At 42.6% G+C, this 144179-nt stretch overlaps 4 protein-coding genes across 11 annotated transcripts in view; 3 read left to right on the top strand and 1 right to left on the bottom strand.

Moving 5' to 3' along the window:
* Positions 1-39890, top strand: part of LOC138948688 (golgin subfamily A member 2-like) — a 54611-nt gene extending 14721 nt beyond the window's left edge. For both annotated transcript variants that reach the window (XM_070320279.1, XM_070320280.1), the window contains 21 exons: positions 404-484; positions 1477-1578; positions 2106-2199; positions 3542-3648; positions 8602-8660; positions 9868-9928; positions 10710-10790; positions 12426-12518; positions 13617-13724; positions 14752-14839; positions 16336-16495; positions 25600-25792; positions 26207-26320; positions 27595-27753; positions 28102-28230; positions 30764-30902; positions 31167-31243; positions 32397-32499; positions 33607-33713; positions 34323-34533; positions 35708-39890. In XM_070320279.1, the coding sequence (XP_070176380.1) occupies positions 404-484; positions 1477-1578; positions 2106-2199; positions 3542-3648; positions 8602-8660; positions 9868-9928; positions 10710-10790; positions 12426-12518; positions 13617-13724; positions 14752-14839; positions 16336-16495; positions 25600-25792; positions 26207-26320; positions 27595-27753; positions 28102-28230; positions 30764-30902; positions 31167-31243; positions 32397-32499; positions 33607-33713; positions 34323-34533; positions 35708-36114 (2673 nt within the window). In that variant the 3' untranslated portion in view covers positions 36115-39890. The remainder of the gene's footprint in view (positions 1-403; positions 485-1476; positions 1579-2105; positions 2200-3541; positions 3649-8601; positions 8661-9867; positions 9929-10709; positions 10791-12425; positions 12519-13616; positions 13725-14751; positions 14840-16335; positions 16496-25599; positions 25793-26206; positions 26321-27594; positions 27754-28101; positions 28231-30763; positions 30903-31166; positions 31244-32396; positions 32500-33606; positions 33714-34322; positions 34534-35707) is intronic.
* A 10421-nt stretch (positions 39891-50311) lies between these two features.
* Positions 50312-105964, top strand: LOC138948700 (DENN domain-containing protein 1B-like). Of its 4 annotated transcripts, none has more exons than XM_070320298.1 (23): positions 50312-50676; positions 54382-54446; positions 54724-54767; positions 60358-60407; positions 61283-61390; positions 61731-61890; positions 63060-63113; positions 63357-63418; positions 65276-65374; positions 67330-67380; positions 68654-68699; positions 69214-69321; positions 81798-81906; positions 83042-83178; positions 84268-84390; positions 87861-87920; positions 89977-90009; positions 95330-95371; positions 98838-98963; positions 100138-100217; positions 101353-101530; positions 102823-102840; positions 104300-105964. In XM_070320298.1, the coding sequence occupies exons 1-23, from the start codon at positions 50660-50662 to the stop codon at positions 105638-105640; spliced, it is 3111 nt and encodes a 1036-aa protein (XP_070176399.1). In that variant the 5' UTR covers positions 50312-50659; the 3' UTR covers positions 105641-105964. The 4 variants fall into 4 exon arrangements, with proteins under 4 accessions (XP_070176399.1, XP_070176400.1, XP_070176401.1 ...); XM_070320299.1 differs by having other exon boundaries at positions 98838-98957; XM_070320300.1 differs by lacking the exon at positions 102823-102840.
* A 5451-nt stretch (positions 105965-111415) lies between these two features.
* On the bottom strand, positions 111416-119839 carry LOC138948702 (dentin sialophosphoprotein-like). The gene has a single exon (XM_070320303.1). It carries the CDS (start codon positions 117561-117563, stop codon positions 115320-115322), a length of 2244 nt encoding a protein of 747 aa, XP_070176404.1. The 5' UTR covers positions 117564-119839; the 3' UTR covers positions 111416-115319.
* A 6024-nt stretch (positions 119840-125863) lies between these two features.
* Positions 125864-144179, top strand: part of LOC138948703 (uncharacterized) — a 19455-nt gene continuing 1139 nt past the window's right edge. Inside the window, exons 1-3 of one of the 4 annotated variants that reach the window (XM_070320308.1) lie at positions 125864-125958; positions 140418-140616; positions 144138-144179. The exon at positions 144138-144179 is cut by the window's right edge and continues 57 nt beyond it. In XM_070320308.1, coding sequence (XP_070176409.1) covers positions 140423-140616; positions 144138-144179 — 236 coding nt within the window. In that variant the 5' untranslated portion in view covers positions 125864-125958; positions 140418-140422. The other 3 variants (XM_070320304.1, XM_070320305.1, XM_070320307.1) reach the window with 3 other exon arrangements.

The following is a 144179-nucleotide window of genomic DNA, read 5'->3' on the forward strand; positions in this document are numbered from 1 at the left end:
GCAATAACACTAAAACAAGAAAAATATCAAAAAGATTACAACACAATAATGTCTAAGATGATTACAGTAACGGCAGCAGAATGGCACTAAAACATCTTTCTTGCTGTTGCTATTGCAATTCCTTTTGTATCGCCAGTTAGCAGTATTACATTTAATCCACACACAACATGAAATAGGTGAAGAGGCAGGTGGCATTAAAATGGCAGGGGGGGGGTCTAAAACCGCGTATATGTTTTTCATGTATATGTGTGTTTTCACCAAATATCCTTTGCTCTGGCTCCAGAATATGTACCCTTCAGAGCAAGATATCCTGAAGAGCCCACTTTTTTTCCTCTTTTTTGTCTACAAGCTGAAGATGCTACCTTTACAGAGTGATTTTTGATTTTTGATTTCTGTCATCCAGATTCGAAACAGGGAGCTTGCTTCTTTGTTAGAAAAACACTCACAGGCCAACGAACAACTAAACACACAGAACTTCCAGTTGGTAAGTACGACATTTTGGTTTAAAAGGAAGGCGGAAAGTTGAGAAATGAAAGTGAAAACTTGTTAGCTTTGCAGTAAACTTTTCAAACTTTTGAAAGTGTGCGTGTGTGTGTTTTAAGGGGGGGGGGTGCAGATTAGTTTGTTTTGATTTTTTTTGTAAAGGTCACATGAAATATGTTTTGGTCTGCTGTGAAGATGCACAGGTCAGGCTGGACCTGCAGTGTTTTAGTTAAAATATTCAGAATCAAAATTTTCAGTCTGAATTTTGGAGGGTTAGCAGTCTATCTGTTTTTATATATATATTTATATGAGTGTTTTACTATCAATCAATATGAGGCTTATATCGCGCGTATTCCGTGGGTACAGTTCTAAGCGCAGGGATTTCTTTTTTTAATTTAAAAAAAAAAAAATAATTATGCGATTTATTTATGCCGTGTGAGATGGAATTTTTTTACACAATACATCACGCATTCACATCGGCCAGCAGATCGCAGACATTTCGGCGCATATCCTACTTTTCACGGCCTATTATTCCAAGTCACACGGGTATTTTGGTGGACATTTTTATCTATGCCTGTAGAATTTTGCCAGGAAAGACCCTTTTGTCTATCGTGGGATCTTTAACGTGCACACCCCAATGTAGTGTACACGAAGCGACCTCGGTTTTTCGTCTCATTCGAAAGACTAAGCACTTGAACCCACCACCTAGGTTAGGAAAGGGGGGAGAACATTGCTAACGCCCTGACCCAGGGTCGAACTCGCAACCTCTTGCTTCCGAGCGTTACCACTCGGCCACCCAGTTACTAGGCTTCTTGCTGAGAAGAGCTAACATCATTAACTTCAATCTAGGGCTCTGGGATTTTTGTTGCAAATAAACAGTTATTCTTCAAGGCGCACAGGAATGAGGGATGTGTCATTCAAAACAAATGGATCTCACAGTTGTTGCCCATTTTGACTTGAAATTATCTCACCTAAATTGTCTGTTTTCAACAGAGGGACCATGCAAAAAATCTTCAAGAGCAGCTTGATGCGGAGCGGAACAACTTTACTGACAAGTACAAGAAAGACATCGGTTCTTTGAAAGAACAGTTGCAGGTATGAGTTGTGTTTGAGTTGTGTGTGAGTGCTTTCTTTTACTGCAAACATGTGTGCAAATTGTTGGGAGTTGAGATGTGGTGTTCAGTGAGGTTGTACGGAGGAGCGAGGTGCTTCTGTGTTTGTGTGCTTCTCTGTATGTGCCGTGTGCATGTGTGTGTGTGTGTGAAAGAGAAATGAAATGAAATAACGATTTTTGACGACAAAATGACGATTTAATGAACAAAGCCCGTTGGCCCATTGTGTGTAAGAGAGAGAGAGAGAGAGTGTGTGTGTGAGAGGGAGAGAAGGAGACAGACACTGAGACAGTGTATCAGTATCAGTACAATGTGTCACTGTATGCATGTGTGTGCTTGCATGTACTTGCGGGCATTTCTGCCCATGAAGTGTTTTATTTTGTATCTGTGTGTGGATGTACCTCTGCGTGTGACCCCAGTGTGCACACATGTATGTTTGAGAAGTCTATGCTAGAAAGTAGTCCTGCAAAATGCTCTCTCTTTATTAAAGTCCTCTGCTTTGTTTTCCAGGTTCATATACAAACAATAGGTATCCTGGTGGCAGAGAAAACAGAGCTGCAATCCCAAGTTGGACAATCACAGAGGATAGCTGACCAAAGAATACGTAAGTAAACATAATAAAAACACAAGTGGGATTGTTTCAGTCTCAAATCCCAGCATTTGCATCAAACTGGAATGTATTTCTCCAAGACTGCTGTGTTTGTGTGGACTCCTTTTGGGTGTAATCATAACTGGATGTGCATAGCATTTAGCAGTATTGCTGTGCACTCTAACAATTCCATATTCTTGCAAGGTAGACAGTGTGTAGCTTTGGTAGCTTCTGCGAAGAGTGTAAGTAGACAGGGCAAGTAGAACCCTCCAAAGATTATGTTGAATGTGTGGCAGAGAAGGAAGTAGAAAGAAAATATAGGGGAATAGCATGTTTGTTTTGAAACTGAATTCAAGGAAAAAGGAAGTGATTTTGTTGAAAAATAATGTTCATGGAATCCTGGTTTTCAAAATACAGTGGAACCCCTATTTTAAGACCCCCTCCCTTTTAAGACCTTGTTTTCTCAGATTTTCTGTTCATAACCTCTGTAAATGTACCCCCATTTTAACTCACTCCCTACTGTGCGATTTTTCCTATGCTTTCCACTGTATACTGGCCATTTGTATTAGTTGGTAAAAAAATCATTACTGAAGAAGTACTCAACACAGATATTTGAAACTTTCAGGGTTTACTGTTGATATGTTGATGCCCTTCAGTGCAAAGTTTCAAGTGTTTTACTTAGAAAATAGCTGATTTAGGTGGGGGGTATAAATAACCCTTTTTCTGGCATCAAAATTACGCTGAACGCAGGGCCATCACTTCAAATTCGCGTGGTTTACTCACTCACTACGAACCACTGCTATCGCAGTGGTCCCATGCACACCACTTCCCCACGAACCACTGCGATAGCAGTGTTTCAGCACGTGTCGTACTGGTAGACACCATTGTTGTTTTGCAAATTTGCAGAAAGCCAGCGAGTACGAAATCAAACCTCGCGTCATCGTTCTACAGCAGACAGAAGTGAAACTAGCTTGGTAATTTGCAGACGATTGGTTAAACTTGAGAGCCAGCCTCTCTATTTTCGTACAAAAATTGACGTCATTGAGCTAAAAAAAATCCAAAGGTCAAACACTGCTATCGCAGTGGTTCGTGGGGAAGTGGTGTGCATGGGACCACTGCAATAGCAGTGGTTCGTAGTGAGTGAGTTAAGACTCCCTCCTATATAAGGCATGATTTTCTCAGAATTTTCGAGGTCTTAAAATGGGTTCCACTGTATGCAGAAAACGAAAGCTTGGAGGTCTAACCAAAAATATTTTTTAAAAGCAATTTACTCTGTCAGTGTTTTCACAATAGTAAAGACATTAGAGACAAGCAGTTTTTATAACCGTTATGAGCGATTCCGCTGGATGCATTGCAGAGGAGATTGAGGAGCTGAGTGGTCGATTGAAAGCGTCTAGACAACGAGTGGCTGACCTAGAACGCAGCCTTTCTACCTCATCCCAATCGGGGCACCATTTGGAAAAGGTCAGTCAAGTTATAACGGACTTTGCGCATTCTTCCACCTGTTTAACATATATTTTTTGAAGACAATTATTTTGTGTGCATTGCAATCACAACTTGAGGATGAAAATCATTTGTTCGTTTCTGTGCTTCTTATTCCTTCATGAGACTGGTTGCATAATTATTATAACTCTTAACTGACCAATGTTATCTGAATTTAGAGTGCCGTCTTTCCTTTGTTTCCAAGATTCCTCTGACATCCTCCCCCCCCCCCCCCCCGAATCATATTTTATGTACAAGTTAAGCATAATGTAATCCATTTTTCATTGTTTTTATACTTTGCATGTGAGATGATATTTGTGAAGCTTGTGCCAACGTGGATATTTACAGAAACTTTGTCCCTCGTTACGACTCATTTGTTGTTCATTGACATGCTTTGCAATGTGATGTGATATCTTCAGTTTGAATCAAAAGTGATTTTACAAAACTAAAATGTTTTCATCAAGGTAGCATTTGTTTTGCGTTGTGTTATTTTGTTTCTTGTGTGTTTGTTTCTTTGGTTGTTTCCTATACATCAAATGTAATTTCTTGCGGGGTGGAATATCTGATTCTGAACCACAATGCTTCATACACACCACTGAGCACTGTGTTTTACTACACTCTGTTTTTCTGTTGAGATTTTTGCCTGCAATTATTATTGATCCGTTCACAGATCTTAGTATAGTTTGCATTGATCAATACAGTCGTACACAAGAGACACTGTGTCAGAAGACTAAGTACTTTGTTATACATGTAGCATTGGTGGCCAGGTACTAAAATTGAGCCCCAGATATGCCTATTATAAAAAGCAACTTATGTCCCTTTTTTTTCCTTTACACATTGATGGCTCAGGAAGATACAGAATATTCACAGTTTTAGAAACATAACAAGAACTATTAATGGTACAGTCGAACCTGTCTGTAAAGGTAACCCAAGGGACCGACTGAAAATGTGCGTTATAGACAGGTGCAGGTCGCTATGGGAAGATGAATTGTATGGACAGCAAAACAGTGCACATGGGATCATTCCGAGTGGTCGCTGTGCGCAGGTGGTCTCTATGAGACAGGGTTGCAAAGGCAGGTTCGACCGTACTGCAGACCTGGGAACCCATACGATTTCGCCGTATTTTGTACGCATGATTGTCGAGAATACGATCAGTACGGTCAGTGGGAAAAAAAATACGACGAGAATTAAAGATTCCTAGACTACTTTTCTTCACCAGCCCATATCCATCCCGAAGCCGATCCAGTATTTTGACACATGATTACAGTTTTTGTCAGTAAACATTGAAAAAAGCATTTGTTTTAAATGTATATTGGTAAACTTAATTAACGGTGTGACGGACGCGTGTGAAGCATGTTTTAATCATGGATGTTCAAACGCTGTGTGGAGTACGCTCACTTTTCTGAAAATACACCAAGTTTGTTTGAGAATACTCTAAGGGCAAAACAGGGGTTCCCAGGTCTACTACTGGTTTACCATAGCACCACTTTTTAACCCCATCATTGTGTGTTGTTTGATCACCATACTTACTTAGCTGGAGGAGGTAAGGTTGACTTTGTTCCGTGCTTCTTTAGATGGATGGAATGTGTATACTACTCATTAGGCTGCTAGACTTAACCGTTGTATTTACAACGGGGGTGGTTGGTACTGGATGATATTTAATTTATAGTGGCGCTGCCTTGCAACAGAACAGGGAGGAGCAGGGAGCACTCAGATGTAGCTAACTGGATGTCTGATTCCATTCGGGGGTTGGACTGCTATTGTTTAGTGTGCATTTCTGTTTTTAGTCAGCTCTCTTTACCACAACCTGCACTGCCACACACTCCCCCCCCCCTCCCCCACCTCACATTCTACCTCCATTTCTGCCCTTACTTTATACTGGAGGGGGGGAGGGGGGCAGGGGAGGGACATGACAAATATTTGAGATTTTCCAGGTTTGTTATTTTGCATTCGAAAGTTACAGTTTTGATTCACAGTCAAGATTATGATCTCAAATGGTATTGTTCCTTTGAAATGACTGAATGGTCATTAATTTGTTTCTGTAAAATTGCTTTATTTTATTTTTGCCAGAAAGATGAGTAGAGTTGCCATTAATGTGTTAGCAATACTGACATGGTTGTTTGTAAAGGTTTATGTGTATAATGCTATCATTACCATGCTATTTGGTTCTTTGTTTTTGTTTAGCTTTTATCAAGTCTGGTTCACATCATCTTTACTCTTCTCACTAACGGTTCTGTACCTTGGACGTTCTGCATCTGTCCTTCTAACCTTGCTGTCTCTAGGTGTTTAGATTTGAGAGTTGAAAGATGTGGAAATAGAAAATATATAAGCATAGTTTGCAGGATTAGACATCTCTATAGTGAATACTCAGGTTGGTGACGGTCATGTCTGATGTTACAGACTTAATGCTTAGAAATGGTAGTTGGTACACTAACCTGAAACTGAACAAATTGTGGTGGCTTCTTCTTCATAATTTTACAGGTGAACAAGTAGAGATTGTAATATGATGTGGTAGACGTGATCATCTGTTAGAATAGGTAACTTGTTACATTGTACCATAATCTATACCTGCCAGAACTGGCAGGCATGTGTTTGAAACAATAACACTGTCCTTACTAACACACGGAACAAGTGAAATACACTTACCGCTGCAAATAATATGCCAGAGTGAAATTGCAGTGTAAGCCTGCAGCAAGAAAATCAGCTAGGCTATGAAGAAATGAAATACGTTTTTGTCTGTCTTTCACTTCATTGTTATGATTGTATCAATTATTAACTTTCCCAGCTGTGTTGTTGTTGTTGTTGTTGTTACATTTAGTCAAGTTTTGACTAAATGTTTTAACGTAGAGGGGGGAATCGAGACGAGGGTCGTGGTGTATGTGTGTCTGTCTGTCTGTCTGTCTGTGTGTGTGTGTAGAGCGATTCAGAGTAAACTACTGGACCGATCTTTATGAAATTTGACATGAGAGTTCCTGGGTATGATATCCCCGGACGTTTTTTTCATTTTTTCGATAAATGTCTTTGATGACGTCATATCCGGCTTTTCGTGAAAGTTGAGGCGGCACTGTCACGCTCTCATTTTTCAACCAAATTGGTTGAAATTTTGGTCAAGTAATCTCCGACAAAGCCCGGACTTCGGTATTGCATTTCAGCTTGGTGGCTTAAAAATTAATTAATGACTTTGGTCATTAAAAATCTGAAAATTGTAAAAAAAAAAAAATTTTTTATAAAACGATCCACATTTACGTTCATCTTATTCTCCATCATTTTCTGATTCCAAAAACATATAAATATGTTATATTTGGATTAAAAACAAGCTCTGAAAATTAAAAATATAAAAATTATGATCAAAATTAAATGTTCGAAATCAATTTAAAAACACTTTCATCTTATTCCTTGTCGGTTCCTGATTCCAAAAACATATAGATATGATATGTTTGGATTAAAAACACGCTCAGAAAGTTAAAACGAAGAGAGGTACAGAAAAGCGTGCTATCCTTCTCAGCGCAACTACTACCCCGCTCTTCTTGTCAATTTCACTGCCTTTGCCATGAGCGGTGGACTGACGATGCTACGAGTATACGGTCTTGCTGCGTTGCATTGCGTTCAGTTTCATTCTGTGAGTTCGACAGCTACTTGACTAAATGTTGTATTTTCGCCTTACGCGACTTGTTGGTGTTGGTGTTGGTGTTGGTGTTGGTGTTGGTGTTGGTGTTGTTGTTGTTGTTGTTTTACTTTAAGACTAGCTCAACACAGTAAGGATCACACTTGAAACTATTTACCTGTGTGGGTTTTTTGTTGTTGTGCATTTTAACTTTACCTGTACCGGCACGGTTGGCCTTGTGGTAAGGCGTCCGCCCCGTGATCGGGAGGTCGTGGGTTCGAACCACGGCCGGGTCATACCTAAGACTTTAAAATTGGCAATCTAGTGGCTGCTCCGCCTGGCGTCTGGCATTATGGGGTTAGTGCTAGGACTGGTTGGTCCGGTGTCAGAATAATGTGACTGGGTGAGACACGAAGCCTGTGCTGCGACTTCTGTCTTGTGTGTGGCGCACGTTATATGTCAAAGCAGCACCGCCCTGATATGGCCCTTCGTGGTCGGCTGGGCGTTAAGCAAACAAAAAAACAAACAAACTTTACCTGTAGTCTCTTTGGTGTTGTGTTTGAAGGCGCACTCCTTCTCGTGAAAACTGTGAGTGGTGGCTTTTACAAAAGTAATTCATAAACAAAATTTTAACTGTGTGCAGAGAGCATTCATGTTGTTATTTTTTTGGTATGTGACCAAGTGGAGAAATATGGTCTTATCCCATGTAACAGCATGGCCAGATCTGAGATGGCGAGCCTTAGCTGCGTTCACATAAAGGAGTTTGTTTTCAGTTGTTTGTTTGTTTGTTCGTTCTTGGGCTGAAACTCCCACGGCTTTTACGTGTATGACCGTTTTTACCCCGCCATTTAGGCAGCCATACGCCGCTTTCGGAGGAAGCATGCTGGGTATTTTCGTGTTTCTATAACCCACCGAACTCTGACATGGATTACAGGATCTTTTTCGTGCGCACTTGGTCTTGTGCTTGCGTGTACACACGGGGTGTTCGGACACCGAGGAGAGTCTGCACACAAAGTTGAGAAATAAATCTCTCGCCGAACGTGGTGACGAACTCACGCTGACAGCAGCCAACTGGATACAAATCCAGCGCGCTACCGACTGAGCTACATCCCTGCCCATGTTTGTTTTCAGTGTATTCGACAAAAATGTTTGTGAAATACATATGTGTCTCAGGAGTGACAAACATGTGCTTTCTCATCCATTCATTTCACTCTTTTATTCTTGTTCTGTTGTTGTTAATGTGTCTGTTAACCGTTTTTGACATTTTTTCTTGTATGTAGTTGTTTTTAAAGATTATTTTCAATGTTGTGTTTTGATTTTGTTTTTTGCAGTCAAACAAGGAAAATTCTAAAGAAATTGACAGGTTAAAATTGGACCTGTACAAAGCAACGTGAGTTTTTTGTAACTGCTCCCAAACTTTGTGTTTATATGTGAACGTAAACGTCATTGATAAAATTTAGTTTGCTGATTTTTAAGGTGCATAGTGTACTTTCAGAGTGCTGCATCTGTCTGTCTCAGTGTTTTATTGTTAATACATACCAATCTACACAACTCCCAACAGATATCTTTCGTTTTGTTGGGATTAATTTTTTTCTGTGTGTTCAGAACATCATTTTTACATTTAGTCAAGTTTTGACTAAATGTTTTAACATAGAGGGGGAATCGAGACGATGGTCGTGGTGTATGTGTGTGTCTGTCTGTCTGTTTGTCTGTCTGTCTGTGCATGTGTGTGTGTGGAGCGATTCAGACTAAACTACTGGACCGATCTTTATGAAATTTGACATGAGAGTTCCTACGAATGATATCCCCGGACGTTTTTTTCTTTTTTTCGATGAATACCTTTAATGACGTCATATCCGGCTTTTTGTAAAAGTTGAGGCGGCACTGTCACACCCTCATTTTTCAATCAAATTGATTGAAATTTTGGCAAAGCAATCTTCGACGAAGGCCGGACTTTGGTATTGCATTTCAGCTTGGTGGCTTAAAAACTAATGAATGAGTTTGGTCATTAAAAATCGGAAACTTGTAATTAATTTTTTTATTTTTTATTAACGATCCAAAAATAATTTCCTCTTATTCTTCGTCATTTTCTGATTCCAAATACATATACATATGTTATATTTGGATTACAAATAAGCTCTGAAAATTTAAAAATATGAAAATTATGATTAGAATTAATTTTCCAAAATCGATTTAAAAACAATTTCATCTTATTCCTTGTCGGTCCCTGATTCCAAAAACATATAGATATGATATGTTTGGATTAAAAACAAACTCAGTAAGCTAAAAAGAATAGACATACAGAAAAGCGTGTTATCCTGCTCAGCGCGACCACTACCGCACTATTCTGCATGGCTTGTCGATTTCACTGCCTTTGCCACGAGCGGTGGACTGACAAAATTACGAGTATGTGGTCTTGGTGAAAAAAGTTCAGTTTCATTCTGTGAGTTCGACAGCTTGACTAAATGTTGTTATTTCGCCTTACGCGACTTGTTTAGTCTATCATGTATACATTTTATGCCAATATCAAGCATGAAAATGATATAAGTACAAGAAAATGTGATATTAACTTGCAATATTTACCGGTATTTGTGCAGAAAATCTAGTGAGGAAAGCAAGCAGCAGATTTCTGAGCTGACACAAAAATTGCATTCAAAGGTAAGTCTTATTTGGAATGAGCGTCTGTCTGTCTGTGTCTGTGTCTTTTCTTGTCTGTCTGTGTTGATCCTTCTTCTTCTTCTTCTTCGTTCATGGGCTTAGACTCCCACGTTCACTCATGTTTTTAGCACGAGTGGATTTTTACGTGTAAGACTGTTTTTACCCTGCCATTCTCATTCTGGTAGCATACGCCGATTTCGGGGGAGGCATGCTGGGTATTTTTGTGTTTCTATAACCCACCGAACTCTGACATGGATTACAGGATCTTTTCCGTGCGTACTTGGTCTTGTGCTTGCATGTACACACGAAGGGGGTTAAGTCACTAGAAGGTCTGCACATAAGTTGACCTGGGAGATCAGAAAAATCTCCACTCTTAACCCACCAGGCGGCAGCAACCGGGATTCGAACTCACGACCTCCCGATTATAATAATAATAATAAATGAGCATTTATATAGCGCAACATCATAACTTTACAATTATGCTCTTTGCGCTTGACACATTTAAAATTAAAACACAGTTATACAAGCATTTACATCTACATTAGGAGGCCGATGTCTTATCACCACGCCACTGCGCCTGTCGTTGATCCATTTGTGCATCAGTTTATGTCTCAGAGAAGTTTCTTAGTTCAGTGTTTTCAGGCATGCCTGGCAGAAGATGATAGCGATGTTTGGAACAGGAGATTGGTGGTTTGTGTTTGTTTGTTTATTTTACTCCTTTGTTTAGAGGGTATTGACCAAATTTGTTGGGGTTTATTTCAAAAAGGGTTTTATGTTGCAGGCATCTGAAGCAGCAGCCTTGGAACAGAACACAGAAGATCTGAAGAAGAGACTGGAAATGGCAGAGATCTATGCACAACAGGTGTGTGTGTATGTGTGTGTGTGTGTGTGTGTGTGTGTGTGTGTGTGTGTGTGTGTGTGGTGCGTGTGTGTGTAACAATACGTGCGTGTGTGCATCATACGTGCGTGTTTATGTGTGTGTGTGTGTGCTTGTGTGTGTGTGCTCGCGCATGTATATGTGAGTGTATACATATCTTGCACATGTTTGTATGTGTCTGTTCTCATTTCTTGTGTATGATTCTGCATGCTTGTATGTTTGTGTGTGTACATTCAGGCATACAGATAAATTTGTATGCTGTCTGGTAGCATTGAACAGTCAGTGCATTTTGTACACTTTCTGAAAGCTGTGCTCCGTAATACATTCTCAGCAACTTAATATACAGTGGTGCCTGTGGTGGAGGGACACCTTGAGACCAGCCTGTCATGACAGGTATATCTTTGGTCGAGATGATAGACAATAGACGATTTTCGGAAATAACTCCCGTCGTTTTTGAGTCACTTGAGAAAAAGTGACTCTATGTAATCGGTCAGTGTTAGTCTGTCCGGCCGGCCGGCCGGCCGTTCGTAGACACCACCTTAACGTTGGACTTTTCTCGGAAACTATCAAAGCGATCGGGCTCATATTTTGTTTAGTCGTGACCTCCAATGACCTCTACACTTTAACGATGGTTTCGTTGACCTTTGACCTTTTTCAAGGTCACAGGTCAGCGTCAAAGGAAAAATTAGACATTTTATATCTTTTCTCGGAAACTATCAAAGCGATCGGGCTCATATTTTGTTTAGTCGTGACCTCCAATGACCTCTACACTTTAACGATGGTTTCGTTGACCTTTGACCTTTTTCAAGGTCACAGGTCAGCGTCAAAGGAAAAATTAGACATTTTATATCTTTGACAAAGTTCATCGGATGTGATTGAAACTTTGTAGGATTATTCTTTACATCAAAGTATTTACATCTGTAGCCTTTTACGAACGTTATCAGAAAAACAAGGGAGATAACTAGCCTTTTCTGTTCGGCAACACACAACTTAACGTTGGGCTTTTCTCGGAAACTATAAAAGTGACCGGGCTCAAATTTTATGTGAACGTGACTCATTGTGTTGTGAATAGCAATTTCTTCCTGTCCATCTGATGCCTCATATAATATTCAGAACTGCGAAAGTGACTCGATCGAGCGTTTGCTCTTCTTGTTGTATGGGTTGTGGGAGAGTGAACTTTTCTTGCAAAATTGCAGACAAACATTGGAGGGGCCAATCACTAGCGAGGAGAGTGCCGGAAACACGTGGAGACACGTGTGATTCCGGCACACTCCTCGCTAGTGATTGGTCCCTCCATTGTTTGTCTGCATTTTGCAGGAAAAGTTCACTCTTCCACAACCCATACAAAACCGTCGGGAGTTATTTCCGAAAATCGTCTATAGGATGGTGTGTTTTATTGGGAGGTGTCCTCTTATTAGAGGAGTCTCACATCGCAGGTACCACTGTACTCTTATCAGGTTTAGAATTTTGGATTTTATCGTGTGACTGTGAGTGTAGGTGTGCTTGTGCATGCATTTTTTTGCTATTGTACATAGCAGTGAGCTCTGGCGCCAAAGGGCGAAGGTGTTTATTATTAGTAGTACATGTAGTATTAGAACTTGTCTTTATCACTGATTGCAGCTTTCAAGTGAGAGTGAAAACTCGACCGGCAACATGACAATGTTGACTGATCTACAGACAGAGAGAGACACCTTACTGCTCAAGGTTAAACAAGTAAGTACAGCATGTCATTACTTTTGTTGTAAACTTTTCTCCCGAAAGCGGCGTATGGCTGCTTAAATGGCGGGGTAAAAGCGGTAAAATTTAAAAGCCGTGGGAGCTTCAGCCCATGAACGAAGAAAAAGAAGAAGAAGTTGTAAACATGATTTCAATGAGGATAGCAAGGGTAGAAGAAGAAGAGGTTACCATAATTGAAATTGATGGACTAATTTTTTGGAAGGGGTTCAAACTTACAATTATGTCTGAACAGGCATGTTGTTTTGTTTCTGCAGTCATTAAAACGTCAACAGTTATTTCAAACGTCTGAAAAGTGTGTTGTCCTTTCAGGTTATTTGCTGAACGTTTTTCATGGCAGGGGAAAAGGTTACGTCTGCTTAGGGGGCCGGCGTCTGAGCCATTAGGCCAGTGCGCTTGTCTTTGTTGTCTGGTTATTTTATTAGTCATTGTAAGAAGCTGCTGACTTCTGTACGGATGAGACTTTTCCAACCTTAGATGAAAAGACAAGTCTTTATTTTGGTCTTTTTTTTTCCTTTTCTGTTGTTTCTCAGTAATTTTTAGCTGGGTATGTGCTAAAGTCACATGTAATGCATGATTGCTGATTTGTTGACCAGTTACACACCCTTTTTTCTTTCTTTCTTTTTTTTACATCGCCAATTGAGCTCCTGTGAGACTGGGCGTTTTTGAGTATGTTATTAGTAGTATGAGTAGTACTGTGGTACCTGCGATGAAAGGACACCCTTGGGACCCGCCAAAAATGTCCCAACATTGCAGGCGGCCTGTCACGACAGGTATGTTTTGGTAGAGATAATAGTCAAATGGACAACAGAAAGCATCCTTTTAAGGGAGGTGTCCTCTCAACGGAGGGGCTACACATTGCAGGTACAGTGGAACCCCCTTTTAAGACCTCCTAAAATCTGAGAAATTCAGGTCTTAAAATGGGGGCAAATTTACAAAGGTTATGAACAGACAATTTCAAAAAGCATGGTCTTAAGTATAAGAGGTCTTAAATTGGGGGGGGGGGGGGGTCTTAAAAGGGGGGTTCCACTGTACCACTGTATTAGTACAACTGTTATGGTTGATTTTGTGCTACAGTTTGAGGAGACGGTGCAGTCACTGAGACAGGAGCGGGACCAGGTCAGCGACCACTACCAGCGTCAGAGTCAACAGCTGACACACCAGATCCAGCAACTCACGCAGCAGGTAACAAGAAACCAACATTTTGTGTGTGTGTTTGGAGTAGTAAGCGTCAGAGTGAACAGCTGACACACCAGATCCACCAACTCACGCAGCAGGTAACTAGAAAGCAACATTTTGTGTGTGTGTTTGGAACTGTGAGCGTTAGGCGGGGTGGATGTAAAGGCAGTTTAGACCTGCAGGCAAGCATACCACGCTTTTTAATATTGCAGTAATACCTGGTATGAAAGGACACCCTTGGGACCAGTTAAAGGTGTCCCTACATTGCAGGTGGCCTGTCATGACAGGTTTCTTTTGGTCACTGAAAACAAACATGGGCGGGGATGTAGCTCAGTCGGTAGCGCGCTGGATTTGTATCCAGTTGGCCGCTGTCAGCGTGAGTTCGTCCCCACGTTCGGCGAGAGATTTATTTCTCAGAGTCAACTTTGTGTGCAGACTCTCCTCGGTGTCCGAACACCCCCCGTGTGTACACGCAAGCACAAGACCAAGTGCGCACGAAAAAGATCCTGTAATCCATGTCAGAGTTCGGTGGGTTATAGAAACATGAACATACCCAGCATGCTTCCTCCGAAAGCGGCGTATGGCTGCCTAAATGGCGGGGTAAAAACAGTCATACACGTAAAATTCCACTCGTGCAAACCACGAGTGCACGTGGGAGTTTCAGCCCACGAACGCAGAAGAAGAAGAAGGTCACGATAATAGACAAATGGACTCCAGAAGGTGTTCTTTCGTCGAAGGTGTCCACTCATCAGAGGAGCTTTACATCACAGGTACCACTGTACAGTATACCTCTGCTGTAAGACCTCAATTCTGAGAAAATGTAGGGCTTAAAACGTGAGATTGTTAAATTGGAGGTAAATTTTGTGACGCTATGGAGAAAATGCCTGGGAAAATATGGTCTCTCAGTAGAGGGAGCCTTATAATGGAGAGTCTAAACACAGAGGTCTCACTGTACTGGAAGTATTGTACACTCTAATGGCTGACAGTTTGCTGATGCCAATATTTCAATATTTGGTTTTCGTTTTTGCTCCAGATTTCAGCGTTGTCTGAAGAGAGGGAACAACTTCTATCAAGACAACATGAGTTAGAAGGAGCAGTGTTCGAGTTACAACGAAAGCTTGGTGAGTGGTTTGGTACGTTTTGCGCGTTTCCATTTCAATGGTGGTGTTAGATCTGTCGCTTCTGTGATCTTAAAAGATTACTACCTGTCTTTACTGAGGTTTGTGGTAAAAAGTCAATGGAATGGATAGTATTAGACTACAGTGGAACCCCCCCTTTAAAGACCTCCAAAAATCTGAGAAATTGGGGTCTTGAAAAGGAGGGAGTCTTAAAATGGGGGTCATTTTACAGTGGTTATGAATATAAAGTCTGAAAAAACACGGTCTTAAAAAGGAAGGAGTCTCTTCTTCTTCTGCGTTCGATTTCATGGCCTTTGTAACTTCAGGTCGGTGGCTGCCATGAAGTCCGCAGTCTTCTGCAGTTCAGCAGCAGGTCCCTAGAGCTTGGTGCCCAGGCTGTTGTCTTCTGGCCAGCACTAGCTGGCGTGTTGTCTCCAGGTGTGGGAAGGAGTCTGGAATTGGGGGGTCTTAAAAGGGGGTTCCACTGTATAATGTGTATTTGTTGGTGGCCCGGTAGCTCAGTTGGTAGAGCACTGGACTTGTGATCGGAAGGTTGCTGGTTCGAATTCGGGCCGGGCCGGACACGGGTCAACTTTATGTGCAGACCCAGAGACGGAAGCCATGTACCTACCCCGTGTCACCACAATCGCGAGTAAAAGATCTTGGTCATTCTGCCATAAGTGCAGATGGCTGATCAGGGCCGGACTAGGCGCAGAGGAGGGGGGGGGTTGCCAGTGGTGGCCCAGGGGGATGTCCCCCCTGGCGGCAGGGGCGGATCAGTTCATTTTATGACTGGTTTTTTTCAAAAGTATATTGTGAAGATATGGGTGTGAAGGCGCGATGCGCCGAGCGGACGGCGCGAAGCGCCTAGCTTGCTAGGGGGGTCCGGGGGCATGCCCCCCGGAAAATTTTGAAAAAAAGGATGCAAAATGGTGCAATCTGGTGCATTCTGAGGATGATCATTACCAGTTTCAGGCAGCAGATTTTGTCACTGATTAATACCCCAAAAATTGAAACTCAATGTAAAATAAAGAAATGCATACCTCATTCAATATTTTTATTTTTTGGCTGGGGGGGGGGGGAGGTCCGGAAACCCTAAACCCCCCCCCCTCCCCCCTCGTTGTGGGGGTCAGGGGGCGAAGCCCCATGAAGCTGATGGGTAGGTCATATTCTGAGATAGGAAAATGGTCGCTTCTTGCATGAAACGGCATAAAATAAGCAATAATTAAAAAAATTAAATAAGTAAGGTACATGTTTAGGCTAGGGGGGGGGTTGCGCAACCCCCATAACCCCCCCGGTAGTCCGGCCCTGCTGATACCACCTAAACACGCATACACTTGTGTATCTCGTCAACAGCCGTGAGGGCGTAAAACTCGAATCATATAACTCATATCTTGTCCTTTAAGAGGCGAAATATTTAGCTTGTAGGACATAAAGCATTCTCTCTTTCCATAATGTGTATTTGTGTGTGTGATAATGGCATCATTTGTGTGGTGCAGAGGACTCCGCTGTGCAGCAGAGCTCGCAGAAAGAGGACCACCAAGTGGACCACGCCGCTCAGAGACAGCTGCTCGACCAACTGGAACAGCTGCGCTCAGACATGCATGAGTTGCAGCAAAGGCACGAAGCGCAGATACGCGACAATGCACAGCTAAGCAGGTAAGTGGAGAAGCTGTGAGAGTGCAGTAGTATTACTTCTCAGGTGTATTCATGATTTTGAGTTTGGAAAAAAAAGTTCAAAAAATGTATTTTTTACAAGTAAAATGACTATTTCTAAGAATACTCACCTCAATTTAACTAATAGGAGTTACCTTACTTACGAGTGCTAGACTGAGAAGCGTCCTATGTTACCAGTACTAGACTGTAAACAAGGTCGCTAACTCTAGATTTCCGTCGGTATACCATTTAGGGGAGTAGTCTCCCTTTGTCGGTAGTACCTCTCTGCGCATGTGCCAATGCCCATAATCCCCAGTTTCAATTCGAAGCTATTAAGTCAATAGCGGGGTTGGTGGGAGGGTCTCTGGTTAAATTGAGGTGAGTATTCTTAGAAATAGTCATTTTACTTGTAAAAAATACATATTTCTTTCGAATACATCACCTCAATTTAACTAATAGGAGAATAGATAACAGGCTGGAGGGTTGACTTTCGATCGGTAATCTAGTGTCACCTCACCCGACTCAGTCCATTTGTCCGGAATCCCCCCTGTAAAAACGGGGGAAGAAAAGGATAGATCATCGGACTGAGAAGCAAGAAATCCTGAGTCGGGCGAGTGGCAAGTTGCATTGTTGCCACTGTGTCAACTTGCTCCAGAAAGGGACAATCGAAAGAAAGTCCCACCTGTCAATGTAGAGCTGGTTTCTACTCGATGGTCGTTACTATTCCTCTGATCACTTGTCTTTATCAATGTTGGGTTATGGTTATGACTTGCCATTATGCGCCTTGAGCGACCCAACTCCCCAGCAACGTAAAGTTCTGCAGGTGGATCAGGTGAACGACCTAAAAGATGAGGAATGGTCAGAGATAACAATTCCTCTAATACCTTGAACTTATCACCAAGGTGCGTCTCTGCGACTGATCCTCCATTTAAGGGAGATTGACAGAGTTTCCAGAGATCCTGTAGAATTCTGGTCTGAGGCACCACTTTCCATGGCAAACAATTGTGCCAGTCGCATGAATGAATATATATATCCTCTCTGAATTTACCTCTCTAATGAGGATGGTAGGCACAGATACCAGTGTAAATTCAGGCTGACTTAGCTGTTCCTCCTGCGTGACAGGAAGTAAGCGCAAGTGCGCTCAGCAGTACGGTCACTGTCTGCACCTTTCCTGTGCCTGTCTCAACGCATGTGGGGGCTATAAGCCTACCCTTAATGGTTAAAGGTACCATTTGTCCTAGAATAGCCAGTGAAAGACAGCCAGCTGTATTGCCTTTACCCAAGGGGAAAACCTGCTTCTTACTTTGAAATTCCACACTTATAGCGTGAGGGGGTCCCCAGTGACCATGGGCATCTCTGAGCCCTTATTGGCTGAATGACCGCTCTTGTCTTACTCAAGAGGATGCCATGCCTGGCATGCAACTCACTGAGAGGTCCCATTTGTGATTTCAGCAGGACCGTTTTCTGGCTTGATCAGCCAGGTCCTTGATCTAGGTTTTCTGTAAACATGGTTGTAGGTGGCATCTGCTGGGTTGTCTGCCCAGCATAGGTTTTGTGAGTTCTGGGACACTCCAGATTTCTGTAGAGCTCACAAGTTCTTAGATGACTATGCAGTGATGTTCTCCGGCCTATGGCCGAAGGTGCACTATCTTGGGCTGATGCAAAGTTCTGCCCCCTGGTAGTTGAACTCACAAAGATGTCTTATGTTGTGATCTCAGTAGTACTTCTGCCTAGATCACCCAAGTCCATATCTGGATTTTCAGTAGGCGTGGCTGCGGGCGGCAAGTGTTGCATTGTCTGACCAGCATAGCTTTGTGAGCTCTGGGGCACTTCAGCTGTTTGTGGAGCTGAGCTCTAGGGTGACTATGCAGAGTTGTTTTCAGGCCCCTGCCTGAGGCAGGAGGTGTACTCTCTTGATCTGATGCCTAGTTCTGACTTGACAAAGGTCTTAGTCAGCACCCGAGTTGCCACGTTTCTCGCCCAAAAAACGACGCGTAGCCGTAGACTGGGAGTGAGTGAGATAGGCTGGTGTGGTATTCCTGGCTCCAGCTAGGATCTCACTGTGTCTCTACCTCAGGCTCTTCGAGCGAGGGAGAAAAGGCTGGTGTGGTATTCCTGGCTCCAGCCAGGATCTCACTGTGTCTCTACCTCAAGCTCTTAGAGTGACACAACTTATACTCACCCAATAACCTTGTGTCACCGTAGACTGGGAGCGAGGGAGATAGCCTTGTGTGGTATTCCTAGCTCCTGCTAGGATCTCACTGTGTCTCTTTCCTCCAGCTCCTTTAGCTTTTGAGTCCAGGCATCTGAGAGTCTACATATGGATGGGATGGACACATTCACCCACTGTCAAAGGTATTGCCGCACTCATTATGCCTTTCGGGGGAGGAATACCTCTAGGTCTTATCTCTGTGGTCCAGGGATCTTAGAGCGCCAGTTGTAAGAGGCAAACGAAGCTTGTCCAATTCAAGGTTCGGTTGGAAGGGGTGGCTGAGCCTTCCCAAATCCAAGTGTGTCTGTGGCCGTACCCAATACCCCTAAAGGTAGAGGAAGCTCTTCTTGTTCCAGGAAAATTTGACTCAATGATGGAGGGACGTATGGTTTACCCAGTCCAAGATGTCTGGCAGCACTAATCAATCCGCATGGGCTGAGAGGTCCTCCTTGATCTATGAAATCTGGCCCATGGATCTCATAGTGCGGATGGCTGGCCAGACCTCAGACTATCTCTCAGTGTCCTTCCTGGAAAGTCCATGGAAAAACGGGCGGAGTCACCTCGGGAGACATTCCCTCTTTAGTCAAGTCTGTCCGTCTCTAAAGCATGACGTAGGTTGAGTGCTGTCCCTGTTGAAGGGTTTTGCCTTGACTTGGTTTGTTTGTTTGCTTAACGCCCAGCCGACCACGAAGCGCCATATCAGGGCGGTTCTTGACTTGGTCCAAGGAAGATAACCATGAGGTTTTGTAGCCTAAGGACTGCCTGACCCTGGGGTAGGTTGTCTTCCAAAAGCTGCTGATCATCTTAGGGGCACCTGCCCAGTGATCTTAAACGGCCCATCCCTTCTCTAGGACGTCTACTGTCGTCTCTCCTGTTGATGCTTCTGCCAGAGTTGTTACCATTATCAGTCGAGATGTGACCTGTTACAGGTGTCGGACATCCTCTGTTGAATGTCGACTGTACAATCTGACATTTCTATCATCATCCCCTGGCTGATGCGGGTGTCAGATGACATTCAGGAAGAAGGGGCAACTCTTACAAGTTGTTACGCTGGGTCCGTCCACAGGTCATGAAAGCAATCTGTACTTGACATTCTCAGAGCACTTCTTCCCCCGTCTCTGCGTTATCTCCAACAGCTCCCCGCCTTGTGATGTAGCCTGAACATGCTCACCTGTGTTGCCCGACGCTTGTATGGCAAGATTCTTGGGCCTGTTACCCTGTTGAACAAGCTCCACTCCAAGTGTGAGTGATCTTCAGAGTCGTTTCCTCAGGCAAATGTCTTGAGACACTTTGATTCCTCTTATCTTGGTACGCAGTGTCTGTCTTGTAGCTGTGTATCCGAAGGAGACATCTAGAGACCTCAAGAGCTTGCAGTATGCATGGAAACTGATGTGACTACCATACCCTGTTCAGTTGTCCACCGCTGTTTGACTGGTGATCTGTATGCAGATTGCAGGTGCCATCTTGTTACTGGTAGGGCGGCTCCCCGGTGTGAAGGTTGTAGCCTCTAACCATTAGCTCTCCATTCCATGTGATGAAGATAACTAGGAGGCTCTAGGCATTCTCCTCACACTCCCAGACTTCTGTGTAGCCGGGCACTGCTGAATATGGTCAGGCGTGAAGTGTTGGTCTAGTTCCAAGAGCGTTAAACATTAGGTCTTCCTCAGTCCGTCAGGAGGTGGTAGACAGGCAATGGAGGGGCGGGAGCTGTCCTTCCGGTGCTGAAGCATCGCTACAGGCAGTTTGCAGCACTGAATACTGGTAGTCAAAATGCATGAAGCCACCATCATGATGGGGAACCCTGGCAAAGATAGTGGTGGGAGGGGCCCAGTCCTGTCAACAGCCGTGTTTCAGGGTCACCTCAAGGGAGAGGTTGCAGACGAGGCTGTAGCTACCTCAGGGAGATTCTACTCATGTTACGCCCAGTGGACGTCTTGCCTGACAGCTGGAGGGTCTGTCATAAGCTGTCGCAACGATCCTGGGAGTTATCAGGGCGAAAAGGAAGCCTGTCTCTTCCTGTGCTTACTGGAGGTATTCCCCCAGAGCGCCCGGCATTGTCTGTTTGGTAATGTCTACGTATATATAAATACATGTCAATATGACTTAATTCCCCCTCGTACTGATAACGGCATGGTTGTGCCAAGAGTTTATCCAGTACCTTTCTCATGAGAGTAGCCGCTCTGTCTAGGAGGCATAGTTAATTGTGTGTTGTAACAACATCCGTTTAGCAAATATGTTATATTTTCCATAATATGAAATGATAAACATTGTATCCCTTGTATGAACCTGACTAGAGCCAGTGTTATTTAAGGGCGGCCTCTTATTGTTAGGTCCTGTTGTCTACTTCTGAGAACCTAGTCGTAGGATTAGGTGACAACAGTAGAGATGTGGCCTTGTTAAAGGTCAGAGGCTTGACAACATTATAGGAAGCTCACCTGTGAGTATTATTCAGAGCCTTGCTCGATCTTGCATGTTGTGAAAACTCAGCTGAGTGTAATACTCATGTGTTAACAACCAAGTTTATTCATGCCCCTAAGGCATGGTTTCAACTGTATATTATTCATAACATGTCATTCAAGTGTAATGTACATCAATTGTGCACTGGAACAGAACATAAGTATATATGTGTGCCTGTTCTAATTGAATTTGAAGAGCTGTCTCCTGGCACTGTGGTATCAACAGATTTTAGCTGAGTGTAAATCTCAAAGTGTAAACACTTGAGTTTAACCATAAGTTAAATCTTTTACCACTCAGATAGCTGATTTAAACACTCCATGAAAATGGAATTTGTAACATCAACTGACTTCTTTGATACCCTTTGCCAAGAAAAAAGGATTATATCCCAATAAAGATGTCCCATCTGTGTTTGCATACACTTTAATTCTTCCTTGTCAATTTAAAAATTTTTTTTTTTTATTTTTTTTTAATATATATTTATATATATATAATGTGTATGTATGCACGCATACAAGTTTACAAGTTAATCAAGTTAAGTTGGCAAGGAAAGTATTCTTTATCCAATTTGAAGAAGTACCACCACGTGGTCTCTGTGAGTCCACCATGATCATCTGATAAAATACCAAAACCATAATCTGCCAACCGCAGAAAACATCGTTTCCCAGAAACATAGGAGAGAGAATTACTTGCCTTTCTCTGAGAGTAAAGGAAGTTCCCTCCGTAATATTCCCGGAGGCGCATATCTCAATCTCAGTGTTTGGTTTTCTTTCCAAGCGGGCGAGGTTTGTTGTTGTTATTCTTCGATACAACCCGCTTCAGTTCTATCAGCGTTCAAGCGTACTGCGGTCCGTATCTACGCTGCCCGCAAAAGTCATCGCAGTTTGTAATGACCGAAGTATTCATACGCCGTATATAACATTCGCGGGCGCTCTGTGCCTTCAGTTCAACCAGCGTTCAAGCGTACTGCGTTCCGTATCTACGCTGCCCGCAAGAGTCATCGCAGTTTGTAATGACAGAAGTATTCATACGCCGTATGTAACCTTCGCGGGCGCTCGGTACTTTGTACGCCTAAAAATTCGGATCAGAAATGCGCTTCCGGTCGGGATAACGCGCATGGTAAACCTCGCTGTAGTCGATAAAAAGCTGTTAAAACGCAAAAAACTTCCGGGTAATTTCGAAGTTGAAGGTCTTGTTCGTATTCCTACATTGATGTGTAGGGTGACCTGCCGTTGCTTTCCATTGAAAGCGGCAAGGTAAGTTATCGTTCGCGGAGTTCTATTGCGCCAATGAAACCGGTCCAACCGCTGTAAATATCTGTTCGACATTCGTAACGACTGAGTAAAGAATAGTTGTCGTTCAATTGCGTGTTCACTAGTTTTAAAAGACAAGTAACGGAGCCTGTTAGGCTCTGTGTGTCAACAAGGTATCATTGATGAATGAAGTACCTTCTACTTATGACCAAGTAACTCTGTTACATTTTTAAGCCGTTTCACTTTCATTTTCACGGTTCGTTACGTTGTTCAACGTGATGAATCATTGAATGTATACGGGCGAAGTAATCGCCATTAAAAAGGAAAGCCCAAACCGTGATTGAAGGTGAAAGTTGTAGTTCCTGTGAAGGAAGTCTTCTTAGACGGGAAAGGTCTAAATACACGTCTAGCTCCCCGTAGCAAGAAATTGAAACTGGGGATTATGGGCATTGGCACATGCGCAGAGAGGTACTACCGACAAAGGGAGACTACTCCCCTAAATGGTATACCGACGGAAATCTAGAGTTAGCGACCTTGTTTACAGTCTAGTACTGGTAACATAGGACGCTTCTCAGTCTAGCACTCGTAAGTAAGGTAACTCCTATTAGTTAAATTGAGGTGATGTATTCGAAAGAAATTTAAATTTCCAAAATCCAAAAACAGATTCTTCTTCTTCTTCTTCTTTGTTCATGGGCTTAGACTTCCACGTTCACTCATGATTCTAGCTCGAGTGGATTTTTACGTGTATGACCGTTTTTACCCCGCCATTCAGGCAGCATACGCCGATTTCGGGGGAGGCATGCTGGGTATTTTTGTGTTTCTATAACCCACCGAACTCTGACATGGATTACAGGATCTTTTTCTTGCGCACTTGGTCTTGTGCTTGCGTGTACACATGAAGGGGGTTAAGTCACTTAAGCAGGTCTGCAGATAAGTTTACCTGGGAGATCTGAAAAATCTCCACTCTTAACCCACCAGGCGGCAGCGACCGGGATTCTAACTCACGACCTCCCGATTAGGAGGCCGACGTCTTACCACCACGCCACTGCGCCCGTCCAAAAACAAAATTGACTACCAACGTTCCAAAATTCAGAATAAAAAAACCTCAAATTGTAGGTAATTGGAACATTTAGTTATGGACAAAACATTTTGTTTTGATTTGTAACGTTTTGTTTTGTCAATGATTAAACATTCCAATAACCTGCAATTCTTGTTTTTTAATTTATTTCCAGTTTTTTTAATTTTCACTTTTTGGGATGTGATATAATGTTATTCTGGCACCTGAGGGAGTGTGGCAAACAATTATGACTTTTCGATATAGAATCTGGGTATCATGCTGATATCTGGTATAAAATCTTCAGGCCTTTTGAACTACCCGCAACTTGGATACAAGAATGATCAGTGTTCTTGACGTTTCTAGTTATGTAGATTTTGAGTGTTAAATATTAATTGGAAGACATACACAGTCGATATACTAAAAGCATAGAAAGCAATGCCGATACAGTTTTGAACCAAATCTGTGAAGGAAATCCATGCTCCTCCATGCAAGTAAAGAGAAGAAGAAGAACCCTAGGATTTCACCTAAAGAGCATAAAAGTCGGACCATTTGTGACCCTCCACCACGGAATGAGTCGCATGTCACCTTTGCATGATTTTCATATTTTTACATTTTCCTAAAGAGTTTCTTATGCTCTATCCAGTGGTGAAACCCGTTTTAGAAAAGAGCGAAAACTGTTTGAGTTATAAGCCTGTGACTAAGGTGACCCTCACACTGTTACCAGACACTCCCCGGACTTATATTAAGCCTAGCGCAGAACCGCGCGAGGTGACATGCGACTCATTTCGTGGTGGAGGGTCACATTTAACGTAAAACCAGTGTACACCAAATATGAAGTAAATCGCTGAAGTGAATAGGAGTTATTAGCATTTTAGCCCCTTCACTGCCCACTGTCCAAGTTCTTGTATGGGGTTCTAAACACAGTTCTTTCCCATTGACCGTTCGGATAAGTTAGTACCACGTGCTGAAAACTTTGTTAGAAGTGTAGAACCATAGATATAATTCACAATGGCGGCCGAAAGTCGGACCTCAACTCGCAGACCTGTTTTCAAGAGATACAGTGTTCTGGAAGCTCTACAAGAAGTGATTTATGGATTATCACACAGAAGAATACTTTTATGGGCTGTAATGTGAGTACCTGATGTTTGACACCAGTTTTAGCAGTGTTTTGTGTGGTTTTACGTGCTGCAATGTGTGTGTGTAAGTCCGGAAACTGTAATTTTTGTCAAAAAAGGTCATTATATAAATTTTTACTATAACAATCACAAACAAAGTCCAATGATCATGTCATCACATAATAGCCAAGGGTATAAGCAAAACACATGCCAAAGATCTAAGAGATATCTCAATAAATGATCGAGCAGTGAACAGATCAGTGAACCTACCGAAGAAAACGAAATTTTGCCCTGGCACACAGCAATACCAAAATGCTGTTATACTGTGGCAGTGAAGGGGTTAATAGGGTTACCCTGTATCTTGACGCAAAGAATAATTTAGATTTTGTGGATGATGTTCAGGTTAGCTCAGTTGGCAGAGCACTGGACTTGTGATCTCAAGGTCGCAGGTTCGACTCCGGGCCAGAACGGACACGGGTCAATTTTATGTGCAGACCCAGAGACAGTAGCGATGTCCCACACCCGTGTCACCACAGTGGCACGTAAAAAATCTCGGTCATTCTGCCATAAGTGCAGATGGCTGATACCATTTAGCACCTAAACACGCATAAACTTGTGTATCTCATCCTGAAAGCCATGAGGTCGTAAAACTCGAATTATCAGGCCAAAAAAAAAATTGGTGTGGTTAAGGTAACATAGCAAAAAAAATAGGGTAGGAAGGTAGGCAATTACTTTTTTTTTTAAACTTTTTTTTCTAATGTGTACAAATAAACCTACTTGACAGGGAAATAAGTGTGCGACTCGAGCGCTTTCATTGCGTTTTCTGCACTCGTTTTCTTTTTTTTTTTTGACAAATGTAATAAAAAGTTATAGGGTCGGCCCCTAAAAATAGGGTAGGTCGGGTTACCGTAACCACACCTATTTTTTTTTTAGGCCTCTTATAACCCATATCTTGTCCTTAAGATGTGAAATATTTAGCCTCTACGACATTAAACATCTCTATTTTTTATGTTCAGGTTCCTGGAGGAGCGAGAGGCCAAAGTGCTGGAGCTGGAGCTGCAGGTGGACCAGATGGGGTCCCAGGTGGAGGATCGAACCTCCCTGCTGGAGAGCGTGCAGAGCGACCGCACGGCTCTGTCCCGTGCCCTCACCCAGAACAAGGAGCTCAAGGCGCAGCTGGCCGAACTGCAGAATGGTTTTGTTAAACTGGTGAGTGATTTTCGGTTGTTTGTTAGATTCTGTGTGTGGGTGTGTGTGTGTGTGGATGTGTGTGTGTGTGTTTGTCTCAATCTGGTGAATTTTGTCAAATTGGGAAATGATTTCTGAAATTAAATTGTAGTGTGTTTTTCTTCTACTAGATTGTGGTTTTGTGAAACTCTTGAATGGTTTAGCAAACTGGTGAGCAGTCTTGTCGAGTTTTTTGTCAGATTCATTTTGTCAGACAGAAAATTACTTTGGTGAATGAATGAGTTTGACAAGTTGTCTACGTACCAGTGATGTGTTTTTGTCTCTCTTTTGCGTCCTCCCACACACACCAAGCTACCCCCCACACACACACACACACACTCATGCCTTCCTATATTCAGACCTAAATAATTGCAATCATATGTGTGACGCTTTCAGAGTAATGACAACATGGAACTGGTGACCAAGCTACAAGGAACAGAATACAACACTAACGACCTTGCCGCCAAGCTGGCCAACCAGGAGGATGAACTGACCGCTCTGCGAGAACAGGTCAGACAGAGAAGAACTCAGAGTTTGTGTTGCACAGTGGAATCCTCCTTTTAAGACCTCCAAAACTCTGAGAAAACAAGGTCTTAAAAAGGAGGGAGTCTTAAAATGGGAGTTCATTTACAGAGGTTTTGAAAAGAAAGTCTGAGAAAACAAGGTCTTAAAAAGGAGGGAGTCTTAAAATGGGGGTAAAATTACAGAGGTTATGAACAGATAGTCTGAGAAAACAAGGTCTCAAAAAGGAGGGAGTCTTAAATTGGGGAGTCTTCAAAGGGGAGTTCAACTGTATGTTGTCATGAACCGTTTGCAATTTTCTGCATTTCTCAGTATTTTTCGTATCTTTCTCATTCTCGCTGTTGTCTTATGTGTCTACTTTGAATGAAATTATCTGGGGTTTTGTATTCGATTGTTGCTCTCTCTGCCGTTTTGTTGTTTGTCTCATGGTCTCCCTTTGCTGCTCAGTTTGCCTCTTCTTCATTTCCCTTTTTTTGGGGGTCCCTTCCAATTGCATAAGCATCTCTCTCTCTCTCTCTCTCTCTCTCTCTCTCTCTCTCTCTCTCTCTCTCTCTCTCTCTCTCTCTCTCTCTCTCTCTCTCTCTCTCTCTCTCTCTCTCTCTCTCTCTCTCTCTCTCTCTCTCTCTCTCTCTCTCTCTCTCTCTCTCTCCTTACGAATATAATTTGTCAAACTAACTCTCTCTGTGAGACTGACAATACATCTTTACATAAATGAATCACTTTACCTCCAATCCTCCATCAAATCTTTCTTAAATTGTTTGAACTGGATTACTTTATTACGGAAGGATAATAGCATTAGGTCCATATGGTCCTTTCTTACAACTAGTCCCTATTACAATACACACATGAAACGACAAAAACAAGAAATTCCTCCGAGGTAGGAAAAACACCCCCGTCCTTACCATTCTCACTGCCACCAACTGAGAAGGTTATTTCCCTTTGACCATTAATATGTCCCTCTATAAGTCCTTGTAGAATCTTAATCCACCAATAACTCCCTAACCGTGTGTTTGACTGGTCCCAATTTTTGTAAGGACCGTCTCAGGAATGTATAGAACCTGTTCACCAAGTTTGGTGACGATCGGTCCGTTCATTCTTGAGATCTATATGCGAACACAAACACACAAACAAACAAACACATCGACCGAATCCTATACACACCCCTATACCGGGGGTGTAAAGAATGAAGAATAAAACACCCAGTTCAGTAGCACAAGAAATGTGTCTCCCACCTGTCCATAACACATACTTTGGTATTGCAGCTGTCCCAGAGAGAGGCGGAGATTCAGTCGCTGAAGGACGCGACCCAGGCAGCACAGAAACAGCAATACCAGCAGGACCAGATACAGGACAGACTGCGGCACTACGAGGCTCAGGCGCAGCTGGTCGACACACTGCAGAATGAACTGACCGCTGCTCAGGTATGTGGTTTCTGAAGAGGAATTTTGTTGGCAGGATGCATAGGTCTATTTGGGAACATGTGAAAAGCTGTGGCAAACAAATAGGCCAATAAACACATTGCTGAAATAACTCTGTCGGGTTTGTATGGATTGTGAAAGAGTGAATGCCCTTGCTTTTTATCTTGCATGTAAGATTCATCAACGAATTTTGAGATAAGTTCATGATTTGTATTATAAGTGTTTGTTTGTCTGTCGACTTAAAAGAGCACTGGGTCACTGTACTGTAAATGTAAGGGTTTGTTTAGTCAATAATGAAACATAACAATTCTTGGGGTTTTATTCTGGGTTTTTTTTTTTAATCTCTCACAGGACATGATGGAGGCGCTAACAACACAGAACAGTGAACTGCGCGCCATGCTGATCAAGGCCACAGAGGTCAGGCCAAGGTCAGACGAAAATGGCAGCGAGAACGGAGACAAGTCCCAGACCAATGACCTGGTGAGTTCTCATACTTGCTCTGCATTTTACAATGTGTGTACGGTGGTACCTGCGATGAACACTGGTTGGTCCAGTGTCAGAATAATGTGACTGGGTGAGACATGAAGCCTGTGCTGCGACTTCTGTCGTGTGTGGCGCACGTTATATGTCAAAGCAGCACCGCCCTGATATGGCTCTGTGTGGTCGGCTGGGCGTTAAGCAAACAAACAAACAAACCTGCGATGAACGGACACCATTGGGACCAGCCCAAAGAGTCTCCACATTGCAGGTGACAGGTACTAGGTAGATTTAGTTCAAGATGGCAGACAAAGGGAAAACAGATGTGTCCTGTCAAGAGAGGTGTCCTCTCATTGGAGGGGCCTCACATTGCAGGTACCACTGTACATCTGTCTGTCAGGCTGTTTGTCTTCAGAGTTGAATTTTTGTAAAGATTTTAGTCAAGCAGTATGTAAGAAATGTTAAGTCCTTTGTACTGGAAACTTGCATTCTCCCAGTAAGGTAATATATTGTACTACGTTGCAAGCCCCTGGAGCAAATTTTTAATTAGTGCTTTTGTGAACAAGAAACAAATGACAAGTGGCTCTATCCTCTCTCCCCCCTTTCCCCATCGCGATATAACCTTCGTGGTTGAAAACGACGTTAAACACCAAATAAAGAAAGAAAGAATTCGCAGAAACCTGGATCCAAGGCCTCTGAGTGTTTGGAAGCTTGAAATTTCTAAAGTAAGAAACAATTAGGTTAATCAGTTTTCTATTTTACAGTGGAACCCCCCCCCCCCCCTTAACAAGACCCTCAATTTAAGACCTTCCTCAATTTAAGACCTTGCTTTTTCAGATTGTCTGTGCATAACCTCTGTAAAATGTACCCCATTTTTAGACTCCATCCTTTTTAAGACCTGATTTTTTCAGATGTTTGGAGGTCTTAAAAGGGGGGTTCCACTGTACTAAGCATCCATTTTGAGAGCCATAGCGGTTAGAGTGTGTGTCTCTCACACTGGCCAACCAGGTTTGACCCCCACATGTGGCGTTTACAGATGCCCGAGCGCTCTCCAGTCCACCCAGCTGGAAATGGGTACCTGACTCTACTCAGAGCCAGGGAAGATACAGGTAGCACCACCCTCATGAAGCTAAACATAGGAAAGTTGAGATCTCGAACATCTCTCTCCCCTACCACTAAAAATGGGTGTTGGATTACCTTTAAAGGTACTGAACTTGTCAAATCCAGGTGCACGGAGCCCCTGGGGCTTTTAGTCATACCTCAGGCAGCTATCCGTTAGAAGAACTACCAAGTTGCATTGACTTGCACCCAAAGAGTCAAGAACTGCGATTTTTTTACGAATTAATTTCGTACTCGGACCCGGCTGGTCTTGACCTATTTTTGGATCTAAATTTAGATCAGGTAGATCACCACATCATGCACAAAAAGACACGTCACTAAGTAAACTATGTCAGACGTCATCATGAGTTTGTGTAAAACAAAATGGAGGCCGGAATCACTCAGTTGAATCGAACTCCGACCAAACACCACGTAATAACTAGGTTAATTTATGCACTCGCGTGAACAAGAAACTGTCGAGCTTCACAGATGTCGTCGTTGGGCAGTTTTGGGTTTGTTTCACTACCATAGGAGGATTTTTGAACTGTAAATGCACTCAGCTGCAACAAAAACGCAAAACGAAGGCTGTGAGCTGCACTGTGCCTTTAACTTTAACTTTTTGGGGACATATTTTTGTGTAGTTCATGACATAAGAAACCTATTTTGTCAGATTCCTATACGATTTTCTCATGCGCTGTCATATATATATAGTGGAAAATGATAACGTTGACTGCTAGCTAGCATGGCTGTTCCCAGTGCTTCATTTCTGCTACTTCAGCTGCAGGCTATTTTTAGCTCCCAGTCTTCTCCACAGCAGAGATAACACAGCAGCTAGTAGCTCTCTCAATGCTATGCACAGACGGGCGCAGTGGTAAGACGTCGGCCTCCTAATCGGGAGGTCGTGAGTTCGAATCCCGGTCGCTGCCGCCTGGTGGGTTAAGAGTGGAGATTTTTCCGATCTCCCAGGTCAACTTATGTGCAGACCTGCTAGTGACTTAACCCCCTTCGTGTGTACACGCAAGCACAAGACCAAGTACGCACGGAAAAGATCCTGTAATCCATGTCAGAGTTCGGTGGGTTATAGAAACACGAAAATACCCAGCATGCTTCCCCCGAAATCGGCGTATGCTGCCTGAATGGCGGGGTAAAAACGGTCATACACGTAAAAATCCACTCGTGCTAAAAAACATGAGTGAACATGGGAGTCTAAGCCCATGAACGAAGAAGAAGAAGAAGTGCTATGCACAGAGAAGGCCAATCTTCCAGTATAGCGCGGAAGCAGTTGGGTATAACAGGCAAGCGAGCTTAACAGTGTGCTGGCTGCAGCTGTTGGTAGCCAAACTATTCCCTCTGCTGGGCTATTTTTAACTCACACTAAAACACAAGCTAGGAACAGTCGTGTACTTGTAAAAAATATGGACTGTTTGTTGAATTGCAGATTGACAGTCTGACGGCCACCATCAAACAGTTGGAGCTGGAGCGAGGACAGCTGTATGAGAGTCTGAAGGAACAGCGCCATCTGTCAGACAACCTCAGTGTCAAGGTCGCTGACCTCAATGAAGAGGTCATCAGAAAATGTAGGTAGAATTTTTTTTATTTTTTTTGCCTTCCATTATTTCTGTCTATCTTTTTACTGGTTAATTTTTTGTCCTGGAAGAATGATTAGAAATGTCTGATATGGCATAGAATTACTTGACGAAGTTATGAGTTGCAGTACTGAGGTTTAGTAGTACTTGCACAAAAGATAGTTGAAAGAGTTGAAAGTTTTGGCCGAAAGTATCAAAATATTTGAGTGGAATTTTCAGTACCAGTATGTGAATATTTGTCTTGTGTGTGTGCAGCATCAGACTTCGTGGACAGTGACAAGATCAGTCGCTCAGACTATGAACAACTTAAAACGTCCATGGAGATGATACAGGTAAGAGGCAACTGTTCTTCCTTTTTGAGTCACTTGAGAAAAAGTGACTCTATGTAATCGGTCAGTGTTAGTCTGTCCGGCCGGCCGTCCGTAGACACCACCTTAACGTTGGACTTTTCTCGGAAACTATCAAAGCGATCGGGCTCATATTTTGTTTAGTCGTGACCTCCAATGACCTCTACACTTTAACGATGGTTTCGTTGACCTTTGACCTTTTTCAAGGTCACAGGTCAGCGTCAAAGGAAAAATTAGACATTTTATATCTTTGACAAAGTTCATCGGATGTGATTGAAACTTTGTAGGATTATTCTTTACATCAAAGTATTTACATCTGTAGCCTTTTACGAACGTTATCAGAAAAACAAGGGAGATAACTAGCCTTTTCTGTTCGGCAACACACAACTTAACGTTGGGCTTTTCTCGGAAACTATAAAAGTGACCGGGCTCAAATTTTATGTGAACGTGACTCCCAGTGACCTCTACACTTTGACGTCTGCTTTGGTGACCTTTGACCTTTTTCAAGGTCACAGGTATGTCTTGAAGGAAAAAAATTGAAATATCATATCTCTGAAACTATTCATCGGATTTGATTCAAACTTTATAGGATTATTCTTTACATCAAATTATTTACATCTGTATTGTGTTGTGAATAGCAATTTCTTCCTGTCCATCTGATGCCTCATATAATATTCAGAACTGCGAAAGTGACTCGATCGAGCGTTTGCTCTTCTTGTTCATCCTGGTGTTTAGTTTCATTTATAATTTTATTTTATTTTTTAGCTATTTTTATTGGAAATAAGGTTACTTGTTCTGGTAAGAAAAAACTCATTTAGCTCTCATGGTTTGCTGAACAGACGTCTGAGCTGGGAAACGTACATACATCTGTTCCCTTATTCTACCAGACACCTGGGATTCGCACCCTGAACCTTGCAGCTTGAAGACTCAAGTCCAGCCGCTAGGATTTTGCGACTGTCACGTACCTAAATCTGTACAATTGTTCTGTGTTCAGGAAATGTATGTGCTACCGCTAGGATTTTGCAGCTGTCGCATACCTAAATCTGTTTCATTTGTCTGTGTTCAGGAAAAGTCGAAGCTACTGCTAGGATTTTGCAGCTGTCACGTACCTAAATGTGTACAATTGTTCTGTGTTCAGGAAAAGTACACGAGGGTGATGCGAGACAAGGCAGATTTAACAGACAAGGCTGACCAGCTGGAACATCTTGTGGTACAGTTACAGGGAGAGACAGACACTATAGGTTTGTGGCTTTGGAAGAGATCTTGCGAGAGATGATAATGCAACTTGGATGGGGTGTGATATATGTGGTTCTAATGAATGTGTGTGTGTGTTTGTGTGTGTGAGAGACAGACACTAAAGGTTTGTCACTTGACATCTTGACAGAGATGATAATGCTTCTTGGATGGGGTGAGATATGTGTGGTGTTAATGAATGTGTGTGTGTGTGTGTGTAAGAGAGACAGACACCAAAGGTTTGTCACTTGACATCTTGACAGAGATGATAATGCTTCTTGGATGGGGTGAGATATGTGTGGTGTTAATGAATGTGTGTGTGTGTGTGTGTAAGAGAGACAGAGACTAAAGGTTTGTCGCTTGACATCTTGACAGAGATGATAATGCTACTTGGATGGGGTGAGATATGTGTGGTGTTAATGAATGTGTGTGTGTGTGTGTGTAAGAGAGACAGAGACTAAAGGTTTGTCGCTTGACATCTTGACAGAGATGATAATGCTACTTGGATGGGGTGAGATATGTGTGGTGTTAATGAATGTGTGTGTGTGTTTGTGTGTGTGAGAGACAGACACTAAAGGTTTGTCACTTGACATCTTGACAGAGATGATAATGCTTCTTGGATGGGGTGAGATATGTGTGGTGTTAATGAATGTGTGTGTGTGTGTGTGTGTGTGTAAGAGAGACAGACACTAAAGGTTTGTCGCTTGACATCTTGACAGAGATAATAAAGCTACTTGGATGGGGTGTGATATGTGTGGTGCTAATGAATGTGTGTGTGTGTGTGCATGCATGCGTGCAAGCAAGCGAGCCTGCGTGAGTGCATGCATTAGCGCATGCGTCCACTCGCTTGCAAGTGTACGTTTATATTCATCGCTGCATGTATGTTTACCAGAACTGTGCAGGTCAGATCTACATCTGTAGATGCCTGTTTTAATGTTTGTTTTTCCTTCAGTGCACTCTCAGGTTTCTGTGTGGTTGTGGTCGCAAGTGTATATGTCTGCAGGAGGATATTCAAACATCTTGTGGTTCAAGGGCAAGGAAGCAACTCTGCTCATCGCAAGTTGTTTTGTGTTCCTAATTTTGGCTGTTCTTAACACTCCACTTTATTGTTGCAGGAGAATACATCTCCCTGTACCACCATCAGAGGGCGTTGCTGCAGCAGCGAGAACTGCAGAAGAACGACTACATCGCTCAGCTTGCTCGTGATAGAGAACAGTTACAGGTAGACAACTTTTAATTGAAATAAGTCCTTGAGAGCTTAAAAGCTTTTGGAGACTGAATGACCTATTTTGGGAGACTGAATGACTTGTTCTATGAATCTGTGTTGCAACAGGGTGATAAAAGTGTTAAAACTTGCGTGCTGCGAGTAGGGATTTTTCTGTGTTTTCAGTGAAATCTGCTGTTTTAGAGACCGCCTGTCACTATTTCATAATCCCTTCTCATGCTCGGTTTCATTTCACACGCACACACATTTTCTGTTAACGTTACTAACAAGTTTTCTTTATCACCACTATACAGCCCAGATAGGCAAGCTTCAATTTGTACTTATTCTCACTTCAATTTTTTTTCTCTCTCTCTCTCACCTCCAAAATGTTTCCCCGGACAAGATTTTTAACTTGTAAAAGGAGATCATGATTTTTAACAAGATCTGAAGAAACAAATGTGAAAGTTGTGAAGTTTTAAAACCTTCTTTTTTGAGTGATAGACCTGATTGTAAATAAGTTTTAAGCATGGAGCTTGCCGTGTGAACTGAGACAGGAAACAAACTTGCATCGGTCTCGAATAGCAATATCAGCTGAAGAAAATTAATAACCAACATCTCTCTCACCAGGATAAACTGGGAGAGCTGCAAGCGCTGGTGATGCAACTTCTGGGAGAACGTAACATGCTGCACAGCTATCACGAAGAGTCTAGCGGCGAACCCATCACCAACGGCCATGGTCACGCCCGAGCGATCAAGCAACTCATGCATGACCCGGCTCTTCAACCGCACCTGAATGCCCAGAGCTTGACCAACGGCCCTGTGGAGGACAACTATGCAGGTCAGTATTGTTGTCAGGTGTCTTCTGGAAATAATATCTGTTCATTGTGTTGTATATCGACCAGAAATCAGCAATTTCTGTAGAAAGAAAAGATTTTTGACTAGGTTTCCTGATTTTCACACAAAAAAACATTCATGAGGTAAAAGTCTTGCAGGGAAAAATAGAAGGTAAAAATAGGATCCTTTAGGTCTCGAACCATGGTTTGCAGATTATGAAGGTTTTCTACAGTTTTACCTTTTACTACCTCAAAAAATCGGAGAAAATCGGGTTGTAAAGAGAAGGGAGTCTTAAAATGGAGGTAGGGGCGGGGATGTAGCTCAGTCGGTAGCGCGCTGGATTTGTATCCAGTTGGCCGCTGTCAGCGTGAGTTCGTCCCCACGTTCGGCGAGAGATTTATTTCTCAGAGTCAACTTTGTGTGCAGACTCTCCTCGGTGTCCGAACACCCCCCGTGTGTACACGCGCAAGCACAAGACCAAGTGCGCACGAAAAAGATCCTGTAATCCATGTCAGAGTTCGGTGGGTTATAGAAACACGAAAATACCCAGCATGCTTCCTCCGAAAACGGCGTATGGCTGCCTAAATGGCGGGGTAAAAAAACGGTCATACATGTAAAATTCCACTCGTGCAAAAAACACGAGTGTACGTGGGAGTTTCAGCCCACGAACGCAGAAGAAGAAGACGAAGAAGAAAAATGGAGGTAAATTTGTAGAGGTTATGAAGAGTTAATCCTAAAAAGCAAGGTCTTAAACAAGGAAGGGCTTAAATTGGGGGGTCTTAATAGGGGGGTTCCACTGTATTTCCATTAGACTGGCACGGTTGGCCTAGTGGTAAGGCGTCCGCCCTGTGATCGGGAGGTCATGGGTTCGAACCCCGGCCGGGTCATACCTAAGACTTTAAAATTGGCAATCTAGTGGCTGCTCCGCCTGGCGTCTGGCATTATGGGGTTAGTGCTAGGACTGGTTGGTCCGGTGTCAGAATAATGTGACTGGGTGAGACATGAAGCCTGTGCTGCGACTTCTGTCTTGTGTGTGGCGCACGTTATATGTCAAAGCAGCACCGCCCTGATATGGCCCTTCGTGGTCGGCTGGGCGTTAAGCAAACAAACAAACAAACTGTATTTCCATTCTGGAAACTGACACCTGTCTTACCAGTCCCTTGCTACGTGTCCCACAGAATGGCCCGACTACACCAGCTCCGAGTCGGACGCAGAGAGCGAAGTGGAACCCATCATCGGAGGGGCAGAGATCCCACCCTCCCCGTCATCGGACATCTCCTCCCCTTCCGGTCTTGACCAGGAGGTCAGAGACTCCGCCCACAAGGCAAGCCACGCTCACAACCACGGACACAGCCACCCCCACCACCATCACCACCACCACGGCCGCCATCGAACACATTCCACGGGGTCACAGTCGATGGGCGGGGCAAGCAGCGTGGCTCACGAGGAAGAGGACCAGACAGCTCACAGGATTCTCAATCTCCTCTCGGAGATCGGACATTCCAACTTGGTGAACAAGCTGTCCTTCCAGGAGCGCAACTTCCTCCCGTGCAAATACTGTAAAGGTGCTGTGCAGGTGATATAGTGGCAGGCCTTGTTGATTTTTGTGAACGTTGATTTTAGCCTTCCCTTCTCAAAGCACCCAAGCTCCTGGGGCCAGTTTCATAAGATAGCAGTGAACCAACTGACAGTCGATCGACTGCCCAGTCGATGGACTGTGGTTGATCGCCGGGTCACCGAAAAGCGCGTTTCATGAGCGAATCACCGTCACCCGCGGACAACCGCAGTCGACCGACTGTACAGTAATCCGAATGGCCAAGTCGAGGGCTAAATTTAGCAACATTACCACTTCCGTTTGCCCATTCGCACGTGGAAATGGCCGATTTCGAAGGAAAAAAAGTCTCGGCTTGCTCAAAATAACAATGACCGAGACTTTCAGTAATTCCTTCGCGTGACGTCTAACCCTCTTACGCCATAATGTGACGTCTTCAAGACATAACCCTGACTTGTCTCCTGGATTACTGCGTCATGATAGATACATTTCGAAGAACAATCACAAGGTTTGGCTCACAATCCAAAAAAGTGTGAGCATTCTGCCATTGACTGTGCGGATAATTACATTTATTTTCGGTTTACCGCAGTAAGCCGAACACAGTGTTGGGGGGAGAGCATCACCGTGTTTGGCCGACTTCCGGTGAAACGACCCGCAGTCTGCCGACTGAAATTTTGTTCGTGAAACCCGATAACGCCGGATTACTGTGGTTCTCTCGGACAACTGCAGTTGGTCGACTGTGTTTCTGGCTTATGAAACTGGCCCCAGGGCTGAGGGGCACGAACCCCAAGTGGGTGCCACCCAAACGGGAGAGAACAAACCGCGGGGTCTAATTCACAACAAATCTCAATTTTAACCAATCCAACACCGCGGCTAGCTCCCGATCGGTTGGTACCTTTCTCCTGCACCCTGGCCCTGGTCCCCATCCCTCCCCTTTCTGAAAGATGTGCTCAGGTTGGAACATGGGGTTAGAATTCTTAAAGTTTGTTCAAAAAGAAAAGATCATATATTCTTATAGTCGGCAACCAAGGAGCAAAATTACAGTCCCTCCCGGAGTTACACAGTTTTAACATAGCAGTGCACTTTTTTTTTATTTTTGAAACCAAAAATCGTATGCATATAAGTTAACAGTCAAGGAGGTTTTGAACTTTGTCTTAAGGTTTCACAAGTTTTGAATTGTGGTTTAGGCCCCCAAGAAATGAAACATTTACTGACTCGGTGAACGTGAAAGAGATGCTGTGCTGAACGTCAACGTCAAATTTTGTTTCTAACGGGAAGAAGAAGACAAAGGTTTGACGATAAAGCTCGGGCCTGTGGTGATTCGGAGAAATGTATCCGCTGGTCATATGGCAACACTTTTTAAATTAAATAATTGTGTTATCTTGTGGGGGAAAATTAATTCTTGATTTGAAAGAAGTTTCTAAATTGGCCCAGCATTTTGATAGGTAAGACAATTGAAATACCCATGATGTGTGAAACTGAGCAGGAAGTGGATTGGAACACTAGTCCGCAGTAGTGGCTCACAGTTGAGCGATACCAGTGATGAGAGGATGCCCCAGGGACCAACAAAAAGGATTCATCATTGCAGGAGTTTACACATGTCAGGCAGCAATGACTGCATTGCAAGAGTCTCTGTGTGGCAGACGTAAGAGCCCAAAGTGGTTATTCTCTGCGAAAATCTCTTATGACGCGAGCACCTGTTAAATGTGCATCTTCATTGGAGAAGTGTGTTCATGGCAGGCCTGCATTGTTCATGTTTGACTTATGGTAAACAGGTGATCATTATTTGTGTGTGTTTTTCACCAGAGGGGTTTGCATTACAGGTCCCAGTGTTTATGTCTGGAACCTTAAGAAAAATCACATCCGGAAATGGAAATAAATGACCACAGGCCGCGAAAGCTGGAGAGAGTCTGAAAGCAAGAAACGTTAATACTGTTTGAAAGAATGTTTTCTTGTTATAGACTCTATGGGTCTTTTGCCTTGTACTACAACTGCTCGCAAATGGTTGAAATGAGCAGAACTTGTGTGAACATTGTGTTGTGAATGGTAAGCCAGTTAGTAAGAGCGTGGGTATCTTTGACTTCAGTTACCTTCCTTGGTTGCAAATTGCTAACAGTAACAAGCTGTAGTTTCGGCTGGTTGTAAGACATAGCTGTATTCATTCTGAATTTGTTGGATATTTGATGGTATATATCCTTTCAAATAGCGGGTATTATCTTTTGTTTTACTTTTGTTTCTTATCACAGCTTTGTTTTGGGCCTCACATGACATTTGTATGCTAGGGTTCGCTACACAGAAGTTTTAAAATTCAACAAACATTCGCAGATTTGATGAATTCAATTGTGTATCTGTGTGGGTGCCTGTGCCACTGCCAGTTACTGAAAACTGAAATAACAAATGGCTGTTTCTTTGTCGAAAACCTGACGCACTTGATATTTATCGCACAGGGTTTTGAGTTCAGATTTTGATACTCATTCATGCTGTCTGTTCCCTTTCATCATCATCATCATCATCATTGTTATCATCATTGTTGTCATCTCTCTCTTTGATCACTCTAGGTAACCTTTACTTGTTTGTAGCTTCCTTTTTTATGTTTTTTTTATGTTTGAAAAAGCTCAAAGTGACTTAAATTTCACTTTCCAAACAAAAAGAGGTATCTGTTTGTGATACAAATTGATTTTGTGATTTCTTAATGTGTGATAATTGGTTCATCTGTTCTCTAATTTAAATGTACAGCTTTTTATATAAGAAATACAAGCTTTTGTCAAAACATTTTCTTTCCTTTTCTTTTGTTCTTTTTTTTACCCCCTTTTTTTTTAGGGAGGGGGCTGCTATTTTTGTTTCTGTCAAAAAATGTTTTGTAGGTATTGATTTGCATACATTGTAAAGATAATCATTTGTCTTGAAGTCACTTTGTCGGTCAGTGTATTACTATTATGCAAACACGTCTGATTTCTTCTTCTGCGTTCCCGTTCTGATTTAACATTGATACCTTTATTTATATAATATGGTTTCTAGTGAATATGTGTGTGTGTGTGTGCGTGCGTGCGTGCGTGCGTGCGTGTACACTTGTACCATTTTGCAAATATGTGAATGCAGTTTCCAGCATATTGTGTGAAACTTGCAGCCTGAAACGAAATAAAAGGGAAAAAATTGTCTATTATTGTAGCTTATAAAGCACATTTGGCTGTCATATTTGAGTTTAACACAGCAATGTGTAACACAAAAATGTGTAATGCGTATGAATGTGTGTGCTCCAAGCACAGGAGCTTGTATCAAAGTGCCGGTCGATGGAAGTATCCTACTCCTTTATTCTTACTTCCGTCAACAATACAAGCTCCAGTGGCTTCAAGGTGGATTTTGTCGTAAAGAACGTTATGCAAAGTCACAGCGGAATTGTAATAAGGCTAAGAAACCATGATGCTTCCCAAATGTGTACATTTGTCTGATCTGTGATGTAGAAGTTCAGATCCCCTTGCCTTACTCCAACTGTACATACAACTGAATTCAGTCTAGCTTGGCTATCCATAATTTCTTGTGAAATATTACCCCACCCTCTCCCTTTTTTGTTGGTTGATATTTCTGTAGCTAGCTGCTGCAGTATTTTACTTCAAAAATTTATCTTTCAAACTCAAAACATAACATTTCCTCAGTAATTTTACGCAACAGTTATAGGAAATCAGGCATGAGGTTTTTGTGGATTGCCTAGATTTTTAGGTAGAGATTATTTTTGAGATCCTCAGATTGCACGATTTTGCATCATTGTTTTTGAAATGGACAAGAACATTTGCAGGGGTGGGGTGGGGGGGGGGGGGGGGGATAGGAGGCATGCTTTTAAGCTTATATACAAGTTTATGATTTCATGTTTGAACAAGGCCAAAAGGGTTCACTTCAGCAGAAGTCACTACATTGTAGCAGGTTACTCGTTCATTCCATTTCATACTACATTTTTGGCCTGTTTGATGCCATTTTGCTGGTGATATTTGTTTAATGATCTCTGAAAACAAAATGAATTATATGAGAGTGGAAACAGCTAATGCTTAAAATAATACATGTCCATCTTTATTTCTTTATTGTAAACTGCAAAAGGTCATCCAAGGAGTAGAAATATCACAAAATACAGCGATGTGAATCTTATCTTTCTCATTTTCTTATAATACCCTTTCTTCTGTTTGCTGTTTGTTAATAGGGTTTTGGGGGATATACATAGTATACACCACTATCAAAATGCAGAAATATGAAGTACAGGTGCATATTAATTATTATGTACCAATATGTTTGTACCAAGACATTTTTTTCATTTTTAAAGTTTTATGCTTGATCTTATTTGTGCATGCTAAACAAATGTAAATTTATTTTGCCTGAGAAGAGAGAGAAAGAGCTCACGGGCATGCGTGTGTCTGTCTGTCTGTCTGTGTGTACCATGAACATGTGTGTGTGAGAGATAGAATGGAACTGCTGAAGGTACAATCTGGCAATATATTTCTTGATGTGAATGTGTAACAAAAGTGCTGCAAAAAAAAAGTATCACTTTTTTTTCCCCATGATTATTTTAACCAATATTTATTCTCAGTTCAAACAAATAGTGTTAAACCAGAAGCCTAAAGGCAGATGTGTCAGCAATACCAATGTAATGGACCAAGAAATGCACTTGTACAGCTTTGTTAGCTGGTGTTGGTAGGTGATATGTGACATTTGTACATTTACCTTGCATTGTAATTATGCCTGTATGTTAACAAACACAGCCATCATAGCAAGTACCAGTAATAGGGTATTTGGGAAAATAATGACAGTGACTGTATAATGATGCATGTGTATTTCAACAATGAAGAGTTGATAAAAAGCTAAACAAATTAAATGTGAAAGCTTTGCAAGTTTTGTCTGTGTTTGGGAGTGAGAAAAGAGGGTGGATCTGTATGTGTGTGTGGGTGGGGGGGGGGGGGAAGAGGTGTGCGTGTGTGACAGAGAGATAGTAGGTGTTCAGGGAGAGAGTGTGGGTGTGTGTGTGTGTCAGAGAGAGAAAGAGACTGATTGCAAAGATGATTTGGAGTTGTGTTCATTACGTTTTAATGGCCTGTTACGTTTATAGCGGAGGTTACAAACAATTTTTTTTTAATACCCACACAAAATGAACACTGTAAAGCTCCTTAGTCTCCACGTGACTGGGATGATCTTCATGAATGAAACGGTAGGTGGGAGTGGAGGGGGAAGAGTCGAGTGCAAATTATGCCCTCCCCCCCCCCCCCCCCCCCCCCCCCCGCGGGTTAGGGGGAAGAATCTACCCGATGCTCTCCAGCATGTCGTAAGAGGCGACTAACGGATTCTGTTTCTCCTTTTACCCTTGTTAAGTGTTTCTTGTATAGAATATAGTCAATGTTTGTAAAGATTTTAGTCAAGCAGTATGACTGTAAGAAATGTTAAGTCCTTTGTACTGGAAACTTGCATTCTCCCAGTAAGGTCATATATTGTACTAAGTTGCAAGCCCCTGGAGCAATTTTTTGATTAGTGCTTTTGTGAACAAGAAACAATTAACAAGTGGCTCTATCCCATCTCCCCCCTTTCCCCGTCGCGATATAACCTTGAACGGTTGAAAACGACGTTAAACACCAAATAAAGAAAGAAAGAAAGAAAGTGCAAATTATTCACCATCATCTATGATTTTTCCCCAAGAGCCATAGTTATATCGCTCAGCCTGTTCGCAAGGAATATAAAATTATATATATTTATTACCAATTCAGTGCCCCATATGTCTTTTTGACCAATCAGGACGGATTCTAGGTGGCCCTCTAAATGTTATAACGTTCAGGCAGGGACCCTTTTTGTTTATCAAGCTAAAAATGAACAAGACAAAGTAAAAGTTTAAATCAGCAATATCAGTGTGATTTATTCTAAAGATTGACACTTCAAATGCTGTCAGATAATACTCTCTTTATCTAAAAAATACAGAAAAGCGAGTTTTGTCGGTGGGTGCTTTACGGAACAGCGAGGCACCGCCCATCCTCTGAGTGTGCAATGCCGACTCGCTCACTTGAAATCTAAATTATCAAAGTTCGGAAAATCAAGTGAAATTGGGTCACTCGCTTTACGTCAAATGTATCTTTACGTCATTTCCCATCCGTCTGGAGTTGGTTCTAAATCTGTCGCTCTCTGTTCAACAAGAAAAAGCGAAGCAACCGAAACGCATGTTCAACATGGTTTGTTGTGTGTCAAACGCATTTGACCTGTGAATATTCATCACGTGATTGGCTGACCCAGGTCACGAGAATTCTTTGACTGACAGGCATAATCAGTAGGAGCGCTGTTCTGTCTAATTCGCGGGGTCGCTTCGAAATTTCTTTTGGTCGAATTAAACGGTAATAAAACCGTTTTTTCTAATATGCTGACTGTTAGCAAATGATAAGAGACATGTCTCACAAACGATATCAGCATTCGCCTAAAAGGCTCATGCTTGATATCTTTTTTCTCGACATGTCTGTTATCATTTGCTAACAGTCAGCATAACTCATAGTACATGTATACAACTCTTGCAAAGCCGAGAAAACAGAGTTATTTGTGAACATCGTCCTGTTCACACTGTTCTGTCATAGGGCTTGGCCATTTGTTATTAGTACAGTGTTGCATTGCTGTTCACGTGTCTCTCTTTCCTACATGAGTACACACACACACGCACACACACATACACACACACACACATGCGCACGCACACACACACACACACTTACACACACACACACACACTCTCACACACCACACACACACACACACACTCACACACACACACACACACTCACACACACACACACTCATACACACACACACTCACACTCACACACACACTCACACACACACCACACACACACACACACACACCACACACACACACACACACACACACACTCACACACACACACACACTCACACACACACACTTACACACACACACACACACACACACACACACGTACACACACACACACACACACACAAACAAACACACACGTACACACACACACACAACACACGTACACACACACACACATACACACACACACGCGCACACACACACACACACACACACGTACACACACACACACGCGCGCGCGCGCACGCACACATACAAGAAGACACACACACAAACACACCATTGAGTTATATATACTAGCGGAAAAAAGTTAGGGACGGGCCACTGATTTCCCCGCTGACTTTCATTTGTTTAAAACACCCTGTTCTTTCGTCATTGTAAGGCTGAATCAACGGTTCCAGACGACAAACAATGTCGAGGAGAGGCCCAGGTCGGGTCGCCCCAAAAAGACTACTCCTAGGGAAGATCGTTTTATCCAACGGCAGGCGCTGCAGCACCGGGCCACCACCTGCAAGGTCATCAGAGGGCAGTTACGGGAGGCCACTAACATCAACGTTAGTGAGAGGACCATCGGCAACCGCCTGCATGACGCCCGGCTGCGGAGTCGTCGTCCTGCTGTGCGTCCCCTGCTGACACAGGCTCATCGCCGGGCTCGTCTGGCCTGGAGTCGCCGCCACTTGAGATGGACGCGCCGGGACTGGGCTCAGGTCCTATTCAGTGACGAGTCCAGGTTCAACCTGTACCATTCTGACGGCCGGCGCAAGGTCTGGAGGCGTGAGGGCGAGCGTTATGAAGACGACACAGTGCATGAGAGGGTGGCCTTCGGCGGGGGCTCTGTCATGGTTTGGGGGGGCTTCAGCCTTCATCAACGCACCCCCCTGTACCATGTGGTCGGGAATCTCACTGGTCAACGCTACAGGGACGAAATTCTCGCCCCTATTGTCTTGCCGACCCTGCAGCAGATTGGCCCAAACGCCGTGTTTCAGGATGACAATGCTACTCCTCACAGGGCCAGGCTTGTCAACGACTACATCCAGCAAACCGGGGTCGTCAGGATGGATTTCCCTGCCTGTTCGCCAGACATGAACCCCATAGAGCATGTATGGGACGAACTGGACAGGCAGGTGAGGGCCAACCACCAGCCTCCCAGAAACCTGCAGCAGCTGCTGCAGATGCTCCAACAGGAGTGGCAGGCCATTCCACAGGCTTTTTTCACGAAGCTTATGAACTCTATGCGGTCAAGGTGTGGTGAACTTGAGCGCAAACGTGGCGGACACACCCATTATTGACCTCATGAAAGACTTGTTATGTTTATTTGTGACCCCTCTGCTGTTTGTGGACATGAATAACCGAATCGGCTCGATGAAATAAACCCAAATTTTGCAGTTGCGTTGCACATTGACTGAAGTAAACGTGTTCCAAATTTCCGTACGATATGTTCATTCGTTCTTTTGCTGTGATTGCGTGTGTGAACCGTCCTTAACTTTTTTCCGCTAGTATATCTCTGTGGCACACACACACAGACCATTGAGTTTTATATCTGTCACGCACACACACACACACACACACACACACACACACACACACACACACACACACACACACACACACACACACACACACACACACACACAAACAGTGCATTATTCTAGTTTAACAACTCTTTCTGTTTTTAGAACCTTACTCTCCTTATCACAAACTCGCACACACGGCATGGACACACTGTAAACAGTCAAACGTCATTCACGAGATAAAAATAGTTTCACTTCCTTTCAGCAGCCGTGACATCAGACAAACCCCAGCAGGGCCGGACCCAGGGGGGGGGGGGGGGGTGTTCCAGGGGTTCCGGAACCCCACCCCTGGAAAAAGCATGTACCTTGCTTTGAGTGTGTTTTTTTTTGTTTTTGTTTTTTTAATAAATTTTGTGTGTGTCTTCAACAAATTTTATTCAATGTGAAATCCGATGAGAAAAAGGTACCCCCCCCCCCCCCACCTTCGCTGATTTGCCCCCCCCCCCCCAAAAAAAAAAAGGAGGAACCCCCCCCCCCCCCCCCTTACAACTCATTTGGTCCGGCCCTGTCCAGTGAAAAGTCTGCCCGTCTTAACTCAAAGCCAAAGGGCAATTCTACGCTGACTGACAACTAACATGGCAATTTAAAGGAAATGGGTAACTTGAATATCCTACAGAATGACAGGGACTGTGAAAGGCATGTTTGGCTGTGCCGGAACACGAAGAGAATTTACAACACGACGTAATGTTGAAATAAGCTCAAAGGCTTGGAAGTTGAGATACCCTGTCAACTTGCAGAAATCCGAAACTATTGATCAGACTGCTGACACAACCGTCGAACGCTGATGTGGTGTACTCTATAGTTAGGCTCTGTAAGTGTAAGGTCAAGCTGCAGACTTTTTAGTTTTTTTGTGCAGTTTAAGTATATTGGCAACGAAGCTGAGTTAATTAAGACCAGTCAGTTTTGATGAATATGTCTTATATATGTATATATTCATGTCGTTATTTGCTTTTCTTACATGTCATTGAGGGGGTTAGTCATTAATGGAAAAAAATTAGTTGATGACTTTCCTTTTACTCAAAATCACCAATGATAAAAGGGCAACTGTATGATCATATACTGCACAGTGGACTAAACAGGAGTAGGAGCCGGCTATTTTAAAAGAACAAGCAAAACATCGGAAATCCGTTGTCGAGACGGGCACTTTTAAGTAGGACAACGCCAACAGACATGATAATGCAGGGCCGGACCAAATGAGTTGTAAGGGGGGGGGGGGGGTTCCTCCTTTTTGGGGGGGGCAAATCAGCAAAGTGGCGAAGCCACAAGCGCGCGCCTGCTGAACTAGGGGGGTCCGGGGGCATGCTCCCCCGGAAAATTTTTGAAAAACGGTTAAAATCTGTGCAATCTGGTGCATTCTGGGCCTTGTTTTGAGGGTTAAGAGCAGCATTGTGGGGGGGGGGGGGGGGGGCGGGGTACCTTTTTCTCATCGGATTTCACATTGAATAAAATTTGTTAGAGACACACAACATTTATTTAAAAAAACAAACAAAACAAAAAAACCACTCAAAGCAAGGTACATGCTTTTTCCAGGGGGGGGGGGGGGGGGTCCGGAACCCCTGGAACCCCCCCCTGGGTCCGGCCCTGTAATGATCTCTTGAATACACTACAGCAAGTCGGCACAGTGTCGCTTTGTGGTCCAAGAGTAGTTTCACAGGGTGTGTAGTGTGGTAGAATCTGCACTGAGATCTCTGGTGCTTTATACAGGCACACGTAGAAGGCGCAGTGTTCGTCTGTTCTCGGATTTTTGTAACAGTCACAGTCGTGCGTGACTATCCGGCTTGGCATTTCTCTCAGTCTGTGGCTGTCTGTCGCTCTCTCTGTCTGTCTGTCTGTCTCTCTCTCAGGCTGACTGACAGTGATATGTGTGTGTGTGTGTGACGGACCGTGTGTGTGTGTGCCGCGTGCGCCGGTGTGTGTATCAGTGTATGCCGGTGTGCACGTGTGTATGTGTCAGTGTGTGTGTGTGTGTGTGAGAGAGAGACAGAGAGAGAGAGAGAGAGAGAGAGAGAGGGGAAAAACTGGAGAGAGAGAGAGAGGCCGAGAGAGAGACTGAGAGAGAGAGAGAGGGGAAAAACTGGAGAGAGAGAGAGAGGCCGAGAGAGAGACTGAGAGAGAGAGAGAGGGGAAAAACTGGAGAGAGAGAGAGAGGCCGAGAGAGAGACTGAGAGAGAGAGAGAGGGGAAAAACTGGAGAGAGAGAGAGGCCGAGAGAGAGACTGAGAGAGAGAGAGAGGGGAAAAACTGGAGAGAGAGAGAGAGAGGCCGAGAGAGAGACTGAGAGAGAGAGAGAGGGGAAAAACTGGAGAGAGAGAGAGAGGCCGAGAGAGAGGCCGAGAGAGAGAGAGGCCGAGAGAGAGACTGAGAGAGCGACTGCCTGTAATCGCACGGCGTCACTCAGTGATAACCTTTTCAAATTACGGTCTTTCAGGATGAGAGGAGACAGGATAAACCCCTCATTCTTAGACTAGAACAACTGGACTCTGTTTTGTCAGTTTCACTAAGGTTGCAGGTCTGAAAGAATCGTCGGCGATTTCTTACTCACAGGCAAATGATCAACGTAGGAACCTTGTTAAGATTAATTTATCCCTTTTTTTTTATTTTTTTTTTTAAATGTGAAAAGAGAACATGAGTTGAGCGGATTAATTGCATGTTGGTTTTTTTGGGGAAAGTTTTACAGACTTTCTAAAGTCATTCCCCTGTTTTCTTATTTATAGAAAGTTTCCCGACCTGTTTTTGTGTGGAGACATCATTTTTGGCGAAAACACACCATACACACACACGTACACACACACACACGTACACACACACACACACGTACACACACACACACGCACGCACGCACACACACACCACACACACAAACGTGACACGCACGCACACACACACACACACACATGCACACACTGTGACACACACACACACAGAGCCAAGAAGATTAGACTGTTACTTCACTGGAGATTAGTCAGTATTTTCCTGTGACTGCACTGGTGCTGAAACACGATTCTAAGAAAACAGGGTATAAAGTTTTTACGGTGCTGTTAAATAATCGAAAAACACTTCAGTTTTGTGATGGAGTGGTCACCTTCAGCCTTTAAACTCAGCATAAATCAACAGGCCCAACTTGACACGTTGTGTTTATTGATTAAGTTTCTAATTCATTGCATATCAAAATATTAAAGCCCTCTCTATAACGATGATTAATTATCATTTCCAGCAGCTGTGTCACAAGTTAAAACTGAGCTGGCACAGTGGTGACCGCACAAGCTATGGAAACTCGCGAGGGTCGTACTGCCATGGACTTATCAATTTTTCCCAACAAGCTCGACTGACTCAGTTCCGGTGTCATTATTTTGAGCATTTTTGTTTCTCAACAGTCCGTCACAGTTCAGTTCTCTCGGGCCACTCTCAGTGTTACTTGGTGATATAAACAGTTTAGTTAGGCTATCCAGTATAAGCAATATTTCTCACTGTACTGAAACAGCCCTACTTAAAGTAATCAGTGATATTCTGTCTGATCTGGATGGTGGTGATGTGTCAGTGCTTACCCTACTTGACCTTTCTGCAGCGTTCCACACGATTGACCATGTCACGCTTCTCCATAGACTTCAGACTCTGTACGGCATCTCCGGTCCACCGCTAGCTAGCATGGCTTGAGTCCTATCTCATTGGCAGGACTCAGGCTGTGCTTGTCGATGGCCAGATGTCTGCTCCAGCCCCACTTTCTTTCGGTGTTCCTCAAGGTTCAGTACTCGGTCCCATCCTTTTCATCATGTACACTAAGCCCCTATCCACACTGATTCAAAACCATTCTGTTTTAAATCAGTCCGTTTTGCTGATGACACCCAGCTGTATAAACCCAGTCCCCCTGCAGAGACACATTCCGCCATCCAGACCATTCAGACATGCATCACTGATGTTAAATCTTGGATGGTCGATAACAAACTTAAGCTGAATGATGATAAGACTGAATACTTACTGTGCAAAAAGAAGAACACTACGTTGCCCTCTCCCCAAATGTTCAAATAGGCAACACCAACATTCTTTTCTCACCATCAGCTAGAAACCTTGGATTCACCCTTTCATCTGACATGACCCTTAACAAACATATAACTTTAGTCTGTAGAGCAGCTTATTTTGAGCTTCGTAAGATCAGCACCATTCGCCACACACTCTCCTCTCAAACAACTAACACTCTTGTCTGTGCCTTTGTTCTTTCTAAACTTGACTACTGCAACTCTCTTCTCTCTGGCCGCTGTCCTCTGTACCTCCTGCATAAACTACAAAAAGTCAAAAACTCGGCAGCACGCCTCATTCTGAAAGCACGAAAACGAGATCACGCAACACCACTTCTTCACACACTGCACTGGTTACCTATTCAAGCCCGCATTGACTACAAACTGTCCACCCTCTGCTTTAACTTCTTTTCTGGCTCGTCTCCTGCTTACTTCTCTGAACTCCTCACCGTCTATTCTCCGGCAAGACAACTCCGTGCCTCTTCTGACTGTCGCATCCTCACCATACCACACACCAAAACCAAAACATACGGACAACGCACTTTTACTTTCTGCGCACCGCCCACACAATGGAATTCTCTCCCCTTTCACATCCGCCACTCTCAGACACCCCAAGCATTCAAACGAGCACTTAAAACGCACCTCTTCAAGAAATACAACCCCTGATTTTGTTTTCTCAGTCCATCAGTAGGCTACATGTAGTGTATTTGTTGTTTTAGTGATAATGTGATAATGTATATAAACATCTAGGGCTGTTTTTCAGTATTGTTGATAACATGTTCTGTTTGATTAAGGGTATTCAGCTGGTATTTCCTTGTTTTCACTACCTATTTTATTCATGTTTTTATTATTTAGTTAGTGGAAGAATCTTTTGTAATGTATGTTTGATGGTGTATGCTTTTAATTAAGCGTTGCTGACATGAATGTAGATGTAAATGCTAGTATAACTGTGTTTTAATCAGTTTAAATGTGTCAAGCGCAAAGAGCATAATTGTAAAGTTATGATGTTGCGCTATATAAATGCTCATTTATTATTATTATTATTAGTCCTGCAACTCATCCTGAACTCAGGTCAAATGAGTTCCTTCCCTTCGGGTCTCACTACGATAGCGTGGACCGATGATTATCAGACTGAATGTCACCTGCAACTGTGAGTGACGGTGTGTTTGTCACGTGTGTGTCAAGTCAGTGTGTGTGTGTCGGTGTGTGTGTGTGTGTGTCGGTGTGTGTGTGTGTGTGTGTGTGTGTCGGTGTGTCGGTGTGTCAGTGTGTGTGTGTGTGTGTGTGCCGCCACTGAGTGACGGTGTGTGTGTGTGTGTGTGTGTGTGTGTGTGTGTGTGCACGGTGTCACGGTGTACCACTGAGGCTGTCATTTGTGTCATAGCGTGTGTGTGTGTGTGTGCGTGTGTGCCCGTATGTTTGTCACAGTCAGTGTGGTCACGATGTCACGGTTCCTGCGGTCCGTCACGGCGTCAGTATATATAACTGCCAGAGTCGCGGCCGCATAGCTTCAGTCACTGTGTTACTACAAACATGAGTAGTACTGACGTACGCCGTAATGATAAGACTGACCTATAGAACAGGTAACTAGACAAGTTTACACACAAGTGCGTGTTTTCTCTTTTCTTTGAGACTGGAGTACCGTCGTTAAATCCATTCAGGATGCGTTAAATCAGGCATAAAACTCGACAAATTTACAAAAGCGCGCATATGCATAGGCCTGCACACGGACACGCTCAAGGGGCATAAATGAAAAGCCGTTGTTCTCTCCCCTTAATCGTCTGCATGGGCTGTTCTGTAAACATCCGCATTGTGGACCTTCATACTTTCACCGGCTGACAGGAACCCTTCCTCGCTGCCATACTTATTTGTACCATCAATGCTTGCCAATCAAAACACAAACGCTTCCTCCTTTCGAAGACCAACCTGCCCGCAACAATGACATTTCAGAAACCGAGAGCTTTCCGGCTGTCAGTCACGTGATTAAAATCATCAAAATGGCAGACGAGGGAGTACTTCCGCTCTTCGCTTAATACCAAAATAATGAGAAAAATCTAAACAGACTGGTCGATTTTGCAGAAAGTTTCTCCCTTCAGTTTGGCGTTGTAGCTCACTGACCAGAGGAGCGAAACCATGGGGTCCAGACTGAGGTAAGTGAGCTAGATTTTGGTTAGCGCGTTCGCAACAGTAGCGTTTGTCTTGTGTGGTGACTGAGTGTGAGTCGTGACTGTGAAGCTGGGATTTGACCGTCCTGTATGTGTCATCGTCACCCTTTGTTGACTTTGCCTTTAGTGGTTTTAAGTAAATGCTGATTCAGTGGGTACAGGTGAAAGTTCAAAGCCTTTCCAATGGCAAGTTCTGCACCATAGCTTCGCTTTCCGGACGTTCATTTCGTTTATTTTGATAGCACAGCGAACGAGACATCTAACAAGTTTGAGTCGAGACTCGATCGAGAGACTGTGGACTGTCCCAAGTTCACAGAGAGACAGACAGAGACAGAGTAAAGTTTTGCATGCATCATAGCACCTAAAACACAAAAATGGGAATGGCTAGAGATCTGGATACTCTTTCATTTCGTGAAAATGAAATTATTTGCACTCCCCAAAACTAGAACGTGTTGTCCATGCACTTTTCTTTTGCATACTAATACCATACAGCTTGCACAATTCACGTATCACATACATACGTGTGTGTACAAAACAATGGTGTTTTTTGCTGGATCTGGGGTGCATGCACTTGACTTCAGTCTCATAAAGTCATTATATTCACTCTTTCACTCCTCTGCTTTTTGAAAAGAGCATCCAACGATTCCAAGTGTGAATTAGAGTATTACTATTTCAGGGGCTCACATTCATGAGAGGTGGCATAGGACAAATGTCCTGGACAATGCAAAAGTGATAGGACATTTGTCCCGAACAAAAATAAATGAATAGGACCTTTTTTTCTCGCAACAAAACGTACACTAACAGCATGGTTTCGTCTGCTTGGAGAGACACATCGCTTCGCAAAACATCCATAAAATAGCAAATCAAAGTACTGTAAATTGGAAAGTACTGACAATGTCCAGATCAAATGAAAGCATAATCGGACAATGACCACTTTGTGACAAAAACAATAGGACATATGTCCTCTTGCATGAAAAATGTTTAGGACATTTGGAAAAAATATCTGTGTATGTCAGATGTCCGACGTGGATGTGAGCCCCTGCTATTTTGAGAGTAGAATGTTAACTGAAACCTTAACTTAAGCTAAAGGAGTGTTACATCCACTATCCTGACAAAGATAACTTTACACCTGTAGGTTTACACCAGTAAGAATTTAGTGGCAGTCGGCATCAGTTTGAGTCCTCTCAGTCTCATAGGTCATCATGCAGCATTAATTTTGAGTCATCTGTGAGTGTTAGGCCAAAAAAAAAAAATGTCTGTTTACGGTAACCCGACCGACCCTAGTTTTTAGGCCCGACCCTAATCTTTTTTTTGGATTGTCTGGGAAAAAAAAATGCATCCAAAATAGAGCTGTTTGCGCTCAAACAGCAGACGACAGAAGGGAGGTAAGCTCAAAGTACTGTTAGGAGTAAAGGGTCGTCACTCGTGTTACTTCCTTTCAAAATGGATGCACGCAGTGGTGTTCGCCACCCGCTAGCTGTAAAGCTTGATAAATGTTGTCATGAAAAGGATGGGGTGAAAATTATCAGTACCTATCCAGCAAGTTTTAGTATCATTAAACGTTTTTCATGAAATTCATGCGGACTTTGAACCGAAACATTATGCGGCTCACGCCAAAGCTTCTACGGAAAAAAAAGGAATTTTTTTTTTAAAGAATTAAAAAAATTAAAAAAAAAAAAAAGCTGACCTACTGTCCCTATTTTTTTACCCTATGTTACCGTAAACAGACCTTTTTTTTTTGGCCTTAGTGTTACTGTTAGACACACAAGAATGGGATCAGTATTTTGAGAACAAAAACTTGCAGTCATAACATTAGGTTCATTGACCAGAATAATATGATTCTTGTGGCATACATACTGTGTAAATACCCAGTGTAACAGAATGCACAGCTCAGCAAAGAAGCGTTAATGATGTACACTATACAGTGCAGCATGCAGTTACAAACCCAGTAACAGCTGCAGTCTTCATAACTGCTCTACATCTGCTGCAGTTTGTTTACAAGTACAACAGCAGAGTTATGCTTTGATGCTTGTCATGATGTAGTGGCTTGATGCACACCTGTATTTTTGATGGATTGTGTGTGATCACAGATCAGACTCAGAGTCAGAGACAGAGTGGCTGTAAGTGAAAGTATGAGATGGTGTTAAAGGGTGTAGCTGCTAATGTCTTGTTTTTACATCGGGTCCTTTTGGCTTTTAAGTTTGAGTGATTAACCTGAAGTATTTTGAGCTGTGCATTTTTGGAATTATTTAGAAGTTAAGGGGCACAGAGAGAGAGAGAAAAATAACTTAAAAAACTTACCCAAGGATGGTAGCAAAACAACAAAAAAAGTACATGTAGTAGCATACACCTAAGAGGGCAGTCACACCGGCGATTCAATCGTGAGATTTACCCTGTCACACGGGCGGCTGAGTCGTGAAAAATAGCTACAAGTCTGCGACTCAATCTCATGCGATTCCCTCGTAGCTTTGAGCTTTAGAACTTGTTCTATTCCTGCGACCCAGTCGTCAGTCAATCGCAGGGGCTGAGCCAATCAGAACGCGTTGTTGCGGCCTTCACGCCGTGACGTAAAATAATGGCGGACAGTGATGGACTGCGTCTCTTTGTCGATTCAAAACTTTTTGGAAGAACAGTTTCTTACTCAGATATAAAGGAGACGTTTTAGGCGTGTACAGCGGTCGGGAAACATTAATTGCAACTGTCCGGGAACTTTATTTCTCGCAAAGGCGTAATGCTGAAAGCTATTTTTCAGAAAGGTAGAGCGATGTTCGAACATTAGCGTCTGCTCTCGCAAAGCGTGTTTGCCGTGTTCACTGTGACACGTCACTTCCGCCCCGCTCGTGTTGAGTTATCGTTCGTCTATCGTTCATCGTGTGACGGGTCAATGGCCTACGATGTGATGTGCGATCGGCTCAAGATTGAATCGCAACGATTGAATCGCGTGTGTGACTTAAGCTTAAGAGGAAGAGAAAGACTCTGTGTGTGCGTGCATGAACATGTTTGTGTGTGAATGATTCTCTCTCTTTCTCACTCTCTCTCATGCAGATTCCCCTCAAGATGCCTTTTTGTTGTGAAAACATGCAGATTCCAGCTCATTATTCACAGAATGATTTCACATGTACAGTGGAACCCTCCTTTTAAGACCTAAAAATCTGAGAAAATCAGGTCTTAAAAAGGAGGGAGTCTTAAAACGGGGGTACATTTGCAGAGGTTATGAACAGAAAATCTAAAAAAAGCAAGGTACCCCCCGCGGGTTAGGGGGAAGAATTTACCCGATGCTCCCCAGCATGTCATAAGAGGCGACTAACGGATTCTGTTTCTCCTTTTACCCTTGTTAAGTGTTTCTTGTATAGAATATAGTCAATTTTTGTAAAGATTTTAGTCAAGCAGTATGTAAAAAATTTTAAGTCCTTTGTACTGGAAACTTGCATTCTCCCAGTAAGGTCATACATTGTACTACGTCGCAAGCCCCTGGAGCAAATATTTGATTAGTGCTTTTGTGAACAAAAAACAATTGACAAGTGGCTCTATCCCATCTCCCCCCTTTTCCCCGTCGCGATATAGCCTTCGTGGTTGAAAACGACGTTAAACACCAAATAAAGAAAGAAAGAAAGAAAAAGCAAGGTCTTAAAAGGGAGGGAGTCTGAAAAAGGGGGTTCCACTCTATTGATATTGGTACGTCTGTTTCAGGGTCAACCCAGACAAGCTGTTTGAGGTGTTTGCAGAGGTAGCCAGGCCACAGCAAGACGGAGAGGGTGATGGTTTATTGTTCATGTATTTGTTCTTGTTTTGTTATCGTTTGTTGTGTCTGTTGTTTAAACTTCAAAATCGAATGAAAGAAGATGACATGTACAATGAAGTTTTGATTATTTAAATATATATGCGATTTGCTTCTTGGATCTCCCCTAAATATTATATGCAGACATTGTGTTTCCAGCTTTCAGCTGCCAGCTTTATGAAGTATTTGAATCGTCGTTTCTTTTCCTTGTTTTCCTTTAACTATAAGTTACAACCATTGTTTTCTTTTTTCAGATCCATTCATTTTACAAAAGTATCCACCAGACTATGATGAACAGGTAAGTCGCAAATTACAGATGTAAAGTTACGAGCAGATTTTTGATAGAAATTGAATCTCTGACCAACCCCGGATGTAAATAAAGTCGAACGTACCTTTTTTGACTACCTCTTGGAGTGACCACCTCTCCATAGCAACCAGGGGTGGGATTTCCGCGGACACAACTTACGAATTCCGCTGGAGTAATATATTTTTCCGCGTCCCATTTCATCACAGTATGTATCTGATGTTGTGACAAAAGGTCGTGGCAAAAAGAGTAGAAAAATCAAAAATCTAAAAATATTTTTTGACACAAGTGCATTTTTATGCTGAATGTTTCATATTTTCATTACATAAAATAAAATAGGAAAAGATAGTTTGGTCAGCGGGTTCTGTGGAATAAGCATATTTTGTTAACAATCTGACAGATGTTGGTCGTGATGCTGGACATACCATTTGATTGATTTACCTCCATAAATGAAACTTCTGCAATCCAAATACCTTTTATAAATCAAAAGAAAGTACAACACCAGTGAATTACACGCAAACAATTCCAAAACCAACTTACATTATTTATTTTTTATACATGATGTTATGTCCAACATCACGACCGACATAAACATCACGTTTCCGTTTGATGTGTTTACAAAATAAATGACAAAAGAACACTTCTGTCAGTTAAAATCAAGGATATGTAATTCCTTTTACATAAAAACACACACAAAAGAGCTCACAAACTTCAAATTACCATGATCATGGCACTTTTTGAGTCGGTTGTGATGATTAGGCGATGGACAAACTTGATGCTTGTCATTTCATTTTCAACAAAAGAGAATACAAAAAACAATTTTGGGGGGCTATTACCTTAACTACTACAGATGTAGTATTTGCAAAAAAACATAAAGGGGACTGGAAGAGCCTTTGTTACGATGACTGTGCTTAATCTTATGGTCGGTTGTGATGACATAGCGATGGACAAACAAAATTAAACATAACACTTAAAGTTAAAACTAAAAGACAGACAACTCTTTTTCTGTCTTATTTTGCATTCTCTCTCTCTCTCCATATATAATACTAATAATATGCAAAACAAAACCCATAAAGAGGACTGGAAGAGCCTTTGGTTTATGGCTTAGCATGTTATTGTAGCGAACGTTCGCAAGCTCTTTCCTCTGTGCAACTCACGACAGGCCTGGAAAAAGTCATAATTAATTTGTAGCTTAAGTTAAATAATGGGAAAATGGGAAAATGATGTAGAGTGGGAAAGCATCTTAAATGCACCTTCATCAGCGATGATCAGGACTCTGCAGTAATCTGGACTACAACATAAATTGTTTAGGCTACGTTAATTCAATATAAGTTATAAGCCCATAACTATAGCTTATGTAACTCTGTAAGCAAGCACACACACACACATACACACACACACACACACACACACACACACACACACACACACAGAGCCTGCACTGACAGTGACACCCAACATTTTTTTTTTTACTTAAAAGTTAAACTGAGTTTTTAGGCCATGACCTACTGGTAGGCCTACTACAACTAGTGTCGTCTGATAATCAATTGACAACTGACCTACTTCTTTACTACTACTTTAAAAGAAGGGAAAACAGCTTACAACAACAAAAATTCAAAAAAATATACCAAAGAAATGTAAGGTCAGTTGGTTATGACAGTGAACATAGCAAGTTTGTCTCCTGGAAAAATCATCACAACCAACATAGCAAAGAGTTTGTCTTCTGGAGAAGTCATCACAACCGACAGTAAACTATGTGTGGATTGGAAATATTCATGAAGAAATTCATTCCGTTGCTTGTCGTCAATAATTAGCTGCTGTACAAAACATCGAACGAACATTTTCAAATTGTTTGCTTTCTCGAAACAGCCGTGAATTACATTTCGTATGTCGGTCATGTTCGGTTGTGACTTTGGACATACAAAATAATTTGTCCTCTCTCAGCTTTTTACCTATCCCACTCATTCGATGAGCGCGAACAACAAACAGAGAGCAGTGTGTCGTATTTTGATGCGCTCTGTTTCGTTTGAATAACATGCAAATTCGAAATGAGTTCAATGAAAAATTATTTCTAACAGATTGTTTGTCGGTTGTGATGTAGATGTCAGTTGTGACGTCAACTTGTAATTCAGAAAATACGGACAAACGAAGCTCTCTTACTTTCCCTTCTTCGACGCGCCATTTCCAAGAAAAACAAGCCTCGGTTTGAAATCAGTTGGGAGCGATGCTATTAAAACGTACGATCGGAAGTCAACGGAGAGTGTCAGTTGTTGAAAAATTCGTGATTGTTTGGTTGTGACGTCCGGACAAATGATTCGATGCTTAGCAAATTATTCGGCATATCTCTGTCATGTTTGTAAATTTCAAATGCCCAGCGATCTCAACTAATACATTAATTCTTTTTGTGTTCTGGAAACTGCAAAAGTTCGGACTGGAGCATAGATGATACATACACACGATGTCAAAACATCGTTGTCACTTCGGACAAATATCGTCACAACCAACAACCTGAAGTTAATTTCTCCGTTTCTAATTAAATATTTTTATATAGAAGCAGGTTTGTTTACACACATATTGATTTATTATTCTTATTTCCAGATTTACAATGCAGTTTGGTTTTGTGCATTAAAAAGAGTGTTCTGGGTTGATAACAAAAGTATGAGTTCTTGCTTATTGGTTTCGGCGGGAAATTTTTGCACAGTTTTTCACTTTCATCGTAGATTTAATTCACAAAGCTGTTGTTAAAACACACAATTTTATCGTAGGTATCTCTTCATCCTATTTTCAATCCAACAAACAAACACAGACACATACATGTTTTTGATAATGTTGTTTAATTGCTTACAAACACACATGGGGTCTGGAGCACGACCTTTTGTCACAACATCATCTATAAGTATAACTTGTTGACTGAATGATATGGAGAGAAGTGAAGATGGAACAGAACACTGGAGGCTTGAGAGTTAAATTGTGCTGACTGAAAACTCCTGATAACTAATACAGTAATAGTCATTTTGAGCTTCAATGCATTGAATCTTACTATTGCCAGTATTGGATTATGGATACATGGTTCATTACGTAAGTATGCACCATTACAATGTTACCATTGTTGTGTGAACGTGTGTTGGTTGTTTGTTTTTGTTTTTTGTTTGGGGGGGGGGGGGAGGGGGGGTGGGAGTGAGGAGAAGAATGTCTTTTTTACCTGATCCAAACGAGTTGAATTTTAGTCTCAGAATGCACCAGATTGCACAGATTTTAATGTACCATTTAAACAAAATTCGGGGGAGCATGCCCCCGAACCCCCCTAGAAAAATAAGGATTTCCTCTTTTTTAATCACAAGAGAGTCCCACCCCTGAACAACCAATCCGAAGGAACTCATACCAGTTTTTCTTCTATATATATAATTCACCTTTCCACAGCGACCACGTACCTGTGTACGACAACCACTTTGGTTCTGTCCTTTTCATGGGAGACTCTGGTTTTGGAAATATTTGGTTGGCAAGCATTTCCATGTGTGCAAGAGGAATGGGGATTTTAAGCAAATCGGTTTATTACATTCATGTACTCATTCTGATCATCATCGCTCCACGGCTATCGCCAGTTATCTCTCTGACCGGACGCTAAAGTCCTACGCGAATCTATCAAAACAAGAATACAGAGTTATCTCCCATATGTTGTTCGCGGGCAGTGTTCGCGAGACGAAAAGGATTACAGATTGGCCGACTTCGACAGTGATCTCCGTTCTGTTCTTCACAGTTATGATAAAGACATCGTTCTAAGGTCAAAACAAGTTAAAATTTTGGGACTGCTGCCGGAAGGAGACCGTAATATATGGTTGCATCACTGTCAGAAAAAATCGTCTGCTCCAGCGAGCGCCGAAACCAAACGGTTGATTATCACGTGACACTTTTGCCCTATTTAGAGTTGTTTGCACAGTAAATACAGCCTCGAAAAATAGCTCGCTTGAAACTGTCTTACATATCAATTCCTTTGTAATTAAAAATTACACAACACCATGAAAAATCATTATCGACGATCGCGAATCTGCTTATATCCATAACACATTACGAAAAGATCTAGATATGTAAAAAATCGATTTCCTCGCCAGACAAGGAAAACCAAGGCATCCTGTCAGGGATAGAATGAGCCGAACTCATTTTGACCTGAGGTTAGATGACATGTACTATGCAGTGGGTATGTCAAAATAGGGTCATTTTTTTTTAGGGCTTCAATATCATGAGAATTAACTCATGCCAGTATCTTTTTCTTCAACAATTTTTTTTTATTCAGGCAAGCACAGATTTATAATGACACATTCAAAAGCATTGTCACTGATAAGTCACAGCAATGACAGAGCTGAACGCACATGTGCTATTCAGTTACTTCTTACATTTTCAGAACACATCCCAAAAATCAGAGGAATACAATTTGACTATATCTTAATAAATATTCTTAAAGAGAGGTGCTTATTTTCCACTTTATTCCTGATTTGTGGACTGGGCACAAGTTAAAAGCATAGAAAGCTGATGAATATACACACTAATTGCTTTACCCAGAGCTGGAGACAGACTAAATTAAGTTCCCTGCAAAATATTGTGGTCTAGGAGCCCTTAAATGTTGAGATATTTGAATTTTTATTTTGATCTAGATGGTCCTATTTATAGATTTGGCAACACATGTAACGTTGATGCAAGGGAGCTAACACCGCGGCTTTGTTGACATCCTCACTTTTTCAGAGGCTAGAACAAGCTGTAATGCATGTATTATGGTCCGCGCATGGTGACATATCGTCATTATATGGTCTTATGGTGCGTTTGACATCGATTGTGGGCAAACTACACTTTGTAAACACGGGAGTGCGTTAGTATGCCTTTAAAAGCATTGCTCTTTGCTCTAAACTTTCAGCAATGAATACACAGGTTTTAAGGGCTCCTTGAATGTTGAGTTTCAGGTTTGACATAATGTAACCCCAGCAGCTCTGCGCATGCCTTTAGCTAAGAGTACCCAATATTGACGGACTGTGATGACATCTTCTGCTATGGTCTGTTGAGACAGTTATATCAAAATCGAGACCGGAGGTTGAGATTTTGATATCACTGTCGAAACAGACCAATAGCAGAAGATATCATCACACAGTCAGTCAATGTTAGATATATTGCTAATTCTCTAGACATTTCGTATTTACTGTAAAGAAATTACAAAAGTATTTGTCTCAGTTTTGTCTGTTCCATATATCCCTTCCTCTTTTCTTTTTGTTCACTCTTTTCTTGTACTTTTCAGTATTTTAAAATGTCTTTCCTATCAAAAAGTCTTTAGTCTCTTGCTCAACTAAATTCTGGGATAATTACATTTTCATATATTTGTTTGTTTTTGAATTTAGATGTTTTTGTTTTTGAAGTGGGGAAGCAATAAAGAGGTCGTCGATATCAAAACTGATATCGACGGAAATGTTGTCGATATCACTTTTGCACTGAGCTCAGTTTTGCCCAATTGACCAATGGAAATACACGTAACATATGAAATAGCGATACTAGATTATGTTGGTTCAACACCTGTTCAATATTGACTCATTCTCTGTTTCAGGGTGTGTTGAACAGCATTCCCAAGTTTGCATTCCCTTGCAAAAATAACACGTGAGTTTGATTTGGATTCAGCCATTGTGGTTTACAGTCGACTCCGGTTAATCGGCCATCCGGATAATCGGCCAATTCCGGATAATCGGCCAATTTTCCCTGGGACCGAATCTTTTCTTCATACGTAGTTATGTGTTGTTTTTTTTTTTTAGTTTTTTTTTTTAGTTATGTGTTAAAATGTTCGGTTAATCGGCCACTTCGGATAATCGGCCATAGTTCAGTCAGTCCCAAAAGTGGCCGATTAACCGGAGTCGACTGTACTTTTAAATATTAGTTTAAAGGTGCACCTTCAGACCTCAGTGATTCTGATGAAAGGACAAATGAAAGAAAACTCCCCTGCTTTTCCTCGTGCGTTTGATGCGGTTGTTTGCCCTTGTACCCAAGTTTGAAGGAACTTCCTTGAAGTTGCTATTTGTTTTTCTTCACAGTGTTGGATGATGTATATATGTGTGCACTGCTGGTGTGCAGGGTCTTAGGATTTATAAAGCAATTCATATTTTTTGTACAGTAGTTAAAGTTTGATATTTACACTACAGGTTTATAATTTCTATTTTTGGTAATTCCTTGTGTGAGTGTGACTTCTACTTTTGATGCCAAGAGAGAGAGAGAATGTGTGTGTGTGTGTGTGACTGAGTGTGACTGTGTGTGTGTGTGTGTGTGTGTGTGTGTTGGACTGATTTAATTTTCAAATTTTAATCCAAGATTCAGACAAGAGATTTGTTGGTAACTAACAAGGCTTTTGTCAGACGGAATTAGCACTAAGAATTAGATTTACACCTTTGCTCGCTATTAGTTATTTAATTATGTAACAATGGAGATCTGAATTCTGTGTCTAAAGATTACTCTGACTGTGATTTTTCCTTCTTGTTTTTCAGTTCTCAGGTGGACCAGTTTGCGTTTGTCTTGACGGATATGGACAGTATGTATCGCTATGGTTACTGTCGTCATGGCACCGGAGCTCAGACCTGTCTCTGTATTATCAGGTGGGTGTTAAGTGTAATTGTTGCTTGAAGTAAGTATCTCTATTATAAATCAAGTGCACACTGCACATTTGCTGATTGAGTTGTTACTAACAAAGCATTGTCTTTATGAAATATGTTTTTGTTGTTGTGAAGTTGAATTATCAAAGAGTAGACCTTCTCATCTGATGTAACCACTGACCTTGAGCATTAAACAAATGAACAAAGTGAAAAGAATGTTTTTACGCTGCTGAGAATGTACAACTTTTTCTCGTAACTCTTGAACTGGTATTGTTAAAGATATATGTTAATCTAGAAAAAGAAACTTGTTAATTATTCCTCGTTCAAATATTTGCACCTGCAGTCACCTGCCGTGGTTTGAGGTGTTCTACAAGATGCTCAACTTCCTTGCGGAGATCATCAACCGCACCGAGAAGAACGATGTGGCGCCCTTCCTCAAGGCAGCCTACGAGCAGACCATCCCCATGCCTGATGAACCCGTCACCATTGTCGCTGGCCAGGATGTGAGTTGTAAACAGTACAGCAGAACCCCCCCCCCCCCCCCCCCCCCCCCCCTTCTTTTAAATAAAAAAAAATGATATATCGTCATCGTCCAGTAATTTTGGCGTAACTCGATTTGGGGCGATTTTGATGTTTTTCAATGAGAAATATTCTCTAAAAATACTGTGTACAATACATGATTTGACATTCTTTTATCTTTCTATCCACACCAGGTACAAATATAAACACTATTTCATCATGAAACAGTTTTGGCCATCTGCTGAAAAGCTGTCTAACATGAGTTGCGCCAAATTTCCAGGACGACATCTATATGACATCGATAATAATTCACAGCCTGGCAGTAACATTACGACTAATTTTCTTCTGCTGATTTGTTGAACTAAGTCACCGAGACAAACTTTGTTTTGGAAATTTGTTTGTGTCCTTTCCTTGCCAGACAGGCAGAACAAGTGATAGAATGTGTATGTGACGCCATTATTCACGGTATGGTGACTTTCGGATGAGACGAAAAACCGAGGTCCCTTCGTGTACACTACATTTGGGGTGTGCACGTTAAAGATCCCATGATTGACAAAAGGGTCTTTCCTGGCAAAATTGTATAGGCATAGATAAAAAATGTCCACCAAAATACCAGTGTGACTTGGAATAATAGGCCGTGAAAAGTAGGATATGCGCCAAAATGGCTGCGATCTGCTGGTCGATGTGAATGCGTGATGTATTGTGTCAAAAATTCCATCTCACACGGCATAAATAGATCCCTGCGCCTTGAGTCCGAGTCTGGAGATACGGGCGCGATATAAGACTTCATATAACATAACAAAAGGGAGATTCCAATGAAAACTAGCTTGGAAGAAAGAGAAGAATGACAGCCTATGACCGTATGTCTGTTGTTCCAATATGATACAAAGGAAAGCGGGTTACCGTTAATTATGACATAATTGTTTTTGTGTGTATGTGTTTTTTGTTTTTGTTTTTTGTTAGCTACGGAATCAATGCGTAACAGATTATTTTTAGTTGTTACTGCGTTAAACTTACTAAATCACCCTGAACTGTATCATTTGAATTTCGAGTGGTCAATCCTAGTTTGGTATTCCCTGAAGCAATGTTATGTTGATAATATTTGCAAGTTGCAAAGAAGACAATTGAAACTGATTTTTTTCTCGTTGCGCAGATGTTCAACTTTACGGCACCTGATCCAACATCTCTACCCAGCATTCCTGCCAGTGTAAGTCAAGGATTGAGTCTCTTTGGTTTAATTAGTTATTTGAAGTTAGAACTGTCTATAACTTTTATTTTATTTTACAGTAGACGTTTTTCGGACAAACCTCTTGAGATTTAATCAGTGCGTTGACAAACCTCACACATGGCTAAATCAGGAGAGTGTCAATATCTGCGCTGTCATCCGGTTTTATTTTGTTGTTGTTGTTGAGTCGGAGTGATAAAAGTGAGTATTGTTTGTGTTTCACAGAGAAACCTGACAGAATACTACAATGCTGTGGATACGAACAACATGATGCGTATTTTTGCCAGGTGAGCTAGTTCATTCACATCTTTGTAATACTGGACACAGAGTTCTTCATTTTTGTTTGTAATTAAGAGATATCTGTGTGCTGGACATGGACGTAAGTGATTGTATTTGATTTCCTATCGCCTCTGTAGGTAAATATTCATTTCTAATTGTCTAAAAGTGAAAGTTGAGCAGGGTTTGCTCAGATTTACAATCAGTTGAAGCAAGGTTCTGGAAACTCTCCTTTGCTTTCTCTGTTCAGAGGCTTTGAGTTTAACTTTTGATTGTATTTTTTTTAATTTAAATTTTTTTTTTTGAGAGGTGAGGGATGTGAAATTTGCCCCTTCACTGCCCCGCACGTACTAGGTACGTGGTCATGTTTGGTTTGTCATACGCCCATACACGTACTAGGTACGTGGCATTTACATCAGCACTTTTCAGGACATTTGTGAAAACTAAATGGGAGGTAACCACTGTCCAACTTCTTGTAGGGGTTTAAACACAGTTCTTTCCCATTGACCGTTCAGATAAGTTAGTACCACGTGGTAAAAACATTTTTAGAAGTTTATTCCGATCTATAAGATTCAAAATGGCGGCCGAAAGTCGGACCTCAACTCGTAGACCTGTTTTCAAATGATACAGTGTTCTGGAAACTCTACAAGAAGTGATTTATGGATTACCACACAGAAGAATACTGTTATGGGCTGTAATGTGAGTACCTGATGTTTGACACCAGTTTTAGCTGTGTTTTCTGCGGTTTTACGTGCTGCAGTGTGTGTGTGTGTGAAAGTTTGAAAACTGTAATTTTGGACAAAAATGGTCATTATATCGAATTTTACTATAACAATCACAAACAAAGTCCAATGATCATGTTATCACATAATAGCCAAGGGTGTAAGCAAACCACATGCCAAAGATCTAAGAGATATCTCAATAAATGATTGAGCAGTGAACAGATTAGTGAACCTAACGAAGAAAGCAACATTTGCCCTGGCGCACAGCAATACCAAAATGCTGTTATACTGTGGCAGTGAAGGGGTTAAAGGGTCAGGATGAGGGAGAGCAGAGATTACATGGGGTTGCTGTGGTTGTTCAATATGTGACCCTCCACCACGGAATGAGTCACATGTCACCTTTGCATGATTTTCATATTTTTACATTTTCCTAAAGAGTTTTGTATGCTCTATCCTGTGGTGAAACCCGTTTTGGAAAAGAGCAAAAACTGTTTGAGTTATAAGCCTGTGACTAAAGTGACCCTCACACTGTTACCAGACACTCCCCGGACTTACATTAAGCCTTACGCAGAACCGCGCGAGGTGACAAGCGACTCATTTCGTGGTGGAGGGTCACATATTTGCTTTATGTGCTGGGGAAGTGTTCATTTTTCAGGACAGATTGCATATTACTGTGTTTCTTCTTCTTCTTCTTCTTCTTCTGCGTTCGTGGGCTGAAACTCCCACGTACACTCGTGTTTTTGCACGAGTGGAATTTTACGTGTATGACCGTTTTTACCCCGCCATTTAGGCAGCCCTACGCCGCTTTAGGAGGAAGTGTGCTGGGTATTTTCGTGTTTCTATAACCCACCGAACTCTGACATGGATTACAGGATCTTTTCCGTGCGCACTTGGTCTTGTGCTTGCGTGTACACACGAAGGGGGATAAGCCACTAGCAGGTCTGCACATAAGTTGACCTGGGAGATCGGAAAAATCTCCACACTTAACCCACCAGGTGGCCGCAGCCGGGATTCGAACCCTCGACCTTCCGATTAAGAGGCCGACGTCTTACCACCCCGCCACAGCGCCCATCTATTACTGTGTTTAAAAATAGTGTTTCTGCTAACCAGAATTTTAAGAAATGTAAATGTTGTTGTGTTTTGCAGCATGCTTCATGAGCGGCGTATAATGATCACCTCCAAGAAACTAAGTCGAGTCACAGCCTGTATACATGCAGCTGAAGCCCTGCTCTACCCCATGAATTGGTAAGTGTGTGTGTGTGTGCGTGCGTGCGTGCATGCATGTGTGCGTGTGTGTGTGTGTGCTGGCACATCTCATGTATAAAATAACATATTTATTTCGTTGCCCATGATTCCCTTAGCTAGACTTTACTTTCAGACGGTTCTGATTGTCACTGTAATAGTTTTGATACTATTAACATTGCTACTTCATTTAATTCCTACCTGTTTCTTGTCAGTATCTGTCATCGTTTCTGTTTGGATTTATTTTTTCCTGACTTTTCATTTTTTTTCTGATTTATTTATTCTATCAACTTGTCAGATATGCTTGCCATGTGTACTTATCTTTATGGTTGCCATCAAACTTTGATTCTGCCAAGCAATTTTCTTGTTATCTTTTCTTCTCTAAAACTTCTTGTCTTGTTGCATGTTTCCTTAAAACACTTGGCTTTAATGTTTTGTCTGTCTGTATAGATCTTGACTATTTGTTTTGTTTTGCCCTTGAAATCCTAAAATGCTGATCATTCTTCCTGCTAACTTTGTATGACTTGCAGCCTCTTTTCTTTTATTCCCGACTTCTTGGAACACTTGACTTCATGTTTGTTTGTCTGTCTTCTTTATATTTGTGGTGGTTTTGCTTTTGAAGCCTTTTAACGCTGATCATTCTTCCTGTCACTCTTGACTTTATGGTTTGTTGTCTTCCTGGTGTATAACTTGACTATTTTGTGATTGTACTTTCAGGCATGGGAATTGTCCGCGAAATCGCGGATTCCGCGAAAAGGAAATTACGTTTCAGCGAAAATAAAAAATTGTCCGCGGCAATCCATTATTTGCTTACACAAGAACTATTACAATATTGGTCTAAAATGCTAAAATTCGTTTTTCTTCCGGGGCTCTGCCCCTGTACACCGCCGGGGCCCAGGCGGCCCCTGGACCTTGGCCTATTTTCAGAGTTTTTTCTATTTTGGAATTCCCATGCCTGACTTTTGAAGTCTCTTGAGAGTAATAGTGACACCAAGTTTAATCGTTATTAGAACGATTTTATTGGCATTTTGCATGTTAAACATTATACAACAGGAGCAGTATTGAACTGTGTTACGATAGTACTTTTGTTGTGAGTGTGAATGGAATGATAATTTGTGCAGTTGATGATTGACATATTTAAAGGCACAGTAAGCCTCCCGTAAACCATCACAGATACTGTCAGGCTTTTACACACAGTACAAACACCCTTCCATTTGAACGCTCACCAAACGGGAACATCCTGGGTGCCCTACGTAAAGAGCGAGCAATTTTTAAAGAATTAATTTTGCGGATTGTCTCAGAGACAATCGGACCGTGGTGCGTTTTGGCGCTAGACCTAACTTTTAAAATCTAAATAATAAATTGACAGCTTGTTACACAAACATTCTTAAATCACAAAAGAATTCTTTTTTCATCAAGACAAGATCAGTACAATTCGAAGTTTTGAAAGTTTGAAAAAAAGAAAAGCCCGGAAGCAGGGTCACGCAAGGTCGTGGTTCTCGTAGCAGACGACGGTTTATGCCTATCGCCAGTTCCTCTGAACAGTCAAAAGCCATCGCTAGAGTTCTTGTGAACCACAGCCGTTTGTTTCGTGCATAGTCAGAGGTATATAATAACGTGCTATTGCAGATAAGCTCACATCGAGTCGCATTCAAATTACCAACTGACGACTACATTGTGAAAAAGGGAAACTGGATCACACGGGTTCACAATGGCTCAGGGGTAAGATAAACCACGCAAAAATAAATTCTTTGAAAATTACTCGCTTTTTACGGAGGGCACCTAGGATGTTCTCAAGTGGTGAGTGTTTAAATGAAAGGGTGTTTGTACTGTGTGTAAAAGCCTGACAGTATCAGTGATGGTTTACAGGAGGCTTACTGTGCCTCTAAGTGAATGGCAGAAATGTTATATTATTATGAAATGAAATGAATGATCTTCTGTTGGACATTGTCCTGCAGGCAACATATTTTCATTCCTGTTCTGCCCGCCAACATCATAGACTACGTGGCGTAAGTACATGGAACTTTTATGTTGGGGGGTGGGGGAGGGGGGGGCGCCCTTTGACCCACTGAAGGGCATTGTGATGGGACATTTTCAGATTTAATGCGCCAATGGTGATTAATTGATTGATTGATTGATTGATTGATTGATTGGTACATACTGTGTTTTATGTTCTCTTGCAGTTTATAGATCTGTCTTGAAACTATTGATTGATTTAAGGATAAATTGATGGATTGATCAATTGATTGATTGATTGAAGGATTGATTGATTTAAGGATAGATTTAAGGATTGATGGATTGATTCATTGATTACTTGATGCATACTGTGTTTTATGTTCTCTTGCAAGTTTCTAGATCTGTCTTGAAACTATTGGACTGTAGTTTAAACTATTGGACTGTACCGTATTTGACGGACTACAAGCCGCGACTTTAAAAAAAAAAATCGCATTGCGGCTTATAAAAAGAGGCGGCTAAAACGTTACCTATAAAACTTGAATAGCATTCACCTAATGGAAGTCGCCGCGGATTTTCATTTTGCTCGATTAGCGATTACCGGTACTTTATTAGCTCTCTACTCAAGACTCGGCGCTTTTCTCTTTCTTTCGCGAATCTTCGTTTGTCAACAAGTCGTCATGACAAGATAGCGTACAGAGAAACACCGGATGTATCAGGATCTCGCGCGCGCGAGATACCGTTTTTTTGTATCTCACGATAGTTGGAAGAGCGAGAGCTACCATGTTGTGTTTTCATCTGCTCGAAATGTGCGCAAAAGTCGTAAATCATCCAAAAAAAGCTTATTTCGGGCGGGACTACATGTGTGTGTTGGTTACAAATTGTGTGTGTGATATTTTTCTTCAAACTTTTTCACTTTTCTTCTTTGTTTCACTTGTTTATTCTCGGAGCCAATTTCGCCAAATACCGTACTTTCGTTTGCCTGGTTGTTTTGATTGATTGGACACGATCTGATTATATTTTTTTCGACGGCGGCTAATATAGTGACACGGCCTATACGTGGCTCGTCCCAATTTTTTTTTTTAAAGTCGGGGGTGCGGCTTATTAAACGGTGCGTCTTGTAATCCGTCAAATACGGTAGTTTAAACTATTGGACTGTAGTTTAGTCTGTGATTAAGATGATTAATATGAATGATAATGATATTGACAACAGTGTGTTCTGTTGTGTCCTTGGCCTTTTCATTTCCAATATTCTATGTGTGTATTGATAAAGTAAACGATTTCATTTCGAAGACATGAAGTATCTTATGTGCAAGTTTGTGTGTGCAGTGCTCCGATGCCATACCTGATAGGTGTTCATACTTCTTTGATGGAGGTCAGTTATCAACCATGACTCATTTTCATCTCCCCATTCCCTACATGTGTGCAACTGTGTCTTTGTTCTTGACGTTTCTGAAGGAAAATTACAAGAGAGAAAACGAGCATCTGTCTGTCTGGCTGGCTGGCTGGCTGGCTGGCTGGCTGCCTCCATGTAATTGCATACACATATGTGTAGACCTCCATCCTTGCATGTGTTCTATTCGCCATGAGTCTTTGCTTAGCTATTCACTGCTTTTGCAACACACAATTTTCTGTTTGTAACCACAAAATCAAACATTAAGTGGCGTGAAGCGATATACAAATATTTAGTCAATCTGTCGGCATCAAACTAAAAACTTGACTAAATGTAAAAACAAGAATTATTGTAGGTTACCGTTTTGTTTTGTCGACAATTAAACGTTCCAATAATCTACAATTCTAGTTTTTTTCTCTAAATTTTGGATCGTTAGCAGTCCATCATTTGTGTTTGTAACCACAGGAATGTTTACTTTTTGTTATTGTCCAATCAGAAAATAGAGAGAAACAGGATGGAGATTGGAGACGCTGTTATCGTGGACGCGGACAAGAACGAAGTCCGGTCGCAGTATGATGACCTTGAGGCCCTACCAGAGGATGTGGTCAGTTTTTTTTTCGAGTTTTATTTTATTTTGGGGAAAAAAAGAGACAATTTTTTATTTTTGGTTCAGGACTGGTGCAGTGGCCTAGTGGATAAGATTCCGGCCTCCCAAGAGGAAGGTTGTGGGTTCGAATCCTGGCCGCTCTTGGTGGTTTAAGGTTGGGGATTTTTCCCATCTGCCAGGTCAACTTATGTGCAGAGGTGCTAGTGCCTCATCCCCCTTTGTGTGTACACGCAAGCACAAGACCAAGTGTGCACTGGAAAGATTCCGTAATCCATGTCAGAGTTAGGTATGTTATAGAAACACGAACAAAATCCAGCATACTTCCCCCAAAAGCGGTGTATGGCTGCCTAAATGTTAGGTGGGTGGCAGGGTATATTGCAGTTGGGCAAGGGAACAAATAAGAGGCGGGGGAAGGGGGATGGGGTGGGTATTGGAGAGTTAGTAAGGGGAGAAAAATGGCGTGTGTGACAGTGTGTGTGTGTGTGACTGTGTGTGTGTGTGTGTGTGTGTGTGACTGTGTGTGTGTGTGTGTGTGTGTGTGACAGTGTGTGTGTGTGTGTGTGTGTGTGTGACAGTGTGTGTGTGTGTGTGTGTGGCCATTTAATTCAGGCTCCCTTTCTTTTGAAGACCTGATTTTTCTCAACTCTTTTTGCAGTCTCAGAAGTAGGGTACAGCGGAACCCCCCTCTGAAGACCCCCCCAATTTAAGATTCGCTCCTTTTAAGACCTTGTTTTCTCAGAATTTGTGTTCATAACCCCTGTAATTTTACCTCAGTTTTAAGACTCCCTCCTTTTTAAGACCTGATTTTCTCAGAAATGTGGAGGTCGTAAAAAGTGGGTTCCACTGTACCACTTGTCACAAACTCTGCCCAAGTCCAGCCATGAATTATTTGTAATTCGTGCATGAGTTGGGTTTCGTGCGGTTTTGGCTCAGATGGGTGCCTATACAGTGACTCGGTGTGTGTCCGTGGCTATGGACAGCCAATCGCGGGAGTGTATTCACGCACGTGGGGTTGCGTGATGCGTGAACGAGTCACAGGCTCGAAGGTCACTGCTGTGTAAAACTGTGAAGAGAACGGATGGTTGATGTGAATGCTCTATCCGGCCGACCGGCGTGTTGATGTTTTATTCGACCCCGGAGACAAGTTGTGTTCCAGCTGTCTTGGTGTGGCTTCAAGGGTTCTACGGGTGGTCAGTCCTCGAACGGCAAGGTGTGTTGAAATTCTGTAGTTTTTCTCTCCTTCCGTGCTCAGGGTCAAAATTTGTTGGTTCGGTAGTGTTTGTGTATGAGAGAGTTTTAGTTTTTTAGTTTCCTGGGTTGGTGTCATTTTATGTGTAGGGTGTCGGGGGTAGAAAGGGGAGAGGGAAAATGGGAAACAAGGGAAAGGGGGTGGACAGTTTTTCATTGTGCAAGAAGTAGGAAGGACGAGAGAGGGAATCTAAATTTGAAGATAAATGGAGTCCCCTTGGCACAAAGGACCTGTGCTGAAATGGCTCAAGCACAAGAAGTGGGGAGAGCGAGTTGGCTGGTGGAAAGAAGAAAAGAGGTGTCAGCAGTTACTGCGAGTGAACTCATGTGTGGGAAGGATTTATTTTTCTGGAGGGTGTATTTAAGGTAGAGAGCGTTAATTCCAGAGAATAGTCGTGTAGTAGTTGTTAGTGCGGAAATTTGGAGACGAGGTACGGGAGGTTTTAAACGGGAGTTCTCTGTCAAGACAGAAGACGGGGGGTTGGTTGTAAATATGTGACGTCATCACGGTTAGAGAAAGAGGAAAGAACGAGGTGCCACTATGTAATATGACTTAAATTCATAAGGGGTAAGAGAAGTGGCGTTGTTTGTGAAGGGGCTGCTTGTAAATGGTTGGGTCAAATAATGAAATAGGAATTGTTGATTATGGGGGCAGCCATGTTGTATTGACTTTGTGAAATGGGAGTTGTAAATACTTTGTACATTTATATTGATGATGGTGTCTTTACAATTGTATAAAAGTAAAGACTATAATTAGGTATTTAAGGGAGTGAAAATTGTAAGAATTATTACATAATTGGTCATGTTGGGACTCTGGTATTTTGATAATGATGTTGTGGTTAAAGTTAAATGGTAACTTTGACGAGATGGCCAGGGTGGTTAATTAAGTAGTTAATTATGGTAATTAATGAGTAATTAAGTAAAGAGGGGACTTTGAAAGTTGATGAGTATTGATAATTATGGGAAGTCTAATGAAGGAGATATTGTTGTTAGGAGAGTTAATTTGTGGACTTTGTGGGTAAGGGGAGATAATTGAAGTATTGTTGGGGAACAAGTAGTTATACTTGGCTTTGTTCCTACAACAGCGTTCAAGCATAGAAGCGTGGCTGTGGGCGAGTCCAAGCCAGGAGAGACGAACGACACAGGAGACAGCATGAGTTTCCGGGAGAAAGATGCTTCCGACTCGTTACCCGGGAGGAAGGCGTGTTGTTGGTGGAGTGTTTGACCACCGGTGTGTCGCAAGTGTGAGCTGTGGAGGTGAGGTGGCCCACCGTCAGTGAGTAAAGTGGTGGAAGGTGCTGGCATTCTATTGCCACGAGCAGTATGGGCACAAGAATATATTATGGCATCTGTGTGCCTCGAGTTATGCAGCTGTGGCTTCACTAAGCATTGTGACCTATAAGTGAATTTAAACATATTAAAGACATAAAGATTGTGCAAGTGGAAGATTCAACGGGACTAATCTGGAGTGTCTTTATTTTTTATGTTTTGTTTTGAGCGACGTTGATTTTTGTGGATCGGCGAGATGTGAACTGGACTTGGTTGTGAAACGTCATGATCATTACGCGCGAAGAGAAAATTATGTAGTGATATTGTAATTTGTTGCTATGAAGTAAGGTTGTTACGTGGTGAATTAATGTGAATGTGTTATTGATGAATTAATGTTCGTACCATTTATTGTGTTGAAATAAGTGGAAGATTCAACGGGACTAATCTGGAGTGTCTTTATTTTTTTATGTTTTGTTTTGAGCGACGTTGATTTTTGTGGATCGGCGAGATGTGAACTGGACTTGGTTGTGAAACGTCATGATCATTACGCGCGAAGAGAAAATTATGTAGTGATATTGTAATTTGTTGCTATGAAGTAAGGTTGTTACATTGTGGATTAATTTGAGTGTGTTAGTGATGACTTAATGTTCGTACCATTTATTGTGTTGAAATAAGTGGAAGATAATTGAGAGTCTTGTTATTTAAAGTTAAGTTAATTAGTATTATTGGTGGCTGGGCCTACTGGTTTCATGTGTAGCTGCGTTTGGCGTTGATCGTATGCATCAAGGTTGAAGGCAGTGTAGCAATAAACGTAGGTAGTCCCTATCACGAGGTATTAGTGTAAATGTAAGTTAGAAATAATAGTTAGTTAATAAATAACAGGGTTAATTGATTACTGTAGGTGAAGATAAGCGGATTTTGAGTTGAGATAGATTTATAAAGAGACTTCTTGACTTTTCGGGATCAGGGAATTAAGGTGGTAGGTGGTAATATTTAGGGATATTTACAGTTCTTTTAGTATCAAGTTATAAATTCTTATAGCCAATTTGTTTTGTTAAACTTTAAGATAATTCTTCCTACTTCATCTATCTTTGATTTTGAGCGATTGTGATTGGGTGTGAATGTGAATGCGGTGATGTCGTGTGTGTAAATAATAAACTTTGGTTTGAATGTTGCCTGGGTGTGGAGTCAGTGATTAGAGTAAGAGTGGTTGATTGTGTCTGAGTGTTTTGTACGATAAAAGGTATTCCTATACCTCTCCCAAAACTTAGGGGAGTTACAATGGTGGCAGCGGTGGGATAGGAGTTTCATTTCGGGGATTAGGAAGGGTTTAGATAGCATCGGGAAGTAAGGGCCGTGACTCGTGTGAATCAGTTGTGAAAGGGTATGAATGAGGACTAGCGTGGGCGGTTGGCGGGCGACTTAAAGGCTTTAAGCCTGGGTGGCTATTTTGACCCGGTAGAGGAAGGAGAGAGAACGAGTGAGTTTGAGCACACCTGGGGTCCGAACTGATCACTCGGATCTCACTCTACCAAGGTTGTCAGCTAGCTGTTTGGGTAAGTTCTATTGTGGTTGTTGCTTTGTATTATTCTGTCCGTGTTTGTTGTGGGCGATCAATTTTGGAATTGGGGTCAAGGTGAGGTTGGTTGTCAAGGAGATGTCGAATTCAGATCGGGATGAGCGTCAGTTGAGGCGGGCGGCTAGGATGGAGGAGAAGGTTCCAGCGACGTCTGCGGCTGCATCCCTAGTGGTAACCCCTCCTCGGTTCACTGTACCAAGTGGTGGTGCGACGTTGTTGGCTACGGGTGGTATGCCGGGTGCGGTTTCTACGCCGAGGGTGGAGAGGTCTTTGGGGACGCCAGGAGTGTTGGGGACGAGGTCTGTTGGGGCGCAGCGTTTGGCGATGGGGTACGGTGAGGGTCAAGCTGTAAGGGGAGTGTCGCCGATCATGGTCCAAGGTTCTAATGGGTTTGACGATGAGTCGGTAGACAGGGAGTTAGCACGGTTCCGTAGTCAGGGTGAAAGCTTGGGTTTGCAAGGGGCGACGTTGGCCCAGTTTGTGATGGCCCAAGTGCGCAGGGAGGCGGCCATCGTCGAGGAGAGAGTGGCGCAGGCGAAGTTGCGGAAGGAAGAGCGGCGACAACGCAAAGAGGAACGAGAACTTCAGGAGAAGAAAGAAGAAGCTCGACGCCAAGCAGAAGCAGCCCAGCGTAGGGAAGAAATAGAGGCCAGACGCCAGGAAGAAGAAGCCCGACGTAAAGAGGAACGTGAACTTCAGGAAAAGAAAGAAGAAGCTCGACGCAAGGAAGAAGAAGCTCGACGCAAGGAAGAAGAAGCCCGACGTAAAGAAGAACGTGAACTTCAGGAAAAGAAAGAAGAAGCTCGACGCAAGGAAGAAGAAGCCCGACGTAAAGAAGAACGTGAACTTCAAGAAAAGAAAGAAGAAGCTCGACGCAAGGAAGAAGAAGCTCGACGCAAGGAAGAAGAAGCCCGACGCAAGGATGAGGCGGCCCAAAGGAGAGAGGAACGGGAGTTCCAAGAAAGGAAAGAAGAAGCCCGACGACAAGAGGAAGAAGTCCGGCGCAGAGATGAGGCAGAGCGACGCCAGGAGGAGCGTCGCATACGGGAAGAGGAACTGCAAGCAAGTGAGGCGAGGTGGAAAGAGGAGTTAGCTCTGCGCACAGGGGGGACTGAGAGAGAACCGAGTTTTGACAAATACCGGGTAAAGATGTCCTTCTGTGATGACTCTGTCAACATTGACGACTACCTCCTCCACTTCGAGCGAACAGCGACAACACACAGGTGGAGCAGGGCGACATGGGCAGGTCGATTAGCAGACCAATTGAAGGGTCGCGCAGAGAGAGCATATCTACGGATGACTCCCGAGGATGCCAGCGACTACGATATGCTCAAGGTTGCGCTGTTAGAAGAGTTCCATCATACTCCAGAACACTATCGCCGGGAATTCAGAAACATCACAAAGCAAGGGGACGAGAACTTTGTACAGTTTAGTCGTCGGCTGCAGACCCTGTTGGATCAATGGATAGCGATGTCACAGTGTGCGGGAGACTATGACCGGCTGTATGACCTGATCCTGAGAGAACAGTTGATGTCAAATTTCCGGGGTGAGCTGTTCCAGTACGTCAGCGATAAAAAGCCAGCTACAGCCAAGGAAGCGGCGGTGTTAGCGTTCACTCACTTGGAATCAAAACGGGACGCCAGATTGTTCAACGCAAAACGTAACATCGGGGGCCAAATGGACGAGGAGGAAAAGAAAAAGGAGAAGACTACAAGCAACGGGGGTACCAAGACCGGAGGGGGATCGGAGGAACAGGCAGAGCAGTCAGAGGGCCAAGTGAGGCCAGTAGAGGGCAGCAGGAACAAAAAGACGAACTGGAATCGGGAATACAACAATCGGGTGATATGTCATAGGTGCAAGAAGACGGGACACATTGCCAGGGAGTGTACCGCGAACGCCTGCATGACGACCGAGCAAGATGACCAGACGAGATCTTCCGAGCCGTCAGAGCCGTTGTGCCAAGACTGCGAGAAAATTCCATTTCGGCCGATGGGAAGGTGCAAGGTTAACGGGAGAGACGCAATCAGTCTACGTGATTCAGGGGCAGACAAGACCATGGTAAAGGCTGCATTTGTTAGGCCTGAAGATTACACCAACGGGACAGTGCACGTAGAGTTTGCCGACTTAGACTGCACAAAGACGTATCCCTTAGCATGGGTTGACGTAGAATCGCCGTACATCTGTGAGAGGATTCTTGCCATCGTGAACGACAACATCAGGCCTGACATTTTTCTGGGAAACCTGGCCCAGCTTACGAGCGGAGACTGGGTGGAAGTATCGATGTATCCCAGACGGGCGTTGTGTGCGGCAGTGACAACCAGAGCACAGGCTGAAGCAGGTACACGGCCGGTGAAACCGGTGGTGGTGGTGCAGATTGAAGGGCTGCAAGTGACTCCGGATCAGCTGAAAGTCTTGCAACAGGAAGATGAAACACTAGTGCGCGCAAAACGACTGGCGAAGGAAGGGAAACAGATACAAGCAGGAAAGGGCATGGTGGAGTTCAAGATGTCTCGTGGGATACTCAAGAGGGTTTATCGGGAGAAGAAATTGGAGTGTTCACAAATATGCGTTCCCAGATCCTTGAGGAAAGGACTACTCAAGTTCGCCCACGACACACCCATGGCAGGACATCTGGGCACCAAGAAGACCCGCGAACGTCTATGGGCAGATTTTTATTGGCCAGGCCTGTGCGAAGACGTGCGACGATACTGTCAGTCCTGCGACCGATGCCAAAAAGTCACGCCGAAGGGACGAGTTGCCAAAGTGCCGCTTGGGCAAATGCCTCTGCCCAATGTTCCATTTGAGAAGGTGGCGGTGGATTTGGTGGGGCCGATCAAGCCGGCAGCTGACAGTGGGGCGAGATTCATCCTGGTGATGGTGGACTATGCGACGCGCTACCCCGAGGCTGTGGCACTTAAGTCCATCGAGGCAGAGAAGGTGGCCGAAGCGCTGTGGACAATGTGGACGAGGTTGGGAATACCCAAGGAGGTCCTGTCGGACCAGGGTGGACAGTTCACCGGGGCCGTCATGCGAGAAGTTCACCGGTTGCTCGCCGTCAAGGGACGAACCACTACGCCGTACCATGCGCAATGCAACGGCTTGGTTGAAAGGTTTAATGGCACATTGAAAGCCATGATCAAGAAATTGTGTGTGGAGGACCCCAAGACATGGGATCGGTTTATCCCAGGTGTCTTGTTCGCATACAGGGAGGTTCCGCAGGAAAGTACTGGGTTCTCCCCATTTGAGTTGCTGTACGGCCGTACGGTGAGGGGACCCATGGCCATCTTGAGGGATCTCTGGACAAAAGAAGGAGAAGATGGGAAGGAAGCGCAGACTGCGTCCGAGTACGTGTTAAACCTCCGGGACCGAATAGAGGAAACATGCAAAATTGCTAGGGAACATCTGTGTGAGGAAGCAGTGCGCCAGAAGAAGCACTACGACCGCGGGACCAAACGCCGGACCTTCGAGGCTGGAGATCGCGCTCTTCTACTCCTGCCTCTCAAGAAAAACAAGTTGGAGATGGCTTGGCGAGGACCCTACGTCGTGGAGGAAAGAGTGGGCGAGTGTGACTACCGCATCAGGATAGGGCCCAAGCAGAAATTGTTCCACGCCAACATGCTGAAGAAGTATGTGGAGCGGCCTGCAGCGATAGCAACGGTGTGTGTGGTGGATGAAGGGGAGGAGTGGGAAACAGTGCAGTCATCTCACGAAGACATTCCGTTGATACCCCTGACGTCAGAGGAAACGATCGAGGATGTGCACTTGGATCCAGAGACGCCAGAACTGCATATAGGGATCAAGGAAATCCTCAAGGACAACAAGGATGTCATCACTGATCTGCCACGGAGGACTTCGCTGGCAGAGTGTAGCATGCGGTTGGCGCATGACGAACCAGTTAGGGTCCGTCAGTTCCCCTTGCCATTCACGACGCGGGACATTATCGCCAAAGAAGTCGACGCGATGTTGAAGATGGGGGTCATTGAACCGTCGGTGTCCCCATACAGCTCTCCAATCGTGATCGTGGAGAAGAAAGACGGAAAAAAGAGGTTCTGCTCCGACTACCGCCGTTTGAACAAGATAGTGGAGTTTGACGCCGAACCTATGCCAAACATGGAGGCCATGTTCGCCAAGCTCAGCAAGGCGAAATATCTATCCAAGATAGATCTGGCAAAGGGATACTGGCAGATCCCTATGGCGGCAGAAGACAAGCCCAAGACCGCATTCACAACACCGCAGGGGTGTTACCAGTGGACGGTGATGCCGTTTGGGTTGAAGACGTCAGGAGCCATCTTTTCAAGGATGATGAGGAGTCTGTTGAGCCCTCTCGACATGATCGAGATCGACAATTTCATTGACGACATATTGGTGGCAACTGAAACCGTGGAGCGTCATTTGGAGTGTCTCAGAGCTTTATTCCAGCGGCTGCAGGAAGCATCGTTGTCAGCTCGACCATCCAAGTGTTACTTGGGGTTTAGACGACTGGAGTACCTGGGACACATGGTGGGAAATGGAATGATTCAACCCGAGGAAGGGAAGATGGACAAGATAGCGAAGATGCCCAGGCCAACAACAAAGCGGCAGATCCGATCCTTCCTAGGACTAGCCGGATTCTACCGTCGATTTGTGCCGGGTTTTGCTGACATTGCACTTCCGCTGACAGACGCAACCAAGAAGTCACAGCCCAACAAGGTCATATGGACGAAGCCTATGCAGGTGGCCCTTGATACGCTGAAAGTGAAGTTATCCACAGAGCCGGTGTGCAAGCTGCCGGATTTCTCCGTGCCTTTCACTCTTCGCACAGATGCATCCGGTGTTGGGTTGGGGGCGATGCTACTCCAAGACCAGGGGAACGGGATGCAGATGGTGGCCTGTGCGAGCAAAAAGTTGCTGCCAGCAGAGCGTAACTACAGTACCATCGAGCGCGAGTGCTTGGCGGTGGTGTGGGGGGTGCGGAAGTTTGGCCCGTACCTCTACGGAAAACCTTTCTGCATCCAGTCCGACCACAAACCCTTGGAGTACCTGGAGGGTTTGAAGGCGACTAACAAGAGGTTGATGCGGTGGGCGTTGGCTCTGCAACCCTACATGTATACCATCCAGGCGATTCCTGGAAGAGACAACGTGGGGGCCGACTTGCTCAGTCGCTCAGAAGAGTAACCAGATGTGGGAAGCATTGAACCATCAAAATGGACTGATTTTGGTGGGCTGGATCATTTTTTGCAAGTCCATGGATGTCAGTAGAGTTGGGTAGTGTTTTAGTTCAGGGGGAGTTGTGGTTGGATTACACGTTTTAGGATTCCTGGCATTGGGCAGAGGTGTGTGATTTTTGGTTCAATACAGGGTGTTTTGTACTTGGGTGGGGGGTTTGTCACAAACTCTGCCCAAGTCCAGCCATGAATTATTTGTAATTCGTGCATGAGTTGGGTTTCGTGCGGTTTTGGCTCAGATGGGTGCCTATACAGTGACTCGGTGTGTGTCCGTGGCTATGGACAGCCAATCGCGGGAGTGTATTCACGCACGTGGGGTTGCGTGATGCGTGAACGAGTCACAGGCTCGAAGGTCACTGCTGTGTAAAACTGTGAAGAGAACGGATGGTTGATGTGAATGCTCTATCCGGCCGACCGGCGTGTTGATGTTTTATTCGACCCCGGAGACAAGTTGTGTTCCAGCTGTCTTGGTGTGGCTTCAAGGGTTCTACGGGTGGTCAGTCCTCGAACGGCAAGGTGTGTTGAAATTCTGTAGTTTTTCTCTCCTTCCGTGCTCAGGGTCAAAATTTGTTGGTTCGGTAGTGTTTGTGTATGAGAGAGTTTTAGTTTTTTAGTTTCCTGGGTTGGTGTCATTTTATGTGTAGGGTGTCGGGGGTAGAAAGGGGAGAGGGAAAATGGGAAACAAGGGAAAGGGGGTGGACAGTTTTTCATTGTGCAAGAAGTAGGAAGGACGAGAGAGGGAATCTAAATTTGAAGATAAATGGAGTCCCCTTGGCACAAAGGACCTGTGCTGAAATGGCTCAAGCACAAGAAGTGGGGAGAGCGAGTTGGCTGGTGGAAAGAAGAAAAGAGGTGTCAGCAGTTACTGCGAGTGAACTCATGTGTGGGAAGGATTTATTTTTCTGGAGGGTGTATTTAAGGTAGAGAGCGTTAATTCCAGAGAATAGTCGTGTAGTAGTTGTTAGTGCGGAAATTTGGAGACGAGGTACGGGAGGTTTTAAACGGGAGTTCTCTGTCAAGACAGAAGACGGGGGGTTGGTTGTAAATATGTGACGTCATCACGGTTAGAGAAAGAGGAAAGAACGAGGTGCCACTATGTAATATGACTTAAATTCATAAGGGGTAAGAGAAGTGGCGTTGTTTGTGAAGGGGCTGCTTGTAAATGGTTGGGTCAAATAATGAAATAGGAATTGTTGATTATGGGGGCAGCCATGTTGTATTGACTTTGTGAAATGGGAGTTGTAAATACTTTGTACATTTATATTGATGATGGTGTCTTTACAATTGTATAAAAGTAAAGACTATAATTAGGTATTTAAGGGAGTGAAAATTGTAAGAATTATTACATAATTGGTCATGTTGGGACTCTGGTATTTTGATAATGATGTTGTGGTTAAAGTTAAATGGTAACTTTGACGAGATGGCCAGGGTGGTTAATTAAGTAGTTAATTATGGTAATTAATGAGTAATTAAGTAAAGAGGGGACTTTGAAAGTTGATGAGTATTGATAATTATGGGAAGTCTAATGAAGGAGATATTGTTGTTAGGAGAGTTAATTTGTGGACTTTGTGGGTAAGGGGAGATAATTGAAGTATTGTTGGGGAACAAGTAGTTATACTTGGCTTTGTTCCTACAACAGCGTTCAAGCATAGAAGCGTGGCTGTGGGCGAGTCCAAGCCAGGAGAGACGAACGACACAGGAGACAGCATGAGTTTCCGGGAGAAAGATGCTTCCGACTCGTTACCCGGGAGGAAGGCGTGTTGTTGGTGGAGTGTTTGACCACCGGTGTGTCGCAAGTGTGAGCTGTGGAGGTGAGGTGGCCCACCGTCAGTGAGTAAAGTGGTGGAAGGTGCTGGCATTCTATTGCCACGAGCAGTATGGGCACAAGAATATATTATGGCATCTGTGTGCCTCGAGTTATGCAGCTGTGGCTTCACTAAGCATTGTGACCTATAAGTGAATTTAAACATATTAAAGACATAAAGATTGTGCAAGTGGAAGATTCAACGGGACTAATCTGGAGTGTCTTTATTTTTTATGTTTTGTTTTGAGCGACGTTGATTTTTGTGGATCGGCGAGATGTGAATTGGACTTGGTTGTGAAACGTCATGATCATTACGCGCGAAGAGAAAATTATGTAGTGATATTGTAATTTGTTGCTATGAAGTAAGGTTGTTACGTGGTGAATTAATGTGAATGTGTTATTGATGAATTAATGTTCGTACCATTTATTGTGTTGAAATAAGTGGAAGATTCAACGGGACTAATCTGGAGTGTCTTTATTTTTTTATGTTTTGTTTTGAGCGACGTTGATTTTTGTGGATCGGCGAGATGTGAACTGGACTTGGTTGTGAAACGTCATGATCATTACGCGCGAAGAGAAAATTATGTAGTGATATTGTAATTTGTTGCTATGAAGTAAGGTTGTTACATTGTGGATTAATTTGAGTGTGTTAGTGATGACTTAATGTTCGTACCATTTATTGTGTTGAAATAAGTGGAAGATAATTGAGAGTCTTGTTATTTAAAGTTAAGTTAATTAGTATTATTGGTGGCTGGGCCTACTGGTTTCATGTGTAGCTGCGTTTGGCGTTGATCGTATGCATCAAGGTTGAAGGCAGTGTAGCAATAAACGTAGGTAGTCCCTATCACGAGGTATTAGTGTAAATGTAAGTTAGAAATAATAGTTAGTTAATAAATAACAGGGTTAATTGATTACTGTAGGTGAAGATAAGCGGATTTTGAGTTGAGATAGATTTATAAAGAGACTTCTTGACTTTTCGGGATCAGGGAATTAAGGTGGTAGGTGGTAATATTTAGGGATATTTACAGTTCTTTTAGTATCAAGTTATAAATTCTTATAGCCAATTTGTTTTGTTAAACTTTAAGATAATTCTTCCTACTTCATCTATCTTTGATTTTGAGCGATTGTGATTGGGTGTGAATGTGAATGCGGTGATGTCGTGTGTGTAAATAATAAACTTTGGTTTGAATGTTGCCTGGGTGTGGAGTCAGTGATTAGAGTAAGAGTGGTTGATTGTGTCTGAGTGTTTTGTACGATAAAAGGTATTCCTATACCTCTCCCAAAACTTAGGGGAGTTACACCACTGACATGAACCAGCCCATGGATTGTGTAATGCTCCCTTCTGACTTGCATGCTCTTAACTTTGCAGTCATCGTACCTGAAGCGCCACCTGAAGACGCAGAAAGTGCAGACGTCCATGATGCAATCTGGTGACGCCATCTCCAGAGCTTTTCTGCAGGCTCTCGTCAGATTGATAGGTGTGTACCTGTGTTTATTGTTGACACTTATCCCAAACGGATAGCTTGCCAACGTTTCAAAATCAAAGTCCAAGTCTTCTTTATAGGTCATGGTCCAAAAGCATGACATTCTCACATAGTCATTGAAAAATAAAGTTCAAAGAAAATCGTTCAAAACGTTATGTGCAATATAATTGGGTGTGATAAAACTATAAGTGGACAAAAAGCTCAAAGAAACTTGTTGGTTTCCCTAATATGGAGCGACAAAGTACGTCCAAAACCATGTTCGGTCAAGGCATTGACAATTTGACAGACACGGAAGTTAAACTGCAAGTCTCGCGCTCAATAACCAACCATTTCTACTGTTGTGAGCATTTCTGGTTCCAGGCTCATGACAGGATGAAATTGTGTTCAAGTAGTTTAAAAAAAATATTTTTCATTATTTAATTCAATGCAAAAATGTCTTGTTTGGTCGAGGCCAAAATGTGTGACACCACGACCTCCTCTGAGATTCTAGTTGCAATTACCGGCAAACAAAACTATATATTTAGTAACAAAAGCTGTGTTTGTGTAGCAGTAATGTGTACAAATAAAGTGTCCCTGCAAGGTAGATCCAACACATTGTTATTGTGTGCCCACGAGTGGTTATCATTGCCGGATAATTCGTGACACGATGCCTCGCCCGAACAGCATTAAAAGGGGGGTTACACTGTAGCAAAAATGCAGCATTTTGTGTGAGGATGAAGTTTGCTGTTGTCAAAAGTTTGTTCCAGGTTCACTGAAATAGAGGTTTGAAAATGGTTTGCTTGTTTGTTTGCTTAACGTCCAGCCGACCACGAAGGGCCATATCAGGGCGGTGCTGCTTTGACATATAACGTGCGCCACACACAAGACAGAAGTCGCAGCACAGGCTCCATGTCTCACCCAGTCACATTATTCTGACACCGGACCAACAAGTCCTAGCACTAACCCCATAATGCCAGACGCCAGGCGGAGCAGCCACTAGATTGCCAGTTTTAAAGTCTTAGGTATGAACCGGCCGGGGTTCGAACCCACGACCTCCCGATCACGGGGCGGACGCCTTACCACTAGCCGGTTTTCAAAATGGTAATGCCATGTTTACCGGTTATGTTGATCTTGCTCTTCTTTTTCTCAGGTGGGTATCGAGATGCCCTCAGATTTCGAAGTGACCATCCAATCACATTTGACAAAGACGCATTTGTAGTGTCCCGGCCGTCCCAGTCCATGCAAACCTTTCTGGAGAGCATGCTACAACTGCAGATCTTTGACGAGGTAAATGAAAAGCTTTGGTGTCTGTAGTATTTTTTCAAATTTATTTTGGTACCAAGTGGAAGTGTTGTCCATGTCTTAATATATCCCCACTGGGAAGAAGGTGTCAGTTGATTGGTGAGAATATAATTTGATTGTTTTCAAACAATTGTCGCCATTCTGATTGGAATTCTCCATTAGCATTTTCACAAATGAGAAAAATTTAGCAAATAGTCAAAATGTACTCGGTTCTGTCTGTTTATTAGTTCAACCTATTAGTCCAAGTATTAGAATTTTGTTTTGAAAGTGATATATGCAGTTTTACTGGGAGTGCATGGAAGAACCTTTGAACATCAGTCTTTGTTCCTTCTTCTGAAGACAGAATACAGGGCCGAGGAGCACGAACCAAAAGTGGGTGCCACCCAAACGGGAAAGAAAAAAAGGCGGTGTCTGATTCGTTGAAATCACAACAAATCTCCATTTCAACCAATCCAACACCGCGACTGGCTCCCACCCGGTTGGTAACTTTCTTGTGCACCTCAGCCCTGGTGCCTATGGCGGGATGATTAAAAAGTGTTATACAGGTGACGGGCGCTGTGGCGGGATGGTAAGACGTCGGCCTCTTAATCGGAAGGTCGAGGGTTCGAATCCCGGCCGCGGCCGCCTGGTGGGTTAAGTGTGGAGATTTTTCCAATCTCCCAGGTCAACTTATGTGCAGACCTGCTAGTGGCTTATTCCCCCTTCGTGTGTACACGCAAGCGCAAGACCAAGTGCGCACGGAAAAGATCCTGTAATCCATGTCAGAGTTCGGTGGGTTATAGAAACACGAAAACACCCAGCATGCTTCCTCCGAAAGCGGCGTATGGCTGCCTAAATCACGGGGTAAAAACAGTCAAACACGTAAAATTCCGCTCGTGCAAAAACACGAGTGTATGTGGGAGTTTCAGCCCACGAGCGCAGAAGAAGAAGAAGAAGCTATACAGGTAATCTTCAGGTTAGGGTTACAAAGTCACTTTCTCTGTTCCAACTCCATGTAGCCCTGTGTAAGTGAGTGTACACTGAAGAGTGGGTAGGCTCAACAACAACACGTGTTTCATCCTCCTCTGCTTGCAGTTTATCAAGGGTCGACTGGAGCTGCTGAATTCTGGGGAAGGGTTCCACGACTTGTTTGAGCAGGAGTCGCTCAAGTACGCCGACAGCCTCAACACACAGTCCAAATATAAGGAATGGCTTTCTGTGAGTAGTTGTGTGTGTGTATGTGGGGGGGGGGGGGATGTGTATGTGTGTGATAAATGTGTGTGAGAGTGTGTGTGTGGGAGGGGATGTGTGTGCATATGTGTGTGTGGGTGTGGGTGTGAGTATTCATGTGTGTGTGTGTGTCTTTCTGTGTGTGTGTGTTTGTGTGTGTATGTGTATGTGTGTGCACGTGTGCGAGCGTGCATGTGTTTCTGTGTCTGTGTAAATGGGTTGTGTGATATTATTGCTCCACACTCTGATATCATAAAACTTACTTATCTTGAGGACATAAGTATGCCAGTGACGGGCGCTGTGGCGGGGTGGTAAGACGTCGGCCTCTTATTCGGAACGTCGAGGCTTCGAATCCCGGCCGCGGCCGCCTGGTGGGTTAAGTGGTGAGATTTTTCCGATCTCCCAGGTCAACTTATGTGCAGACCTGCTAGTGGCTTATCCCCCTTCGTGTGTACACGCAAGCGCAAGACCAAGTTTGCACGGAAAAGATCCTGTAATCCATGTCAGAGTTTGGTGGGTTATAGAAACACGAAAATACCCAGCACGCTTCCTCCAAAAGCGGCGTATGGCTGCCTAAATGGCGGGGTAAAAACGGTCAGACATGTAAATTTCCACTCGTGCAAAAACACGAGTGTACGTGGGAGTTTCAGCCCACGAACGCATAAGAAGAAGTATGCCAGTTTACCAAAGCTTGTTATACAGTAAAACCTGTCAAATAAGGACACCCTTGGGACCAGACAAAAGTGTCCTTATTCTGCAGGTGTCCTTATTAGACAGGTGCAAGTAAACGCGACAAAGTCAAGTTGAGAGAGAGAGAGAGAGAGTACTGCACATGTACATGTACATTTATAAGAAAAACAGAAGCTGTGAATCAGTGGACCATTGATGGCAATGTGATTCGCACGTTTGGTTGAAAACCACTCGAACACGGCGTCATTTAGCTCTTCGTATTCGGTTGTCTTCTTCGAAGCACGTCCGTCTCCCGATTCCCACAACTTCATTATTTTTTCCCGATCGACGCTGATTTTCGAAATCTGCGTTCTCCCACACCCAAGCTCTTGTGCAATCGTTCGGCATGATTTCCCACTTTCCAGTTGTTTGACAACATTTATCCTTTGTTCTAAAGTCAGCGCATTTCTTCCTTTTCTTGAATTTGAATTTCTTGCTGCCATCTTGTTAAACACGAATCACTCTTTCGAAGAGAAGATACATTCACTCATACACTTTCACTTCCGTTCCGCCGAACACGTTCCACGCGTTGGATTGGCTGCCTTGGAACTCTAGCAGCCAATCCAATAATATCAACTGATCGATTTATCGTCTTCTTCGTCGATCGAACTTCCCAGCTTGCTGTGGATGTCCGTATTTAGCAGGTATATGACTTATTATGGACCCAAAATACGTGTCCGCGTCCGTAATGCCGAGGTGGCCGTAACGTACAGGTGTTTTACAGTGTAAAGCAGTCCGTGCCGAGACTGACTGTCCGTATTCTGCGAGTGTCCGCTAAGTCCAGTGACCGTATTTGACAGTTTTCACTGTACGTACATGTACTAAATGTCCTTGGCATACTGAAAGCAGAGCAACTGGTTGAGATTCACTCAGTAGGAGTGTGAACATCAGACAAAGCTAAATCGGGTCATTACCTGAAAGTCCTTAATTCGTACTTGATTACACAACTTAAAGGCACAGTAAGCCTCCCGTGAACCATCACAGATACGGTCAGGCTTTTACACACTGTACAAACACCCTTTCATTTAAACACTCACCGCTTGAGAACATCCTAGATGCCCTTCCGTAAAGAGCGAACAATTTTCAAAGAATTTATTTTTGCGTGGTTTATCTTACCCCTGAGCCATCGTGAACCCGTGTGATGAGCCATCGTGAACCCGTGTGATCCAGTTTCCCTTTCAAGTTCACAATGTAGTCGTCAGTTAGTGATTTGAATGCGACTCGATGTGAGCTTATCTGCAATAGTACGTTATCATGCACGAAACAAACGGCTGTGGTTCACAAGAACTCTAGCGATGGCTTTTGACTGTTGAGAGGAACTGGCGATATGCATAAACCGTCGTCTGCTACGACCCTTACGTGACCCTGCTTCCGGGCTTTTCTTTTTACATTTAGTCAAGTTTTGACTAAATGTTTTAACATAGAGGGAGGAATCGAGACGAGGGTCGTGGTGTATGTGCGAGTGTGTGTGTCTGTGTGTGTGTGTGTGTGTGTGTGTAGAGCGATTGAGAGTAAACTACTGGAACGATCTTTATGAAATTTGACATGTGAGTTCCTGGGTATGATATCCCCGGAGATTGTTTTCATTTTTTCGATAAATGTCTTTGATGACGTTATATCCGGCATTTTGTAAAAGTTGAGGCGGCACTGTCACACCCTCATTTTTCAATAAAATTGATTGAAATTTTAGCCAAGCAATCTTCGACGAAGGCCGGACTTTGGTATTGCATTTCAGCTTGGAGGCTTAAAAATTAATTAATGACTTTGGTCATTAAAAATCTGAAAATTGTAATTAATTTTTTTATATAAAACGATTCAAAATTACGTTTATCGTATTCTTCATCATTTTCTGATTCCAAAAACATATAAATATGTTATATTCGTATTAAAAACAAGCTCTGAAAATTAAAAATATAAAAATTATGATTAAAATTACATTTCCGAAATCGATTTAAAAACAATTTCATCTTATTCCTTGTCGGTTCCTGATTCCAAAAACATATAGATATGATATGTTTGGATTAAAAACACGTTCAGAGAGTTAAAAAGAATAGAGATATAGAAAAGCGTGCTATCCTCCTCAGCGCAACCGCTACCGCGCTTTTCTGGATTGTTAATTTCACTGCCTTTGGTACGAGCGGTGGACAGACGATGCTACGAGTGTACGGTCTTGCGGAAAATATGCAATGTGTTCAGTTTCATTCTGTGAGTTCGACTGAGCTTGACTAAATGTTGTATTTTCGCCTTACGCGTAAACTTTCACAACTTCGAATTGTACTGATCTTGTCTTGATGAAAAAAGAATTCTTTCATGATTAAAGAATGTTTGTGTAACAAGCTGTCAATTTATTATTTAGATTTTAAAAGTTAGATCTAGCGCAAAAACGCACTACGGTCCAAAAACATTCTTCGGTCCATGGCTATCGCCAGTTTAGAATGAGACCCGAAGGGAAGTAACTCATTTTTGACCCGAGTTCAGGATGGGTCCAAAAAATGTCCGAAACAATCTGCAAAATTAATTCTTTAAAAATTGCTCGCTCTTTACGTAGGGCACCTAGGATGTTCCCGTTTGGTGTGTTCAAATGGAAGGGTGTTTGTACTGTGTGTAAAAGCCTGACAGTATCTCTGATAGTTTACGGGAGGCTTACTGTGCCTTTAAGCATTGTACACTCTGAACATTTTTTTGCTGCACAGTTTCAATTGTTCAATTTTTGTTTAATTTTTTCACAGAAACAAAAGAGGAAGATCAAAGCCGGAGGAAAGGACATCATTTCAGATATGAAGGATAAGGTACGGGTGTATTCATTTTCATCATTGGTTTTTTTTCTCTCTTCTTCTTCTAATCCAAGTTTGTGAACTTTAACTTTGGAGTAGGAGTGTGGTTTACAGTAAACAAGAACTCATTTCTCGTCGGTATTTCTCTCATCATCTGTGGTGTTGTATCACAGGAGCTTTTATCAAAGCACCGGTCGATGGAAGTATCCTACTTCTTATCGTCACTGCAGTATTACTACTATCATTCACTACTTCCATCCACCAGCGCTTTGATACAAGCTCCTGTGTGTTTTATAATCCATTAAAAAGACTTTCTTCTTGTCCTTTCATGTTTGGAATGGCCAGCAAGTATATATCAAAAGTTGGGCAGACAACTGTTATCTCTTTGCTGCCTACTTCTTTCCTCTTTGTGAAATCTTTGCATTGACCTCTTGACACTGAATATTGTTGGGTTTTGTGAATAAAAGATGATCTTTTGGGTGCTTATAAGAAGAAAGACAATACCATTTTTTAGTCCGACTCCAAGACTTTGACTATAGCTGCGCTTTAAAATATTGAATAGCTTTGGTTTGGAGCATTTGCATGCTGCTTTGTATGCATAATCAAAAATCAAAGATAATACAGTTATACTTGCATGAAAATAAAGACGTTGGAGATAGTTCTGAGAGAAAAAACGCCTTGAGAAAATATAGTTCTGAGAGAAAAAAACGCCTTGAGAAAATATAGTTCTGAGAGAAAAAACGCCTTGAGAAAATATAGTTCTGAGAGAGAAAAATGGCTTGAGAAAATATACATCACATGAATTGTACAGCAAAATTGGAAAACTAGACTGTGGGACTTATTGCACGCCTTTTGAGAACCCATTTTAATCCTAAAGTGATAAACAACCTTTGGTTCCATCAGCTGTGGTTTAGGATTTTTACATGCAGCTGTGATTTTGTTTTATTTGTTCTTTGCATTTGTGTCCATGGTTACTCTTCGACATTATTGTGTTCAAAAGTTTTACAGTGTTCTTCATGATGAAGCAGGCTCTGGATTGGTTCTTTGTATTGGTTTGTGCTTTCACCTCTGTCTTCTAAGCATATGTAAGCAGTGTATAAAAATACCATACTTTCGGGACTATAAGGCGCTTCTTTGTAAAAGGCACAACCCCGACGTTTAAGTTTAAAATGAGAAAAATCCACACAATAGGTGCTTCTAGGGTATTGGCCGCAAGTCAAAGGAAGTATACAGAGTGGAAATAGGTTTTCTCCCTGATGTGTGGTGAGATCAATGAGTCTGCATTCTTAGAGCTGTTTGGCCGTGTGACCTCAGGTCAATGACCATATTTTCAGCTAAGGCCCAAAAAAAAAATTGTCTGTTTCTGGTAACATGGCTAAAAAAAATAGGGTCAGTAGGTAGGGATTTTTATTTTTTCATTTTTATTTTTATTTTTTTGTTACCCCAAATGTAGACCAATAAAACTAACTTTAAAAATCACGCAAAGAGACTGGATTCACTATACATAGAGACAAGACACTCAACACATTTACAAATCGTCAGGGACTTTCGTTTTCACACGTTTTTGTTGTTCATTTTCTCACCCTGTCCTTTACCACCAAAAAAAAAAAAAAAAAATTTTTGAGTTTGGAAAAAAAAAGTTTAGGGTCGGCGCCGAAATTTAGGGTCGGTCGGGTGACCAGAAACAGACAATTTTTTTTTTGGCCTAAGACCAGCTGCCTGCCCTAGTCTACAGACACTGACCTTCTGACCCTGGGTCAATGACCGAGTTTTAACTATGAGACCCACGCCTTTGATGTACTCTGAGGTACATCTGGGAGGACATTTTGTCCAGGTCATAGAAGCAGAAACATGCATATCACTAGAGAGGAACTGTTCCCTTTCTTTGTATAGCGATGTGGGTATATCTGTTCACTTCTTTAGCCATACACAAGGCGATACCGGTCAATAGGGCGCAGGGGTAAAAATAAAAGTTGAGGAAAAAAGTTGTGCCTTAATGTTGGGAAAGTACGTACATGAAGTTCTCTTATCTTTGTCTTGAGCTTGCAAGTTGTCCTTCTTTATTGTTCAGGCCGGCCCTATGATGAACACGGCTGTGAATACTGTAAGTCAGTCTGCCTGCTTGTCTGCCTTGGCAATACAGCCCAGTCTGTCCGTCTGTCTGTCTGGGACTCTGTCTGTATCTCCCAGCTTGCCAGCAGCAGACAGACTTTTTTTTTTTATCTCAGTTTGATGTACCCTCTGTGTATCTAGCATGCGCACTGCAAGACACCCTTGTGTATTCCTTGCATGCTTTTTAGGTGTTGTACATTCATTTCATCAGCCTTTTGAGTCAGAGAAGAGTTGAGTTGGTTTGTAGTAGAAAATCCGTCTCAACCACACTCCCCACCCCCCCCCTCCCATCCACCCCCCTTTTGCACCACTTCTCTCCCCTTTATGAAAGATGATTATTTTGATTATTCAAGAAATTTGATGATTTTTGTGGATGTACGGAGTAGTTTTTTCTCTCTCATTTTCTGTTTAATTTCACTTCCAGAGTTCCAAAGTGCTGATCCTTCCCTCACTGAGAGTTCCCTTTGGTACTGCATTGTTCCTTGATGCACATTAACCTGAACTGTTTGCACGGGAAGGACTGTGCCTTTAAGTGTAGGAATTCCCCTTCTTAGCACACCTCCTCCCTAAGCCCCCCCGCCCACTCCCCACTTTTTAAAAAAATTTAGTTTATTTTTACCTGTGTTTATTAACCCTTTACCACTTGACCCAAAGTCAAGCTATCCTTATCTGATTCCTGGACGATTTGGAAAAATCACAGTTCAAGATCGGTTGATCGCATCAAAGTACATAGAAGAATATAGTTTATACAAACTCTGATCGCACGTTGTTGGTCTAACCACCAAAGTAAACCGGAAGTACGTCACCGTTCTTTAGTTCTACATCCGTTTGATCGCGAAAGTGAAAGTGCGCGCAAGGTGTGTATGGGGCGATTTCAGGGAACGCATAAGGCACTTCCTCCGGGCGGTTTCGGGCGATTCAAGTGGTAAAGGGTTAATTGATTTCAGTTGGTTTAAACTCTGAGTCTGATCAGAACGGCATCATTGGGGCAAAGCTATCACAGTGATAAGATTATTGATGCTATTGCCACCCCCCCCCCCCCCCCCCGGACATTTTAATGTCAATAATTTGGATGTTATTTTGCCTTTGGCATAATGATACTTTTACCTGTGAGTATCATCTGTAACTTCAAGCTGAATTAACTGGTATTACTCGAACTAATTAAAAAATACGGCAACAAAAACAACAAGAGAAAACAACAACAGCAACAAAACGTGAACACATGTGCTGCAGATGTTGCCCTGACTGCATATTGATAGTGACACCTGCTGATGATGAATAATAAAAAGACCAAACAATACTGTACTCAAGTGTTTGACGAAGACGATACGAAGAACAAAGCACGACATTTCGACCACTGGGGTCTTCAGACCACTCAGGCACGAAACACAGAAGAAGAAAAAAGACAGACGACAGAACAGAAAAAAGATCTACAGATTAACGATTCACATTTTACGACTCACATCTGCTGATGAGCTGAATTAACCAGTACATGTATCATTACGATTTCTGCAATGCCTCTGCTGCTCTCTGCTTTGCTGCTATAACTTCTCCGTGTACGCACTAAAGTACATCTGGTTTCCGAAGTCAAGATAAAGGTTCAGGGTTCTGGATCTGGATGCCCTACTTGGTGTAGATCGTGGGGAAATACGTCACATGAGCCGACTTCGGCTGTTTCGGGATTGATTCTTTGCAGCATTTCTTTTGACTGTGAGATACTTCTGAATCTACCTTTGATGTACATTGTTTCTGTTTCAGGATTCAATATACATGTAGTTCATGTGTTTCTCTCTGCTGTTTGTGTTGTTTGTGTTTTCTTTGTTTGATTTGGTCCTTTGTCAGGTTTGCATTTCTGTGTACAGTAGTCCCTTCCATTTCCGGCCCTTTCGTGGGCGTGAACCTGCCTGGAGCGGCCAGCTTTCCCATGACTAATGAGTTTTCCTTCTATAATTGACTCTTAATGGCCGTTAACCTGTCTGACGCGGTCAACGGTCACTGATTTTTGCCCTAAGGTGCCCCTCTTACTCGACAGGAGCGGCCACTTAACGGATACTTACGCATGCGCAAACTGTAAATACAGACATGCGCATACATGTACATTTACGGCAGTCACTTCCGGATCGATCACAGCTGATGTGAGTTTGAAACACTTGTTTATCTGACACTCAAATACATATATAATAATCCAAACAACACACATAGAAACATACGAAACAATAGCTTAGCCAGGACGATCGAGTTAAACACGCAAATAATTAAGATGTATAAACAAAAGCAAAACTAACAGAGACAATGAATGGGCGGCTCGTGGATGATCGCTTTCTTTTCTTCATGAAAACTTGATCGTGTTTTTGGTGTTTTTTTGGAGGAGGAGGGGGCCTGTAATGAACGGCCACCTGATATTTGCGGTCACCTTTGCAATGACTAATGGGTGACCGGATATGGCAGGTACTACTGTACAGGCCTCTTCTCATCATTCTAAAATGTGAAATGTCATGTATTTGATGTGTTCACAAGAAAGTGATAAGCCTTGTTAACCAAAGCCTCACATTTTTGCACAAACTAGTGAAAGTGTGTGTTGTAAAACATGTGAGCTTAGGATCGTTGTGACCATCGTATCCGAGACTGAATGAACACCGTACTTAAACATTGTTTTAGTCAGTGTCCGTCAGCTGATCGAACAGACCGGTTCTTTCTTTTTGTGATGTTTGTGTGTTGTGTATGATCTTTTCCTTTGTATTCCCGCAGTGGGGCACTGCGGTTATGAAATTAAAAGCCCCTCCTGTTTTTGGAACCGCAGGAGCTTTCTAGTTTGCTGTTAGGTAGATTTTTGGTTCCTCTTTCCTGTCATGCTCTCTTTTTCTTCATGAATTCTTTTCTTTTTTCTGCCTTCTTGCTCATTCACCTGTATTTTTTCCAAAAATCTCTTCTCTTGCCGCTTGTCTCGCGATTCATGTATAGTTTAATCTGTTAGTGTTCTGATGTAAGTCCAGCAGTAGATAGGTTAAGCCTATTTTAACATACTGGAAACTGGTAATCTTCCAGTAGGTATTAATTTAGTTTTACTAAAGCCTGCTGGGACACAAGTAATGGGTTAGTGCATTTGTAAACAGGAATCGCTTGACAAGTGGTCCCCTTCATCCCCCCCTTCCTCGTCCTGATATGGCTCTGCGTAGTCGGCTGGACGTTAAGCAACAAATAAACAAACAAACAATTTCCTTTGTATTCTTTGTTTAGGAGTGTTCCATTTGTTGCAGCAATGAAGACATTATTTTTTTAAAACAAAATTACTAGTAGATGTTTTGTTAATCGCATCTGTAGCTGGTTCTGCACAATAAGTTGAACCCTCTAATTTTTAAGAAAATTTGTTTAACTGTATTAGCAGTAGAACAACGCAAGGATCAGTGATGTATTTTCAGATTAATATTACTTATACTCCTTGATTATCTAACACAATGTCCTTGAATATTTAACACACATGGTATAAATATCATTAAGCGATAACATTTACAGTGAATTAACTGCATTGACAAATATATATGTATAACGCAAGTAAGCTATGCATCCATGATCCATGGTATTCTGACAGCGGTTTTAATCGTGCCTGCAATTCTTTTAACCTTCATTTGTTTTTCGGATAAATTGTATACATTTATTTTTGATAGCAACTTTTGGTGGTTTGGGCTAACTAACTGGTGCAAGGGCAGAATAAGTAATAAAATAATTATTTTCAGAAGTTATCCATAATGGATCTACTGTTTTAGAAATTGATAAAACTTTAGAAATACATGTTGGTAAAACTAAACGGTACTTACTTTTGTTAATATCAGACCATTTTGATCGTCCCCAGAGATGGTTTGCTGAAATTCACTTAATAATAATAATAATAAAGATAGCTTATATAGCGCCGCTTCACAAATTTAACTATGCTCTTAGCGCTGTACATCGAGATATAACAATTTCAATAATATAAATACAAAGATGATATTATCATAATACACATTTACAAATATCACTCACGTGCATACATCCTCGTGCACACCACGCGGCATACACACTCCCACTTCCAGCACGGTTTCACCTAATTGTGTATTTTGAACACACCACTTCCCATTTAAGCACTCACTTGAGCTGTACTGTGTCTCTGTGTTGTGTGTCTATGTTATTGTTAACCATTGTGTCTCTGTCTGCCTGCCTGTCTTTTTCACTGAATGATAATGTATGACATTCTCAGTTGTTTAGGTTTTGTGTATTTTTGCAGTGTCTGTTTTGTAGATGTTTAGTATGTTTGAGTTGATAAATGTTTGTGTTTGTCTATCTACCCCCCCTCCCCCCCCCCCCCCACACTCCCTTCAGAGCATCTTTCAGATGTACTTTGGGGTGGTTTTTTCTTTTCTTGTTACAGATGTGAAATAGTTAATTGCTTATAAATTGTTGCGTTTAGAATAACAAATTCTCCAGTCAAAAGTCTGTTCAATAATGCAGAAGGTACAGTGATAACAATTACAGAATATCATCAATGTCATTATAATTGCCCATATACAATGTACTTTAATACATGTACAGTAATTCTGACTACACTGAAGTTGATTTCCCTCATGACAAGGCTGGCAGACAGTCACGGCAAGGAATCGTGATGGAAGGCTGCTAGAGCCTGAATCAGAATGGATCTATCAGGGATGGCCAAATCGTCGGCTTGATGATCCCCTGGGGCGAGGAAAATATCCGCCTGGCTAGTACAAACTGCCTGGCAAATCACCCGGCTGGCCAGTGAAAATTCTGGTCAAATGCAACACTTGTGGTTGTAACAGCGAGGTTCAAAGCCATATTCACTGCAGATGCAGCAACTGTAATATGTACCGGGCCAGCGAAATCTCTGGCGAGCTAGTGACTTTCTTGAAGTTAGTTACTCGCCCGGCTGGCGAGTTAAAATTTTGAGATTTGGCCATCCCTGTCTATTGAGGTTCCATTGGCTGGTTTGTGGAAATTGGCTTTAATGATCATAGTACGATATCAATACATGCACAGCCTTGCGATGACCTTACAAGAAACTTTCAACTGCTTATACGAAAGAGTCACAGAGACAAACTTCTTTCAAGAAAGTCTTAGTCGCTTCTCTGAGACACACACATAAAAAGTGGCTGATTTATTTTATGATGCCTCAGTTGAAATTCTGACGTTCGTTGAAGGTTGATTCACTTTTGACGTAAGAATCTTTACTTCAGAATTGAGGGTAAAAAAAGAGATAACTTGGTTTGTTCAAGTCAATGAGGGGGGACAGAAAATTAGATACAGCTTGTTTTCTGTTCCAGATGAAATCCCAAGGAAAGAGGTTTCAGTCCAAGCTGAAGGAGGTAGGTCCCAAAGAGGTACAAGATGTCATGGGCTATGGTTCTGTGTGGAGGATCATAACACAGGCAGGAGATTCTTTCTGCCAATAGACAAATTCTGGAAATAGCTCTGTCCGGTTTTTGTGGGCTGGGGAGAGTTGTTTTTCCTTCGAAAAAACGGACCAAACAAATGGTCATGACAAAATGAGCCAATGACATAAGGTGTTGCGTGTCGTACACATGCTCGCTGACAACGTCGTATAGTCTCACGCGGGTTTGTTTATTTTTTTTTATGGTTTAAACATAAGTTTATTTTAACAAAGGTTACAATCATGACATGTATACAAAGTTCACAGAAACAGCAACAAGCTAGAAGCTTATAGTGGTGTTCCTGCATGACAGTACAATAATAAGGCGGTAACGGCTGAAAAATTTGTCTCAATAGACCAAATCTATTAATAACGTAATGAATGTTGCATAATGATGATAAAGAAAGACTAGACAGTAAAGGAAGGAAGGAGGGAAATAAGATGAATAAAAGAAGAGGGATGGGTAGGAGATGTGCAGAAGTTAAAGTTGTTGTTCGGCTTGTAGAGCATTTATTCTGATTTACCCAAAGCGGCCTGAACGTTTAATGAACGAGTGTACGGTGGAAAAAATTTTTTCCTGTTCATATCTGAGGAATACTGTCTGTCTCCGTTTAAAAGGTGGGGGAGGTGAATTATGTGATTGGGGAGGGTACAGTTTAAACGAAAAGCAAGCAAGCATGAAAGGAAAATTGAATGAAAATTGTACATCAAAACAAAAATCAGTTTTAGAATACATATGTAATATTTATGGTGTTAGCGAGTAAGAGATAGGGAGGGAGAGAGGGAGGGAGGGAGGGGGAAAGTGAGAGAGAGGGGGAGAGAGAGAGGGGGAGAGAGAGAGAGTGTTTGTTTGGGTTTGTTTGAGCTGTGTGCCTCTGTGTTGTTTGTCTATGTTATTGTTAATAATAATAATAATAATAATAATAAAAACGGGAATTTATAAAGCGCCTTATCAGAAGTTCAAAGCGCGTGACAACAATACATGTATACAAAAATCATACAATCACTGTCAGATTCAAACAACACATCATGCACATCTCACATCCCCAGACTCTATACTAAGGAACTATCCGTAGTGTTGTTGGAACAAGTGAGTTTTCAAATTGGACTTAAAAGATGAAATGGATGGAGAGTGACGTAATTGAAAGGGGAGTGAATTCCATAACTGAGGTCCATAATACGAAAACGTGCGGAAGCCATGAGCCTTGCGTTTAAAGCGACCTTGACAGAGAAGTCGAGCATCATCAGAAGAACGAAGGGTGCGAGAGGGAGTGTAGAGAGAGACCAGTTCAGAAAGATAGGCAGGTGCCGATTCAGAGATGATATTGTAGCAGAAGCAGGCAGCTTTATACCTAATACGTTCAGATACAGGAAGCCAGTGAAGTTCTTTCATGAGAGGAGTGCAGGGTTGTCGATGCTGTGCTCTGAAAATGAGACGTGCAGCAGAGTGTTGTACTTTTTGCAAGGGTTGGAGAGTGGAGTCAGGGCAGCCTATGAGAAGGGAGTTGCAGTAATCTAATCTGGACAGAATGCAGGATGTAACGAGAGTTTTAGTGGCATCAACAGTGAGAAATTTTCTTATGGAACCTATTCTTCTGATCTCAAAGTAACATGTCTGACAGACTTTTTTGATGTGTTGTTTCATTGAGAGGTGGGAGTCCATGATGAACCCAAGATTCCTAGCACTATCAGAGAGAGAAATGTCACTAGAACCTACTGTGATGGAGGCTGGAAGGGTAGTGGTCGAACAGGAAGCTCCAGAGAAAAGAAGAAATTCAGTCTTGTCATCATTTAACTTGAGCGTATTGTTTGTCATCCATGATTTAATATCTGAAGTGCAGTTTTGGAGAGTGTGCGTCACCGCTTGGATTTCTGTAGGCTTGCATGCTTGTTGGAGTTGTGTGTCGTCTGCAAAGAGGTAGTGATTGACTGCGTGTTGCTTGATGACGGCAGAGAGAGGAGTGGTGTATAGTACAAATAAAACTGGGCCTAGAACTGATCCCTGGGGAACGCCGAAACAGAGAGGAGATGGAGGAGATGAGAGATTATTGACAGACACATACTGACTAAGGCCCCGTAGATATGAACTAAACCAGTGAAGAGCGGTAGAGTGAATGCCAAAAACAGATTCGAGACGAGAGAGCAGAACAGAGTGATCGATCGTATCGAACGCAGCTGAGTTATCCAAGAGAAGCAGAACTGATAGGTCATCATTATCCAGAGCAGAAAGAATGTCATTCACAACACGAAGCAAAACAGTCTCGGTGCTGTGGCCAGCCCTATACGCTGACTGAAGAGGGTTGCAGAGGTTGTTGGTTTCAAGGTGGGAGAAAAGCTGACTAAGCACTACTTTTTCCAGAATTTTAGAAATGAATGGCAAGTTGGAAACAGGCCTATAGTTTTTCAACTGATTTTTATCCAGAGATGGTTTCTTGATCAAAGGTTTAACTACTGCAGTTTTCAAGTCCATTGGCACAGTGCCAGAAGTGAGAGAAGAGTTGATTATGTTGGTTATGATGGGAAGAAAAAGGTCAAGGTTTTCATAAAACAAGTTGGTGGGGATGGGGTCTAGCTCACAAGACTTTGGCACTGTGTTCTTCAAAATCTTCAAAACAAACTGCTCAGATACAGGAGTGAAGCTATCCAACAAAGAACCAGAGAATTGTGAAGCCCTATTAACCATTGTGTCTCTGTGTTGTGTGTCTATGTTATTGTTAACCATTGTGTCTCTGTGTTGTTTGTCTATGTTATTGTTAACCATTGTGTCTCTGTCTGCCTGCCTGTCTTTTTCACTGAATGATAATGTATGACATTCTCAGTTGTTTAGGTTTTGTGTATTTTTGCAGTGTCTGTTTTGTAGATGTTTAGTATGTTTGAGTTGATGAATGTTTGTGTTTGTCTATCTACTCCCCCCCCCCTCTCCCCCCACAGGAAAAGCAAACCTTTGCAGCCCATAACAACTTGACAGCTGAGTTATTTCTGAACATCATAGTTTGTTTAAGCTACAGAGATCACCAGATTGCAGGATTTTGCATAATTGTTTTGGGAAAAAACCCAAAAGAACTTAAAGTCCAGAGGTGTGTGTGGGGGGGTGCATGCTTTGAGGCTTTTTTACTTTTTCTTACAACTTCATGATCTCATACCTGACAGAGGAAAAGGTCAGTGAACTGACATGGACCATTCATTAAGGCCCGGTATAAAATGTGTGTTATTTTGACAGATCAGTGACAGTGACATAAAGTTGAGCAGCAGCAGCAACAAGGTCAGGTTGAGCATGATCGGCAGGTTCTGACAGGCACATGAAAGTTGACAACTTTTTACAAAACAAAGTATGAATCGATGAGGGATGACATGGACCATTCAATGATTCATAGACCCACGAATGTATGTTATTTTGACAGATCAACGAGAACAAGATGAGTAGCAGCAAAGTCAGAGGCGGTGTGGTTCATTCACGGAGCTCAGGGTCGGACCGCCCGCGCCCCACCACGATTGTTGGATCTAATCTGTTGTCGTCAAGGGTGAGGGTGATAGAGAGAAAGAGAGAGGGAGAGGGAGAGAGAGCCGAGAGAGAGTGTGTGCATGTGTGTGTGTGTGTGTGTGTGTGTGTGTGTGTGTGACAGAAACAGAAAATCTGAGCCTACAGTGTACAAATAGCGAGTGTTACGTTTTTTTTACAATAGTATGCTTGTTTGCTTCTTTCAAATTAGAAAAAAATGCTGCTAGTAAATGTCCTAAGCAGTTTTTTAGCGAGCACTTGGCATGTGCACGCGCTTTTGAACTTTGGAAGTGCATGAGTCTTTTTTTGCTAGAACGTCTATTGAAAGAACATGTTCTGTATATATGTATACTAGTACAGTGGGCCTTGTAGCTGAGCTGGTAGAGCAATGGATTTGCAATCCTCAGGTCTCGGGTTCCAATCCAGGCTGGGACAGACACGGGTCAACTTTATCTACAAACTCAAAGATGTTATTAATGTCATTCAGCAAGAGGGGCAGGTGGCTGATTACACCCACACACCTGAGTATCAATCAATCAATCAATCAATCAATAGGACGCTTATATCGCGCATATTCCGTGGGTACAGTTCTAGGCACTCTGCAATGATGCCGTGTGAGATGAAATTTTATACGGCCAGTAGATTGCAGCCATTTCGGCGCATATTTACCTTTCACGGCCTATTATTCCAAGTCACACGGGTATAGGTAGACAATTATTAACTGTGCCTAAGCAATTTTGCCAGGAAAGACCCTTTTGTCAATCGTGGGATCTTTAACGTGCACACCCCAATGTAGTGTACACGGGGGGTGTTCGGACACCGAAGAGAGTCTGCACACAAAGTTGACTCTGAGAAATAAATTTCCGCCGAACGTGGGTTTGAACTCACGCTGACAGCGGCCAACTGAATACAAATCCAGCGCGCTACCAACTGAGCTATGCCCCCGCCCCGTGACTCTTGTTACTGCTAGCTTTTCTCTGGGATTAAGCAACCTGAATTTTGCAGCAATGGGATAATATTAAATGAGTGATGAAAATGAAAAAAAAGGGAAAAAATGCCTAATAGATTTCTGACACTGCAGTCCAGTGTTACCGATACATGTAGTGCAATCTGTTCATCTGGGCAGTGGAAAATGATCTTTTGGAAGGTTTTTGTGATGTGGTGGTTGTAAATAATGTGGTGGTGATTATTCTAATTATCAGCCGCCGCGTCCTCCCCTACCGCTAGTTTCGGGGTCACATCGACCTCAGACCATCACGCTGTCAGCACAAGGCTCGGACAGGTATGTGTTGACACTTGATTGGATTGCTTTTTTGTGTGTGTTAACGTTTGTGTGTGTTAACGTTTGTGTGTTGGACAAATTGGGGGGGGGGGGGGGGGGGGAGGGAGTGTGCAGAGGGGATGGTGTTGTGGGTTTTGTTTGGGGTGTTTATGTAAGGGGTGTGGAGGTGGGTAAAGTGTGTGTGTGTGTGGAGGTTGATGAAGGGCCCTGGTTGGATGTGTGTGTGTGTGTGTGTGTGTGTGCGTGCGTACGTGCGTGCGTGCGTGTGTGTGTGCGTGCGTGTGAGTGTGTACACCGCCATGGCACGTACCAGACCTAGTTCATTCTACCAGAAGTGCAGGTGGCTTTTACCTAAACATGCAAACACCTGGGTAGCGCGACTACCACCCCGCTCCCACCCCACTGCCACACTAACCAGACAAGGGTGTGGTCATTCTACCAGAAGTGCAGCTGGCTGATTTCACCCAAACATGCAAACACCTGGGCGACGTGATTCGTCTTCCTACTAGTGTTTACTGGGCGAAAACAACCCAACTTTCCGAGCAATGGGATAATAAAATACAGTGGAACCCCCCTTTTAAGACCTTCCAGACACTGAGAGAATCAGGCCTTAACAAGGAGGGAGTCTTAAAATTGAGGCCAGTCTCGATATCATGAACAGAAAATCTGAAAAAATTAGGTCTTAAAAAGGAGGAATTCCTATACTGGGAGGTCTTAAAAAGGAGGAATTCCTATACTGGGAGGTCTTAAAAAGGAGGAATTCTTATACTGGGAGGTCTTAAAAAGGAGGAATTCCTATACTGGGAGGTCTTAAAAGGGAGGAATTCCTATACTGGGAGGTCTTAAAAAGGAGGAATTCCTATACTGGGAGGTCTTAAAAAGGAGGAATTCCTATACTGGGAGGTCTTAAAAAGGAGGAATTCCTATACTGGGAGGTCTTAAAAAGGAGGAATTCCTTTCCTGGGAGGTCTTAAAAAGGAGGAATTCCTATACTGGGAGGTCTTAAAAAGGAGGAATTCCTATACTGGGAGGTCTTAAAAAGGAGGAATTCCTATACTGGGAGGTCTTAAAAAGAGGTGTTCCACTGTAATGAAATTAAAACAAAATAAAACTTTTTTTTTTTTGTGCGTACCAGGGCCAAGGTGTACAGGACGCTAGAGGTGGATGATGAGCACGGCACCCATGACGACAGCAACCTACGGCTCAGCTATCACACCATCGACGTCGGCTTGATGTCCGACAGCGACATTCAGAACGCGATCCGGAGAGCGGCCAGTGCCGACCCCTTGCCGCAGCAAGATGCCCTCACACCCGTTAGTCTTCTCTTTCATTAGTGTGTGTTTTTCTGTGTGTTTTCGTGGGTGTTTTACGCCTCTGAGGATGGAATATGGCTGCGTAAATCGAAAAGCAATCAGCGCTTATCCCTATAACTGCCACTTAAATGTGCTTTTGTACCAGTCAGTGTTCTGTTTCATTAGGGTGTGTTTTTGTGTGTGTTTTTCTGAATAGGTTTTTCCCCTCCGAGGATGGAATATGGCTGCGTATGTTGAAGAACAGCCAGAGCTTATCCCTATCTAACGGCCACTTCAAGATGCTTTCATACCAGACAATTTTAACATTTATTGTTATTTGTGTGTTTGATTGGGGTGGGTTTTTTTTTTGGGGGGGGGGGGGGGGGGGGAGGGGTTGTTTCCTTTTTGAGTCACTTGAGAAAAAGTGACTCTATGTAATCGGTCAGTGTTAGTCCGTCCGGCCGGCCGGGCCGGCCGGCCGTCCGTCCGGCCGTCCGTAGACACCACCTTAACGTTGGACTTTTCTCGGAAACTATCAAAGCGATCGGGCTCATATTTTGTTTAGTCGTGACCTCCAATGACCTCTACACTTTAACGATGGTTTCGTTGACCTTTGACCTTTTTCAAGGTCACAGGTCAGCGTCAAAGGAAAAATTAGACATTTTATATCTTTGACAAAGTTCATCGGATGTGATTGAAACTTTGTAGGATTATTCTTTACATCAAAGTATTTACATCTGTAGCCTTTTACGAACGTTATCAGAAAAACAAGGGAGATAACTAGCCTTTTCTGTTCGGCAACACACAACTTAACGTTGGGCTTTTCTCGGAAACTATAAAAGTGACCGGGCTCAAATTTTATGTGAACGTGACTCATTGTGTTGTGAATAGCAATTTCTTCCTGTCCATCTGATGCCTCATATAATATTCAGAACTGCGAAAGTGACTCGATCGAGCGTTTGCTCTTCTTGTTGAAGACAGGATATGGTTGCCCATATGGAAAATTGTGTGTGAGTGTTTATTTCCCCCTACAGGACAGTATCACTCAGAAGATAGAATATGTCGGTGAATAAGAGATGTTGTTGGTTGTTTGTAGTTGTTTATTTCCCCCTACCCATAAAGATGGCATTACTCCAGTCAGTGTCAAGTGTGCCGAAACATTTTCTTCACTGTCGAGATGAAATGTGGCTGTGTTAATGTGTCTGGAGGGAGAAGTTAAAATTGTACAAAGCACCCTGCCAGTATCAAGTTTTATTTCCACCTCTATATTTTTTACCCGAAAGAATTGATACATGAAGTCTACGTGTGTGCAGGGGAAATTTGGAACTTTTGTGAGGATAAAGTTTTGTTTCCAGCATCAGTTTTTGTTGGCATGTCTTGAATAAAAATTCCCTTGTTAGTTTAAACACTTCCCAGTTATAAGGGCAGACCATACAGGCGAAACATGATTTTTTTCTTCTGTTTGAAGCTGTTTGCTGTCTGTTCGACTTTGCATGCAGAATAACTTAAAAAATGATTGCGATTTTAAATTTTGAGTGAAATGCTAATTTTTTGGGTTTTATTCTGCAAAAACTGAGGATTACGTCATGAAATTTGAGAATTTTTAAAATGTTGCAGTTTGTGAACCAGTGCATGTTGCAACATTTTAATTGCAGCATTTTGTCTGAAAATTAAATTCGGGGAAAACCCCCAAAAAAAGATTCCAACCAGTACCTCAATAAACCAGTAGGACAGTGCAGCCTGAATTCATATGTCAAAAATAATAAAAGCAGATGATTGGATGGATTCCAGGATGGTCAAAGGTGTGAAAAATGCAACAACCCCCAAAAGGTGTATGAGACCAAAAATCACTAATTTTGCCTGCCTGGTCTGCCCTTAACTGCAAAGTGTTTGATTAGAGAGAACAGCAGGGCTGTGCGGCATGACTTGTACATGGGCCTGTGACAAAAGTGCAGAGCTGCCAACTGTTACGCTTTTGGTCCAGCATGTTACGTTTTAAGAACAAATGTTATGCTGTTACGCCAAGCTTAAAATTGCACAAATAATCACAAGCATGCAACAGTTTGCTCTTTCTTGTGAGTCCTGGTACTCAATTCTGATGCTCACTCTGTGTAGCGGTCAGAATTTGTGTCATAGAACATTGTCCACATGGAAAAGTAGCACTGCAGACTCTCTTTTTTCAGTTATGTTTATTTTTCTAAATAAACGGTTTTTTTAATTGTATATATTCTTGCGCAAAATAGCCTAAATATTGATGTGCGAATGCATTTTAGACGATGCAACACTAAAACTCCATTTGCTACGCTGAAAATTCCAAACATGTAAATTGCTACACTTGAACTTTTTCAAGGGTTGGCAGGTCTGAGCATGTCAGTTGTACAGACAATCATGGCAGCTTGTATATGATCACAGTCGATTGGCGTTTGGTTGAGCACATTTTGAAATTATGTGTGATTTTGTGTATTTTTGAGCTAAAAAAAATTACAAAGGCCAGATCAGATGGTTTCTAATTCACAATTGGTTTGTTTACCAGTGTGTTTTTGAACATTAGATGATGATGGTGATGGTGGTGTTGCCATTAGTGGTGGTAATAATAACAATCATGATTTTGATGATGATCTTAATGTTATGGAGATGATGATGGTGATGATGATGACAGTGATATGAATGAATACAATGATAATGTAAATGATGGTGATGATCTTTTTTCTTTTTTTAAAATTTTCTTTTTCTTTTTAATTTTGTGTATTATGATGATGATCTTAACAATAATGCTGTTTGTCTGTTCAGAACGCAAGTGACGGCGATGTGTCCTCCACACCTTCCAGCGAAGCACTGTCACCGTCAGACGAGAACCTTGACCACATCCCGTACATGGACATCCGGCCAGGCGACCACGACATCTCACCCTTCGCCCCAAACAGCTCCAGCGATGAGGACCTGAAAAATCCACCTCCCCTTCCCGGCAAGGACTCCAAACCCCCTCCCCTATCTGGTAGGCACAGTCACCACCCTGTCGCGCGAGATCGTCTGATCGTGACTGACCGTTTGATCGGCAAGAATCGGCCTGCCAGCGTTTCCCCTATAGCCCCGCCAAGACTGACGCGAAATGCTTCCCCGCAGTTGCCCAGACTTCCGGTTCCGATGCGGAGAACATCTCTGGATAAAAAATCTACTCCAGACGATGACGATGAAACGCCACCACCTCTGCCATCTAAACCCCCGCCGCCTGAGAACGAGTTGATTCGGTTCGAATCCAGCGAGAGCGAAACAGACGGAATGGAGCAGTTCGATCCTCTGCATAGCACAACGGTTTCTTCTGGAAGGAGTCCGGCTAGTGCGGACGGAAGCCCCCAGAGCTCATCACCCGGCTTGAGTCGTAACAAAAGCCACAGGAATTCTCTGATGCGACATGAGGCGTTTCGTCGAACTGATGTGGAAGGTCCGGTAAGGCAAACATACCGCGACGACATCTCGCCTGAGAAAGAGACTGACCCGAAGAACGTTCTGGCGGATTTGTTCGACCCTCTGGCAGGGGCCTCCACTGTGTCTGCACCGACATCTTCTGCCACTAGCATGGCAAGTCACAACGGTCAGACAAGTGAGGGGGACAACGCTGGTTCCGCTTCACTGATGCACGACTGGACGCTAGGCCACCTGGCAGGTGGGAGCGGAGGGTTCACGAAGGTTCCCTCGGGCGGAACGCTCACCTGTCCAGCCAGTGCTGGGCGACCGGTCTCTCCCTCCGCGGGTACCAACTCCCTCTACCGCCCCCCTCCACCCCGACCTCAACCCCCAAAGAATGCCAACTCTTTTGCTGTGGATGGGGCTTTATCAGCAACCTCTGCCCCCTCAGCTCGCCCCCCTCAGCGGCAGACAATTCACAACCTTGATAGCTTGATCTCGCTGGATCTGGGTGGTACCGGTAGCAGCGGTAGAAGCAGCCCTGCACGCGGGAATCGAACCACAGGCTCTTCTTCACCATCTCCGACTCCTACCAGCAGCAGAGTTAGCCTTGCTGTGTCCAGAATACAGGCCAACAGAAGTTCCAGCACCCTTCCTGCTAATCTGACGGGCCCGAAGCCTCAGCGGCCACCGCCGAGGAAATCTATGTGGGAGACGTTTGATTGACTATATGGCCAGGTGTTGATAGTGCTGGCTATGCTGGTGTTTTTCCACGTGCTGTTTGCCGTTCAGGAGGCTGGGAAGTCCGTCGAGTCGGCACAGGAGCCTCCAACAGACTATGATGAGGTGGTGGATGGTTAGTCTGGGCATCCTGTGAAAAGCTGACGTTGATTGAGAGTGGTAACCCTTGGTTAAGACCCAAGACGGAGAAAATCAGGTCTTAAAAAAGAAAGGAGTAAAAAAAATGGGGCTAAATTTACAGAAGTTATGGACAGCTAATTTGAGAAAACAGGGTCTTAAGAGGGAGGGAATCTGACATCAGGGGTCTTGAAAGGGGGGTCTTGAAAGGGGGGTCTTAAAGGGGGGTCTTCAAATGGGGTCTTCAAAGGGGGTCTTCAAAGGGGGGTCTTGAAAGGGGGTCTTCAAAGGGGGTCTTCAAAGGGGGTCTTGAAAGGGGGTCTTGAAAGGGGTCTTGAAAGGGGGTCTTCAAAGGGGGTCTTGAAAGGGGGTCTTCAAAGGGGGGTCTTGAAAGGGGGTCTTGAAAGGGGGGTCTTCAAAGGGGGTCTTCAAAGGGGGGTCTTCAAAGGGGGGTCTTCCAAGGGGGGTTCCACTGTATCCGTGAGAGACCCAAAAGATGGGAGTGGTTTGGAAAAACGAAAACAGTTTCGGGGAAGTGGTGAAAGGTTTAGACTAAAGTCAGATGGCAACCACCGTGAGAATGCACAACCATGCATCATGCAGCGGCTGACGACTCCTCCCAAAACTTTCAGACAGAACTTGGAGGCAGCTGTTTAAGTCGCATGGAATTGAAACTGGATGGGCAAGTTGGGGAAGGGATACATTTCCTGCTGAAGGGTGTACCATGCATAATGCAGAATTATGCATTTACAGTCTTGTCTTGTGATATTGATTGGTGAAAAATGGTACTGCAGTTTTGCAAAGTCATCTGTTGCTTGCTGTCAGTGATAGATTTGCTTGGTAGTTTACTCTGTGAGTGAGTGTGTGTGTGTGTGTGTGTGTGTGTGTGTGTGTGTGTGTGTGTGTGTGTGTGTGTGTTTTTTTTTTAACATGTGTTTGTGTGTGTGTCAGTGTGTGCATATGTGTGTGTGTCCGTGTCCATGCGTGTGTGTGTGTGTGTGTGTGTGTGTGTGAATGCATGTGTGTATGTCTGTGCGTGCGCACATGCATGTGCATTGGCATTTCTGGGCAAGTGCGCCTAGTTTTTTTTAATTTGTCTTGTTTTATTTGTGCTTTTATGTTAGTGGCAATTAAGTGGTCTAAATCTATCATACCACGTGAATTGAGATTGATATTGAATGTTGAGATTTTGCACTTTTAGTTCTAGTCACTCTACTTCAAAAACATTGAACACAGTTCCTGGAATAAGTATTGGAGCAACCTTTTCACTTGTATTAGGCCAAAAAAAAAAAAAGGTCTGTTTACGGTAACCCGACCGACCCTAGTTTTTTCGCGCGACCCTAGACTTTTTTTTGGCATTTGGGGAAAAAAAAAAAAAAAAAAAATCTTGTTTTTTTGGCAAAATAACGTAAAAATATGGTTTTTGGGAGAAAAAAAAAAAAAAAAATCCCGACCTACCGACCCTATTTTTTTGGCCTATGTTACCGTAAACAGACCTTTTCTTTTTTTTTGGGGCCTTATCATGTAACAACCCGGGGGGGGGGGGGGGGGGGGAAAGAGAGAGAGAGAGAGAGAGAGAGAGAGAGAGAGAGAGAGAGAGAGAGAGAGAGAGAGAGAGAGAGAGAGAGAGAGAGAGAGAGAGAGAGAGAGAATACACTATTTAACTTAAAGTCACTGTATTTGTTCTTGCTTGATTGGCAGTGTGACTAAATTGTCTATGCATGTGTGCTGATTTTTATAATGGTTGTATTCTTTCATTTACTGTTTAGATTTCAGTTTTGTTGTTTTTTCGAATTTAATTTTTGTTAGGTTTTGGCGCACCTTTCGAATGTGTGTTTGCTCAAGAAAGACCACAAAATACAATTTTGCTATTTGTTAGCTAGCACTTTTTTTCATTTACCTGTATCTTTGGAGGGTGGGTGGGTGGGGGTGTTTTGCACTGTACATATACTACATAACATATGATACTTTCTATAAGAGCAGTTTTGTTTTAGAGGAGACACTTTAAAAATCATGTGTTTCTTGCTGATGGCTTAAACACTCCTCACCCTCTCCCCACCCCCCCCCCCCCCCCCCCCCCTCGCCATTTTTGTCACCCTTTTGAGATTGAATGAATTTACAAGTGTTATGTGAGTTTGACTGCTTTTAAAAAAAGAATATTATTGCAGGGCTGTGACATTTTATTGTTGTTTCTGTTTTGTGATGTCTGTTTGTTCGTTTTGATTTGAACATTTTCAAAAGTTTATGCGATATCCTTTGGTGATAACGCAGTGCATTTGCTGGACTTGTTATTATCTTTTAGGGTACTTTGTTTGCTGGTTCAAAATGTTTTCATACCCTAAGTGACAGTTCATGTGTTTATCATCATTGGTTTAATTGATCATCATTGGTTATTGATCATTAACATGGGTTAACTTATTGATCATCATCAGTTATTGATCTCATGGTGTTGCAGATTCTTCACGAACAATAGTTCATATCAGGTTTGATGTTAGAATGCTTGTTGATGCCCCGAATTTTGTAATGTCTTTTTGTCTGTAGCATGGAGTAAAATGTTGTTCTCTGTTCATGTTATTGTTCTGCTTTGGGAAAAAAAGTGCATTTTTACCAGCAATAAGTGAAGAAGCCGGTAGAAACAAAAACAGATATGCGTTGTAGGTATGTATTTATATAAGTTGGTGTTTCTAATAGCAGATATTAATTTACTCTATCACGAACATGTGCATGTAGTAACAACACGAACCTGGCATTAACAGCAGAAATGGACTATGATTTTACAAATCACATTTTGTTCATCACTCTCAAAGACAAAGTATTGTGGTTATCTATATTACCCGGGCATTGTACACATGGAATGATGATCTCAACGATTATTCACGATCCATCCATCCATCCCTCCCCCTCTTCTTTTCTTCTTCTTAGATAAACACATTAAGATTTTAAGGAAAAAAAATCAAAGAAATCCTACAGCGTAAGTTTTTGTAAGCATGCTCTGTTGAACACCTGTGAAATGAAATTTTCAAAATCCACCATTGATTTGGTTTTGCTGCTGTTTATTGTTGTCGCATCACAAGCACAGTGGAACCCCCCTTTTAAGACCTCAGAAAATCAGGTCTTAAAATGGGGGTGAATATTGGTTGGGACAAGAAAGAATTTACCTGATGCTCCCCAGCATGTCGTAAGGCCTATAAAAAAAAAATAGGTGTAGTTACGGTAACCCGACCTACCCTATTTTTAGGGGCCGACCCTATAACTTTTTATTACATTTGTCAACAAACAAAAAAAAATAAATAAAAACGGTGCAGAAAACGCAATGAAAGCAAAAACGCTCGAGTCGCACACTTATTTCCCTGTCAAGTAGGTTTAATTTGTACACATTAGAAAAAAAAGTTTAAAAAAAAAAAAGTGATTGCCTACCTTCCTACCCTATTTTTTTTGGCTATGTTACCGTAACCACACCTATTTTTTTTTTGGCCTAAGAGGCGACTGACGGATTCTGTTTCTCCTTTGACCCTTGTTATTAAGTGTTTCTTGTATAGAATAGAGTCCATTTTTGTAAAGATTTTAGTCAAGCAGTATGTAAGAAATGTTAAGTCCTTTGTACTGGAAACTTGCATTCTCCCAGTAAGGTCATATATTGTACTACGTTGCAAGCCCCTGGAGCAAATTTTTGATTAGTGCTTTTGTGAACAAGAAACAATTGACAAGTGGCTCTATCCCATCTCCCCCCTTATCCCGTCGCGATATAACCTTCGTGGTTGAAAACGACGTTAAACACCAAATAAAGAAAGAAAGAAAGCAAATTTTTGATTAGTGCTTTTGTGAACAAGAAACAATTAACAAGTGGCTCTATCCCATCTCCCCCCCTTTCCCCGTCGCGATATAACCTTGAACGGTTGAAAACGACGTTAAACACCAAATAAAGAAAGAATTAGCTGATCGATTGATTGATCAATCAACATTCATTCATTCATTCATTTATTTATGCATTTATTTTGTAATTTACTTTCTTTATTTACGGTACTTATTTATCCATTAGTTAATTAGTTAAGATTTTTTGTTTTTTTATTTTGGTTATTCGTTTTTAACAAATTTAATTTATTCATTTATCCATTACTTATTTATTGTTTCTAATTCTTTGTTTATTAATGGCAATGATGATTATTGAATATTCCTTTTCTATTTGTTTTTGGGAGAAGGACTGTTTGACTTAAGAGGGTTAACAGAGAATCATCAGTGATAATACTCAAAAGATGAATTGTTAAGGTTCGACTTACACTGCAGGTACTCTTCTGTATCTCAATTGCCTGGTTTTGTGAATAATTTTATAGTTGTGTGGTTTTGGACAAACAATCATGTACTATACTAGTCTGTGATATGTAAAAAATGTAGTCTTCCATTGCACTCTAGTTGGCTTTGTGCGAAGTAAAATATTGCAAAACATCAATGTTCTTTTTCAATTTTAAAAAATCATGTTTGAGCAATTTTTCAGTTGTAAGTTTTTGATACAGAAAAAAAATGTCCATTTTTTTTATCTCCGTCTCTGTTTATGCCTCTCATCTCTTTTAGTTGATTGGTTGGAATAGGTGTGGGTGGGAGGATAGGAGTGTGTGTCTGTGTGTGTGGGGGGGGGGGGGTTCGTTAGGAGGATTGATATGTATGGGTAGGTAGAGAACCCCAGATGAGTAATTTTCGTTATCGAACAGTGAACATTCTGGATTAAAACTGGTATGATGCTCATGAAATGTTTTTTTTCTCGTTTTTTCTCTCTGTGCTGTTCATTACGCTTATCACGTTTCAGATGACAATTGTGATCGCTGTTCAATGAAAACTGCACATATATATATATATTGCTAGTGGTAAGTACATGTATTGCTTACTTCAAATCTTACTTCAAAGGATTGTCTTGGTGTATGTATATTTTGTGTTGTTTTAAGATTTTTAAGATTGCAGAATGATTCATTGATTTATTGAGGAGAATATGAATTTTTATATCAAAAGTTGCACAATTTTGTCTTTAGTGATTACGAATTATGTATTTGTTGTGCACAAAATTTGTTGCAAAGAAATAAGTCACTTAAAAAAAATACAAAAGTGTCTGTGTACTTGTATGTCTCTCTGGTGTGTGTGTGTTGCAAAGAAATGTCACTTAAAAAAAATACAAAAGTGTCTGTGTACTTGTATATCTCTCTGGTGTGTGTGTGTGTGTGTGTGTTGAAAAACTGGGTTGCTCTTACAAATGTTTATGTTATAAGTTCTTGAGGGAAAACTTTTATTCAATGATGAGTATAATACGTATGTGAAGAGATACATACATGACTGTAATCTCTGTAACACACACACACACACACACACACACACACACACACACACACACACAAACAACCACACACACACATACACACAACCACACACACACACACACACAGAGGCACACACACACACACACACAGAGGCACGCACATACACACACACACAAACAAACACACACACATACACACACACACACACAGAGGCACACACACACACACACACACACACACACATATGAATACATACATGCACAAGTTAACAAACACACACACACACATGAATACATACATGAACACAGCCATACACACGCACAGAAACACAGAATGTCAATTTTAGTTTCGTTCATTGCAACAAACTTGCATAATCTATTAACTTGTTACAAAACAAAAGCACCCACTGCTTCAAACATTCTATAAATACTGTCTTTAGTAGTTTTATCACAGTTACTTGATCTGTCATCCTTGCTTGCATTCTAAACTGAGCAAAAGAAGTATTGCACCCATGTTCTTTCCCCAACTAAAACATTCAATCCCGTGTCATTTGATTCAAAATGTTATTGTGGGTCGATTTTGGGGGTACCCTCGGCGGCGGTCGTGATACCTAGAACAGAAATCTTTGATCCGAAAAGTGTGCCAGATAGCCAAGTGAAGGGCCTTTAATGGCATATAAAGTTTGAATAAAATGACACTGGAATGAATGCTTTAGTTGGGTGCAATAATGTTTTTGCTCGGTCTATTTATGTATTGACAACAATACATCGGTCAGCCTAAAAACACAACACTGTACTTTCGGAAGTTAAATTATATTGATTTCTTCTATGAAGCATTTTTAAATGATGAATAATCGAATACATTTGATTTTTGGCACGCTTAATGTCAAACATCTGAGCAATTATGTGTAGAATACTGTGCAATAATACATATTCTGTTAAGGAACGGAAACAACCAGACTAACCATACAACTTGCGAAAATTCCGACGAACATCAACAACAAACAAGCAATAAAACAAACACACAAAACCTTTATGACACGATCAACCCTCACACCTTACAGCCGCCCTTCCCTCTCCCCCCTACCCTCCCCGCAAGGAAAGGAAGAGAAGAAGGGAATATAAATATACTCCACCAATAATGAAATAAAATAAACAAAACCCCGTCAAAACGAAATCGTCAAATCAGAGACGTACTGTACTCATTAACGATTCATGAGTTCCGTTGCCGATGTGTTAAGGTTCCCGGCATTTCCGTTCATTTGGGCGGGGAATGGCTAACATTTTGAACATGCAGCCCGAACTCAACCGTCCCAACCGTTCCTACAGTTCAAAGGAGTTCCGTTAACGTCCATTGGCGTTCCATTAAGGTCTCCTCCCGATCCCTCCCACTCCCGTGCCGTTCCTTGGTCGCTACGGGAACGGGACCTAGAACGGATGTGTGGAATGGGGGTATTACGTTCAGCTACTGAAGTTTCGGAATTTGTATAGGGACCATATCCAATCAAAGCGATGAACAGGCTTTGAGGTCAGTGAGTTCTTGTTGCCCCAGACTATGCAAACATTACTTTTCTAGCTCTTCTTCACGGAAGAAAGCACATGCATGATCTTGAGAACTAAGTAGCCAGACACATATCAAGTTCCTCTGCGCTATCATGAATAGATAATCACGAACCACAGGAGCTTGCATCAAAGCGCCGGTCCATGGAAGTATCATATTAGTGAATAATAGTAGTAATACTAGAGTAAGAATAAAGGAGTAGGATAATTCAATCGACCGGCACTTTGACACAAGCTCCTGTGTCATAAACGAAACCCTCATAGCACTATGGCAAGCTTGTTTCGGCCTTGGAAGACTCATGATGTTTGCTAGCGTGTGCACTACATCATAGAAGTTTGGTCTGAGAATTTTCTATAAACCGTCCACAGTTGATTGCATCTGAGCAGTCGGCATAATGAGCAGCGCTTTGTTTAAAGGTACAGTCTTTTCCGTCCGTGAAAACACACACACACACACGTACGTGCACACACACACACGTACACACGTACACACACACACACACACACACACACGTGACACACACACTCACACACACACACACACATTTTCTCTGGTCGCTATCTCAGATTTGCCGTGGTTTTTACATGGCAGAAGCTAGACCATGCCTCCATATGGACATATACACAAAATCAACAATCTGACTGCTTTTGGCGCATACAAAAATGTTTTTCATGGATGACTTTTGAAGAAATTAATTAAAATTTCAAAACAAAAAGGACTAGACACATGAAGCAGCCAGGGTGTTGATTTTTGATGTGTCCAAGTGGAAGGATGACCTTGGAGGGATGACCTTGAGGGATGACCTTGGAGGGATGACCTTGAGGGATGACCTTATATTAGATGGTGATCCGAAGGCGTTTACACGGGAGTTCAACCTAATCCTCTCAGGCTAATAGAAAAGATAAATTATCCTGCCCTCCTATTCATCAAGTACATTTTAAAACTAGAAAATGAGCACATGAACTAAATTTGGGACGTGTTTTATGAGGTACAGGTACAGGCACCGCCTATCACCCCAGTGTGGTTGGTTTTGTCTTAGAGGCAGTACATTATTCAAAACAGATGCAAGCTGAGCGTAAGTCTCCTTCATGAACTCTAAAACGTGAAGGTACGAATACAAATTGAAACACATCAAACACTCGCGTACGCGCGCACGCATGCACGCACGCACTCATGTACACCACTGTGACATGCGGCATCACACGCACACACACCTAAAGTGTGGATGGTTACCTAAGAGGCGGCACTGGGTGCAGTGCCTTTCTAGTGCACTTGCACTACAACAGCACTGGGTGCAGTACTCGCTCCGGCATCGAAGAATTTTGCTCTAAAAAATGCACAAAATTTGACCTATTTCGTCGCCTATAGAGGACGGAAAGAATGTCATTTTGAACATTGTTATGACATTCTTTCCGTCAAAAAAGTCAATTTAACGGTGTTAAATGAAGCGACCATCCACAGAGGACGGAAAGAATGTCATTTTGAACATTGTTATGAGATTCTTTCCGTCAAAAAAGTCAATTTAACGGTGTTAAATAAAGCGACCATCCACACAATTAGGTTGCCATCCAGAGTTTAGGTTGCCATCCACGTGTGGATGGTTGCCTTATGGTGATTTAGGCAACCAAACCTGTGGAAAAATGGGTACACACAAACACACACACACACACACGGCACACACACACACACACATACATACACACACATACACACACACACAGAAACAGACACATACGCACGCACGCACGCACGCACACACACACACACACACACACACACACACTAAATTCAAGAAGCTCCCTGTTCACAGAATCGACACCGCACACTGGCTTTTTGTACCCGCTCAGTTCAAACGTGTAAACTTGTCTCGCAGATCAACACTCGCCATTAATGTCTTGCTGCCCATTTAAGCGAAATCACTAAATTGTCTGTGGAGCGTTTTCAGCTTGGCGCAACAAAAAACGCATTCAATCGGTCGGCACAGACGTCACTGAATGAAAGTGCTCGTAGCAGACGACACATGTGTTAGAGAGTTATACCCTTGTAATAAAGAGTACTCTCCCTTGCATTATGAGTGATGTCTTTCAGTCTGCCTGAATTTCGTGCTGGAGTTTGATATACAAATATCACATAATTATATCACATACGAGTGTTTGTGAGAGAGTTAGTAATTTTTAGAGTTCAAGTTCAAGACTTTATCAGTCATGCAATATATCACAGTCTGGAGTCACAGTACATGACTATTCATAGAATGTTTGTGAACTGAGTGTCCTTCAACCATAAGCCATGGCTCGGACTGATGCTCATGGATACAAGTACAGTAGCCTGCACCCCTCAAACTCCAAATAAGGTTTCTCGGAAGTTACGAAACTGACTTGAACATCAGTTCAAATCTACTGCTTTTCAACGCGAATTTCCTTCATTTTGAAACAAAGCCACGCGCATATGCGCCGCATGGCTCAGTTTCACTATTTCCAAGCGTTTTGAAAAAAAAATGCTTCTATAGGTACAGATTAGGGACAGAACACGAAATTCGCCCTCATACCGAGTCACTGAATATCAAAAAGTTTACTCTACTTTCAGTATGTGACGTCACTTCCGCTGATGATTTTTGGGTATAGTCTACAGCACTTGTTCAGCCTATCCATGCCGTAACACTAGTCTCCTTTACTCTATGAGCGGCGTCAACGTTGAGATATGGGAGGTAAAACTGAGTACTTTGCTCCGGTCTTGATCTCATATTGTGATGCTGTCACCTGCGTCTTCTTCCCGCCCTTCTTGGTCTTCACTTCTGGCAGTGTCTCAGCGGAACCGTCCTTGACTTCTTTGGCGTTCTTGCTTGATCTTTTCCCGTCTGTCTTAACCTTGGAATTAGAATCGTCCTTGGCATCATTTCCATCCTTGACCTTTTTTGCGTCAGACTTGGAATCGTCCTTGACCTCATTTGCGTCTTTGACATCTTTTGCATTCTTGGCCTTTTTCGTGTCAGACTTGGAATCGTCCTTGACATCATTTCCACCCTTGACCTCTTTTGCATTCTTGGCCTTTTTCGCGTCAGACTTGGAATCGTCCTTAACATCATTTTCACCCTTGACCTCTTTTGCATTCTTGGCCTTTTTCGCGTCAGACTTGGAATCGTCCTTGACATCATTTCCACCCTTGACCTCTTTTGCATTCTTGGCATTTTTCGCGTCAGACTTGGAGTCGTCCTTGACATCATTTCCACCCTTGATCTCTTTTGCATTCTTGGCCTTTTTCGCGTCAGACTTGACCTTGGCATTAGAGTCGTCCTTGACCTCATTTGCGTCCTTAACGTCTACTGCATTCTTGGTTTTTTTCGTGTCAGACTTGCCCTTGGCATTCGATTCGTCCTTGACCTCATTTGCGTCCTTGACCTCTTTTGCATTCTTGGCCTTTTTCGTGTCAGACTTGCCCTTGGCATTAGAATCGTCATTGTCCTCATTTGCGTCTTTCACCTCTTTTGCATTCTTGCTCTTTTTCCCGTCAGAATTGACCTTCACGCTTGAATCACCTTTCCCGTCTTTTTGGTCCTTGCTCTCTTTTGCGTCTGATTTTACTTGAACAACGGGAACGGCCTTGGCCTCTTTACTGTTCTTAACCTTTTTCCCGTCTGACTTGACCTTGACATCAGAACCATCATTGACCTCCTTTTCATCCTTATTCTCTTTTCTGTCTGACTTAACGGCGACACTGGAATCGACCTTGACTTCTTTACTGTTCGCGGTCTTCTTTTTGTCGGATTTTTCCGTGACAGAACCGCTTCCAACCTCTGTCTCGCTCGACTTGATCTTGGCATTGGAATCACCTTTTACCCCTCTTCCGTTTTTGTTCTCTTTTCTGTCAGGTTTGACCTCAGCATTAGAATCGTCCTTGACTTCTTTACCGTTAGAATCGTCCTTGACTTCTTTACCGTTCTTAGTCTTCTTTGTGTCTGACTTGACCTTGACATTGGAATCACTTTTAGCCTCTTTTTCGATCGATTTTATCTTGGCATTTGAATCATCCTTGTCCTCTTTTTCATCCTTGTCTTTGGTCTTTTTTCTGTCTGACTTGACCTTGACACCCTTGCCCTTCTCCTCCTTGACCTCTTTGCTGTCCGAAGTGACCTCAACCTCTTCCTTGACCTCATTTTCATTCTTGGCCTCTTCTTTTCCCTTAGCTCCCTTCTTGGACTTCGTCTCTTTCTTATTATTCCCTCTTTCAGATGCCCCTTTGGAAGATGGCTCATCCGCCTTATCACTAGAGTTTTTGGGAGAGTCCTTCTCAGACGAATCACGCTCAGCTTCGTCGTGTGAATGTCGATCACGCTGAGAGTTAGAATCTGAGGAGCTGCAGCTGCTGCTACGCGAGCTTTTGTCAAACCGAACAGCCTTAGACTCTTGTCGTCTCCGCTTCTCACGAGATCTAGTTTTCCGTCGCTGACGGTCCTGTTGGCACGCAGTAGGTCTGCCCATGCGGTTCACAACTGCTCGGATCTCAGCGCGCGTCATCACATTGTAGGCCGGAGCGCGAGGCAAGCAGACGTTGTACTTAGGATAGTAGTCGAAGTAGCGGGGCGGGAAGCGGCGTACCAGGGGCACGGGGATGAACTGAGCGGTGCCGTACAGGGTTCTCGGGGGGCGGACGAAGGCTGGCCTGGCGTTGTAGGAGTAGATGTGGCGGATGTCGCGGTTCCTCAGCCCGAAGTAGGACAGACTGAAGGCTGCCATAGCTTGTTTGTTTCGTTGGGTTTTGTGAGGCCCTGCTACAACGCGCCCTTTGGTCAACACATATAAGAGCACAATATGTGTTCGGGTTGCTTCGTAGATACAACTCTTTATGGCTGAACTTTTGTCTTCACCATAAGCCGTATACTTGTTGTTGTTTTCACTGTATGATAATGTACGTTTCATGAACATGTAAAACATGAATAAAACATTGTTTAAACCGACTTGTGTCTTCCGGTCTTTCACAAAACTATGGCATTCCGTTTGTGAGAAGAAAGACCATAATGATGCATTCCAGCTGCTCCTTAGTTGGACCACTTTATAGCCAACCTTTGGTCTTCCAGTCTCAGACACAACTACATGTATGTAGATGGACCATGGTTTTGCCGAACGTATGTCTTCCGGTCTCTTACAAGACTATGGCATTCCGTTCGCGAACAAGAAAGTTCAAGAGACCCAGACTTTGGAGGTGATGACCTAGACTCTAAGGTGTGCCTTATTTGTCTGTGAGTGAAAAGTCGCAATAATAGCACTGACAAACTTCAGTTTGTACAACCCTCTGGCTCACGTGCGAAAGATCGTAGTCGTATCACTGAGAGTTACGAACACAGCAGTCGCACGTGATACTAAACACTTGGTTGATTGTTGTCAACGGAGACTCGCAGTGTTGCAAGAATGTGAATATAGTCCAATGAGTTTTGTCAACGAAGATCCACAGTACCAGAAGGAACATGAATAGTATACCACACGGGCAGAATGTATGGTGTATGCTCGTTCAAAAGAAAATCCACACATGTGTACCTAGCGCAGTTCAACAACCATTGTCAGTGCCAAGTTAAGGGCACAGTTGCTAAACAAACACGGCTTTTGTTGATCCCCCCGAAAGAGAGTTAAGAACCGTTCCTTACACACTGCACTAATAACGACGACAGCGCTTTAACAACAAAGCGCACTACGTAAATCACGATTATTGTCCCAGTTGACACAAGCTGATATTTGTCTTTGTCTTTTACGCACAATAACACCGACAGTGCTTCATTAACAAACCGCACAATGGAAATTAAGACACGATTATTGTTCACACAAGTTGATATTTTTCTTGTCTTTTACGCACAATAACCCCGACAGTGCTTTATTAACAAACCGCACAATGGAAACTAAGACACGATTATTCTTCACACAAGTTGATATTTTTCTTGTCTTTTACGCATAACAGCACTGTGGACTCCAGGGGAGTATCAGTGAAGCACACACAACTTTCAAAGACTAGCAGAGAGAGCTTCTGTGGTTTCTTGTTGAAATCGATTATCATGGGCCTAATTCCATTGGGGAAATTACTACACAGAAATTCCAAAGGAGGAAGTGCACATATTGACTTCACACAATCTGGTCGGCCGGTTTTGATAGCCGCGATCCTCCACGGCAAATCAATAAAGCACAGTTTCGTTTTTTTCCACACAAGGTCCAAAAGTGGCGAAGTGACACACCACCGAATGTAGGTCAGTGATCCGCGACGTTTTACTGAAGTGAAAATGAACTGCATGCTCTACCTAACCCAGTGGAGCAAGGAGAATATCAGATGACCTCAAACGTTTTTCCAACATTGATCGTTCTTTCACAATCGATCATCGTATACCATTATCTCCCTGGGTTTTTTCAACGTACATGTAGAACTGAAATGTATCACAGTAGAACAGTACAACAGTAATACATCAGTGAATAACTGAAATATGTCACTGTAGAGCAGGAATATACCGCTGTACAACTGAAATGTATCAAAGTGGAACTAAAATATGTCGCTGTATAACTGGAATATCGCCGCACAACTGAAGTATATGGCACTGTAGAGCAGAAATATGTCACTGAAATCAAGTTTATTCCGTTTAACTGAAATATGTCGCTGTAGAACAGGAATATGTCCCTGTAGAACTGATATTTATCACTGTAAAACTGAAATATGTCACTGTAGAACTGAAATGTTTCACGGTAGGACTGAAATTTATCGCTGTCTAACTGAACTATGTCACCGTAGAACTGATATTTATCACTGTGTAACTGAAATATTTCACCGTAGAGCAGGAATATACCGCTGTAGAACTGAAATTTATCACAGTGGAACTAAAACATGTCACTGCAAAACTGAAATATATTACTGTAGAACTAAAATATGTCGCTGTATAACTGGAATATCACTGCAGAACTGAACTATATGGCACTGTGGACCAGGGATATATCACTGGTCACATTGTATACTTCTTGATTCACGACTCGGACCAGACAGGTGCTGTGTTTTTTCCCCCGTCCTGGAATAATCCCAGTGTCCTCTGGACTCTCGCTGAATTCTCTCCACCAATGATAAAACCTCAATCAACCCACAGCGTCTATTATCCCAAACAGTGCCATTTTGTTTCTTCACGCCTCCAAGTCAATGATCATTTTGTAGAGGACGGTTGTAACCAGGGGGTGTTAAGATATTCAGTCAGCAATATGTAGTTTCAACAGAGAGCATTCGACCGAGTGTTATCGGTTATCGGGAGTAGATAAGACGAGAGTGGACTACTGTTGCAAATCAATAACGTCTGAACGTTCTGTTTCAACTGGCAAACCGGAGCTACTTTGCAGCAACTGTGGCAAGGCAAGCCAAGGCAAAGAATGTATTGTCAGGAAACCAAACACGAAAGAATGAAACAACAAAAAAATAAAAATATCTGGAAAATTGGTCGTTTTGCACTAGTAACTGAAATTGTGGAGGAAATGGCTGCATCTCAAAGAACAATCAAGATTGTATTCTGGGTTTGGCCTAAAAACAACCGAATCACATCTACAGATGAACTAGTAGGCCTAATTGGATTTTGCTTGTAACTATAACGAGGATTGTCTTTGTCCGTCTGTCTGCGTGCGCGCGCGCGTACGCGTGAGCATGTGTGTGTGTGTGTGTGTGTGTGTGTGTGTGTGTGTGTGTGTGTGTTTGTGTGTGTGTGTGTGTGTGTGCGCACCGCCGCTATGGTACGTACTAGACCTGGTTTATTCTGTGTGTGTGTGTGTGTGTGTGTGTGTGTGTGTGTGTGTGTGTATGTGTGTGTGTGTGTGTGTGTGTGTGTGTGCACGGTATGGGTGAATAGGGAGACTGTACAAGCGTCACAATAATCACACACAAAAACGCACCCAAATTATTTCATACTGACTCGATAAGGTGAACTGGGGCACTGCTCGTTCATAGACTCTCAACACATTTCAAACGTCCGATTGAAGCAAGATTAAGACCTCGGTGTTCTATAAGAGCACAGAACAGTCACCTCCGTGCTGCCTCTAAGGCGACTATTAAAGACTTCTAAATGGCATACGTCAGCCATGTCAAGCGATCAATGAAGACTAATAGGTTTTTCATGACTTTCTCTACTTATTCGCCATGTGAGCTCTGAAGAGAATGCATGTGTTGGTTGGCAAACTGCGCGGTGCCAGCCGGCGAAAAAGTGGTGACGAACTTAACTGTTCGGGTTGTGTAGTAAAATGAGCGTGTGTGTTGTTTGGGGAATAAGAAAGAAAGCGTTTTGACAATGAAAAGTAAACCTGTATTATGTCTGGGTCAGTTGTGTGAAAGGTTGTGTAAAGTGCGAATGTGTCCTATATACGTACGTAAAAATACGGACGTAAGCACATAAATACTTGCAAATATACTTAGCAAATGCAGACGGACAAACTGACACACCGTGAGACAGACAGCTCAAGACAGACACAGAGACAATTAGACAGACCTACAGACACACAGACACACACAGACAGACAGACGGCAGACACACTACACACACACACACACACACACACACACACACACACACACACACACACACAAGCACACACTTTTTTCATACCCGCCAATCTCAAGGAAGATAAACAAAAAGGTTATTCAGCCTATCCGCTAGTGCTAAGAAAAATACTGCTGATATTACTTACAGCTTCGAAACACACACACACACTACACACACACACACACACACACGCGCGCGCGCACACATACGCACACACACACACACATACACTGACACACACACACACACACACTTTTTTCATACCCGCCAATCTCAAGAAACAAAAACAAAAACGTAAGCCTATCCGCTAGTGCTAAGAAAAATACTGCTAATATTACTTGCTGCTTCGAAACACACACACACACACACACACACACACACACACACACACACACACACACACACACACACACACACACACACACACACACACACACACACACACACACACACTTTTTTCATATCCGCCAATCTCAAGAAACAAAAACAAAAACGTAAGCCTATCCGCTAGTGTTAAGAAAAATACTGCTAATATTACTTACTGCTTCGAACACACACACACACACACACACACACACACACACACACACACACACACACACACACACACACATACACTGACACACACACACACACACACTTTTTTCATACCCGCCAATCTCAAGGAAGATAAACAAAAAGGTTATTCAGCCTATCCGCTAGTGCTAAGAAAAATACTGCTGATATTACTTACACACACACAATCACCCCCCCCCCCACACACACACACACTTTTTTCATACCCGCCAATCTCAAGGAAGATAAACAAAAAGGTTATTCAGCCTATCCGCTAGTGCTAAGAAAAATACTGCTGATATTACTTACAGCTTCAAAGCACTCATTCATCCCTCTCATACAAATGGAAACAACTTAGTAAGAGAGGCTTAATATTCTGTTTGGATAACAACAACTTTTCTCTGAGTACAGGCACTTTAACAGAACAATAAGCGCTCGTTGTTTGTCAAAACTAATCCCACCTGTACAAACCAAGTTTGATCGGGCAAGCAAACAAACGGGGGAGAAAGTGAAGTGTCTGTCGGCTGCAAACTGTGCTAGTAGCACCTGTAATGCTTCAGAATGTCAGGCCTAATTGAGTATATATGCGTACAAGAATGTTGTGTGATTGTGTGATAAGTAATTCGATTACTTGGAATACAGAAGTTGAAGTAGTATAGTTTTGAATTTTATTTTTGTTTAATTTTTTTCATGCATTTGTTGATTTATCTTTATGTTTTCTGTCTTTCTGTCCTTCTTTATCTCTTTATTAATAAGTTTTTTGTTAATGTGTATTGTGAATGAATTAAATTGTGTATCCATTCATTCATCTATTTATTCATTATCTTGTTTTTCATGTATCTATTCATTAACGTATTGGTTGTTTATTCAATTATTCATATAGTCATTTTTTTTCTCTGTTGCGTTCTGTATTATTTCTCTGTGGAAGATAGGAGGGGGGGGGGGGTGGGTCAGTTGTTTTGTTTCTTGCAGAACGGTGTTGGTCACATGTTCTCCTTATTTCTGCTTATATGTCGGTTTATTTTGATGAGGATTTAAATGACTGTAAGTCTTGAAGAACAAACGGGAAAGGCACGGTTGGAGGAAAACGAAGGGGAGAGAGCGGAAGGGGGGGGGGGCAGAAAGTGACAGAGAGTGTGCGTGCCTCTGTGTGTGTGTGTGTGTGTGTGTGTGTGGGCTCGTAAGAATTATGGAGTGGAGCGTGCAGGCGTGCGTGCGTGTGTGTGTGCCGGTGTGTGTGTTCGAAAGAAATATGGAGTGGAGCGTGCGTGCGTGTGTGTGTGTGTGTGTGTGTGTGTCAGTGTGTGTGCGTGTGTGTTTATGCGTGTGTGCGCGCGCGTGTCTGTGAGTGTGTGTGTTTATGCGTGTGTGTGCGCGCGTGTCTGTGTGTGTGTGTGTGTGTGTGCGTCAGTGTGTGTGTGTGTGTGTGTGTGTGTGCGTGTGTGTGTGTGTGAGTGTGTGTGTGTGTGTGTGTGTGTGTCTGTGAGTGTGTGTGTGTGTGTGTGTGTGTGTGTGTGTCTGTGAGTGTGTGTGTGTGTGTGTGTGTCTGTGTGTGTGTGTGTCTGTGAGTGTGTGTGTGTGAGTGTGTGTGTGTGTGTGTGTGTGTGTGTCCGTCTGTCTGCCTGTTAGCACCTCCGGGCTGAAATGAAATATGGACATGAAAAAATGTTGGAGTATCCGTGACGGCAAATTAAACCAACCCCACGAGAGCACAAAAATAGAGCAAGAAAAAGGAGTTCAAGTCCCGTAATAACCACCTGAAACCACGAATAAATAAATTTACTGAAAAAAGGAGTTATCGTTCGTTAGTTAAAAACTCTCTCTGTTGTGACTGTCAGACAGTGCAAAGCCCTTCACAAATTCGCTGTCACTATTCATTCCAAAAAAGAGCCGGTAGGTGCGAAACCCTCTATAAAAGTTTCGCAACAGACCGGGTCTGTCTAGCCTGCAAGTTCTGCCTTAAAAAAAACTGATCAGTGCTCTTACGTCAATGCCAAGCTGAGCTGACAACAGCGCATTCATTTGTGTGTATATATGTGTTGGACAGATATGTGCGAATACTCGCTTTTTGGTTCGTTTTGTCGTCCTATGGCTAGTCCCAAAAACAATTTTGTATTTGACGGTTCTGTTTGCGGGTCACAGGAAAAGAGTAAGAAAATCAAACAGAGCTCAGTCTGTGTCTGTAAACACACACACACACACACACACACACGCACACACACACACGCACGCTCGCGCATGCACACGCACGCGCGCGCACGCACTCACACACGCACGTACAAACACACATACACACACACACACGTACACACAAACGTGCGCACGCTCACACACACACACACACACGCACGCTCGCGCATGCACACCGGCGCACGCGCGCGCACGCACTCACACACACGCGCGCACGCACTCACACACACGCACGTACAAACACACACACACACACACAAACACGTGACACACACACACGCACACACACACGTACACACAAACGTGCGCACGCTCACACACACAAACACACATACACACACACACACACACACACACACACAGACTGAGAAAGGAAGGATAGATGGATAAATAGATGGATGGATAGATCGGTCGATTGACTGATTGATTGATTTATTGATTGATCTTTAATACATAAAAGAAAAACAACAACAGAAAGACATGTTTCATGTCATATTTATTGATCATTAATACATAAGGGTGTAGGTTTTACGCACAGGCCTTACAACCTGTCTTTACTACATATAAAACACATAGACACTTAGATACAGACCTATATGCAAACAGAGCTCTTGGTATCCGATTAATTTTTCTGTTCAATGTTTTTTCTTTTTCTTTTTTTTAATAATTTTGACAAGACGGTTATATAACATGCAAACAACAGACAGTAGCTCTGATGAACAGACAGTAACGCATTGACAGGGCTGTAACTGCACTTTTGGTTTTCGCAGTAGAGCGAATCATAATCTTTCAAAATATACTGTCAAAAATAAATACGTAACTGACAGACTTGGTAATGTTTGAAAGTCCAGAATAAGAAAAATAAAATAAAAGTAAGCTTGTTGAACGAATATTCACTGGAAAAATAAAACAATGAGACTCTCGGCATCTTGGCATCGGAGACACGACACATAACAAAGTCCATTTTTTGTTTATTGTGTCATTGATATTTGTATCACTTGTTTCCCCTTCAAAAGACTGATAGATTTACCGACTACATAATGAATAGTGTATTTTTTGTATGCATGTGTGTGTGTGTGTGTTGGGGGTGTGCGTGTGTGTGTGTGCGTGTGGGGGGGGGGGGTGTGCGTGCGTGTGTGTGTGTGTGTGTGCGTGCGTGCGTGCGTGTGTGTGTGTGTGTGTGTGTGTGTGTGTACGCATGTGTGTGTGTCTACGATCAGACGTTCCAATAAGTAACATTTATATTTGTATTTTTTTAATTTTAGTTTGTTTTACAACATCTTGTCAGTTCTACTCCTAAACCTGGGGCGGAAAAAAATCAGGCCGTGTGCAAAATTGCCACACATACTACAACTTTCCTCTTGTTTACTTGTTTTCAGAGTGCGCTGGGTCTAGTTAATTTAGACAAGCCAAGAATACATGACAATGTGCGTATTCATGCACGTCACGCAACTTTACACGTGTATATTTAAAAGAAATACAAACCTTTGCTCTGGGATCCGGGATCCCCACACATGTAATTATGATAATTGATTGTATTTGGGTATCAGAATACACTTTGTATTAGACAAAACATTAATTGTGTTAATCACGATTTGGACAATGTGTCTGAGTAATTTTAGTCTGAGGATATCATCTAGCAGAATTTGAATGAAAAGTTAAACGGGATGACAATATTATGTCCAGTATTTTCTCGGAATCGTTCTACAAACACACGCACACACACATGCACGCACACACGCACGCTTACACACACACACACACAAACAAAACAGACACACACACTCACACACACACACACACACACACACACACACACACACACACACCACCCTCGTCTCGATTCCCAGTCTACCTGAAGACATTTAGTCTTATCTTGACTCTGGTGTAAAAAGAAACAAAAGCCACATACAGGGTGAATTCCTTAACAACCCAACAACACTAACTCTGCTGAGCGACACGCGAGAGAGTGATTGTAGGCGTAAGGACACAGGTTTTCATACGGTCTGTGGTTCCACTGAAGTGTTGGGGGGACATTGCAGGTACACCTTTCTTTTTCTGTTTTACCTACTACACCCACTGAAAGTCGGAACGAACGACTGACTTGATCGGTCTCTTTGTGCTGAAGGCAATTTCGGTGAGGAAACATTTTTGGGGGGCGCGGTCCAAGTGAGAAAAAAAAGGTATGTGCAAGGTATGAGTTTTGTTAGCCTGTTTGTGGTTTTGATACAATGAACTGAATATTTCTGATAATTTGATGCAGTTTGATGCAGCTAGAAACCTTGATTAATGTAGGTAACTGCTTCAACTGTCGGTTTACAGCAGCATACCTTTAACTATAGTTGTTCCCCTTCATTGGGTAGCTCTAAATGTGCGTGTACTGTACTTGGTCATTTGGTGTGTGTGTGTGTGTGTGCGTGTGTGTGTGTCTGTGTGTGTGTGAGTGTTAGTTTGTGTGTGTGTGTGTGTGTGTGTGTGTGTGTGTGTGTGTGGTCTGCCATAGGTTGGCCATTTGAACTTGCATGCGAGCGTGCTTACTTCTTTACTTTTCTTATTGTATTGGTGATAAATTAAAAACCGCACATCATGTGGCTGTGGAAAAAATGCTAATTTTTTCGGCCAAGATATTTCGAACACGGGCGTGCTTATATTTCTTTTGTTACTTTTTTGTCATGGTATTGGTGTTAAAAACACATCGTCGACATAAGCAGAGTGACAGCTGAACAATTGTGCTTTCCAAATTGTACGACAATCCAGACAACAAAGCGGCAGAATAACGACTTTGTCCCTGATTGTATTCTAAACAGCTCACATTCATGGAGAAATGTTCACCTCTTCATTTGACAGCTAAACACTCGTGCTTCACAAATTTTACGATCATCGACTGTAAACTAGTACAATATTGACTTTGTTGTTGATTGTATTTCTAAAGTGTCGGCCTTTTTTCATGGTGTAATTTTGAAAGAGACTCGATTTTTTGTTATTTGCACTTAAACAAAATAAACCCGCTTCCAGCCATTTTGTATGTAACTATGGTGTTGAGTTATTGCTTTAGGGGTTTTGGGGTCTAAGTTCTTGGTTCACATAATAACATCGTGGGAACACGAACGTTGCTTGAGTAGTTTGTTATGTTTCTTTTCGGTTCGATTCAGCGGCGTATTTGTGTCGGACCAAAGAGCGCAATTAACATAACAAGTACCTATCATCGATACCACATTCACACTTTGCAAAGAAAGAAAAGCGAAATGTTGGATTGAAAAGGAAATGTAAAGAAATAGATCACGAGGTTATTCTCTAAAGAAGTGCATATATGTCTTAACTTTCACTGGCACAGACAATTTACTGGTTCTGCTTAGGTGGTAGTTTTCCGTGTTTTTGTTCACGTGCTTGTTGAGAGTTCTGTACGTACGCACAGACACTAGACATCTAAGTATTTTTTTTTAATTAACAAAAATAAATTCAGGACTCAAGGGAGTAGGAGAGAAAGATCATGAGGTCAGACTTTGAAGAAGCGTGTAAATGTCTATCACCCGCACTGAAAGTTCACTGTTTATCGGTTCTGCTAAGCGTAACTTTTAATTTGACTTGCAATGTAACTTTTGATGTGATAGTTCTGTAAGCAAGGGGTATTCACGCACAGACGCACACACACCGAAAGCGTTTCTTTTTCATTTTATCACTTGGCTTTTTTATTTTTTTAATTTTTTTTAAAGTGTGCAAGTGGAATTTTGCTTGCAATGTCACGTATCCAAAGGATTAATGCTTCCTATGCATGCAACGAAGGTACAGATTTCTAACTGAGTGTCTACCTGGATGGATTTCCTTGTTTATATTTTTTTCTGACCAAAAATATGCCAATTAACATACACCCATAGATACACCCACAAATGAGAGAGAAAGAACTCAGAACTCAGAACTTTATTACGAAAGGATACAAGAGAGAAAGAGAGAGAGAGAGAGAGAGAGAGAGAGAGAGAGAGAGAGAGAGAGAGAGAGAGAAAGAGAGAGAGAGAGACGGAGAGAGAGAGAGAGAGAGAGAGAGAGAGCTTACATACACCCACAGATGAGAGAGAGAGAACTCAGAACTCAAAACTTTATTACGAAAGGATAAAAGAGAGAGAGAGAGAGAGAGAGAGAGAGAGAGAGAGAGAGAGAGAGCGTACACGTAGAAACAAACATGGCTACTATACAAGTTGTACCTTGTGTCTTGATACCCAACAATAATCTCCTTACTTTTAATCTTTACTCGTAATCCAGTCTTTTTCTCTATATATGCAATCTTCTATTTTATCCTACATACATACGTGAGAGAGACACCCGTGAGATAATAATCGTTCAAATCACACGTGTGTATATCATGTAAATGAGGTCATGTCAAGCATGTCTGGCAGGGACCTGTTTTTGCACTGCTTATGATGCCAAAGTCACCGAGACAAACGTCATTATAGAAACACAAATTGCGCTCGCTAATTACCCTCGATGAATCTTTAGAACTAACACGTCACGCCACATTTTCAGAGTGACGTTTCTTTGCTTTGACGTAATAGATTGCACGAGGCTTTAGAAGAGATCGAGGTTCCAAAACAAGCGTCTTCAATTTAGCTGCCTCGAATGCAGGACATTTTCAGTAAAATACACGTAAGTACAGTATGTAGGATAAACAGAATACTACATGGCTTGCTGTGTCGTACCAGATTTACACTCGCTGCTTTTTCAAATAGTGAACAGCTCGCTTTTGCTCGCAGTTCAATATTTTAAAAAACAACTCGTGTAAATCTGGTACGACACAGCAAGCCATGTAGTATTCTCTATTTATCCTACATACGTGAGAGAGACACCCGTGAGATAATAATTGTTCTAATCACACGTGTGTATATCATGTAAATGAGGTCATGTCAAGCAAGTCTGACAGGGACCTGTTTTTCCACTGCTTATGGTGCCAAAGTCACCGAGACAAACGTCATTATAGAAAAAACATTTGCGCTCGCTAATTACCCTCGATGAAGCCTTAGAACTAACACGTCACGCCACACTTTCAGAGTGACGTTTCTTTGCTTTGACGTAATAGATTGCACTGCGAGGCTTTCGGAAGAGATCGAGGTTCCAAAACAAGCGTCTTCAATTTAGCTGCCTCGAATGCAGGACATTTTCAGTAAAATACACGTAAGTACAGTATGTAGGATAGATTTACGCTCGTTGCTTTTTCAAATAGTGAACAGCCTCGTTTTCGATACATTACCAAAACATCGTAACGTCCGTACTACACACTTCAGCGCGACGACCACAAGCCTCGATCTGGGTTTTTCTATGTCTACATACCGAAAACCAAAGGAACATAATATATCAACACCATACCACAACGATCTATCAGAGGGGATGAAACCTTTGTTCCCATGAACGAAGGAAAGTAGGGGGCCCGGGTAGCTCAGGTGGCAGAGCACTGGACTTGTGATCGAAAGGTCGCTGGTTCGAATCCGGGCAGGGACGGACACAGGTCAACTTTATGTGCAGACCCAGAGACGGTATCCATCTCCCACCCCCGTGTCACCACAGTGACCTCGGCCATTCTGCCATAAGTGCAGATGGCTGATACCACCTAAACACGCATACACTTGTGTATCTCATCTAAAGTCGGGTTAAAACATGCCCCTATAATGGCTTTGCCGTGAGGGCGTAAAACTTGAATTTCTCTCAGCGAAGGAAAGGCGTTTTTGTGTAGCGAACTATTAAACTGAACGAGAAAGTCTGTGCTCTACAGACTTCAATCAAGTTCACCCCAACAGTCTGGGTCAATTAGGCTATTTCACCACCAAGGTTACTCATGTCTAAACCGCCCAAGAGTCTCTGTCCCCCGTTTCAGCAAAATAAAAGATTTTTGTTTGTTTGTTTGTTTGCTTAACGCCCAGCCGACCACGAAGGGCCATATCAGGGCGGTGCTGCTTTGACATATAACGTGCGCCACACACAAGACAGAAGTCGCAGCACAGGCTTCATGCCTTACCCAGTCACATTATTCTGACACCGGACCAACCAGTCCTAGCACTAACCCCAGTAGCTCAGTTGGTAGAGCACTGGACTTGTGATCGGAAGGTCGCAGGTTCGAATTCGGGCCGGGACGGACACGGGTCAACTTTATGTGCAGACCCAGAGACGGAAGCCATGTCCCACCCCCGTGTCATCACAATGGCACGTAAAAGACCTTGGTCATTCTGCCATAAGTGCAGGTGGCTGAATACACCTAAACACGCAGACACCTGGGTAGCGCGACTCCGTTGCTGCTAGCTTTCCACTGGGAGGAAGCGACCCGAATTTCCCAGCGATGGGACAATAAAGCAATGAAAATGAAAATGAAATGAAAAAATGAAAATGAAAATGAAATGAAAAAATGAAAATGAAATGAAATGAAAAATAATGCCAGACGCCAGGCGGAGCAGCCACTAGATTGCCAATTTTAAAGTCTTAGGTATGACCCGGCCCGGGTGCCGGGTTCGAACCCACGACCTCCCGATCACGGGGCGGACGCCTTACCACTAGGCCAACCGTGCCGGTCAGCAAAATAAAAGAGCAACTACTCTAGTGTGATTATAAACTCAACAAAACATTTATTGCGTCATTTTTTGTATCGCTACTAAACAAGTCATGCCCGTGTCATTGCATTTTAACGTTCAATGATGTCAGATGATATAACATTAACACAATAAATACGTAGGATAGCCTTGCACAATAACGTTTGTGGGTCGATGAATGATTTGACTTTCTTTTGCGATGTAGCGATTGCCAACTTTGGTGTATTCTGATTTGTTGTTGATTTTTTTTAATTGGTTCCTTACATTACCGTCGGATCGATTTTGAGGGCAGCCTTATTTGAGCGGCGGTCACGTTACCCCTGTGAAATTGCATAATCTTTGATCCGAAAAGTGTGTCAGATTGCCAGGTTATAATTACCTACGATAGGATGGAAAGTTTGAATGCATTGAAACGGGCATGACAAAAGGGTAAGAGTACCAAAATATCGCTTTTTTTTTTTTTTTAAATTCTAGTGTGCAAATACAAGAAATATGCTTCACACTATAATTAATAACAGAGACAAATATAAGCTCGAGGGATATTTCAGAAATATGGATATGAGTGAGCTGTACAAGAGTAAATACAGGATTGTAAAGCAAGGTAATTCCGACACGCCGGGGAGCACTGTCAACATGTATAGGCTTATATTGACATTATATTGTGAGAGCAATAGTCTCAAGAAATTTGTTTCACAGTTCAAATAAATCAATTTCATGTACTGGGTCTTCAGTCACATCAAATATTGACATGATATTGTCAATATGAGGTACTCAATAACCTGTGCACACAACTCCATACTGCTTACAGTATAATACGTTGGCTATGCTGCGCCTTTGTCGAAAGAACTGTTCATGCCATGTTCTCAGTTCTTGTTGAAATGAAAACCAGATCTCGCAGAACAGAAAATTGGGTTTGAGCTTGAATTGCACCACATTGTGTATGTTTCTATCAATGATGTTTAATACCCGAAAGTGAGCTGCCTGTTGAAACTAATCTTCTTACCTGTGATAAATCTTCCTGGTTTCCCAGTAGGCTAGGACAAGTGCACGCAACATTCCATAGAGTTCGTAAAACGTTAAAAACGAGTACGTTAAAATGTAAGCAGAAACAGTGTTGTTGTTTTTTCTTCATGTGTGTAGATTTTGGTTGAAAATAACAGTGTTGTTTAAAAGTAGTCTCTGGCCCGAAAGAAAATAAGACAGGAAAATCGATATTAACTAGACTTATTATCTGTATCGATTAGTATGATGTTTGTTTGTTCTGTCTGTTTGGCTTTGTTGTTGTTTTTGGTAGTGGTGGTGGTGGTGGTGGTGTTTTTGTTGTTGTTGTTGGTGATGGTGTGGTTGTTGATGGTGTTGTTGTTGGTGTTGTTGGTTGTGGCGGTCGTGTTGTTGTTCTTGTCCTTGTTGTTGTTGTTGGTGGTGGTGGTTGTCGTGTTGTTATTGTTGGTGGTGCTAGTGGTGTAGCTGCTTCCGCTGTGAATGTCGTTGTGTGATTTTGTTGTTGTAGTTCTTTCGCTTCCTTGTTTCAACCCCCACCCCACCCCCTGACGCCTACCACCCCCTCCCCCCACCACACATACCCCCGGCCCCCCCCCCGACACCCAAAACGCCCCTCCGTCGGTCGGTACCCATAAGAGTTAATTTCAATATCATCTCCAAAGTAGCCTTCGCAATCACAGCAAGCCACCGATTATCGTGTAAAACCCACACAAACAACTCTGACACGAGTCACACCAGAAACCACGAAGGGATCACTGATGGAAATGAAAGATAAACACTTGAGGTCAACGGAAAAAGTCAGTCGAAGCGGACGACCAAGATTTACTCACAGACCATACTGTGCTAGATTAGGATTTTAGTATTTGCAGGAAATCCAGCTGAAAGTTCCGATGTTGTGTTGATAATCTGTTGCTCTCTGTCAAACAAAAAGGAGTTGCAAGGCGAAGGTGTTGCTATAACAAATCTCGGGGATTATCGCGCGACCTCCTGTGTGGTTCTTAATTTCTAGATTTGTTTCGCCTCTTATCTCCAGACCTGTCACTGCGCCTTGGGAACTGCCCAGCAATGGAGTGATCGATAGCAATGTGGCAGCAGTTCAGGTTATTTTGCCGAACTTTTCTCGAGTTAGTGTTTTGAAGACTGGATTTAATTAGGTAGGCTCTGTGACTAAATGAAAATCAGTAGAGATGAGCCAACTTCTGCCCTGCTTAGTTGTACCTCTGGCAGTTCTTGATTTTTCTTCTAATGTCTTTTTTCTAAAGTAAAACAGTCTTCTTCAAAGTCAAAGTTTAAGGCAAGGCTGTGAGAATAGTACAGCACAAGGTAAGTAAAGAACAAAAGGCATTTTTATTGTGTTATAGATGTGAAATTATTATAGAAGACACCTGTACTGTGTGCACCAGTACAACGTCTTTCCAGGGATGGCCAAATCGTCCGCCCGATCGCCAGGGGCGAGTAAAAATTCCGCCGGGCTAGTAGAAACCGCCTGGCAACTCGCCCGGCTGGCCAGTGAACATTCTGGTCCAATGCAACACTTTGGGTTGTAATATCGAGTTTCAAAGCCATATAAACACTGCAGATGCAGCAGCTGTATAATGTACCGGGCCAGCGAAATTTCTGGCGGGCTAGTAACTTTCTTGAAGTTCCTCGCCCAGTTGGCGAGTTACAATGTTGATATAATTATTTAGACATCCTTGCTTTCTGTCTTCAACTCGGAACGGCTCGATGATTATCTTCACACCTTGGTGAGTCCAGGAGGATTTGTAAACTTTGCCATATAAACTTAAAAGTGTATTCATAACTCAGGTTTGGTCCTGTATGACTGTGGAGACGTTTTACACTTCTTTTAACATCAGTATGAAGTAGTTCAGGTACCATTTGTGATTTCATACTGAAAGCCCCAGTCTGCCTCAAATGGTTTACAGAACGATTTAAATCTTCTCACGAAAAAAGCAGTTCTAACCTTATGGAATACACTTGCAATAGCATTTAATAGCATTAAATGGCACAGTTCGTTTGAATGGCTATTTAGCTTGCGTAAACCACACACCAGTTTTCGTGGTTTATTTAACCCTTGAGTTATCGTAGACCCGTGTGATCCACTTTCCTTTTTTTTACAATTTAGTCGTAAGTTTGAAATTGTGATTTCAATGTGACTCGTTGTATCTGCAATAGCACGTAATTGTGTACCTCTGAATCTAAAATGCAACAAACGACTGCGAGTCACACGAACTTATCGGCGGCGGTTGGCTTCAAAGAAGTAAGCGATATGCAGAAAATTCGTCTGCTTGGGGAAACACGACCTTGCGTGATCTGCTTCCGGGTTCCCTTTTTTTAAACTTTCAAAACTTCGAATTGTACTGATCTTGCCTTGATGAAAAAGAAATCTTTTATGATTTAAGAATGTTTGTGTAACAGGCTGACAATTTATTATTTAGATTTTAAAAGTTAGGTCTAGCGCCAAAACGAGGCGTCCGATTTGTCTCATTGTAAATCCGGCTGGCCACGCAAAAATATTTTTTTTGAAATATGCTCGCTCTTCACGGAGGGCACCTAGGATGTTCTCAAGCGGTGAGTGTTTAAACGAAAGAGTGTTTGAACTGTGTGTAAAAGTCTGACAGTGTCTGTGACCAGAAATTGATGGTTTACGAGAATAGTGTGGCTTTAACAGTTCTCTTCTCTTCTTCTTCTTCGTTCATGGGCTGAAACTCCCACGTTCACTCATGTTTTTTGCACGAGTGGGATTATACGTGTATGACTGTTTTTCCCCTGCCATTCAGGCAGCTATACGCCGCTTTCGGGGAAGCATGCTGGGTATTTTCGTGTTTCTATAAACCATCGAACTCTGACCTGGATTACAGGATCTTTTCCGTGCGCACTTGGTCTTGTGCTTGCGTGTACACACGAAGGGGGATAAGGCATTAGCAGGTCTGCACATACACTCTTCAAAAAAAGTTAAGGATCACTTTTTTACAAGCACGCCACACAAAACCGAATTCTTTCATTTAAAAAAAAAAATAATTGAACAACCAAGGAGTAATGACAAACAAAGCAAAGATCGAACGATTTAGCTAGAGTGGGTCAAACGTGACAACCCTCGAAAATGGAATTCACAACAATGTGAATCAGTGTCAATAACGCGTGTGCCCTCCGTTGTGTGCCAGGCATTCAACACATCGTTGGCGCATGGAGTGGATCAGGTTGCATATGAATGCTCTGGGAACTCCATTCCACTCCTGCTGGAGCCATTGCAGCAGTTGACCCAGATTGGCAGGAGGAGGATGATGTTGCTGTACCCGACGACAAAGCTCGTCCCACATGTGCTCTATGGGGTTCAGGTCCGGGCTGTTGGCTGGCCACAGCATCCTGTTGACCCTGGCCTGCTGGATGAAGGTGTTTACAGCTGCAGAGCGATGGGGATGTGCGTTGTCATCCTGAAGAATCGCACGAGGGCCGATCGCTTGGAGGGCTGGAACGACCAGGGGTTGCAGGATCTCATTCTGGTAGCGGACACCGGTCAAGTTGCCCACTACATAATAATAATAATAATAATGGAAACTTATAGAGCGCTTACCTAAAAGCTCCAAGCGCTTTACAATGACATTATTATACACATGTACAAAACCAAAATACAAGCATTAAGACACAAAAACAACAGGAGTACAAAAGCAAATTCATCGTTTAAGTCCATGCAGTCACAAACAAACACACGCGTGCGCACGCACATACGCGTGCGCATACACACACACATGCTATCACCACACACATGCACAGATACACACAGACACACAGATACACATTCACACACACACACACGCACACGCACACACACACACACACACACACACACACACACACACACACACACACATGGTACAGAGGTGTCTTTAGACGTGTGCTGATCCCTCCCCAGACCATCACAGAGCCTCCGCCAAAACGCTGTCGTTCCAGAACAGCGCCTTCTGCGAAGCGCTCTCCGCGACGCCTCCACACTCGGATGCGACCATCAGCAGGTTCCAAACAAAAGCAGGACTCATCTGTAAACAACAGCTGAGCCCACTGCTGACGTTGCCACCTCACATGTTGAGTGCACCAGGCTCGGCGAGCTGCTCGGTGATTAGCAGTCAGGGTTGTTCCTCGGACTGGACGCCTTGCACGCAAGCCAAAGTTGTGTAAGCGGTTTCGGATCGTCTGACCACTAACAACAGTGTTGGTGGTAGCTTGTAGGCGTTGCCTAATGTTGTTTGCCGTAGCCATTTTTTGTTGCATGGCCTGCCTCTGAAGGAAGCGATCCTCTCTTTGTGTGGTGACTCTGGGCCGACAAGAACGTTGTCGTTCCTGCACTCGTCCAGTTGCGTTGAATCTCTGTTTCAGTCTGATGATGACAGAGGGAGCCACTGCAAGCCTCTGGGCCACTTTTGCCTGGCAGCAACACCGTCTTGTAGCCATCCTATTGCCCTTCCTCTATCCAAATCGCTCAGTTTTCTTCGTGGGGGCATGTTGCTACTGTGCATAATTCTGTCAGCATGTCAATCTTTACACACAAGCTGGTGAGCGATGTTCATAGCCAGGACCCTGTTGTAGCACGTGCATCACAACCTTTTGCCCTGGCATGCGTTCCGCAAATTTCATGGGGCTATAAAAAAACACCCTTTTTCTTCCAAAATGCAGAAGCTTTTGAGAAGTCCCACAAAGGGAAATAACTCTGCCTGCCAAACAAAATTCGAGGTCAAGACTCATTGTTCATTTGTTATTTCAAACACATCAATCTTTTAATTATTATGTCGATGTTTAATTTTTTGGCAATTTTTTATAATTAGATCCGTTTTTTCAACCGATCCTTAACTTTTTTTGAAGAGTGTAAGTTGACCTCGGAGATCCATCGGTAAAATCTCCACCCTTAACCCACCAGGCGGCCGCGGCCGGGATTTGAACTCACGACCTTCTGCATAGGAGGCCGATGTCTTATCCACTAGGCTCAACAGTTCAAAAAAGGACACAGTCAGAAAGGAAAGCACACTTCCAAACCAAAATATGTCTGCATTGTCTTTCATTGCAGATGGAGATTTTTTGATTTTTTTTTGTGTGTGTCTTTTTTTTTTAAGGAGATCAGACTTTTTTTTGGGGTCCCATCAGCGGGTATTATTTCGGAAGGGTTTTTATTTTTATTGTGATGTCGCCTACTGTAAACTTATAACGCTTTCATTCGCTCTTGCAGATGGAGATTGAAGAAGAATGTTTCTCTCTCTTTTTACATTTAGTCAAGTTTTGACTAAATGTTTTAACATAGAGGGGGAATCGAGACGAGGGTCGTGGTGTGTGTGTGTGTGTGTGTGTGTGTGTGTGTGTGTGTGTCTGTGTGTGTGTGTGTGTGTGTGTGTGTGTGTGTGTGTGTGTGTGTCAGTGTGTGTCTGTGTGTGTGTAGAGCGATTCAGAGTAAACTATTGGACCGATCTTTATGAAATTTTTCATGAGAGTTTCTGGGTATGATATCCCCAGACTTTTTTTCATTTTTTTGACAAATGTCTTTGATGACGTCATATCCGGCATTTTGTAAAAGTTGAGGCGGCACTGTCACACTCTCATTTTTCAATAAGATTGATTGAAATTTTGGCCAAGCAAGCTTCGACGAAGGCCGGACTTTGGGATTGCATTTCAGCTTGGAGGCTTAAAAATTAATTAATTACTTTGGTCATTAAAAATCTGAACAATTGTAATCAAAATTATTTTTTATTAAGCGATCCAACAGTACATTTATCTTATTCTTCATCTTTATCTGATTCCAAAAACATATAAATATGTTATATTCAGATTAAAAACAAGCTCTGAAAATTAAAAATATAAAAATTAAGATTAAAATTAAATTTCCGAAATCGATTTAAAAACAATTTCATCTTATTCCTTGTCCGTTCCTGATTCCAAAAACATATAGATATGATATGTTTGGATTAAAAACACGTTCAGAAAGCTAAAAAAAATTGAGATATAGAAGAGCGTGCTCTCCTCTTCAGCGCAACCGCTACCGCGCTTTTCTGGATTGTTCATTTCACTGCCTTTGCCATGAGCGGTGGACAGACGATGCTACGAGTCTACGGTCTTGCGGAAAAAAATGCAATATGCCCTACGTTCAGTTTCATTCTGTGAGTTCGACTTGTTTCTTTTTACATTTAGTCAAGTTTTGACTAAATGTTTTAACATAGAGGGGGTCGTGGTGTATGTGTGTCTGTGCGTGTGTGTGTGTAGAGCGATTCAGAGTCTTCTTCTTCTTCTTCGTTCATGGGCTTAGACTCCCACGTAGACTCGTGTTTTTGCACGAGTGGAATTTTACGTGTATGACCGTTTTTACCCCGCCATTTGAGCAGCCATACGCCGCTTTCGGAGGAAGCATGCTGGGTATTTTCGTGTTTTTATAACCCACCGAACTCTGACATGGATTACAGGATCTTTTCCGTGTGCACTTGGTCTTGTGCTTGCGTGTACTAGCAGGTCTGCACATAAGTTGACCTGGGAGATCGGAAAAATCTCCACACTTAACCCACCAGGCGGCCGCGGCCGGGATTCGAACCCTCGACCTTCAGATTAAGAGGCCGACGTCTTACCACCACACCACAGCGCCCGTCCGATTCAGAGTAAACTAACAGACTGATCTGTATAAAATTTGACATGAGAGTTTCTGGGTATGACATCCCCGGCAATTTTTTTTCTTTTTTTCGATAAATGTCTTTGATGACGTCATATCCGGCTTTTTGTAAAAGTTGAGGCGGCACAGTCACACCCTCATTTTTTAATCAAATTGATTGAAATTTTGGCCAAGCAATCTTCGACGAAGGCCGGACTTTGGTTTTGCATTTCAGCCTGGTGGCTTAAAAATTAATTAACGACTTTGGTCATTAAAAATCTGAAAATTGTAATTAATTTTTTTTATTTTATAAAACGATCCAAATTTACGTTCATCTTATTCTTCATTATTTTCTGATTCCAAAAACATGTAAATATGTTATATTCGGATTAAAAACAATCTCTGAAAATTAAAAATATAAAAATTATGATCAAAATCACATTTCCGAAATCGAGTTAAAAACAATTTCATCTTATTCCTTGTCGGTTCCTGATTCCAAAAACATATAGATATGATATGTTTGGATTAAATACACGCTCAGAAAGTTAAAACGAAGAGAGGTACAGAAAAGCGTGCTATGCAGCACAGCGAAACCACCACCGCGCTAAACAGTCTCGTCAGTTTCACTGTGTTTCTTTGCGCGAGCGGCGGACTACGGTCATTGTGAAAAAATGCAGTGCGTTCAGTTTCATTCTGTGAGTTCCACAGCTTGACTAAATGTAGTAATTTCGCCTTACGCGACTTGTTTTCTTCTTCTTTTTAGTGGGGGAAGGGGGAGGGGGGGGGGGGGAGGTCATAACAACTTTCAAACGTCAGATATGAACGCGCAGCCGAGCATGTCGAAAGACCCAATTCTCAATGGTCTCATAGATTTTAGTTCTATGACTATTGTGAAAGTCTTGTCAAATGCCGCTTTTGCTGATGTAGAGGACATTATTCCATTCAAGATGGTAAGCAGGCTGACGTTCAACACAAATCATTTTTATCTATCATTGTGGCGAAAACAGTATTCATGTAGCTGGACCTTTCGGCTTTCGAACTTCAGCAATGTTGTTGAGGAACCCTCCGCGTGGAAGAGGAATCTTCTCCCCTGAGAGCGGCGTATAGCTGCCTGAATGGCGAGGTTAAACACGGTCATACACGTAAAAACCGTGGGAGTTATATGTTATATGAAGTCTTATATCGCGCGCGTATCTCCAGACTCGGACTCAAGGCGCAGGGATCTATTTATGCCGTGTGAGATGGAATTTTTTACACAATACATCACGCATTCACATCGACCAGCAGATCGCAGCCATTTCGGCGCATATCCTACTTTTCACGGCCTATTATTCCAAGTCACACGGGTATTTTGGTGGACCTTTTTTTTTTTTATCTATGCGTATACAATTTTGCCAGGAAAGACCCTTTTGTCAATCGTGGGATCTTTAACGTGCACACCCCAATGTACAGGGCCGGACTACCGGGGGGGTTATGGGGGTTGCGCAACCCCCCCCCCCCCCTAGCCTGAACATGTACCTTACTTATTTAAAACATTTTTTATTATTGCTTATTTTATGCCGTTTCATGCAAGGAGCGACCATTTTCTTATCTCAGAATATGACCTACCCATCAGCTTCAGGGGGCTTTGCCCCCTGACCCCCACAAGGGGCTCAGCCCCTTGACCCCGCCCAAGGGCGGACGAGGGGGGGCGTGGGGGGGGTTCTAGGGTTTCCGGACCCATCTTATAAATATAAAAATATAAAAATATTGAATGAGGTATGCATTTCTTTATTTTACATTGAGTTTCAATTTTGGGGGTTATAATCAGTGACAAAATCTGCTGCCTGAAACTGGTAATGATCATCCTCAGAATGCACCAGATTGCACCATTTTGCATCTTTTTTTTAAAAATGTTCCGGGGGGGCATGCCCCCGGACCACCCTAGCAAGCTAGGCGCTTCGCGCCGTCGACTCAGCGCTTCGCGCCGTCGACTCGGCGCTTCGCGCCTTCACACCCATATCTTCACAATATACTTTTGACCCCCCCCCCCCCATAAAATAAACTAGTCCGCCCCTGCCGCCAGGGGGGATATCCCCCTGGACCACCTCTAGCAACCCCCCCCCCCCCTCCTCTTAGCCTAGTCCGGCCCTGATGTAGTGTACACGAAGGGACCTCGGTTTTTCGTCTCATCCGAAAGACTAGCACTTGAACCCAGCACATGAACGAAGAAGAAGAAGACGAAGAAGACGAAGAATCTTCAAGTTGCTCTGCCTGCAGTGTCCCAGTCACTACCCTTGCTGTGTCGTAAAATACTGCATTGTTGTGTGTGCAGACACTATGGCGTTCAGTGTAGCCTACTACGATCTGCTGAACAAGAACATCCATCACATCTACAGTGGTCTCCCTTCCAACGTTCGCTTCCGGTGCAACCCCAACCCTGGCGTGACCTTGAACCCCCACGACGGATGTCTGACTGCCTGCAAGAAGTTCATCAAACCTCAGAGGAAAACTGTTCCGGAACGCCTTTATAGGTATTTCTTGTATTTCTTTCCGACTCTGTCTTTGTTTATCTCTGTTTGTATCTCTTTTAACTTAAAGTCCACTATACCGTAACAAAATTACTTCACTTTACACATCTACCCGAACCAACAAATAAAGCGGTGTTTCGATCAATAATCTTCTTTAACAAAAAAAATTCTTTTCTTGCCAGTCGTGTTATAGGTCTTTTGGCTACATCGATCCAAGGGTCTTAAAAAGAAACTGGCATACAAGGACTTCTGCCTTTTTGAGTCACTTGAGAAAAAGTGACTCTATGTAATCGGTCAGTGTTAGTCTGTCCGGCCGGCCGGCCGGCCCTCCGGCCGGCCGTCCGTAGACACCACCTTAACGTTGGACTTTTCTCGGAAACTATCAAAGCGATCGGGCTCATATTTTGTTTAGTCGTGACCTCCAATGACCTCTACACTTTAACGATGGTTTCGTTGACCTTTGACCTTTTTCAAGGTCACAGGTCAGCGTCAAAGGAAAAATTAGACATTTTATATCTTTGACAAAGTTCATCGGATGTGATTGAAACTTTGTAGGATTATTCTTTACATCAAAGTATTTACATCTGTAGCCTTTTACGAACGTTATCAGAAAAACAAGGGAGATAACTAGCCTTTTCTGTTCGGCAACACACAACTTAACGTTGGGCTTTTCTCGGAAACTATAAAAGTGACCGGGCTCAAATTTTATGTGAACGTGACTCATTGTGTTGTGAATAGCAATTTCTTCCTGTCCATCTGATGCCTCATATAATATTCAGAACTGCGAAAGTGACTCGATCGAGCGTTTGCTCTTCTTGTTGAAAATAAAGAAAAGGCAAAAACTGAGAAAGACGGTTGTTCCAATTTTTATTTGGATGTGAACAAGTAGGTAGTTTCTTTTTTGTGTGTGTGGTAGGTTAGGTCAAGGACATGTGACGTCATGCCCAAATATTGCTCATGTGCAATGAACTCACTTTTGAACAGAAGAAAAGCAGATCTTCACATGCACGTATTATGTTTTTGACCCAAAACACTGCCGTTTGTCATTGGGGCTATACCCTTGAAAAATTATATCCTTAACTTGTTGTGCTTAGTAAGGGGTGGGGGGGGGGTGTGGTGTGGTGTGGTGTGGTGCGAGTAGCTCAGGTGATAGAGCACTGGACTTGTGATCCCAGGCCGTCACGGGTTCGAATCCAGGCCGGGACGGACACAGGTCAACTTCCTGTGCAGACTCAGAGACGGTATCCATGTCCCATCCCCGTATCACCACAGTGGCACGTAAAAGACCTCGGTCATTCTGCCATAAGTGCAGGTGGCTGATTACACTTAAACACGCATACACCTGGGTATGGCTAACCTAAAGTCGGGGTAACACCCGAGAACATGCCCCTAATGTATGTTTGATGGTGTATGCTTTTAATTAAGCGTTGCTGACAATGAATGCAGATCTGTAAATGCTTGTATAACTGTGTTTTAATTTTAAATGTGTCAAGCGCAAAGAGCATAATTGTAAAGTTATGATGTTGCGCTATATAAATGCTCATTTATTATCCAAGCGGAGCGCGGGCGGAGCCCGCGCGTAGCGAGGTAGTTTTTTTTTTCATCTCCCAGCACTGAAATTTTTTTTGCCAAGTGGTGTCTGTCTGTGAACATTGTTCTAGAATTCATCTTTTAGCACAATATTAGCGACACTGTTTGGACAATTCTATTAAAATTAGGCGTACAAACTGATTTTGTTTCGGGGAATCCTCTCAGAGGATCAGAATTTTCATATAATATCATCGGAAGCTGTTACAACGGGAAAATGTGAAACTTTTGTCACTTTTTAACATGGAATTTCATCTTTGAGCGTTTCAAGCGGACTTTAATAAAATAGTTATTTGCGAATTAAGCAGCGGAAGACACTCACCGGTTCAACATGTGTATGGTCATTAAACCTCAAAACATTTCAGTAAGTGGTTTAGACAAACACCTCGGACATGTGAGGGTGACTGGTTTGTAGCTGAAGAGTTTTTTTCTAAAGTGTGTTCTAAATACAAATGACGTACTGGTAATGATGTAATGAGTTGTTCTAATCTTGTTCTTGGAACTCTTGCTGTTCCAAGCTTGTTCTTAGCAAGTCTTGGTGACGAGAACAAAGACTATCAATGAAATCTTTAGAAATAACCTCTGACAACGACGACGATGACGACGACGACGACGATAACAACAACAACAACAAATGACATCGACGACGACGACGACAACAACAACAACAACAACAACAACAACAAAAACAACAACACGAGAACAACAACAATCACGACAACGAACATGACAACAACAACACCAACAACTACGACGACAACTACAACGACTGGGTTATGATGACATCACCAATGATTTATCAAATGTTCAGTGTCAAGGCTGTTAAAAAATCGTTAAATCCTATTTCTTCACTGATTCTTATGAAATTTTAAAGGTAGGTTTGTTGTCCCCAACTTATTTTCACTCCATACTTTTCCAGAAGAAAAACATAATTTTGGCAGTTAAAAACCGTTAAATTTCAATTCTTCACCGATATTTATGAAATTTTGTGGGTAGGTTCGTTGTCCCCAACTGATTTTCACTCTATACTTTTCCAGAAGAAAGACATAATTTTGGCAGTTAAAAAACGTTAAATTTCAATTCTTCACCTATCTTTATGAAATTTAGTGGGTGGGTCCGTTGTCCCAAACTGAATTTTAAGACATACTTTTCCAGACAAAAAACCTTATTTTTGGCAGTTAAAAACCGTTAAATCTCAATTCTTCATCGATATTTATGAAATTTTGTGGGTAGGTTCGTTGTCCCCAACTGATTTTCACTCCATACTTTTCCAGAAGAAAAACATAATTTTGGCAGTTAAAAACCGTTACATTTAAATTTTCACCTATCTTTATGAAATTTAGTGGGTGGGTCCGTTGTCCCAAACTGAATTTCAAGACAAACTATTCCAGTCAAAAAAACTTATTTTTGGCAGTTAAAAACCGTTAAGTCTCAATTCTACACCGATATTTATGACATTTTGTGGGTAGGTTTGTTGTCAGATTTGACATGATGGCAGAATTGAAAGTGTGAGATATCCTGATGTTTCACAATTTATGCTGCATAATTCAGCCCCATAGGCGCTTGAATTTTAGGTGGAGTTGGTTTTTTTTTCAGCCCAAACCAGTAACCCCCACATGGTTTTCATGTCCCTTTCTGAGAGACTTCAAGAAGTTTCAATTTGACGTCATGATTAGCCTGCCGCATTAGCAAGTATGAAAACACGTCATCGATGACACATTTTAAGACAGAGAGAGAGAGAGAGAGAGAGAGAGAGAGAGAGAGAATCATGTACACACAGATGGACGACTTCGCTTGGGGTATGTACTGCCCGGCAGTACACATCTACTTTATTATTATTATTATTAATGGTTCGTGAGGGCGTAAAAGAACATTACCATCTTGTGCTTAGTATCATTTACTCGTTGAATGCCTTTTGTGGCTGTGTGTGTTTGCAGACGACTGTGGGCGTACAGTCCAGAGTTCGGTAGTCCTTTGCC

The sequence above is a fragment of the Littorina saxatilis genome, linkage group LG15, assembly GCF_037325665.1.
Source record: "Littorina saxatilis isolate snail1 linkage group LG15, US_GU_Lsax_2.0, whole genome shotgun sequence".
Classification (NCBI taxonomy): domain Eukaryota; kingdom Metazoa; phylum Mollusca; class Gastropoda; order Littorinimorpha; family Littorinidae; genus Littorina; species Littorina saxatilis.

Bases quoted from the DNA above. Each gene is read 5' to 3' on its own strand.
- LOC138948700 (XM_070320298.1), top strand. The intron at 61,391-61,730 runs GTGGGTGTTAAG...TTGCACCTGCAG, and splicing joins ACCTGTCTCTGTATTATCAG to TCACCTGCCGTGGTTTGAGG. The intron at 90,010-95,329 runs GTAAGTCAGTCT...TTTCTGTTCCAG, and splicing joins TGAACACGGCTGTGAATACT to ATGAAATCCCAAGGAAAGAG.
- LOC138948702 (XM_070320303.1), bottom strand. From the start codon at position 117,563: ATGTTTTACATGTTCATGAAACGTACATTATCATACAGTGAAAACAAC.